Source organism: Zosterops lateralis (genome assembly GCF_965231275.1).
Source record: "Zosterops lateralis genome assembly, chromosome: 10".
In the NCBI taxonomy this organism is placed as follows: Eukaryota; Metazoa; Chordata; class Aves; order Passeriformes; family Zosteropidae; genus Zosterops; species Zosterops lateralis.
Genome location: NC_139770.1, coordinates 24,664,237 through 24,806,543, shown reverse-complemented (window position 1 = coordinate 24,806,543; position 142,307 = coordinate 24,664,237). Strand labels below are relative to the sequence as shown.

The following is a 142,307-nucleotide window of genomic DNA, read 5'->3' as shown; positions in this document are numbered from 1 at the left end:
CAATCTTTCTGCTCTAAGCTAAACAACATGACATTTGATCTTATTATTTGAATTTTAAAAATAACAATCATCTAACCAGCTTAAAAACAATGTCTACAGTCAATGCTGCTATTAAGTTATTGGAAAAATCAAAGTCAATAACTAAAATAGGAGTTATTTTACCTGAACCCCAGCAAGTAGATCAGTAGCATTGCTTCAGTCCAGGTTGTTCTACAGAACACGAAAGCATTTTCATACAGACCGTGCCTTACCAGTTTTTTAAGCGGCATAACCAACCACATCCTTCTTTTCTTCTCTTTTTTTTTTTTTTTCTTTTTTTTTTTTTTCCCTGTCTCAAAATACACTCTGTGCCTACTTATGTAGGCAAGTGAAGGTGGAAAAAGTGTAAAGATTTGAATCCTCAGCTGTTTCCAGTCAGTAGTCAAAATAGGGTGGGGAGCAATTCCTCTGTGAAGTCAGGGAGTTCGGCCTGACCTTTACCTGGTGTGATGTAGGTGACACTTTTTGTGAGCTTGTGGTGGCCACCTCCAAATTTCCAATTATTCCTTGAGCTGGGGAGGAGCTGGAAAGTGGGAAGTTGTAGGGCAGGTTGTAATAAAAATAGTCTTTCTTCCCCCAGTTTCTGCTCCATTTGCATACTGGGGATCAGTAGTGAAGCACTCAGAGGCTTCAGAGAGGTACAACTACTTCCACACCCGCAGCTGTTGAACTATTTAAGGGGTATGTGCCAGTTTTAGCCAGTTCAGGTGTGTGATTCATAACTGCAAGCTGGCAAAAAAATTGTTTATCTGTGAGAGGACTGAGGTGCATGGGGCAGCAAACGAGTGCCTTACACGTCAGTCACACAGCAGCCAAAACACACTTTTCTTGAGATGAGCTTCTACAGCTTTCTGGAACCTTTCTGGCTGAAGTGTGAAACTCACTTGCTAGTGCTGACAGCCCTTCTCCTGACTTGTGGACATACTGCAACCGTTTGCAGAAAAATACAGGAAGAAACCCAGTTCTAAGTGACAGTTCACATTGCAACCTGGCTTTGGAGGTAATTTCATCTTTCTGGACAAAAAGTAGCATCAGCTTTTGTACCAGAGGAGTAGGAGGAGAAAAAAAAGCTGCAATCTTCTTCCTGTCTCATTTAAAAATGAGATTTAAAAAAAAAAAAAAAAGAAGCAGAACTCCAAGCAAAGTTTAGGTAAACCTCCTCAGAAAATTGTGCGGCAGAGGAAATGAAGACAATATGATTCATAGCATTTAGGAAACACATTCTGGAATTGGGAGGTTTCAAGGGCTTTGCAACTTCTGTCTTCTCAGAACTGCGGTCTACCTCCAACTCAGCAACAGACTGAAAAAAATCTGGAGTCACAGAAACCTAAGAATGCAACTAAATATTAGCAGAAAGCAAACATCCTACGATTCTGAGTGACTTTTGAACAAGTTATTCTGTGCCATGTTGCAGCTGAAATGGGATTGTTTCTTTAATCTCACCACAGTCATCCTCCATACTTAGCCTAAAAATGAATTTTAATCCTTTGTGCTGCCTTCAGTCCCAGTACTAGCTTCGTTCCTTGTGGCTTCATTCCCACTTAGTATCGCTTGATACATCAGACCTAGACAAAAAAATCAGCATTCCTGTAAACATCAACTGCATGTTTGCTAACCTGGCAATTTTTTTGTGATACATGTGGGCTCACCACTTGTAGGTGAGGAAGTAATTTGTTGGTGTGCACATAAATCATCCTTTTGCAGGTTGGCATTTTTGGCTTAAATGAGGACAATTTCCATCTAGAGCATATTGAATGAGGGCAGGTTCTGAATGACTCAGTCCCAGGCTGGCAGATACATCATTGGCTGAGAAATTAGGGCTTGTTTCCCCTGTCTCTGGTGATTGCTTTTGAACTTTCTCAGGTGCTATACTAGAACAGGCTCAATGGGAATGATTTCAGTGAGTCCTTTGTGCTGCAGTGCCTTTATCACCGAGCACTGCTGCTTGATAAATGTTGTATTTTGGGGATCCAGGTGGCTTCATGGCTCTGAGGTTTGCAATGGGAAGGAGAAGGCCTTCAGGGTTTTGGTTTTTTTTTTTTATTAAACATTAAAATGCACTGGGTGTATAAATTTTGTGCTACCCTAAGACAGGAATCTTAATGACTTTAGTTGTTTTCCAGTATTGCGTTCCAGTTAGCAAATGAATAGTGGCTGGAGGAACCGTAATTCAACTGAAAGGAAGTGTATGACCAAAAAATTCATAATGTTTATGGCAAAGACAAGTAGGGTTTTTTGGCTTTTTTTTTTTTGTTGTTTTTTTTTTGTTGTTGTTGTTTTTTTTTTGTTTTGTTTTGTTTTTTTTTTTTTTTTTTTTTTTTTTTTTTTTTTTTTGTTTTTTTTTTTTTTTTTGTTTTTAAGGTTTGCTGAACTTTCTCTACTTTTTATCCTCTTGGTGCCATAAGTGCTGTTCTTGCTAAGTCAGGCATTTGCCATTTTCAAGGAATCAAAATCTCTTTCAGAGGAAACATGTTCATACAGTGCAAACCCACATTCACTTGTGTTACACCAGCATGAATTCTTCTGCTCTTCTTAAGTGAAAAATACCAGCTTTGATGTCCAGCTTTCACAAATGTCTAAATTATGTGTTTCCTTGTACTTAATGGCCAGAATGGAATGAGTTTGGCCTCAGATCTAGAATTAGGATGCTCAAATGCAAATTAATCAAAATTCAAAGGAAGGGTCCAATGTGTTTCTGGGCCATTCTGAATGAATGTGTGATTTGTTCTTCCAGACAGCTGTAAAATATCATCTCAGATAACAAGAATAAATCATCCAGAGTAAAATGAGTCAGAAAAAGACATTGTCCAGCGGAGAAGTAGGAGGTGAGTAACAAACTGTCCTTGTGAAGAGTGCTGCATGCAGTGGGGAATTATAAAGCTGATGAACTTAGACATCTGACTCTAAGGTGTCTTTTATGCTGTGCTGTGAATGGTTTCTGATACTTTGGTGTGTTTTTGAAGGTTTCAGAGACTGGATGGCCATAGTGAATTAAGCCAACAAGTCTTGTTCTGAGCAGGTTGCCACAGCTTGCTAACCCAAAAGGGATTTGCTGCCTTTTTTAAAGAGGTGGGATCCTGGAGACTTTATCTAACTCCAGCTGAGTAGCAGAAAAACCCTGGAAAGGAAAACTCTGCCAAGAGCTCGTGATGCTCTTACCTACCTGAAGATGTACTGTGATGCTCTTTCTGTATAAAGAACAAGTAAAAGAGCAAGCTTAATTTTCAGTGGTGGCTTAAAAATCATTGTTTGCACTTGGGTTGGAATACAGTGTTTTGTTTATCTGGAAACCTTCCACTCCACACTAGTGTTCTTGGGGTTGCTCAGTACCCTTTTCCTCATCTTCATAAGCAGTCAAAGCCTGGCAAACAGTGAGCTATCTTAACTGTGCAGCTGGAGCTTTGAATAGCTCAGGGGTTATGTTTTTTCTCATGGTGCCACGTTTTTGAGTTCAGGAAACTGCAAAACTTGAAAGCAGAAAACCTGGGAACTGCTGTATTTTATAGGGAAAATCCACACTCGGCCTCTTCAAGATGAGGCAAAGACTTAAAGGCAGCCCAGATGCAGCAACAAAAATAGGTTTTTATGGAGCTGGCCAGCTACAAGGGTAGGTTTATCTCTACATTTGAGAAACCTTACAAAGGCTTGTCAGGGTTGTGTGATGAGAGGAAAGGAACTGAGCAGTCTGGTAAGCAGCCAGTCTCACACTAATATGGTTGAGTGAGCAAAATAATGGGATTGACACTTTAAAGTCCAGAATATCTTCAGCTGTGCCTGACTCAGAAATTCACCATGAGAACACTGAGAATGCAGAGTGCCATCTCCTCAGTAACTTCAGACACCCACAGCCCACAGATGACAATCTCATTTTCCACAGTTCAGTTTGGTCTTCCAGAGGAAAAAATGCCAGTTATGCGTGGGCAGTGCCAGCCAGGTGCCAGTGAGGATGTGTATTCATGGCCACTCCATTCCTCCTCTAGGCATCGACAGAACAGCTTGGGTGTGGCCAAAGTAATTCTGGTTGGGGGCTTAGCAATGGGCTCAAAGTTTTCCTTGGGTATTTGTAGGAAGGAGCAGCCAGTCAAGCTGCAAGTTCAGCTTTAGTGAAACTGTGTAAGAATAGACCCAGAGCTTCCTGCACCCAAGAGCTTTGCAGTCGCCCCTCAAGGTTCACCAGCACAGCCACCTGTGCCAAGTGGCAGCTCAGGGGCTCTATAGTTGCTCAGCAGAGCTGGGCTGGTGCTGATGAAGGTGCCATGCTCACTGAGCTGTGCCACTACCAGAGGAAACAGGAGGTGTGCACAAACCCAAGCTTAGAATGAAACTGCCAGCTAATTTCACAATCAACCAGCAGAAGAAACTAATGGTCAGGAGGGGTATGGATGCAAACCCAGTACCTGTGCAGGAGCCCACACAGCTCCTGGTAGGCCTCTTGGACACTCAGGCTTCTGAAGGAGCAGTTAAATAGGACATTTATGTGCCCTGCCTCACCACTGCAGTGCCAATGTGTGGTTATTGCACACTATTGTTTTGCCTTACACAGGCAGTGATCAGATCAAAATTATGTAATGCTCACCCATCTTCACCATATTAATTCTGATAAATGTTATCTAGATTTTTTTTCCCACAGAAAACATTTACTTCTCAGCCTTTGCAGTGTGCACCAGGTAGCAAAACACAAAATGAGAATTATTTCCTTTGCATTTTTATTCTACCTGAGTACTGACCATCAGTACCGGTGAGCAGCCACCACTGCAGGCTAGCACAGAGGGATGTCAGTGCAGAAAAGGAGCAGCAGCTGCAGGGCACAGCTGTGTCTTGCACAGTCATTTCTGTACTTTCCCCAGACAGCCTGGCACCAGGGGTGGGAGCTGCCTCATCTGCAAGGTTGATGCACTCTTGATGCTACAACTTTCTGAAAGACTCAGTTCTGTTGAATGGCTTGCTTTGAAAAGGAACTGAATTATGTGGAAAGTATGGGGTTTTTTCCATTTCCTTCAGCTTTTCCTCATCCACCTCATCCACCCCTACACCTCAGTGTAGGGACTAGCCTTTCTGAAAAGAAAGACCTACTTCACTCAAGCCTATAACTGCAATGGATAATTGTCAAATTAAGATTATGGATTGGCTTAAAAGGAACATTTTCCAGACCTGAGATGTGCCCTGTTTCATTAATGCTTGTCATTTTTGCACTGGGGCCTTTCCCATTTTCGCTCATGTGCTGCCATGCACATTTAGTTGTTTTAAGAGCAGTGCACCAATAGGGTGCCCCTCAAAGCAGGTCTCAAAGGGCTGCAGAGAAGTGGGACCAGTTCTGGTCTCTCACAGCATGGCCAAAAGGGTTCCTGTACCAGAGATGAGGCTGCTTGAGCTGCCAGCTGAGGGTTGTTTCTCAGGCTGGTTTTGTCTCACCTGTGCGATGACAGTCACCACACCCACAGCTCTCCTCTTTGCCTGGCTTGGTTTTCTTTGTAGTTTCTGCAGACAGTGGCAGACAGTGGTCCTCCATCACCACCCAAGTGGTGTGGGGTGATGCTAGGGTGTGCTTCTTGATGTCCCCAGCCTGTGTCACCTAACCTGGCACTGAGATCTGAGGGTATGAGAACTGCTGTCAACACTGCTGCTGTCCCAAGTATCTGGACAGGTCACACCAGAGTCCCAATCTGAACCATTGAGTGATTTGTCATGGAGATGCAGTGAGTGTGGCTGAGAAAGAGGGAAAAGATAGTTCAAGAAAATGCTGGGAGGGATCTCTGCATCTACTTCAGCATCTCAGTTTTGAGTGGTGCCGTTGCTGCCAGGGAACTGCTGCTCGACAGTGCCATCTTTGGGTACTTCATGTCCATGTGATGCCACGATGATTTTTTGCCTTTTCCTTTATATACCTTTTATGTGTTCTCAGTGCTTTATAGCATGCATACTTGTAATTCCTTAAGTCTGATAACTTTGCACAGTCCTGGTATTCTGCTTGGCCAGAAGATCAAACATCCTAAAGGCCTCACAGCTGGGGGTGGAAAGCCCTATGGTATCTTGGGAAAACAAAGTCCCCCTAAAATACATCCTGTAAACTAGATTAGGCCCATCCAGGGAAGAATACTTTGGGATGGAGGAATATCATGCTTTTCACTCAACCGTCTCATTAAGGTATCTTTGTTAGATATGCTAATTTGTAAAGTCTATACAATTGTAGGAATGATCTATTGAGTGTGTGTGTTTCAGCTACACCTTGGCAAAGTGTTGTTAATAAGGATCCTTATTAAATAGCCAGATAAAAACCCTTTATCCCTTAACCATGTCTGGCTCTTAAAATTAAGACCAAAGAAGAGGCATCACATGAGTAGGACAAGAGGCATCAGAGTGGAACTTGACTTTCCCTTGGACTGTTGCCCTCTCTCCTCATGTGTATATAAGAAAAAGTACATGTGTATGTATTTGTGTAAACATCAACATCATAACAACTTGGTAACAGTTGTTACATTGCATATGTGGGTTACATTATGAGCTTCATTTTGTTCTCATCTCTCCTAATCTCTCCTGGCTGAACACTTTTTGTTTCAGTAAGATAGTCAGCCTTCAAGACCTTTCAGAGAGAGAACTTTGTTTTATGCTGCTGAAGAAAATGTCCCATTGTGCAGACATGGCTTTGTCTGTCCTCCTTTGGAAAGGGCATCTGAGCAAACTTCCTAATTTATCCCACTGCAGAAGTGGTCTTTGTCTCGAAGAGAATTGGCCATCCTTGAACCTGGCATCTGAAGAGAACAGTAATGGGGTAAATTCAATCAGTTGTAGCTTGTTTCCTCTATGCATGCAGGTTATCTGTCCTTGCTATCAGCCTATGATTAATATTTAAAATATAACCAACTCATCCTGGTCTCAGGGTCTTGGATGCTGCAGGAGGTGGGGATGCTGCAATGTGCTGCCAGCCCAGCTTGGTCCCCAGGGGAACAAACAAAGCCACTCCAGCTTGTTTCTCTGAGAGTGGAATTCATCCTCCTTTGCATGCAGAGGAGTTGTGGTGTTGAAGCCTAATGGTGGTGAGATCCTTAATTCCTTCTGTAGTGTTAGTCTAGCTGAATGAATATGACTGGCTTTGTTCTGGCTGCCTGGCATAGCCCAGTGCCTTCACACACAAGTTTGACAGGAGAGGCTTTGGAAATAAAAACTGCACTTCATTTGCATATAATCATACCACTTACATTGATAATCTTCTAGCTTTGCACTTCAAACTGAGTGCTAGACAATTATTTGAAATGTTGGAAAGTTCTCTTCCCTTTAGCACAGGTGTATTCCTATAAATAGCCACATAACATAAAATAGAAAAGCCACATAACATAAAAGAGCTCAAAAAAGCAATTTGCAGGAAAGTGAAAAACCTCAGATTAAAACATCTCAAATGAATTACAGCTAGAGTGGCAGAAACTATCACATAATCAGTGCAAACCTTTGTGTTTTCTGGTTTTGTTTTTATTTTTTGTTGTTTTGGGTTTTTAAACAAAGAAAAGCTGAGATTTCAAGGAAAAAATCTTAAAGGACAGAAGTTTTGGTTACTAAAATATCAGCCTTAGGTGACAACTTTTGAATTTCAGTGGACACAGCTTCCAGAGAGGGGCCCTGAATGTGTGCTGGATAGCCAGCTCTCTCCAGAATGGATTGCCTTATTTCTTGTGTCACAAATCAGGATTGTCCTAGGAGACTGAATGCCTCACTGGTGTCATTTATCGAGGCAGATGTGCTGGAAACAACCATTTGGTTGCTTAGGCTTTGTTGGTCAGATGCAGGCTACTCTGGCACAAGATCAGATGGAGAAGGTTGAAAGGTGCCTCCTCCTGCATTTTGCAGGTTGGTGGTTGGTAATTTGTCTGTGGAGGTTGGTAATAAAATAGGTTAGTGGGGGATGCTGGTGCAAAAGGAGGGACCTGGCCCTTGGGGACTTTGCCCTGCTGGGTGTGTCACTCCCATACAGACAGATTGGAGGGACAAACTTTGAATAATCACTGCTCTAAGGGGAGGAAGAGGATTGCTGGTTGGGCTTTATTAGCCACTCACCTTCCTTCCTTCCTTCTCAAGCTGTGACAGCAAAGGGACTTCACTGAGCACCACCAAGTCACCCTGAATTCCCAGTGCCCACCTGAGCAGAGGGTGATCAATGGTGTTGTGAAACCCCACTGGCCCTGCCCTGGGAGAGGTTAGGCTGGTCTTTGCTGTCACTGGGAAGGTGGGTGAAGTTGCACCACAATTAGCTGTAAATGCTTTAGAGAAAACTGGATTTTCATGAAACCAAGGCCCCAACACCTGTATCAGCATTGCTTAGAAACATGACAAGAGGGTGAACACAGGCCTGAGGAAGAGCTCTGGCACCTCCTGCCCTTATCTGTGAATTCACCCTGTTGAGAAGAGAAAGAGTATTTTTACCTTGCATGCCAAAATGCTGCTGCTTGCCAGATGTTTACGAGGTTTGCTGCTGCTTATCCTTCACTGTGTCCCTGCCTCACAGCAGTGCCACAATCTGCAGCATCAGGGGAGCATCTGGTGCACAGGCAGCAAAACCTGCTGCAGAAAAAAGGGGCTTGCACAGCTCAAGCTCACTGGTGAAAAGAAATATCCTCCTGTTGCAGTTTCAACTCCTGCCTTGGCAGATTCAGGCTGTCAGCCTGCTCACACCTCCAGTGTGACAGTTAGGGCTGGAGGAGCACAGAGCAACCTGGAAAGATCCCAGAATTTGTTGGTCCTGTTTGTAATAAATACATTCTGGCCATTTCATCTTTACCTTAGGTTAGGAATGGTCATTCTTAAAAAAGGAAAGGTAAAGGAGCATGAGACAGTGCCAAGAGACAGATGAAAGTTGTGTGCTTCTTGCAGAAAAGTTTTTTGAGCTTTTGTTTGTTTTCTTGCTTGCTTTTAGTGGTTTATTTGCTTTCTATCAGATAAATTTTGCTGTAGTTGATAACATACCAAAAATGCCCTGGGCTGGGATGAGTGATCCATGCTGGGGCAGGATGCTTAGCACTGGTCAGGGTAACTCAGTGGCAGCAACCACTTCTGACCACCAAAATCTGCCACTGAATGCTGCCAAGGTTGAGCTGCTTCTGGGATCATTTAAAGAGAATGACGATGATGATAATAAAAGGAACAAAGATCTCCCAGACTTGGAAAGGGCAAATCCAAATGGCTGATGGAAATAGCAGTAGTTTTCTAAGGAACCTCTTATTTCCCTGTTTAGTGGCCATATCTCTGCACACCCAAGAATTTGTCAAGAGTCACCTTTTCTACAGCCAGCAGATAGATTGGTTTTCTTGCTGTTGAGATTTTTTGGGGTTGTGTATTGTTTTGGCTTTTGTTTCTTAGGTGAGTTTTTTGGGGTTAGTTTTTGTTTTCTTTCTCTTTCTTTCACTTGCATTTATGGAAATTATTGTAGTGCAGGTGCTGCCTCACTGGGAACTGCACTGGGAACCTTCAGGTTAGGAATATCACAGGGCTACTGAATTAAACTTGTCCTGCGGACATGGGAACCTCTCTCCTCCTCCATGGTTGCCTGTCCTCTTTCATTTCCTCATGCTGGTCATGTCCAGCTTTCCCCAGGGAACGGAAAGCTGCTGTTTCTGCAGCTGGGGACAGAGGAGGCAGGGTGGTTTTGCTGAAATCCTGCAGGACTCTTTGCAGGCAATGTTGTGGTGACGTTGGGTGACCCAGGCAAGCACCAGATTCTGATGAAACAGAACAACCTGAGGAAGGAAAACCTCTGAAAGATAAAACTGCTGTACAGTTTGTTCTCTAGAAAGAGCCGACACTGAAATGGCAATTTCAAAAGCTTGATTTTCCTTTGGACTTTGTACCCCCATTTCTCTCCTCTGTCACAGCAATATAAGGCAAAAAGAGTTTCCAGTTGCAGCAGGATCCTGGGACTGGCTGGGCATGGAAAGTGGCCAGTACTGAGTTGGGTGACTCCCATGACACAGTCTGGAGGAGGAAGGGGAGGTAAATGCACACCTGGAGCCAAGGGAGGGCATTTATCGCATCAGGGATGTGCCTGGAAGTCTACCAGAGCTTCCCTATGCATCCCTAAATGGAGGAGAGGTTTGTGGGGTGGCTGCAGTGCAGATCCAGGAATGAACCATGCAGGGGGAGAGGCCAGGCCAGTGCCTGTGCTGGGGACAGCCCCTGCAATACCAAGAGAGCCAAAAGGTGGGACAAAGTGTGTGTGCTGCACCAGGGAGGTGTGTGCTTCCTTTGTCCCTCCTTTGACACCAGTTGAAACCTTTGCACTGTCAGGGCCTTTGCCAGCACTAGAGGGCAAGTTTGAACTGCACAAAAATCAGCTTTTGTGATTTCTTTCTTCTGTTGGTGCAGAAGTGGCAGCTGGAAACTGAAGAACCTTGGTGCAGAAGTGACTCACACTCTTTAACCTCTGGTTAACACAGCCCCATGTGAAAGCAATGTCAAGCCTTCCTTGCAGCACTTTTACCAGGAAAATAAGGACATAAAAATGTTAAATAGGGAAATGTCTCAAGGGGAGATAAAGGGAGAAGTGAGTGTGTGTGTTCATGAGGAAGAGGAAAGTGTTGAAATACACCAGTAAAAATAAGTGAGCCTGGCATTTATTGGAAAACAAAAGCCCATGTAAATTAATTAAAAAAAACTCCAACAACTCAACACAACCAAAAATGGTTTGGATTTCATAACTGGCTTCAGTGTTTTCACTTGAAATCTGCTTCACAATGATCATGTAGATAAATTGTCTCAAGCAGCACAGTCCAAACTTGGCATGAGTCTTTAAATACAGACTCTGAGAAACCTTTTCCATTTCAAAACAGCGTGCTTTTTCTGCTGTGCCCACATCACTCTCTCTCTCTCTCTCTCTCTTTTTTTAAACCAGTGGGGAACGCTGACAGGTTTAGGACCCCTATCCCAGGTGGTGGGACCCACTGTCCTTTCACTGAGGGAAGGCAGGGGGTGTCCAGGTGTCTTTCCTTGGGTAGCCCAGGAGGAGCTCAGCATCTCAAAACAGGGGAGTTCATTGCAGCGCTTCCCTTACCTACACTGTGCTTTGCCTAGCAAGAGAGTTGGTCAAGGCTCTGCCTCTACTGGAAATTTTCTGCTGTGACTGAAATAGATCTGAGGTCCCTGATGTGAGAAGTGAGAACAGAAGAATCTTAAAAAACAAGCAAAAATGCCCACCAAACCCCAAATGTGTGTATCTGGAGCAGTTTTGTTGTATTTGTCCTTGTATTTGGGACCACTGCAGACCATCCATTGCCTCAGGAGGTGAGATCATCCCTTGCTGCTCTCTGCCTACCAAAAACATCATCTGCTCTTCCCAAAGGGGCAAAACTCACCATTTGAACCCAGCCAAACAGCAAAAGAAAGAACTCCAGTCATGTTATTAAAGGCACTTATCTTTTATTATTGCCCAGTTTATTTCACTTATAGCATGTTTCAAAGTTCTATTTCTTTCAAAATAAAATCAAACCCCCTCTAAAATCACAGAAGCACTGTGAATATAACCATGATTCAAGATGAAAGCCTGTCAGTGCAGTGGCAGTAAGCAAAGATGCAGTGGTGGGTGTGCTCCTCCCAGGCAGAGCCTGCTCTGGCCCCTGGGGCTGGATGAGGGGACAGGGAGCAGCCCCCAGGACACTTCAGCCTGGCATGGGCAGTGTCCAGAAGGTGACAGGAAGCAGCCCCGGAGTGGTAAAATAAAGGACTTAATTCTCCATGATTAGTCAGCTGTCAGTGGGAGAGTAGAAAGGCATTGGGGTATCAGCTGCATTCTTCCATTTAGCAGAATAATTAGCAAGGAAAGGAAGAGAGCAGCAGTAAAAGATGTTACTGTTAAACTACAGCTTAAACAAGAATCTCTTCCTTCCTGCCCCAAGATCACTCCTGGCTTTCTGCCTGCACTGGCTGATGAGAAAATGCCCATTGCTGCCTCTGCCATGAAATCAGATAAGGCAGCTCCTTTCCTTCTGCCACCAAGGGCTCTTCTCACTAAAAACCAATCATAAACACCCTTTGTGACAGGCAGCGGTATAAATGCAAGGAAGTAATGAAATAGGTGCAGCAATGCAGAGGAGCTGTGTGAGCCCTGTGGGGTGTGCAGGATGATGTGGTGGAGACATGGTACAGAGACTGTTCACTGAGAGCAGCTGGTCCTTTGGTCCCCAGGCAGCGCAATGTGACTTTTAGGGGAAATGTGGTGCTCCTGGAGCCTCTTTTTATACACCAGCATAGAGCAAGGCTTTAACTGTGGGCTGTGGTACCCACCAGGGGCTAAAGACTTACAGAATTGCTCTTGCAATTTTGAGGCTGATGGAAGTCAGGCCTGAAATATCTGTGTCAGATTTTTACTGAACCGAAGCAGGGAGCCTTGCTGGAGAGACAAAGGTCAGAAAGGTAGAATTAGAGAGTGCTCACCTTGGTAGGAAAATGTTATCAAGCAGAAATGGAAGTTAGTAAAAGAAACCTGCTGCCAGACCGCTGCCAGACTGCTCCCAAGGCTTCTGATGGACAGGGTTGCAGATATGAGGAGTGCATGGTGTCAGACACTGTTCCTGGCTGATGCAAGCACTGCCCACAAGGGACAACTCATCCCCTTAGAACGACCCGGTGATGTCTCTGAGCCTTCATTCAGAAACTGAGAGGTTGCTTCTACTTCAAGCTAACGAGCCACCCAATTTTCACTTCCACAGCAGTGTTCTCTTTTTCTGTCTTCTATAAAAATGTTTTTGAAGTATGTCACAGCTTTTTGGTAGCAGCTTTCACACTTTCCCCCCACATCTGACATTCAGCTGAACTCTCATTTTTCAGTCAGCCGCCCTGGCTGGCAGCAGGGTTCGTTGTTAAAATGTGACAACAAAAGCAAATGGAAAGTCCCAAGCAAGAAATCTGGTGTGAGATGTTACCAGACCTTTGTGAGCACCAGCATGAAAATCAGAGGGAGATCTGGCTGTGTACCTGTACTCTGTGTGTGTGTCCTGCCTGTGCAGCCACCTCCCGTGCTGCAGCTGCTCTACTTCCATCCAGTTTTGTAACATAACCATTCAGTGTTTTTGACAGGTATGACACTGGCTGAATCCAGCTCTGTCATCAATTAATAGAATCATAGAACCATTATAATGTAGGAGTTGCCAGTGCAAGATGTTTGTGCTGCCTGTGTCCTGCAGCTGCTGGAGGGGCGGCGTGGCCTGACCAGGGCAGGATGAAGTCTGCAAGTTGAGAGGTGCCTATTCAGCCAGCCTGAGAGGTGGAGGTTCAAGCCCTTCTCACACCTGTGTGCCCTCCTCACCTGGCAAGCACAGTGTTGATGTTGTCCAGACTTGGCTCCAGAGAAATCTGAGAAATCTGAAAGGCAGAGTGCATCCTATGTTGTGAAGGTTAAATTGTACATACTCAAAAGCTGGCTGATGTGGTGAGAGGTTTTTGCAGCAAGATAAAAGCAAGTCAAGCAAGGCCTGCACTGCCTGGATAGTTATGGTCTGCCTTCCAGGCTGTGGTGGAAGAATCAGTATCTTGTTGGCAAGTGCTTGGATCCCCCTTGGTTCCCAGAGGTTGCTGAGCCCATCAGAAATACCTGTATATCACCGCTGCCTCCTCACTGCTTAATTCTTCTCTCACCTCTTCTCTGTATGGGTGGCAGAACTTGGCCAGGTGGGTTGAGAATTTAGTGGACTCTCTTTCTACTAAATCAGCCTGAAAGCTCCAGATGGGAAAAGCAAAAGACTAAGCAGAATAGTGAATAAGTGAATAAGCAGAACAGTAAAAACCAGTTTTTTTAGCTGGGGAACTTGAGGTTTCTTGGTCCTTGTGCTGCAAATTTCAGTCCTAGCACTCTTGAATCTTTGACTGGCCTGGCTGAGTGGTGGAGCACAGAAATTTCAGAGGCTCTGCTGTGAGGTTTCTGTGGGGAGGAAGCTTGGCAGTTCATGGTGTGCCTCTGGGTGAACGGTGCCGGAGGAAGAGGCGTTACTAGAAGTTAGGTGGGTTAGCAGAGTGTGCTCGGAAATGCTTTGTTTACTGGCTGCTTTGTCTCTCCCCCACCCTTTTATCAGCGGTTAGTGGAGTAGAAGTGGTTTTTCTCTTGCCCGTCTTTAACAGCAGTTTGGTTTGTGCAGAGCTTTCGCCAATGAGGAGCTTGCATCCATGCTGGTGAGACTGGAGGTACAGAAAAAACACACTGGCAATCAGGTAATCTCTCAAATCACTTAGCTCCCACCCCACAAATCCTGTGCTGGGGAGAGAATGTTAAAGATCTATTGAGCTTTACTGGGGAGCAATCCATCAGATCACAGAGGTGCAGATGTTATTCAGCGATGCAGGAGAGCCATCAGCAGCAGGGCTGGGGAAGAGGGTGTGACCCTTGGGCTGGGCCAGCAGCAGATAATCCATCTCCACATGCACAGCACCCTTCCTCGCTGCTTTCAAAGAAAATGCAAGTGTAGAAAGGGGGAGAAAAACCAACCTCCTTAAGAGGTCTTCCAGCCAGAGCCTCTCCTCCTTTCCCTCCCTATTGCGCAGTAAGCAAAAGAAAGACTCTCATTTCAGATTTTGGTGATTACAGAGCAAATGTCCCCATTGCTATCTGAATTCTGGCAAGCACGCTGAGAAGCCTGCATCCCCTGGGGAAGCTGGCAGGGTTTTGCTGCTGTCCTGTGCAGCAGAGCAGCCACTGCCCAGGTGGATGGAGGGCTCTGCTCAACCATTGTCTGCAGCAGGGGGTTCCTCCTTTTGGCATTGCCTTGAATAGGAGGAGACACAAAGGCAGGGTTGGGTGTGGGAATGCAAGGATGTTTTTGTGGCAGCAGGGATGGGCCCAGCACATGCAGGTGGCTAGCAGCTGTGCTAGAGTGGCTGTCTGATGCCTGTATCCCCAATCATCTTTTCTGTTTATGCTGGATATTGAGTTCTGCATCCTTAAGGCTGGTTCCAAAAGGAGTGCACAGTTTGTTTTCAGAAACAATTGCTCCCCCGCATTCCGTCCCATGGACTGTGTTGTCTATAGCACAGACAGCAAGAAAGAAACTCTCCTTTGCTTTTTAGTTAGCTTTTTTTAGCTAACTGAAGCAGAGAAGTTCCCCAGATGGTGACTTCTCTTTTTCTTGAAACTGATCAGCCTTGCTCTGGACTGAAAACCCAAAAACCACTGGGAGCTCACACCTGTGGCCCATCAGGGCCCAGGACATGGCACTTTCCAACTCAAGAGAGACTGATAAAAGACTAAGCTAGCTGAGCTACACCCCATGAAAAAGACTTGATGAATTTGACATCTCTGCAAAACAACGAGAAATTTTATTGTTTAATATTGTTTAATATTGTTCCTTTTTTTCATATTTGTGAATACTTTGTTAAATAAACAGGTTTTTCCCATTTTTCTCCAAAGAAATCTTTTCCTGAACCGACTGGGAAAAGGGCCACTTAAATCTGCTTTCTAGAAAAATGCCTTTGGAAGTTTCCTCCCAAATTTGCCCTAAACCAAAACAAATGCAACAGCACAGCCTGGAGTGGGGATGTGTGAGTGTGGTACAGCCCAGCTCAGGGTATGTGGTCTGAAGCTGCTGAGTGTTATTATTGTTACCTGTTTGCTACTGTTAGACACTTGTTAGTGGATACCTATTATTAGTAGATATTTAGAATAGAGTCTTGACAAGGAAAAGTTATTGCCAAGCCTCTAAAGGGAGGGAATGATGCCTTAAGTTTTAGCCTTCATGTTTTTCAGATTCTGTGCTGCCCAGGGGTGCAGTTCTGAGCAACACATTCAGTGTCACTCAGCTCTGCACAGAGCAGGGAGACAAAACAAATCCTTTTCCTGCTGAGGACCAAGGACAACTTTCAGCCCAACAGCATAAACAACAGTGGACTGAAGAGAGAAAGCAGGAAGGATGCGACCACACAACCTGAAGCTATAACTGGGAAATGGACCAAAACTTACAAGAGTGTAAGATCTCGTGATGGATCAGCCATTTTGTGACCATTATTAGTCCACCTTGGGTGTAGCCCTGGTCAGGCTCTTGTCCTGCCTGAAGTGTACCCTGAAGGCCCTTCAATAAATATCTACTTTATTCTTTAGCTCTGTCCAGTTTCTGTTTCAGGTCAGCCTTCCCAAGGCATCAGTTTCACCTATTTAGGTGTTTGTGGTAAGATCATCACAGGGTGGGATGCTCTGCTCTGCCTTAGAAAATCCCAGTCCCAGCTGGAGCTTGTACCCAATGCTCCTGGCTTGGACAACAGGGAGCTGTCCCTTCTGGACAGACAGCACAGCAGGTCCTCTACCACCTCATCTCCCACCTTTTCCATTTAACTCATTGAGAAACTGAATTCCATGCTAGTGATACAACTTTATTTAGGTTGATTTCTTTGGAACAGCTTTGCTACCCCTTTCTTTAGACAATCTTGTACATTATAAGGTTGAATAGAGTCCTAATACAAAATCCTTGTTCCCACTACCCTGCACCACCTCTTTGATTTAATTTTAATGCCATTTGACTCAAACATTTCTGATGTAAAGTTTTTCCCTAGTACAAGCAATTGTAATTTCTTCTGACCTTGTATTGTAATGATGATCATTTTGTAGCTGTTACATTGCTGTAAACTTCTTTAAAGCAAGTTAAATATGCCTGTTATGGGATTTTGTGTTATTAGCAACTAAAAACCAGTATGTTTGTGACTTATAGAAACACCATCCTTTCTTTCTCTGCATGGTTTTGCTCTGATTTTTTTTTTTTTTTAATTTGTTGATATTTGGAATAGCCTATTTCCTTGTCAGACCTGCACAAACACTGATCCAAGGTGGGGATGAGAGACAAAACACAATCCTTTACCACTGCCTGTGCTTCTTTTGGGTTTTGTGGGAAAATGAAAGACAGGGTATTTTTGGCAGGGGAAAATGATCACTTTATGCAAATTTGTGTTAAGGCAGAGAATTGTCAGCAGCAACCTAGATCATGAGATCAGGATCTGGGCTGCTGTGGTTGTCTGATTCAGAGCTGAATCATGTATCTGAATGTTTCCCATTAGTAGAATGGGAGTCCCACTACTTATAAAAACCAAGTGGGGAACCCTCCAGTGAGTCCCAGTTGGACACAGCAAATGTAAAATACATGCTGTATGTGTTTTGCGTTAATGTGTTACGCCTTGGAGCTGAATTTCAACTTCTTCACTGCCCTCAGATTTGGACTTTGCTAGCTTGGAAGATGCTTCCTTGAATTCCTTGTTGACAAAGTAGTAACAAATGGCATCCAGGCAGCAGTTAGTGTTGGCAAGGATGGAGGCGAAGTGCACAAAATCGTTAATCCTCTGTATGGCCGCGCAGTCAGAGCTGACGGAGTCCATGATGAAGCGGAGGAAATGCCCGAGGTACAGAGGCAAAAAGCATACGATGAACACAGCCATGTTTGCAGACACAATGTAGACAGCTTTCCTGGTTAGCTTTTCATTGAGACAGTTTTCCTTCTTCTTTCTCCTGAGCTCTGCAATGGTTTGTATGGAGCAGTAACTCAGGATGAGCAGGGGTATGAAAAACCCTGTAATAACGGCACACAGTGTGATCACTGAGGGTGTCGCAGAAGATTTTTCAAAGCAAAAGTCATCTTCTCTTCGGTCCTCAAAGCTTTTAATGAGGGAAGTCTCACAGATGATGACTGTCCAAAGGAATCCAGAGGCAAAAGCTGCCTTCAGCGGTGACCTCAGTGCCTTGGATCTCAAAGGGTATTTGATTGCAAGGTACCTGTCAGTGGCGATGATGGTGATGATACCAATGCTCATAAAGCGGTTTATGAAATAGCCACCTTCCAGAACCAGGCACCACCCATCTATCTTCAGGTGCTGGAACTGGGATAGAGTTTTAAACGGCAAGGTGAAGAGCAGCAAGCAGTCAGCCACAGCCAGGTTGACCATGTATACTCTTGTTTCTGTCCATTGGCCAAGTTTGCAACAGAACACCCACAGTGCCAACACATTCAGCACAATGCCCAAAAGCAAAACCGGGATGTAAACACACAGCTGGACAAGTGAAAACATTTCATAGGCAGTGATGTTGCAGCTGCTGTTGCTCATTTTGGGACTATCAAAATGTACAGTTCCTGCAAAAGCAAGTCAAGCCTTTTACAAGGGAGGTTCTGGACTGAATCAGTGATTAATTCTGATTGAGAGACTTCAGGGCTTTACCATCCATGAAAACCTGATGCAGGGTACCTAGTGGGAAGAAGAGGGACAAGGACACAAGCCTGTTCAGTTATGACGGAGAGAAAAACTTAGATTCTCCCTGGGTCCTGTGCGGGGAAGACTGCTCCAGGGGGGTGGCAGGGAAAAGGGCTTGTGCCCCCGTTTTAGCTCAGACTTGTATCAGGCAGCAGCAGATATCCTGCAGCAAGCAGTCATGTGAGCCATTGCAAACATTTGATAATGGGAAGGGGATACCTCAACCCAACTCTCATCCCTTCCCTTATTGCAGGGCTCAGTGGAAGCCAGCTGGCATCCTCACGGCTTAAAATGTTCCAGATGTGCAGAGAAAGGACAGTTGTCCTTTCCCTCAGTCCTGAGATGTCTCTGCATCACTTCTCATTAGTGATATGAGCAATTATTACTGTATCTCTTATTAGTATATCTCTCACTGGTTTCAGCTGCCATCAAATTCTGTACTCAGAGGACTGCACTGAGAACCGGAGTACTGCATCTGCCCGCTGCCTTTCAAGGGTTGTCAAAGCTGGTCTTTATCTCAGAAGTATTACAGCAAACTGCCACAACTCCAAGACAAAAAGAACTCACCGGTGCCATGGCAGGATCAGCAGCCATGTGGAAGAGGTGAGCTATGTTTGGTCTAGTGGGTGGTTTTACCACCTTGGATCTAAGGGCGAAGTTGCTGTTTGCCCTGCAGCTTTGGAGGAGTTAATGGAGAAGCACGTTCTAGGTGCAACTGTGCATAGACAGAAAAGACCCAGGATGTCTGACATGTCTTTGGGTTTTCCCTGCAAGGGGAACATGGGTCCATGGGGGAAAGTTCATGGGTCTCAAAAGCATCCCCAGCAAGCAAACATAAGGCAGAGCTGCAGCATTTATGTGCATCTGTGGGTCTTGTTTAGCTTTGAAAATCATGCAGCAGAGGAATCATGCCAGGAGACTTCTGAAGAGATAAGGGAATGTGGTACAGCAGATACCTGCAGCAGCTCTGTCCTCACATTATGAGCTCATAAGATATAAGGGAAGATCGTAACAGGGAGACCTAGTAAAGATCTAGCAAAGGTTGAGACGGCCCTTAAGCATCCCAAAACGTGTGAGTATCAAAACGAACCTTTGAAAATACGTTGGCTCCAGCCCTCTCTTTCTCCATCCCTATTCTGGAGTCCCACCATGGCTGGGGAAAGGCAATCCCCTGCAGAATTCAACTAACATTGTCAGTAAATAGCCAGGAGAAATTACCTGTCCTCTTGATGTCCTTGGAGAGAGCGAGTTCCTCCAGCCCAGGTGTGGAGTGCTGTGCAGGCAGTACGAGCAGGGCTCCTTGTACATGACCAGGAGGTGTCTCTGATAACCAATTTCTGGTGGCTGTGGGAGCAGCAGCGCTGGCACTCCTCCTGACAGAGCTTCCTCTGTCGCTTGTGTCCTCCTGCTGACTGAGGAACCTGCAATAGTCCTCCAAGGAGGTGAAAGGCTTGTCTGCCATGAATCCCTGCAGCAGTTCCTCTGGCAGTGGAATAGCTTTGGTTTTTTCCATTTCTGTACCTTCCATTGCCTGATGTTTCACTGGGCAGTGCCTGTTGACTCTCCTCACCCAACAGACTGTGTTTGAAGGGGACCCATTGCCTTGGAACATCCTAAGGTCTTCTCTCTGCCTTCCAGAGTGCCACTCCTGCTGGGATTGGAGCTTCTGTTGTGACACTGCCTGGGACAGAACAGCCCTAACAGCCCTGCAGCTGTTGGAGAGGTGAGGGCAGTGGTTTGCAGGAAGTTCTGTGATTATTATAAAGTGTTTCACTCTGAATCACAGTAGTTCTCTTGTCTTCCATTGCTCTTCTCAGCTAGCAATTCCGAGAAAACATGGCACCGTGACCCTGTGACCTGCTGACTTTGCGACTGCTCTGTGGTTGCAGGCGCCTGTGTCCCACAGGCTGCTCTTGGGCTCCCCATGGCAGCCTATTTACCAGAAAAGCCCAGACAAATTGATCAATGGGCTTAAAGATCCTGATATTAGTACCTTGAATTGCTGTCTTGGGCAAACATATTTCCCCTTTCCACTTTCCAGGCCATCTTAAAGCAGCTTCTGGGGTATTTCTTCATTGTCTGTCTGCACATCACAAGCCAGCCCTTGAGAATAATTCCATGCCAGTGTATCAGAATATATTACATATTTCTGACTTTCCAGGGACTGCTTTTGCCTTTCTTGGGGCTGCTCCTTGGTGGATGCTTACAAGTAGTTACTCTCATATTAGTGTGCCCAGTTCATTGATCCCCAGCCAATATCATATTTATGTCATGGTCTTTGTTGGTACTTTAATTTTCAAAGTCATCCAGCCTCTGGGTTGTGATACTTTCACCACTGTGTAGAAAACTTTGCATCATCCTCAAGTGTTGTTCACACCCTCCTCTTGTCTATGTCCAGGCGATCACTGGTGATGCAAACCATGAGCAGTCAAAATCGTGCCTGGAGGGGCTCAGCTCACAGCATCTCTCCAGTGTCATGCTTCCCATCCACAGCTTGGTGCTGTGGTTGCCAGATGAGGATCTCATCAGCCCAGTGAGATCTCAAGAGAGGGAGAGGCCATGTCACCAGGCTCAAAGCAGCTGGCTGTGAGCAGCAGGTTCACCAAGATGTGCCAAAACAAACTCAACACCAGCTACCAGCAGGCAAAGCTAGGATAAAGTGGTCTCTATGGAGAACTCGATGTCTCCTGCTGAGGCTCGTGGGTCTGTGCCTGATTCCTAGCCACAGCAGCCTCAGGATCCCCATCTTTCTCTCCACCTCGTCTCCCCATCTGCCACCCTCGCCTGCAGCTGCTCACAGTCCCCTCCTTCCCTGCAGTCACAGGTTTTATCAGCCCCACCACGGAGCAGTGACTCGGTGTTTCCCCTTCCTCTGCAGCTCTTAGCCTGCCTCAGTCCTGCAACTGCTGTCACCGTGTGGCGGCAGTGGAGGTGACACTTGTGGAGGTGTCACTTATGGAGGTGACACTTGTGGAACTGTCACTTGTGGAGGTGACACTTGTGCTGTGTTCTCTCTTCCCTGCTGGCAGCTCTGGGGCAGGGCACTCCAGGGTATTCCAGCAGCACTGCAGAGCACTGGTGCCTGTACAGGCTGCAGTGCTGCCTGCAGCGAGCTCCAAAGGGCTTGCACTGACACCACCATCCACCACACTGTGCCTGGAAAAGTGATTTTCTTAGTGAAAAGTAGCCAGTGGGACAAAATATTTCTGTAAGGTAAAGAAGCAGTGGTGTGGCCTGCTGACAGATTGATGGGCTCCTGCATCCTTTTCCTGCCAGGGAAAATCTCCATCTCCCCTGCATCCCTGTGTCCTGCTGGCTGCAGCTGGTGGAATGTCAGGGTGGGGCAGAGCTTCTGGCAAGGTGGGAGGGATATTGGCACCATCTCCACACACGGGTGGGGGACACAGGGCTCTATGCAGCACCCAGCTCTGCCCCGTCTGTTTGTTTCTTCCCTTTCTCACGGCAAGAAAGGATGGTGCAAGGATGATGCAACAGCAGATCTTGACCAAAAGAGAACTGTAGAGTTGAGAGCAAAACACGTCATGTTACTTTTAGTATGTCAAAGGCAGTTTGAGGCTAAGTGCAGCAACCCTACACAGTGACCAGCCCTGCCTGTTGGGGCTGTTTCTCCTTTTCCCCTTCCCCAACCCTGCGCGGAATTGCCTGAGACAGAAAACCCTGCCAGGGCTCTCTGTGCTGCAGCCCTCCCCACACTCCTGCAGTAATGCCCTTTTGGGCTGCCTAAAAACAGAGGACAGACAAAATTAAGGGAATAAAAAGCAGTTCTATTTATTGAAAGGCCTTCAGGTATGTTTAGGGCAGACAAAGCCCACCTAGAGGATGCACCCAAAAATGGACAATGGTCACGGGTTTTCACACTTTTATACGTTTAGTTCATTTGCATATTGGGGGTTCATCTTCCAATTACAGCTTCAGCTAATGAAGTCATTTACCCCAAATTTTGCTCCCCACAACTCACTTTTATTTACATTTCTCAGGGCCTGAGGCATTGAGGTGTCTTTGATTCCCAGGCCTGGAGAGGAATTGTTGTGTCTGACCAAAACGGGGAAGCAGCAGCTCACACTGTATATGGAGTTTAGAGTTATACACTCTATAAAGAATTGCAAGATTATAAATACATGAAAAACATAAAAGTTAAAATCCTAAGGCATCAGCAGCACCAGGGACCAGCTGAGTATCCACCCACAGCTGTGTACACAGACTGGTCAGGGCATGGAAAAGCCAGTGCTTCCCAACTGCCTGACGCTGCTTCAGTGCTTGTGGAGTTCCCTGGAGGCTGCTGGGCAGTGCTCACCACTGGAACAGCTGTGCTGCACCAGGGAAATGAAATCTGAGATGCCCTCAACACCTGGAAGCTGTACCCAGCCCACAGCTCCCCTCTACATGTCCTTCAGCCCTCTGGAGCTCAAACCTCTGGTAGGAACTCAGGTTTCAGGCCTGCCCAAATGCCACCAAACAGCAAAATACTGTCTTATGCCAGCCCCTGCCTTCCATGCATAGGAGTGCCAAAAATGCTATATCTGATGGCTACTCACTCACTCACTCATTTACCCAAAAACAAGATTCTGAATTACTTTGTAGGCTTTTCTTTGTGTGGTTTTTGTATTTAGGGTTGTTTTTTTTGTTGTTGGTTGGGGTTTTTTGTCTTGTTTTGGGGGTTTTTTGGGTTTTTTTCCCCTCTTAACCCTGAAGTGGAAACCATCATTAGCATTTTTTTTTCCCTTAAAGGAACAGGAAAGTTATATCTTGCAGAAATGTTGGTAAAACGCAGTGGCTTAGCCTTGCTGTTTGGGGCAGCTGATGGACTGTGGCAGCTGTGGCTGGTCCCCACTACCATTTCCCAGGCTCTTATGTGAGGAAATGGAAAAGGTTTGGGGAAAAGCGTGTCACCATCCTCCTGGATTGTGATTGCAGAGCTGGAAGGTGGCCAGGAGTTTGCTGTGGCCCAGGGTCTGATAACTCCACTGTTCCATTTACTGGGAGCACTCTGGGAGCTGAGGCTTTGTTCAGACTGCAGGAGGATGCCAGAAACCCACCCTAAACTTGACATATAAACCTGATAATAATTTTTCTCCAAGGTAGAAGATAATCTCCATAATCTCCAAGATTATTTTCAGATAATCTTTTGGTTTCACTGTTAAATATCCTGCTGCAAGTCAGATCTTATATCTCAGTAGCAAAGCCTTTTCTCCCAATCTTCAGTATAGATTTAGTATTAAGAGTAGAGGACTCTGATGTATAACAGTAATAAATGAATATTTATTTATACATATATTACTATGATAGCACATATATATACTATGACACACCTTTATTTTCACTTGCAAAAGTATGGAATTTTTTTGTTGTTTTCATAGCATTCAGTGGAAAGAGCAAAAAAATCTTAATGATAACAGGGATTGTGAAGTCAACTCATTTCCTCTTTACAATGAGAAAAAGGAACACTTATGAAATCTGTATGTGAGGCCACATGTATAAAAGCATTGCTGTTCTGTATTTCAGAATAGATGACGTATTTGGAGCCCACTGGAAACTGAACAAGTTCTCCATGTTCAGTTTCCAGAAAACATGAGCATGACTGAATCTGCAACAACAAGCAAGTTGTTTCCTTTCTACATTAACAGTACATTAACAGGTTGATATGAATCTTCATCTCTTTTTAAAAAATAATATAAAAACCCCATAATAATCTTTTTTGCACAGGTTTTCATTATAAACAATGAGAAGCAATGTCTCGGAAGGGAATCCTAGGTTCAAGAATATTTTGGAAGGCCCTCTGTGCTGTTCTTGAAGTAGAAGTGTTTTTCCTTGCTGAACACCACTTGCCTGGATTGTAAGAGATGTCTGTTCAGATGCCTCTTGCTTTCTGAGGGTAGTTAATTGCAGCATATTTGTTGATGGCTACAGGGGTGACAACACTCACACGTGTCCTTAAGCCACAGATGGTTGTTAAGATTGGGCACTATTTGTCCCCCACATCTTTTCCTGTCTCCGAAAAGAGAATTTAGAAGGCAGCACCACGGCTCAACAATGTGCAATGGTTAAACTGGTCACATTCACACACAGGCTACTTGCTCTACTTGCAGTGAAACACCAGCAATGCCAGAGCATTAGAAAATACCCCAGTGAAGAAAACTGGGATGAGTTACCAGCTGAATGACCTGAGTAGTTTCATCTGTTTTTATGGCACAGTTGCTCACTGAAGCTTCCACTGTGTTGTCTGCCAAAGAATTGACACAAAGCAGGTGGATCTAATGTTTGGATATGGGACACTTTCCGTGCTGGGAACAGTCCTTTGTGTGTTTATTGGACCAGGGTCTAGTCAGTGGTTTCAGACTGTGGTCTGAATGCATGTCACTGCACGGTGACAGACTTGGAGGGGAACTGTATGTCAGTTGTCACTAAGGAAGTTAATTGCCTCTAACTTTACATGAGCAGAATATGAGCTTGCAGTCCCAGGAGGAAATTTTTTAGAGGTTTACAAGTCAGAAGACACGGAAAGTGAAGGGCCATGAAGCCAAGCAAGACAAGCTGTCACCAGGAGGCGCCTCGAGCTGCGATGCAACAACAGAACAGTAGTCAGAGCTGGACACAAGTCACTGAGGACAGCAGGACAGAATTCAAGTTAACATCACCCCTCTGGAGGAGTTTGCCTGGTTTTTTACATACGCCTATACCTACAATGATTGCAAACACTGCAGGTGGTTCCATTCCCTGTGCCTCACAACTTGAGCAGCACTGTGGCACTCAACATCTGCCATGCACTGCACCCTGTTTATGTCATCACTGTTTCCACAGGTGGCCCTGACTCCTCACTTTGGTTCTTCTTGGACCTCATAACTATACACTTGGGCAGCATGGAAGAAAACTCTGGAAATTCCTTGGCTGCAAAATAATAGCAAAATGCATCCAGACAGCAGTTACAATTTGCTAAGCATACAGAGATCTTAATATAGGTGTAAATTCCTGGTAGCAGAGAATGAGCTCCAGCAACTTCCACGGCATACCGCAGGAGCAGTGAGATATGGAAAGGTGAGAAACAGACAGCAAACACACACAGATTCACAGAAACAATGTGCACAGCTCTCTGGAATAGTTTTGTCTCATGGGGGCCTGTGGCCATCTTCTTTTTTAGACATCTGATGACTTGAACTGAGCAAAAAATCACAATCCCTAAGGGAATAAAATACCCACAGATACTGTAGAATATAGAGAAATACCTAGGTTGAATAGATTGCCTCCGAAAACAACAGCCTTCCCAATTACTGCCATGTGAGGGATACCAATAGCAATAAATTATCAGCATAAGCCAAAGAAAGCCACAGACAGAAGCTGATTTCAGTGGGGATCGAAGAATCATTGCTTTTAGAGGGAACTTGATTGCAATATATCGATCAATCGCAATCAGGGTGATGATAAAAATGCTCATAGGCATGTTTATAAAATATATGTTTTGTATGGCTAAACACAGCTGGTCTATGGGATGTTTGTACTTGGTAAAATACAGCAGGAAAGGCAGGGTGAAGAGCAGGAAACTGTCTGCCACGATGAGGTTGATCATGTACACCTTGGTCTCAGTCCACCTCTTGAGTTTGCAGCAGAAGACCCAGAAGGCAATTGCGTTCAGTGGGATCCCCAGAGCGAGCACTGGGATGTAGACAACCAGCTGGAGCAGCACAATGCTACTCTGTGCTTCAACCTCAGTGCAGTTTCCTGTGCTGGGCTGTCTCTGCAAGGAAAGAGTGCAGGGATGAGACTGATCTCAGTGATAGGGTCTGTGCTCCCCTCCCATGACCCTGCAGCTCCTCGTGTCCCTGCACTGTTCATGTGGGCAGCCTCTGGAGGGGTTCAGCACCAGCACTCCCTCAGCCATCAAAGTTACACTGTCACTCTCTGCCAGCTATGACTGAACCACTGGGACAGCCCTTTCTTGCTGCTGTTGCAGGGTTAACCCTGCCTCATCGTCCCTCCAGCCCTGGTATGAACAGTTTGGGTCATAGCAAAGCAGCATAATAATTTTGGTTGTCAACTTTGCCTCTGCTGCAGTTGTCAGAGCCACTGGCTTTAGGACAGCCCACAGCAGAGCTGAGAAGCATTCCCCATTTGCCCTGGGCAGCATTCCCCATTTGCCCTCCACAGCCCTTGCTCTGCTGCTGAAGCCATCCCATGGGTTTGCTCTGGGCCTTTCCAGACCTGAGAACATCCTCAGGGCTTGAGCCCTTCCAGCCCAATGACTTTGCTCCCAGGGGCAGTGGGAATGCTGCTGCAGGCTGCTGAGTGGGTGGGCAGGATTTGTGTCCCCAAACACAAATCCATTCCTCTGCTGAGGAGGAACAGCTCAGCAGGGGCACCAGCAGCCCTGGCAGATAACAGGACTCCAGAGAAAGAAGGGAAAGTGAGCACGTGTCTGATCTCAGCCTTCAAAGGTAGGAAGCCAAGATTTTGCTAGGGCAGAAAACATGAGTCTGAGGACTTAGACTATCTCCTGCTCTTCCTTTAACTATTTCAGGGCATTTGCCACCAATGCAAGGAGGATGAATCAGACTTTGTCTCCAGCTCATAAATCAAGTGTTTTCAATGCATAGAAAGTGCCCAGACTCGTACAATCTCTAACATAGCCTTATAAGTCAGCAGCTTCTAAACATCAACATGCAAATTGTAGTGAAAAAATATGATTGTATGAAGTAAGTGAATTGTTTTTAGTGTCCATGATTGGGAGACAGATCTGGCAACCTCAGAGGAAAGCACAACACCTGTCCTAGCACCAGAACTGCCATAGCAATACTGGATCACAGGCATACAGTCACTTTTAGGGTGGAATTCATGGAGCAACTAACACAGAGCCTGTGTCCTAATGCTCTTGGGCTTTCAGCCTCATGGGTTTTGGCCACTCCGTGGTTTTAGCCTATGCTGAAGCTGTTCCCTGGCAGCCTGTTGTGGTCACCTTGCAGTGAAAAAGCCACTCTGCCAGAGTGTCACTGGCCTGAGGGACAGCTGAGCCCACGGGGCAGGACATCTCAGCCCCACCGAGCCCCCGTGCAGGCAGAGCTGGTGGCATCTCCCAAGGCCGTGTGCCTGGGGCCAGGTGTCCCCACACCTGAGGCAGCATTAATGGGAAACTGCAGCGAGGGGCAAAGACCCCCTGAATGGAACGTGGCTGCGAAAGGGAGAGGCAGACGAGCTGGGAAAGCAGGAGGGGACCAGGGCACCAGGGCAGACTGAGCCCCAAGCAGAGGTGAGAAAAGCACACCCTGAGGAGCAGAGCACACTGCCACGCACCACCGTGGGACAAGGACGAGCCTTTACCTGCTCCATGCGGGCTGGGTCCTCGGGAAGGCGGCAGGGCACAGCGGTGTCTGGGCAGGGAGGGAGATCCGCGGTGGCCACAGGTGGTGTCAGCGCAGGGCAGAGCTGTGCCTGGGCTGTCACAGCCCCGTAGTGCTGAACCAGCAATGAACTCGTGCTCTCCACCTGCGCTTCATTTATCCCCTGATTTTCTTGAGCTCGAGCCTCTGTTGCCCTCTGTTGTCCCACTCCCAGCAGCTCAAAGCCTCACCGTCAGATTTTCCACCCAGAGTGCGCTCCCCCTCCTCGTCTCGCACAAGCCGGCAATTAAAATTTCATCTTTTCAGTCGCGGGAAAACAATTTCTGAAATAAAACCCATAATGGTTGCAAATGGCCCTTCTGGCAGCAGCAGGCTCCCCCGGGAGCCCGGCAGGCTGTGCAGCCTTTGGTGCGGCATCGCTGGGAAGGCAGGTAAGGACAGTCACAGCCCTCCAGTGTGGCGCTGAGGTGCTGGAACTTCAGAAACACGGTTTGGAGAACGCCCTGCTGGTAGTTCAGACATTTGGGAGGTTTTTGTTGTCCACTGGCTACAGCAGTTGCAATCCCATCTCTGTGAGCCAGCTGACAGGAGCCAGGCTGACTCCCCCAGGATTTGTCCCATTAATTCTTGTCTTTGGAACTGTCACGGTTTGACACTGGCCAAATGCCAGGCACCCCCGAGAGCTGCTCACTCGCTCTCCTCTGCTGCAGCTGGGCAGAGGAGAGGAAAATTCAACAAAGGGCTCCTAAGTTGTGATAAGGACTGGGAGAAAACCCTCCAAGGGCAAAACAGGCTCATCTTAGAGATACAAAGTGAGTTTATTACTAACAAAATCAGAGGAAAATAATAAGAAATAAAGTAAGCCCTTAAAACACCTTTTCTTCTCCCATCCCCTCCCTCCTCCCCACCGATAGTGCAGGGAGACAGAGCAGGGGGTTTTGGTCAGTTCATCACTGAGGTTTTCTTTGGCTCCCCAGAGAGAGGAGTCCTTCCCCTGTGAGGTGGCCGTGGGGTCCCTCCCACGGGAGACAGTTCTCTGTGAACTTCTCCAGAGTGGGTCCACTCCCACGAGCAGCAGTTCTCCCAAAATTCCTGCAACATGAGTCTCTTGCACAGGCTCACAGTCCTCCCAAAACTGCTGCAGCTTGGCTCTCTCCTTCCATGGGGTGCAGACCTCCAAGGACAAGCAGCTCCAGGCTGGGAGCAGGGCTCCTCTCTCCACAGGCCTCCCATGGGATCACGGGCTCCTCCAGGCATCACCTGCTCTGGTGTGGGCACCTTCCCCACGGGCTGTGGGTGGATCTCTACATCCTCCATGGATCCCCATGGGCTGTGGGTGGATCTCTGCATCCCTGTGGATCCCCATGGGCTGTGGGTGGATCTCTGCATCCCCTGTGGATCTCCATGGGCTTCAGGGGCACAGCTGCATCCCCCTTGGTACCACCATGGCCTGCAGAGGAGTATTGGCTCCAGCACCTGGAGCAGCTCCTGCCTCTCCTTCTGCACTGACCTTGATGTCTCCATGTTGTTTTCTTTACATGTTCTCACCTCCTCTTCTTCTCTGGCTAGAAAAAGCTGTGTCCTCCTTTGTTTTGATTTTCTTCTTAAATCTGTTATCACAGAGGCTTTGCCAACCTCTCTCATTGGCCCTGCCTTGGCCAGCAGCAAATCCATCCTCAGAGCCATCAGGGACTGGCTCTGCTGGACATGGTGGAAGCTTCCAGCAGCTTCTGACAGAAGCCATCTCTGTGGTCTCCTCACTACCAAAAACCAGCCATGCAAAGCCAACACAGGAGGTCATGTTCTCAAAGGTGACAACAGCAGATCGGATGTCAGCTGTGGGCTCACTGAGGACTGATGTAGATCACAGGGGAAGATGTGTTTGTGGTCAGGAAAGACTCCCCCACACTGACTGGTGGAAAACTGAGCATTATTGGGGCAGACTGTGCCATTTTCAGGGTTTTTTTAGCATTCAGAAAGAGAAAAAGCCCAGTTCTAGGCTGCATTTACCCACTTCCTTCTTCCCCTGACTTTTCTAGGCTGCTGACTCATGGAAGAATACACTTCCCTGATGGAAATATTGGGGGTGTCAATGTGGGGAGGCTGAGGAAAGCCAGCCCCAGCTGGGTTTAGCTGGGGGGATATGCTGAGCCAGAGCTGTGGTGACCCTGAGGCCAGCCTGGTGGCAAATGCTAAGGCACTGAAATGGCTTTCCCGTGTGTGGGAGGTGGTATGTGGGGTAATTGGTCAGAGACAGAGATGACACAAACACACTGAGCATCCTCAACAAACAGCCATGAGTTTATTATGGCTGCCCTTTTTATAGGGGGTTTGAATTTCCCAGGTTTAGATTGGTTGGGTTCTCTCTCCTCCCTGATCCCTGCCCAATAGTGTGTCTGCATCTAGGCTTGAACAGGGCTGGCTGAGGGTCCCTGTCTGAGTTCAAATCTGTCCTGTCATTGTTCACCCAGGGACTTGTTTATCCAACTAGGAGCGGCAGATTGGGTTTTTTATTATAGCCAGATTTACCTGTCCAGCTACAGACCAGCTGTACTGTGGCAGGGAGGAACAGCCCTGCAGGGATGGCTGCTCTGAGGAGGTGTCAGGGCAGCTGGAGGGGAACTGGCAGGACTCAGCTCTGAAATCTGGACTTTGTGCCTTTATGGCATTGGACAAGTGTTGCTTTCATCCCAAAAGTGTTCCTTCACACCTGTCTGACCTGTTGAGTTGAAGGGGAAGGAGGTCAGGACAGCCTAGTCTGTTTTGTGGAGACATGAACTTAGTAACATGCCAGAAACACTGAACAGCCACCCAACACAGCCTGCCAAAGGAATGGGATAAACATAAACTGGATCAGTTTAACAATGCAAACAACCTCAAATACACAATGAGGTAAAATGCAATATACACAAGACACAATGGCAAGAAGGCTCAATAGATTTGAGCTGCAGAAGGAACTAAAAGAGGTACGTGGCTCACCTGTCTTCCTGTAAGAGTAACAAGTAGGTGCTGGAGGGTGGAATGGAGGCACGTTAACATACACACTTCTACACATCTCTGTGACCTATTTGTTTACTAGAAACATAGAGTATAAATGTCTAAACCTAACAGTAACTTGCTAGAGAAAAAGAGCAATACTTAGGACAAGAGGCCTGAAGCTGCATTTCCTCTTTATGTTGCAGACGTTGGGGGTGGGTTTTGCTCCCCTTTTTCCTTTAGCAAGGCTGTATCTGGAAGGGGTGGGTTGCCTCTGTCTTTTGAGAGCTGGCTTTGGGCTGGAGAAAGGCTTCATGGAACTCCCTGCTGACAAAGTAGTAGCAGACACTGTCAAGGCAGCAATTGGATGTGGCAATACACCTCATCACGGAGGAAAAGTTCTTCATGACACAGAGCAGGAAACAGGTAGCTCCAACGCTCTCCATGATGAACCTGGCAAGTAGCCCAAGGTAGGCTGGCAGAAAACAAAACAGAAATACAGCCAGATTTGCATAAATAATGTGTACGGCTTTCTGGATTGATTTTTCCTCCGGTGAACTTGCGTTCAGATGTTTCTTGAGGTTCCTGATGACTTCTGTGGAGCAGAAGGTCAAGATTGCTAATGGGAGAGTGAAAACAAAGAAAATGGCCAGCAGGCTGAGAGCAGCAGGCATGGGGGTGTAGGTCTGGAAGCAGAGATCTGCGTGTCTCTGCCTGAGCTGGATGGTGGCACTGATTGTCACCAAGACCCACAGAAGCCCACAGAGGAGGGCAGCCTTTGACGGGGACCTGAAGGTCCTGGCTTTTAAAGGGTGCTTTATGGCAATGTATCGATCAATGGAGATTAATGAAATTATGTAGATGCTCATTAACATGTTGATAAAATACATTGTCTCCGTGAACTGGCAGAGCTCCCCTTGGGCTGACTTATTCCAGAGCAAATAAACCATGGAAGGCAAAGTGCAGATGACAGAGAAATCAGCAAAGATTAAATTCATTACATACACCCTGGTTTCTGTCCACTTCTTCATCTTGCAGGAGAACACCCAGAAGGCAAGGACATTAAATAATGCTCCAAAGAAGAAAATGAGGCTATACAGAGCAAATTCAATGAGGCAAACGTGGTGATGCAGTTCTACATTTGTGGTGCTGCAGTTGTTGGACACATTCATTGTCCTGAGTTACAGATGTTGTATGATGTTCTGAGACCTGAAACAGGTAAACACATGGTAAGACCTCTTTGTAGCTGTAAGAAAAGCACATATAAGTACATATGTCCTTGGTTAAAAATGTGAATTTGAGCTTTTCAGAGCTGTCTTTCTCAGTCAGCCTGTGTCATCCTTTGTCAAGCCTTCTTTACCTTCACTCACTTTATGAGTGTCTCAGGGCACACTTCCAATAGGACATGCAGACAGCCTTTATTAAATAGGGAGATCTTGAAGTGTGTGGGGACAGGAGGCAGCATGGCATGGGAAGTGAGCACCTCCTGTGACAGTGTGAACACTAATTCTTTAAGCCAGGCTGTGCAGATGATGTAAAATTACCCTTAGCTTGGTGTTTTGCTGGGCAGGGATTGCAGCAACCAAAACTAAAGCCCAGCACAACCCATGAGCTAAAGCTCTTCTGTCAATTCTACTGGTTTTGGATTCAGATCGAGGTGAAGGGCTGGGAGTGTGTAGCAGATGTCACTTGATAGAAATCCTCATCCTCTGGCTCTAATGGGGAAGGTTTATGAGCCTAGATCACCTTGTGAACCTAGATCTCCTTCTCCAAGCTGAGGAAAACAGCTGAATCTGCATTCCTGATCCCTGGAGGGTGAAATGGCTATGGACAGCATGGGAGCCCTGGTGGGTAAGGGAAGGAACGTGCAACTGAGCAGAGGGAGAGAAGGAAAGAAAATGGGGCTGAAGTCGGGAACAGCACAGCATCTTCTGCATCAGCTGCCCTCAGACCTGCCACCTCCATGGCAACAGCCCTGAGTGCCACCAAGATTCCTGTAAATGGAATGGGTGGCTCTCAGCAAACATTCAATGAAGATGCAGCACAGGTGTGAGAATACAGCTGGGCAGGGCAGTACTTGTCAGAGGTTTTAATGTACCCACAGCACTGCTGGCCTGCCCTAGGCAGGAGCTGGGCTGGGGGGAAGCATGGCCAGAAAGAGTGAGCAGGCAAACTGTCCCCCTGGCAGAGGACACACAGGTAAGGGCCCTACCATGGTACTTAAGTGAGGAGCTTTTCCTCTCTGTTTCCAAATAGCATAAAGAAATCTGCAAACTGCCTGCTCCAACCTTGCTGCTGTTGTTCACACCTCTCTCAAATGCAGGGATCTAAGGCACAGCAGTTTTTTCTCTTCCTTTTTGAAACTTGTGTTCTTTCAGGCTCATCTATCACTGCATCCCTTGAAAACTGGAATGTGGTCATCCTAACCATGACCTGCTTTGACAGATGCTTGAAGGGGTTCTCTTAGACAAAAAAAAAAAACAACAAAAAAACCCAAAATTGTAGGAATCACTGGTTTCCCATGTTGGGATTAACTTCCAGTTCTCACTGCTGGGATATTCCAGGTAAATCACCCAGAGAATACCTTGGAGTAAGAACAGAAACAGAAAAGCTCAGAGATTACAACCTGCCCCATGGACTCCTGCCTCGCAAGGACCTCACATCCCCACACACTCAAAGATTCCTCTGCCTCCCCCAGGCACAGCAGGACCCTGCTCAGCAGGTCACAGCCAGCAAGAGAGAAGGAAACAAAGTGATGTTACCTGCGGATTTAAGGTGACAACGTCGGCAGCAGGTGCCACCCGAGGCAGGGCAGGCAGGGCTGGTGCAGCCCGGGCAGGGTGAGCGAGGCTGCAGGATGGGCACAGGCTCCCTGTGCAGGGCAGGTGCCTGGCACCAACAGCTCCCTGTGCAGAGCAGGTGCCTGGCACCAACAGCTCCCTGTGCTGACAGTTTCCATAGCACCTCCTCCTCCTGTGTAACAGCAGATTTCACATCAGTCAGGTTTTGAATGCCAGCCTTCTGGCCAAACCAATGATGGCACTACTTTACAGTGAGCTCTGGAGCCTCACCACTCGGCAGTTGCTGAAAGTGTATGTTCTGTGGCTAACAGAGATGTTCAGCAGCTGGAGATTTGAAATGCTGTGCTGAAGTGTAAGCTAAGTAAAGCCAGGAAGCTGCAACACCTGGTCTGGATCACCCCATGCAGCTACAGGTACACCTGAGTGTTGAGTTGTGCTTGCACAGCTCTGGGCACGGAGGTGGGCACTTGGAGCAGCCTGGCAAGCAGTGTAGGAAAGCGTCCCCAACCCTCCCCAAATGCTCCACACAGATGGTGCCTTGGTTGGGTTTGGTGCCTGGGGCATGGATGGAGCAGGAGAGGGTCATGATGGGGCCAGCATTATGGCTCTGGCCTGCACCCCTGTTTGAGCACAGCTATAGCCAAACCATCAGAGAGTTTCAACTGGCAACTAAAGCATGGCCTTGGCACCTCACACAGGTGGCAAAGAGCCTCACTTGTCAAACTCTGCACGGACAGAAGTGGAGGGGGCAGGCAGAGCTGTACGCCCCAGAGGGCTCAGTAATGGGCTCTTGAATTGGTGTCAGTAATCAGCTGCTAGTGGGGACCTCTTCACTGCACACCCAGCCTTGGAACCTGCCAGCTGCTGCACTGCTTTGTTGCAGTGACGCACTGGTGCTTGGCTCCTCCTCGACCAGCACCATGGGTGCTCCTCTGGCTGTGGGAGCTGGGAGAGAAAAGGAAAAGCTGCCTGGAGCTCATGCTGTCAGGCACTGCCGTGGTGGGTGAAGGATGGCAGGATGTCCCTGTCCCTGCCTCAAGAGCACTGGGTGGCACCAGGCAAAGGAAGAGCTGCAGCACAGCTGTCAAATGAGGCTGTGCAGGGGAGAGCACATGGCAGAGGATCCTGGAGATAAGATCCACTTGCTCTGCTCCACCACAAGGCTTCTGCAAGCAGGCAGCCATCCCATAACCACAGAGATGTGCGTGCTGATCACAGCCCCAGGAGGCAAACAGGCATCCAGAGTCCTGGGTGTGCCTGTCACAGCAGGAACAACCAGTGTGTAAGGCAGGGGCCATGGCAGATATCTCTGAACCACAGGCTGATAAGACCCTTGGATAACATCTGGCATTTGTGAGGTGCTGTGGAGGAAGAGAAGCATGGTGACACGAAATGCTGCAGTGGCTCTTTGGGTCACGGTGTGACAGAGGGGCAGGAGGGTCACTGCAGGTGTCCATGGACACACCTGTGTGAAGAGAGCTACAAAGCAAAGGTGGTGGGAGCTGTTTGCCTGTGGTAGCTGCAGCTGCATTTGCCAGAGAGGCTGATGCTGTGAGTTATTTTGGAGTTAGAGTCCATGGTGCTGGCCTTGTTCACAATCACAGAGGCTGGAAGGAACCTCCTGAGGCTTCCACCAACCCTTTGCTCAGAGCCATTGTCTGAGGCCATGTCCAGTTTGAATAGTTTTGAAGGATAACAGTTTTTGAATAGTTTGAAGGAGAGCTCCACACATTCTCCAGGCAACCTGTTCTAGTGCTTGATCATTCTGAGACTAAACTTTCTTTATGTTTTAACAGACTTTCCTATATCTCAGTCTGTGTTTTTTGCCTCTTGCCCTCTCAGGAGTGTCAGGGAGAGGCCAGGAGGCAAAAGGCAAAAACTGAAATACAGGAAATGTATTTTTATATTTAAACATAAAAAGAAGTTTACTCCCTGCCACTGGGTGTTTATACACATGGATCAGATCCTTGAGAGATTTCTCCAGGCTGAATAGTCCCAGCTCTTTCAGCCTCTCCTCACAGAAGAGATATTCCAGTTCCTTAATCATCTTTGTGGCCTTTCCCTAGATCTGCTCCAGTAAGTCCAGGTGTTTCTTGTACTGGAGGGCCCAGCACTGGCTGCAGTGATTGAGACAATCTCACCAGCGCTGGGCACAAGGGCAGGACTCACCTCCCCTGAGCTGCTGGCAGTGCTCATTCTCAAGCAGCCCCAGCTGCTGTGTCTTGGTTTGGGCAGACAGGTGTCTGCCAGGGAAAGCCAGAGCTTCCCTTAGAATGGAGAAGGTAAACTCTTTCTCTCCTAATTATTATAATTTTCAAATTAAGGGGATTTCAGGCAAAGACATGGGAATAGGAAGAACAGTTCTTTACTAGAAATATTAAAAATAAAAATGTAGTAGGAAAAAAAAAGTACAAAAAAGAGAAACACTGACAGAGTCAGGACACAACCTGACACCTTGTTGGTCAGGGTGTTGGGAGCAGTCCAATCACGTCCTCCTTGAATGACAGATGGAGGATAGATGATCCTGTAGAAGGGTGTAGGTCTCCTCTGAAGGTCCAGTGGTGGTGAGATGGGTCCGGTCTCCCTCTGGGAATCCAATGCAAACAGGCTGTGCTGGTGTTCTGAATCTCAGGTTTAATCCAGGTAGGAATGCTGGGCTCCTCCCCCTGGGTGGAGCATCTCCCAGTGTGATGATAGAATTGTATCAGCCATGCAGTGAGCCTCGATGGCCCATGAACAGCAGAGATCCCCTGGAGGGAGGATGGGTCCTGGAAGGAATAAAGACCACTGCCCCACCTGGGTTAACAGCTGCCCATTAACTGAAGGCACCCACCCCTCTCCCGGGATTATGAGAAATTGGTCATAGAAGAGATAAAAAACCACCTCCCCAGCTGGTTTCTACAGGTGGGAATGGAACACACACTTTTGGTTCCATCTTGCATTGCACTCCAAGACACTGCTGTTACCTCTCCCTGCTGCTGTGGCACCCTGCTGGCTCTCCATCAGCTTCATTTCCTCCTGGAGCCCAGGTTCTTCTCTGCCAGGCTGCTTTCAGTGGGTCAACCCCAGCCTGTCCAGGTGTGTGGAGTCATTCCTCCTCAGCTGAAGCAATGGTAGGGGCTGTCCTGCACTTCCCTGGATGCTCTTTCCTGCCTTTCCTGAAGGGTGACATTTGAGGGGACAGCAGTATTGAAGGGAAGAGCACACCGTGAGTGTCAGCTCATGTGCAGGCCTGGCTGTAAAAGGTGAGGAGATGAGCAGCAGTGGAAAATCACTTTGTGCCACCATGAAATGCAGAGGCTGCAGTTGATGGTGGGGAGTAAAAAATGCCAGAGGAGATGGAACTCAGCCTGTGGAGCTCCAGCTGGTTTGGAGGTGGTGACCTAGGAAAGAGCTCCAAAGAGGAGTGTAAACCAGGAGGGTGAGGTGCTGGGGAGAGAAGTCCATGGATGTGGGACAGGGATGGATACAGGCTGGCCTAACTGTCCAGACTGATGAGCTCCACCACTGGACAGGGGATACAAAGACATGGCAGTAGAGAACCTCTGGGATGGTGGCAGCCAAGCAGCCCTGGGGGAGGTCAGGCTGTGACAGTGGCACCTGCCAGCAGCCTGGACGGAAGGGTTCATTCCCCCATGGAGACAGGAGAAGGCTGCTCATGCTGGGTCTGCCTGAGCACCTGGAGTTTTTTTACCTGTCTTCTACCAGATCTCAGTGCTGGAAGAGGGTTAACTGGTACAGATTCCATCTGTTTGTGTCCTGCTAAAATAAACTACACCAAATAGGACTAAACAAAGTGGTTTTGGGTGTGGTGTAAAACAGGGCCAACACCTACATGGGACACTGCAAACCTTCACAAGCCAGTCTGAGAACCTCTGAAGGTACCACCTTTTCCATGGCAGCAAGGCAAATACTCTCTTAAACTTGGTTTGGGCTTTTTTCCTCTTCCACTCCTTCAGTCATGAACATCTCTTTCCTATATCATCAGTTTGAAAAGTCACTTTGTTACGCAATCCTTGGGGTTTGGAAGGTCTTCACCTTCATTACTATTCCAAATTCAAAGCTTAATTTATTTACAATTTATGTTCCTATGTCCAAGAAGGAGGAAAACAAAGATGGGCTAAGGATGGCAGTGTTTGCACAGCCAGCCGTGCTTTATTCAGGGTGGGCTGCAGCAACACCCACCTGTACGATGCTGTAAAAATACATCCCACGGGTGCCTCTGCTTTGAATTATTTCATGTGTGACCAGCCCATACTGGCCCAAATCCTCAGTGCTCTTCAGGCTGCACTCCAGCCTATCCAGCCTTATTATGTTGATGCTATAGATTCACATCATTCATTTCCTGACAGAAAACTCCCTTTTGCTCTCTCTCTCCCCTCCTCTCTAAGAATCATTTTGCTTCTGAGTGCCCTGTGTTTGAGTGGAGAGATATAATGCTTAAAGAGCTCCACCAGATTTTTTTTCTCATCACTCTCTCTCAACCACAAGACACTAATTTTTTTTTTTTTTTTTAAAGGCATTTGCTAATGGGAATCAACAGAGGAGAGTTGAAGTAGGTCTGGTAATTGTAACCCACACTCTGACCTTGCCTAGTCCCAGGAGAGCCAATCAATTTACCCTTGGCTTTCCCCAGAAGTCCGTAATTTCCCTGTAGTTATCTGCATTTGGACAGAGGCACTTTCAGCCTGGGAGAAGCATCACTCCTGCAGTACATAAGAGTCTTAGAGGCTTTTGCTTATGCTCTTGGACTTTGCCTATTGAACTGCTCTTTGCTCTCAGTCTTGTAGGCATTACTAGCACGGACTAGGCTGAAATGTGTGCCTGATGGTTTCCTAAAATAAAAGTGTTCCTAAACTCCCTGGATTCATCACCCTTCTTCCTCCTGCTTAGTTTTCCACTTGTCTTCTAAACCCCATTTTGTTTTTCATCAATGTGGATGAGAAGGAGCAGTTTAGCTCAGAGGTTTTTAAATAGAAAATTTTCACTGCAGGGGGCAGGAAAGCCATCAGAGGGTCTGCACAGGTACAAGGAGGGGGAGTGCTCCATCAACATCCACTTTCCAGAAAGAAAATTACCCCAGCATTTAAGACCTAGAAATAACCCGGCAAAGGAGAGGTGACAAATTAGAGTCAAGTTGGTCTCATCTCATTTGGAAAGGTGATGATGAGTCTGTACCAAAAATTCGCTCTTACATCAGATCTGTTTCCATTTCCTGAAACTGAAAGCAAATTTAGAAATACAGTTTAATAATAAATTTAATAACTTGAAATTTAGGAATAGTGATTTAAAATCACCTTGTGATTCAGTGTTTCTTGAAGGCAAATGAGCTAACTGACTAGAAAGGGAGGTTTGGCAGAGAATAATCATGCCAAGGAGTTACATTTGGATTTCTTCTTCATTCCTGCATGTCAGAAACCCACCCTTTTTTTTCCGATGGAGAGATGAGCAATGCAAAGAAAGGCCAGGGAACAGCATGAGAAAGGAAAATTCAGTGTGGCAGCCTGGTTAGTGACACGGTGACGATGATGGCTGATAAAGCATCTGTGTCACAGCACGGCACAGGGCACTGCCTACACACAGCCACTGCTGCCTGGAGGGCTGGCCTGGGCTCCTCAGCAGTCAAGGGAGGTGGGAACCTGGAACAGAGTGTTTAGGGGAGGGTCCCTGAAGGACCTGGGCACAGGGTTTACCTCTCCTGCATGACCCTTACACCACCACGAGCACTGCAAGCACCAGTCCCTGTCCCAGTGAGGATCGATGTTTCATCAAGGATTAAGTGGCTAAAAACTTGTTCCCTCCCAGAGATACACAGGATCTGTCAAGAGCTCCAAAACACTGGGGACAGAGGGCAACCAGCTAATGATGACAAATGGGTTTTGCCTTCTTTTTTACCTTTTGCAAACTACACAGCATTAGCATAACAGCATTGTGCCATTGGAGTAACAGGACTGAAAGCAACTACGCCACCCTGATCCTACTGGGTGGTGATATGTGTGAGCCACAGATCTGTCTGTGCAGTTGTAGAAAATGTGATATTTCAGTGATGGGATGGAGTGGTAACCTTTGCAGGGCTGCCTTGTAGAGTAAAACTGTAAGTTGGTCATGTTTGCTTTGCTTGTCAGGCCAGGGAGGCATATAAGCATATCTATAAATATCTATAAAAAATATCTGTTGTAACCTTTCCCCTTTGCAGGGCTGTGCTGGCACACTGTGCTCAGAGAAGAAAACAGAAGAGCAAAGACTATTAACTTGCCTGAAAAACACGTTTGTGAGATGTGCATATTTCGCCCTTGCACGGACAGGAAGCAGAGAAAATGTGGTTTGATAAGTTCGGCTCCAGTCTCTGACACTGGAATTTATTTTGAGATTGGAAATCTTGGCTTTCAGCATCTCACAGTGAAAACAAGTGACACTGTGTACCCACGGAGAGGCACTCTTTTACACCAGGGCATTTCCACTCTTACTCAAGCACTCTGTTATCCAACCACTCATCAAAGGTAAGAAATCAACACAGCACAACATTTCCAACCCCCTGGCCTCGCTTCCAGACATCTGACAACACTGACAGCTCTGCCAGCACACACAGCCTTTCCATGGGCCTCCGACTTACAGACCTCCCTGTTGTCTAGGAAAATAAAAAAACCAAATTTTGGGTGGGGAAATTGGCCAAAAAAGAGCCCATGTGGTGGTGGGGGCTGCTCCCCTTCCCAGCCCTAAACGAGCAGCGGCTGTGGAGAGCAGTGAGCTCAGGGCACCAGGGAGCACATGAGGAGGGGAAAATGAGAACCCCTAAAGTTATGCTGGATCCCGTTTAACTGCAAAGTCCATTTGGTGGCTGGGTCCGTGTCTGCTTTGCTCCAGGACTTTTCTCCTGTGTGACAGCCCTTATCACCACAGCTGCAGCAAGGCAGCAAATGGCCCCACAGCTCCTTTGTGCAAATTTCTGACCACAGTGCAGATTCCAGATGCCACTGATACAGCCCCTGAGCCAGCACGTAAACAACCCTGCACCTTCTTGTGCCTCTTTAGGGCAGGGCTTCCCTTGGTGCTGGGCAAACCTGCCCAAGTTTAGTGTCTGCAATGGTGACAGCAGCCTCTTTACCCTTTTTGGGTCCCTGCCCTTCACCTCTCCCTGCTTTCAATGGCTCAGATACTTTCAGTGCTTTAAAATACTCATTTATCACAGAATTGGTTGTTTTGGAGAAGAAAAGACCTCCTGAGAGGTTGGTCCTTAAGAAGCAGCACAGGTATCTCCTGACCTGCTTGTCCAGCAGAACAATGAAGCACAGGGATGTGACCAACTTGTCCAGTTGCTTCAGAGTCCTGGGATGGGTTGAAGCACTGAGCCTCTCTCCCAGCACAGCCATGCCCCTCATCTGAGAGAAAACATTTTGGCGTTACGTGCTGGGAGTCTCCATCTGCTGTGCATGTCTCCACTGCTGCACACAGAGCAGGCCCTGAGAAAGCCCCACCTGAAACCTGAGGCTGCTGAGCAAATCTGCTGCTGGTGCTGCCCAAAATGCACTGCCCCAAGTCACTCTCTAATGCAGCACCTCACAGAGAGCAGGCTGTGACCCCGTGGGCCACACTGAGCTGGAACCTCTGGGGACACCTCTGATGCTCCAAGGTGCTTACGTGACTTCAGGCTATTGCTTCATCCCAACAACCCCTAAAATGTGCATTTTTTCCTCCACTGCATCAGTATCTCTCTGGCATTTCAGCTGAGATGTCGGTCACTCCACTCACCGTGGCCTTGAGCACAGTGCAGTGTGTCCCACCCAGAGGAAACCTCTCATCTGGTAGTTCTCCTTTCCTCCCTGAAGTAAAAGCTCAGGGGAAAATCAGCCTCTTCTGCTGGTATTACCAGAAGGCACAGGACACAAATGAGATGTGATGTTTATTTTTTGCCTCCTAGACCCTTAAGTTTAAAAACTCTCAGGCACAGGAAGTAACCTTCCATGACTCACTTGCATTAAATTTGAAAGCATTTTCCCAGTTTGCTATGAGGTGACAGAGTTCTTTATTAGTTTACTCAAGTCCTGGGCTGCCTAAACACCGTTCCTATTGAACTGCCCCTTCTTATAAACGAGGCTTAAAATATGGAGTTTAAAAAAAATTGGCCAATCGTTTATTGTAACAAAAGGACTATTGGAGCAGCAAAAGGGTCAGGCTAGTCCCGAACCCTTTATGACAAGCCAGAGTAACAAAATACATATGGTATCATTCGGGCATTTTCCCCTTTAGGGAACAGTGTCCCTCAGAGAAAAGGCTCCTCCTCAGGCTGTCAGCCCATTTTATCTTCTCCCTTCTTCCTGTGATTGGTGGATTTTGGATCCCCGAGATGATTGGCTCGTTTTCCAGGGTTCTATTGGTCCTTAGCAGGAGCTTCTCTGGACCAATCATTCTTTCCCGCCTTTGAGTGATTGGTCAGTTGTGTCCACCAAGCACTGACCCGAAACGATGTCCTGATTTGGATCCTACTGTGAGGGGCGAAGGATCCCTTCTTTCTTCTCTCTTTGGTGAGAGCATGGTAAATACTCTTAACAACTCCTTAAGTGTAACTTCTTACACTCCGACAATCTAAAACTTACAGTGACAATTTATACAAACCTGCAATCCCAACTATACAACACTTATGTAGCAACTCGTACAAAGCTACAGATGGAAATAACACTTATGAGATACATAAACATTTGTGACAGACATACAAAGTTGCAAATGGAAATGGAAACTTATAAGATGCATTTCTATAGGCTTAGAACTAAAACGTCTAACTTTAAACGTTTATAACACCCCTAATTCCCCATTTCCTATTAAAGTGCCTCTAACCCTCCATTGCCACAGGAAGGAGGGTGCTGGTCCTGTGGCTGTGAGCACACACTTCCCACCTCAGCCTTGTGCACCTCTGTGTGTTCAGGGGGATCCCCACCACCCATACAGGAGGAATTTCCTTCTGCCCCCTGTGCTGAGGGGCTGGAGCAGTGTAGGAAACAGGATGGGGATGGAGGGGGGCTCTGGGCAGAGCAGGATGGGGAGCTGGGCCAGGCACCTCCAGTACCCCCCTGCCCCAGGCCTTCCTGCCGTTGCACCCACAGCTCTGAGTTGCTGCCCCACAGCTCTGCTCTGATCCCTCTTACACCAACATAAATCCACAGTGACAATTTATGAGCCAGACAGGTACAGATCCTCAAACAGAAATACCCAGGACCAGTAAATCCAAGCAAAATCATGTTCTTTCAGGGAAAGAAATGGAGCAAGGAAGAAATTATTTGCTCAACTTGCATACGTGTTTAATGAAACCAGTCACTGTCCTGGGTTGTAGTGTAGGATGTACACAAAGTATTTATTCTATCACCATCTTCATGAACTGTTAAAGCCAAATGGGGCAGTGCTTTAGTGTTGGGCTTTCTTCTGCTAATGGCCCATCAACACCTTGCCCGTGACTCACAGGTAACTCCCTCCAGGGGTTATCTCTGTTTAATGGGCCATCATGGACCCACTTCACGACTCCTCACCCCATTGTGAGATGCTCCGCCCAGGGGGAGGAGCCAAGCATTCTCACCTGGATATAAGCTGGTATGTGGGACAGTGCAAGCAGCCCTTACCCACTGGATTCCCAGAGGACCAGCACTAACAGACCTTTTTCTACAGGATCACTGCTTCAGGAAGAGCACCTCACCTGGACTGCTTCCACCACCCTGCTCAGGTTGTATTCTGACTCTGTCAGTGGTCCTTTGTGTTATTGCATTTATTTTATTTTATTTTTACCTTTTTACCTTTCTTCTTATTAAATTATATTTCTGACTTGGAGCCTCTCACTCATTTTGCTTTCCAAAACACGACAGTCATGGTTGCTCCTTTCTCTTCCATTTAGTTACATTAATTTCACTGTAAGCCTTTTGTCTCAGGAAATCTCTGCTTGATTTGCTTTCCTGATTGCAGATCACTGTGTTGTTTTTCCTCTAAAGAGTGATCCGTTTTGCTCTCAGCCAATTTGCAGTGCCTCTGCCAGGACTTAATCCTATTTTTCTTACCCTGCTGGATGCCGTAACACCTGAGGTGACCAGAAGGTTATAGTCAGGGGGAAATGGTGTCAGAACTAGGTGCCTAAACTAGGTGCCGTTTTTTAACTTTGTATCATCATTTCCAGGTAAGACAGTTCATAAGTGCAAGACTTTACACTCCACAATTCAGGTTAGCCCTACACCGTATAGGCAGACCCTCATGAGTGTGATATTTCCTCTTGACATTTGAGCACTTGCAGCTCTCACAGCCTCAAGCCTCTCTCCAGGGAAGGATCCCATCCCTGGGAGGGAGGCAGGCCCCTGTTCAGTGCAGGAGCATCTCAAGTCCTTAACATGGTCCAGGCTGCTTTTAGGTGCTCCACCTACACATTAAAGTAATTCCTGCCTGAAACAACTCGGGCTTTGAAAGCGCTCCTTCTGAAGACACTGGCATCACTGTGGTAAGTCAAAACACAGTCCCAGCAACCCTTCCTGTGAGCAGTGCTGTGTCTGCTGGGCTGTGTCCCTGCTGGACTCACCTTTGGTACCTTGAGGTGAAGTGCTTTGCTGACACCAGTGCTAAATTTGGCTGCGAAAACTGATGCTCAAATTATTTTTAATGCAGCCAAAGAAAGGAAATGGGCTCATTTGTGGTGTTAAGGTCTGTCTGGAAGAGGGCCCCTCAATACCACAAGAATCAGGTGTGAATAACATCAGGCTGTGGTGTAATTCAGGCTTCTATTTCACCCGTTTGAACTGGTTATTTATGGGAGCAGCGAGGGTGACATCTCAAATTCAGGCTGCTCTGGTGACAGCAGGACCTGGCACTGGGACATCATCTACACAGAGCTGCTGGAGGATCTTTTAACTACTTGCAGCTGGAAAAAACAAAGGTAAACAGTAGGTCCAGAATCATTCCCGGGGGCTGGTTTTGTGCAGCTGAGTCCCCCAGGACACCTTGGCTGTTCACCCCCTACCCCACAGCTTTTGCTGTGGCACTTGTGCACCCTTCAGAGGGGACAGGGGCAGCTGGCCCCAGGCTCAGCTTGTTCACCTGGGTGTTGCAGGCAGGAGTGCAGAGAGGGGAGTGGGTGCTCTGGTAACCCACTCAATGCCTTGTGGCAGCTGGGAGGGTTTCCAGGGAGCCACAGGCAATGCGCCTGAGCTCCAAGCACTATCCAGGAGCCAGCTGTATTCTCTCAGGGCACCAGGGCACCCACAACGGTGGCAGCAGAGCAACTTCTGATGGCTGAGAGACTCCCTCTACATTTGCCTTCTCCCAGTTCTGAAAACAAAAATAATTTCTGGAAATGTCTGTAACATGCAGAGCACAGGGACCTCTCGGGCTTTTAGCACATCCCAGAAGCCTTAATAATAGGCCTTGAAAAAAAAGATCAGGAAAAAATCATTAAGCTTTTTCCTTGTTTCCACAGCCTATTATCTACCTTGTTTTTTGACAGCCTCTTCTGGGATTCAGCCTTGGGCAAATAGTGCTTATATGCTTGTGCCTCACAGCTCCTCTGTCTTGATGTGATATGAAAGGGACCCTGAGGATGCCCTGCTGTGAAAATGTGTCCCAGGAACTTGGCTGCTGACACATCTGTTCAGAAATGTTGTTGTCTCAAAGATTTAAGGAGTTAAATCTTTTTTTCCTCACGGCGTTTTTTAATTGTTGTTGTTGTTGTTGTTGTTGTTGTTGTTGTTGTTGTTTTTCTTCTCTGCTGTGAGCAGAGGCTCTGCTTCATACCACCTCCTTGAGCTCTGCTGCAGGAGCTTTACCTGCCATGCACCCACCTGCCTGGGCCACAGGGAGAGGGAAGAGGCCAATGAGAACTCCAACTAGCCAAAGCCCTTCCCTTACTGCTCTTGAGACTTTCACACAGGGAACACCCTGTTTCTGTACCAGGCTGTCTTTCACACAGATATTACTGACTTCGACATCCCAAGAAATACATTTCTTTTGCTTTTTATTTGTCTTTTGGTGTCTATTTGCCCCTAGTGCTAAATTAAAATCTTTTTTACAGTTTGATGTCCTTTATATTTCATTTCCAGGTTCCCTGAGACACACATTCCTCCCCAGACCCCTTCCCTGGCATGGAGAGCCTGGTACCACTCAGGTCTGCTGGCTCCACAAGAACCATAGTGCTGTGCTCACCTGTTCCACCACACCCCGTCTTTTGGGGAAGCTGAAAGGCTGGGGAGGAGCACAGACCACAGCTCTGCACTAATAGACATCACGAGAACAAGGTTTTGCAGAGAGATCTGAAACCCTGTGTCAGCAGCATGATCCAGGCTGGGAGAGCCAAGCCTGCAGCTCAGGGCCAGGACATCTCTGAGACACTCTGGGGCTTACAGCCCTTAAAGACGATGATTTCTAAAGATTTTCTTTTTTTTTTTTTTTAATTTCTTATGAAATAAAAACCACAACCCCAAAAGTTGAAACAAGAATTACACTGATTTCTGAGAGCAGCGAGAGGAGCTGTCAGTGGGAAGCAGAGCTGTCACATCCTTTGTGACAGATAACCCAAGTTTATTTAAAGTCAAAACCAGAGTTTTGCTTCTGCTGAATTTTCTAGTTTTTGTCCTGCAACATTTAATCCACTGTCATTAATTACACCTTGATTTACTGAGATCAGAAGAGATGGGACCAGAGAGAGCCATGTACAAAATAATAATCGTGATTCCCATAAGCCTCTTAGTTCATGTAAAATTTTAAATACTGGCAAAGGGAGTTCTTTTCATTATCACAAGTTCTCTGGCTGTAATGAGTCCTGTAGGAGGATTATTACTTCTCTTATCATTAGTTAGAGAGACAAGATAATTTGCCACAACACTGTTGACTTCAGTGCCACTGGTGGCTGTGGCTGGTGGATTTCCACATCAGGACAAAGGACTGACAGGACAGCACAACCCATAGAGTGGTGTGAGCCAGAGGGAATTCCCTGAGTCTCCTCCCTGCCCCTTTTCAGCCATGATTAAAATACCTGCGTGGGAGCTGTGTCAGGATGCGGACTGGAGGCTGAGGCTCGGTAACCCGCAGAGAGGAGCAGCAGCGAAGCTGCCGGTCCCGGCTCCAGCTGCAGGAGCCGCATTTGAGCGCTGCCATTGCCGCGGCCACCGGCGGGACCGCCACATTCTTGGGTGGCCAGAACCTGCCCTCGGATCCACCACCAAACCCTGGGGATGGCCTGTCCTAAGGCCCCGCCAAACCCTGGTGATCCCTGTCCTGGGGCCCCTCCAAACCCCGGGATCCCCGTCCTGGGGCCCCTCCAAACCCCGGGATCCCCGTCCTGCGGTCCCTCCAAACCCCGGGATCCCCGTCCTGGGGCCTCTCCAAACCCCGGGATCCCCGTCCTGGGGCCTCTCCAAACCCCGGGATCCCTGTTCTGGGGCCCCTCCAAACCCGGGATCCCCGTCCTGGGGCCCCTCCAAACCCCGGGATCCCTGTTCTGGGGCGAACCCCAAACTCTGCCCCGCGTGTCCGGCGCTCCCCGCGCTGTGGTCACCGCCAGGACTGACCAGCTCGGCCCTGGGCACTGCCCACACCCCACCAACACTGGCAGCTCACCCAGCAGGGAAACCACCCGGCCCGACGGAGGAGCTGCGCTGCCAAAAGAGCCCTTCAACAAGTGATTTATGGGAGATCACCTCCCGCCGGATCCCCCGGGCTGCTCTGGCAATGCCAAGGGGACACGAGTCACTCTGTGTCCAGCTGTCCCACACTCGGGGTCACCCCGTGTCCGGCTGTCCCACACGGGCCACTCCGTGTCCGGCTGTCCCACACTCGGGGTCACCCCGTGTCCGGCTGTCCCACACGGCCTGAGGCCACGTCTCACGGGCATCCTCTGCCCGCGGCTCATTCCCAAGCACTCGGCCAGACCATCGCTCCAGGCCACTGGAAAAACCCTTTCCCCGGGGATCCAGTTCCCGTCCTACTCGGAGCGGCCCTGGGCCATCTTGTGGCCGTCGCTAAAATTGAGGGAAACGGAACTAAGTCAGATCCCACATTTGAGTTTAGGTAATTCCAATCTTTTTTCCTCAGAGGAGAAACCAGTTCCAGCAGCAGCTGTGCAATTCCAGCCGAGTTCCCAGATGACCAAGGAGACAGACGTGCTGCACTGTAGCACCTTTCCCCCAAAGGAGATGGCAAGTCCTTTTGCCATAATAAATAAATAGTAAGTGATAGGATTTTCTAGGTGAAATGGAACAGTCAGATCAAACCCATTTTGCATTATCAAAACGACTTTTGGACACATTTTCAGTAAATGGTCTGAAACATCCCACAGCATTTTCCTGGAAAAACTGGCAGCCCACAGCTTGGACAGGCACATTCTTCACTGCATTATAAACTACCTGGATGGATGCACCTCAAATCCTGTGTCCAGTTCTGGGCCCCTCACTGCATGAAAGACACTGAAAGGCATGTCCAGAGGAGGGCAACAAAGCTGGTGAAGGGTCTGCTTTCCTTCCTTATTTTTAATCTAAATGCAGAGTCTCAGGTGACTGACCTGGTGTGGTACCTGCCCAGTTACATTCGTGGTCTTTAGAAATGCTGATAAATAATAAGAGCACCATGCTGGACCCTGTCCATCCCCTTGGCAGCCCTGAGGAAAGGCAAGAAGCAGTCAGCCTTCCCAACGTGCAGGGCTTCGGTTAAAAAAAATAAAACAACTTGAAGGTCCTTACAAGCAGAAATACCCTGAACTGCCTCCTCCCTGTAATAAACAACTGATTAATAAAAAAAAAAAAAAAAAAAAAAAAAAAAAAAAAAAAAAAAAGAAAGAGAGAGGAGTTACCAGGCTTCACGCTCTGCTTTTCAGTACTAATTGCTCATAGCAACCAAGCTGCAGGAAATTGGACAAATTCGCTTCATATTTGCAAACACGGAAAAGTTCCCTTTTGACTAGAACAATGGTTCCTACTAGTGGTTTTCTCCTCTCCAGGTCAGCACATCAAAACAGTAAAATATCTGAGAGTGCTCCCCTTACCGAAGGGTGGGATATGACCAAAACTTAGATTTTAAGCAACTTCAACTGATCGGAAATACTTCAGTCTGTGGCTGGTTGGCAGCTCAAGCCTCACCTTCCCTGCACTCTGGGCAAGCCTAGGTCAGCCCGTGCTCTTCTCAGCGTTACTCCGAAAGCTCCACTGGCCGGGCTGAGACTCGCACATCGCTCAGAGGTGCCTGCACACAGCCAGCGCTGCGGTTCTGACCCAGATTTACTGACTCCTTCAGCTTTGCCGCTGTGCCCCCTGCCCCACGGCGAGCTCCGCAGCCCTGCCCAGCCCTGCCCAGCCCGGCTCAGCCCTTGGGGTCTCCAGCCCCCCCGGGGATGCCGCTCCCCGCGCTCAGGAGCGGGGCCGGCCCGGGCAGGGCAGCGCAGGGCAGAGCGCGGAGCCGGCACCTCCCCGCCCGCGGTGTGGGGATGCCGGGGCCCGGCGCTGCCTGCGGAGACGGCCGGGACGGGGCCGAGCGGTGCCTGAGCCCCGCGGGGAGGCTGGCGGCCGCCGTGTGCCTGGGCGCCCTGGGCGGCCCGGGCTTCTGCAGCAACCTTCTGGTGCTGCTGCTCTTCTGGCGCTTCCGAGCGCTGCGCTCCCCCATCAACCTGCTGCTGCTCAACATCGCGCTCAGCGACCTGCTGGGCTGCGCCCTGGGCACCCCGCTCGGGCTGGCCGCGGGGGCCGCCGCCGCCCCGGGGACCGCCTGCGCGTGGCACGGCTTCGCCACTGCCCTCTGCGGTGAGTGGGACCCGTGGGGCAGCGGGGCAGGGCCAGGGACACGGGGGATGCGGGACAGGGCCGGGGACACGGGGGATGCGGGACAGGGCCGGGGACACTGGGGGATGCGGGACAGGGCCGGGGACACTGGGGGATGCAGGGAAGGGCCGCGGACACGGGGGATGCGGGACAGGGCCGGGGACACTGGGGGATGCCTGGGTCGCACCCGCGGGGCGGAGGGCGCGGCTGTGCCCGCCGGGAGCGGACCGGACGGGACGGCTCCGGGCAGAGAACGGGACAGCTCCGGCAGCTCCGGCAGGAGGAAGGGATAACCCTGGCAGCCCCGGAGAGGGGAGGGGACGGGACGGGACACCGTCGGCAGCTCCGGGAACGAAGCGGACGGGAGAGCCTCGGCAGCTCCAGATAGATGACGGGACAGCCCCAGCAGCTCCGGAGAGAGGACGGGATAACCCCGGCAGGTCCGGGGAGGACGGGGCAGGGCAGGGCAGGGCAGGGCAGGGCAGGCCCGGGCCAGCCCCGCAGCGGGGGCACAGCCCCAGAGCCGCAGGTGCGCTGGGGGAGCGGCGGGCGCGGCGGGGCTCGGGCTGTGCGAGGGGAGGGGACACCCGGCACGCCGGGAGCACAGGGCTGGCGTCAAACTTCCCCAGCCTCAGTGGTTGTTTGGCTGGAAAAAACCCAGAAGTCCCCAGGCAGCGTTAAGTGTGAGTTCTCCTTCAGGCTCCACGGAGTGTTTCCAGAGGCTGCAGAAGAGCTCTACAAACTTTAAAGGATGAAAACGGGGCATAGAATCAGCCTCGCTTAGTTTAGAAAAGACCTTAGGGCTCATCGAGGTCAATTACTAACTAGCACAGCACTGCCAGGCCCACCGCTAAACCCTGTCCCTGAGTGCCACATCTCAGCTCGGGCAGCTCTGAGCCTGCACAGCCGCGATTTCCTGCAAATCTGGTGCCTTCCAGCCCTGACCAGATCCCAGTGCGGGAGTGGGCAGCACCGAGCAGAACAGACCGGCAGAGAAGAACAGCCCTGTGGAGCTCTGCCCTTCCCCAGGCCTGTGCTCACCTGCCAGACGGACACACAGGGGGAGAGCCCCGGGGCAGGCCAGGCGAGGGGCCATGGGAACAGCAGCTACAATGGATACCGTGCTATACATAACAACAGCTCGTGTTTTGAAGCTTCCCAGTGCTGACAGTCTCTGCCAGGCTGCTGTACCACTGCAGACAGGACACATCAGTGGGGCTCTCCCCCAGCCAGCATTCACAGGGAGCAGAGGCTGTACCAGCAGGGCATCCCTCTGCCCATCAGTACAGACCTGAACACCCCCAGGAACACAGCTGAGCCTGCCACCCAGGCTTCACACAGCCCCTTAGGAGGCACTGACACTGCTTATGCACACTTGCACACTCTAAAGAGATATTTGCAGCAGCTGCAGTTTGGATGTTTGCTTCCATCTCTTTCCCTCATGAAGTTTTACAGGGTAACAAGCCAAATTTGTGCATGTAAAACCTTTACTAGGCAAGGGAAGTTTAGCAGGAGTGTGTCAGCATCCAGCAATATCCCCCTGTACCTGCCAGCATCACTTCCACAGTGCAGCCCGGGACGTGTGTGTGGAGGGAAATTGCAAACTCTTATATCAGCTTTAGAAATTACCTCCCTCCAGCATTTCTGCATGCAAAAGCAGCCTTTGATTTGCTGCTGGTGGTTTTATTGCCCCTCTGGTGTTTGCTGGCAGTACCCCAACTGCAGGAGACCCATAACTGTCTCTGCAAAGGCTCACGAGCTGCCTGCCCCCCTGAGGAGGACACACCAGGGCTCTTGCTGGCACAGGGGCTTCAGGGCATGGGTTTAATCTACAGCTCTTCATTATGCAGAGCATGAAATCCTCATGGAAACCCTGTGGGGCTGCACTTCCCCCACAGAAGGGTTCTGAAGGGTTCAGAAAGCTGCACTTTGGAGCTGGCAGAGGAGCACCAGATCAGCTCCACAGTTTGGGCCAATCTCGATATTAATCTTGAATTCTACAGGTGCAGCAAGAACCAAATCTGATGAAAAAGCCAGGATTTTGATGCAGGTCACACACGTATCCATTCAGATAGATGTGCTTAATTAGTGATCAACATTTATAACCGACTGCCACTGGCTGGACACAGGTTTAAATACCCCCAGCTTTTGGTGAGTGGGGTCGGGCTCTCAGCACCTCTCACTCCCACTGGGACACCGCCAGTCCCAGTCCTTGCCCACCTTGTTTCCAAAGCCAGTGCCATCAGTCTCATCCATAGCTTGAAATATTTTTGGGGGAGACAGAGCAAAGCCTTCATTCATTCACTTTTTGCTGATCCAAGTGTCTGGTTTCACACAGGCATCATCTCTCTCATCTCCCTGGCTGTGCTTTCGTATGAGTGTTACTGCACCATGACGAGAACAGCAGAGCCTGACACCACCAGCTACAGGAAAACATGGACAGGCATCATCCTGTCCTGGACATACTCCCTGCTCTGGACTGTCCCCCTGCTTTTTGGCTGGAGCAGCTATGGGCCGGAAGGGCCAGGGATAACCTGCTCTGTGAACTGGCATTCCAAGGACGCATCCTACATCATCTGTTTTTTCATCTTTTGCCTCGTAATCCCTTTTGCAATCATTGGCTAATCCTATGAGAAGCTGCTCTGTGCTGTCAGGCAGGTAAGTTGACTCCTCCGCTGCCTTTTGACTGTGACCCCAAATCAGGCAGAAGCTGAGGATCACCATTTTCCACCTTGAGAACTCCTCTGCTGCCAGATGTGCTGCCACCCCGGGACAGTGCCTGTCCTGTGGCTGTTGGGGTGACAGGCTCCAGTGCACCAGGGCTTTAAAAGTCACACTCAGGTGTGGAGGTGATGCCCTGGGGTGGCTCCCTAGGACAGGGACCAGACAAGATGAAGAGAATAAAGTGGGTGTTTATTAAAGGCCTTCAATAGATACACCTTGGGCAGCCAGAGCCTCCCAGAGGCTACACCCAAGGTTGGCAATATTCACGAGTTTCTCAGACAATTCTAAGTTTGGTCCATTTACACATCAGAGGTGAAGGCTCCAATTACAGTTTCAGGTAATGAAATAATTTACCCCCAGTTTGCTCCCCCCAATTCACTTTGTTAATACTTTTTAGGGCCTGAGACAGTGAAGTGTTCTTGAGTTTCAGGCCCAGAGGAATTGTGTCTGAATAAAACAGAACAGCAGCTGACAGGCTGTGGAGCTTTAAAGTTATACCCTAAAGCAGTCCAGAGTTTGAAAAATATAAAAGCTAAAATCCTAAGGCATCAGGGGTCCCTATGACACATCACAGATGAGGGAAGTTTGCCAGAGCACTCTAGATACTTCAAATTACCCCTAATTAAAACTAGGAAAGATTTACCTTCCTTGGTCCTAGGATTTAAATCTGCAGGAAAGCTGTGGAGAGGTGAGCACTATCAGCAGGTCCAGCAGCTGCATGGTCAGTGGAGGCTGTGGGAACTGTGATTTCTGACTTCTCTTCTTAAGGCAGAAAAGTGAACCCTGCATAAAAAGGCTGCTCAGAAAATATTCACACATAACTGAGCTGCTGGTGGGATCAGGCAAAGCAGAAAGATGTAACTTAACAAATACAACCTATAAGACAGATCCATGACATGGAGCAGATAAACCTGGACACAAAGCAAAGCCAGTCCATAAATGACCAGGAGCTTTTTTTTTGCCAAGATAAGGAATATTAGCTTTTAATATTGCTACCCCAGTGGAACATTTGGTACCAAACACCATCAGGGCAGCACTGTCAGGCAGCTGGAAATGCAGTGCAGAGGTTTTTTCTCATTTTTGAAGAACGTCTGTCTTTAGCCACAAGTGCCAGGGAGTGATGGAGCAGCACTGGCTGCTTGTGGCACAGAGATGCTGGGGGAGGCTGGTGAGCATGGCAGCCCATCCTTGGGGACCAGTCTGTGGACAGGCAGGGACTCTATCCCAGCACAAAGGGGTCATTCACCCAATAAACACCTCCACACCTCCACCCCAGGCTGGGCTCCATCTCCATCAGTGTTACCAGGCCTGGCTTGGGCTCACCTCGTGCAGTGAGCACCTGAAGGGTAAGAGGGAATTAGAATAAAGGTCACCGTGTGAGCCACATTTGCAGATGTAAACATTTAATTGAAGCTTATTATTGCTCAGGGACTTTGGGCAAAAGCAAATTAAACCAGTGGAGGTGTTTAAATTAATCCTCATACAGCCCCCAGCCCATTGTCCTGTTACAAATACCTTTCATTCGCCACGAAAGGCAGCTCAGTCCTCTCTGATCTCCCTCTGCTGGGAACAGCTGTTTCACCATGGCCCAGTCTCCTGAGTGCAGGCAAGGGCTGGATTTCATAGGACTTCAGTGGTTTTCCAACTTTTAAAGCTAAAATTACTCTTTCAGAGGTACTGCTTGTTGTAAGGTACCCACAGCAACTGGGAGCTGGAGCAGGTCCTGCTTGCAAGAGAGGCTCCTCCTCTCCAGAGCTCCTCCAAGGGCAAGAAGCAGCAGGTATACCTGCTTTCCTGTGGAAGGCTCTGCTGATGTGTCAGAGTGATCCCCACAGCTTGGACAGGCTCTCCTGGCTCTGCCCTCTCCAGTGCCAACACAACATTGATTTCTGCTGCAGCTGCCCCTGTGCAGCAGCACTGGTGGTGTAAGTTTTTACATTAAATACTCTTCCCACTGAAGAGCCATCACATAAAATGTTACATTTGGGCTCAGGAGAGTTGTCTGTCTTCAGGACAGCTGCAGAAATTAGCCAGGGGCAGTGACAGCAGCAGTTCAGGCAGCAGCAGAGCTCAGCAGCTTGAGCAGAGCCCTCTGTGAGTGCAGAGAAGCAATGGGATCCCTTTAGTGAAGTGAACTGCTCTCCCAGGGACAACAGGGGCATGGAAGAGGGACAGGGTGGTGGCAGGGGCTGTTACCCTCCCTGTCAGATGGGAGACAACTCTAAAGGTCAGGAGCTGTCTTTCCTGTGCTCTCTGGTCCTGCAGAAACCCCAAAACATGGGAAAAAAATAGTAAATTGTTCTCTCTGGATCTAAGTTATCCTTTCAGGAAGGGGAATTTTCCATGAAGAGGGAAAGTCAAAACTGGGTGATCCTGTGGATGCAGCTGGGCTCATTTGGGAAGCCAGGAGGGAGGGGAGGTGCAGGGGCAGAAGCCCCACAGCCTCTCTCCTGCCTCCCATCCCCAGCGCCCATTCCTGACCCAGGCTGCTCCCAGCTGCTTGTGCTGCTGCCCAGGATCCCCCAGGGCAGCAAGGTGCAGAAGCAACAAAATCCCTGGTGTGGGTAAGAGAGAGAGAGAGAGAGAAACAAACAACAACAACAACAACAAAACAAACAAAAACAAATAAAAACAAACAAACAAACAAACCCAAAACCAAAATAAGCTTCACTTCCTAGCTTAATATTGAAGGAATTGAACACAAGACATTTGTGATTTTAGTGGACTCTAAATTATAGGCAACACTCTGTAAGCATTTAATGGTGCTTTCAGCTCCTGCCTTGAATATCTACCTGTAACTGAGATTATCTGCACCACTTACAGGAGTAAAACTGTGCTGGAAGATCAGGGGGTTTGGTTTCAGCCAGGCATCAAAAATTGTATCCTTTTGCTTGACATTTGTATTCTCATGCTCTGATTTCTGAACTGATTGTCATCACAGGAGATACACAGGGGGGATTAAACTCCTGGAAACCCATCCAGGCTCCCATTGCCACTGTATTGCTTCAAGGTCACAGTTCCCTTAAACTTGAAGGAAATTTTGTCCACCAAGAGCGGATTTTCTTCTGTTTTTCCTCCCATGTCTTGGTTGAGGCTGGCAGGGAATGGCCAGAGGGAAGAGTTTTTTCTGGGCCATTTAAAATTAACATCACAGGAACTGGGATGTATTACAGCACACTGTCAACAATAAACCTGAATTCTGAAAACAGCCCCTAGAAAATGAGGGCTTGTCTAGGATTCCAATCACACTGAGCTTTAGTCTTAATGATCTCATTTCTGAGAAGGCTTTCTGCTCTGATACGGGTTTCCCAGCTCTCCTGTGAGGGGCTGTGCAGGGCCCAGGCAGAAGCAAAAAGGAGGCTGCTGCTGTCCTGGGGAAGCAAGAGCACGATGCAGGTGTGCCCTGGAAGGGTGAGGGGCTTCATCTCTGCTTCCTTGGCTTCACCACAGTGCCCCAGAGGTGGCAGGAGCTGGCTGTGCCCCCATGTCCAGTCCCATTCCTGACAGGCAGAAATCTGCCAGCTGGGGTTTGCTGCAGAGAGCAGGGATGATTTAGGATGGCCTTGGGTTTGTGCAGAGCCCCGTGGCACTGCCCCTACAGCTGAGTGTGCAGCTCCAGAGGGGTTCACAGTATCCTGGATCCTTCAGGAGAAACCCTCAACCCTTTGGGTTCAGGATTAGATGATTTTTAAGGTCCCTTCAAACCAAACACAACCTATTCTGTTTCTGTGATTATTGAGAATTTCCTTGAAGCTCTGAAACAGTGGGCAGTCATTCAGTGCTGATTTACCAGCATTTCATGATCTGTCCTAATACTAATTAAAAATAGTATGCTCCATGCCACAGCTGAGATCACCTGGGGAGAATGACAGAATTTATGAAGGTTTGGAAGTGACAGAAGTGAAGCAGAGCCTGTGAGGCAGCTGCAGCCAGGCTGAGCAAGCTGTGAGAAGCAAACAGCAAATCTGCCTCTTCCTCTGCAGACCCCAGTGCCCTGGGAGGGCCTGGCAGCCAGAGCAGGACAGGGGCTGCCAGGGTAGCCTGTATCAGTGCTGCCTGCAGCAGGACAAACCCTCTGGGATGTGCAGCTGGGCAGTGAGAGAGGCTGGATTCATCCTCATGCAGAGCCTGGCTGCTTTGAACAGCTTGGTTGTGTCTGTAACCTCTGCAAGCCCCCTGCAGCCAGGAGAAACAGTGCATGGGGACTCTTCAGAGACAGCTTTGGCAATGCAAACAACTAATGGGCTGCCAAGAAACAGTAGTTTAGAATTTCTTCTGGTTTAGAATTCTTCTACTTTTTCTTTTACTGGCACTTGGTAGCCAACACTGGGTTCACCCTGAGCTGGGGATGTCCTGAGGAATGAAGGGCTCTCTCTCCCTGGGCTCTCCTGTGTGTCAGCCCTTGGCACAACCCCAGGTGTGGTGTGTAAAGATACCCACTAGAGGCCTGAGCAATCCACCTGGTCAAAGATGATCTGCACCCCAGATTCTGGCTGGAAATAGCCAGCTCACTAACAGCAACACACAGGCAAAACTCATGACTCCTGCAGGAGACAGCCATTCTGCTTCCAGGTTTGGAACAGCTGTAGTCAGCACATGCAACCTTAGAAATGCTTGCTGGAAACAGATAAATCATTTTGTGAGCACAGGGGTTAGAAAGTCATTAGTTAGAGCCATTGACAAGCTTGGCTGAGTCCTCTCACATGGCTTGTCACAATGCAAATATAATCAATCCCAGCTTTTGTGTCACTGTATTCCAGTGTGGTTGGGTTGTTTTCCCTTTCATTCACAGACCACCCGCTCTTCTCTCATCTCCTTGACAAATGAATCTGAGGGCCTGCCTTGAAATTACTGACCAGTGCTCATCCAAGCAGAGCAGGGCAAGGCTCAATATTCTGCTTTTCTGCACAGACTCCTGCCCTGGGTTGAGTCATATCAGGGGAAATCTACCTGGAGCAGTAACCACAGGCAAGGCAGGAAAAGCCAATACCTTGGCATGGTTTCCACCAGCCCTCTGCCCCCTCGGTCCCTCATGTGTTATGGAAAAGAAAAAAGTGCAGCAAGGAGGCATTTCATGTGTTCCATGTTAATTTCATTATGGCAATTAGCAAGTCCAGCAGTTCCTATGCCGGGGTTACAGCCTCCAACAGCATGGGCACGAGAAACTGGGGGAGAAGAGCACTGCTCTCCAGCATTTCCCTTCCACTGGCAGGGTGATTTCATTGCCCCTTCAGCATTAATCTGGGCAGTGTGAACAGCACCATAAACTGAGCATGTGAGACAGACACATTCCCAAAGGCAGGAATCATGACAGCTTAAGCACTGGAACACCCCAGACACCAGGGATGAGAAAATCAGTCTGGAGACAGCTGAGGCCAGAGGAGCTGCAGGAACCGCGCAGGTCAGTGATTGAAGAGGGAAATCATTTTGGATCAATCCACCTACGCACAGGATAACCAAGAATTTGCTTTCCTGGTTTCAGCTGAGCTCCATCCCAGGGAAAACGCGGCAGAATGTTTCTGTATTTCCCCACTCGGACGGTAGCAGGAGCTCTGCCCATTCGGGATGCTCGTGGTTGGTTCCTGCTGCAGGTTCCCCTTCCCAGAGCTGCAGGACGGGCTCCTTCTTCTGTGTGCAGTGAGAGATCTGATACCTTCGTGTGATGCCTTTTGGGGCTGCCTAAAAACAGAGGACAGACAAAATCAAGGGAATAAAAAGCAGTTCTATTTATTGAAGGGCCTTCAGGTGCATTTAGGGCAGAGAAACCCACCAGGAGCTACATCCAAAAATGGATAACTGTCATGGGTTTTCACACTTTTATAAGTTTGGTCCATTTGCATATTGGGGGGTTCATCTTCCAAGTACAGCTTCAGCTAGTTAAGTCATTTACCCCAAGTTTTTCTCCCCTCAATTCACTTTTGTTTCCATCTCTCTTGCCTGAGGCAATGAGGTGTCCTTGATTCCCAGGCCTGGAGGGGAATTGTTGTGCCTGACCAAAACGGGGAAGCAGCAGCTCACACTGTGTGTGGAGTTTAGAGTTCTACACTAAATAATTGCAGGATTACAAATATATGAAAAATATAAAAGTTAAAGTCCTAAGGCATCATGTGAATACAAAGCACATGTGTAAGGAGGGCCAGGGCCCAGGTGCCGCCTCTGGAACAACGGACAACACTTCCCCCTTGGGGGATACTGAGATTCCCTGGAGGATTTGCCTAAGGAGGGGCACTGCCTGTCCTCAGCTTCTCAAAATCGTGCTGGGTGTGCCACAGCATCATTTGTCCTACAGCAGTCACCGGCCTGATGAACACATTAAGGGTTTTTCTAGTTGAAAAGAAAGCAGCTGTGGTTTTTTTTTTCCCTCCTGTAGCACAGATATTTTTCTGCAGGTTCTTCCAAACCTGGGCAGTCTCAGAGCACAGGCAGTGAAGGAAGCAGAGCCTTGCAGAGCTCTCTCCTTAGGACAGCAGGGAGCAGTCGTGTCCTGCAGGCTGAGCTCCCCTGCCCTCCTGCCCTGGCTATTCCTGGTTCTCTGTTGTGTGTCACAGATAACACTTGAGAAGACTTCTTTTCTTCTTTTCTTAGCTGTTAAGCTTAGTGTTAAGCTGGGATTAAAGCACGGGAGATGCAGTTTTCTCTTGTTTGGACTCAGTAGTTTATTAATTGTTATCTATAACACAGTCTCATAGGTTGTGAGTTCCAGCCAACAAGGTAGAAAACGGCTCTTTTCTCTAACTCCGTCCATGGTCTTTAAAGTGCTAATTACCTACTAACGAGGTGACACCTAGATTACTTATACTTTTAACCCAATAATGATCACCCAAGGCCCGCAATGCAGATCCTTTAACCCAATTAGAAAAGGGCACCCAAACCCACGAAGAGGAATGTGAAAGAGGAAGAACCTAGCCAACACCCAAAATCCTCCATCTTGCTCTCTATATATTACTATATATTAAAGCCTTAAATCCTAACTTTTTCACCCTGTGATATCACACATTTCTATTCAAACTACACACCCACAACCCCAGTGTTATCACTCAGTTTTGGAAGCCTGTTCCACAGCCTCAGATCAAATGCAGTACTTGCTTGAGGGTCAGTGCCTTTTAGCACAGAAAGCCTGAAATTCTCAGTTTCCAGGATTCCCACAGACTTCCACTCTCAATGAGAAGAACACAGTCTCACCACGGTCATTTCTGATTGAAGAATCAGTGCAAGGTGCAGAAGGAGGGGAACCAAACCCGTGTGACCATCAGTGGTGCTGAGACGTTTTAATCACCATTCTCACTGACAGATGGGCTGTGCAGATCCAGAACTCGAAAAGACATCCCTGCACAGGCAGCCCCCAGGCCTGGAAGTGTAACACAACCCTGCCTGTGTCACAGAGAGCTCAGGGGCTGAGAAGGACGAGGACACACTCACAATCCAGCAACTCAACCTGCTGCAACCTTTGCAAACAACAATCAGGAGGAATTGTTTTAATATTATGGTGTTTGAAATTAAAAATTAACCCCCTTTAGTGATTACAGGACCTCTCCTTACAGCCCTCTATGTTTATAACAGTGAGGGACAGAAATGAGATTTAAATTTTGATCTTAAATCATGTGGTTCACCCTTGAGGGGACAGAGGTGGATGTGAGAGGATGCTGCCAGCACATCAAAGGATATCTGAGCCAGAGAGCTCCTCCCTTGCACACCACAAGGCCCTCACTGACTCCTCTGGCACCTTCCAAGCCCTCTCAGAAATGAGAAAAATTACTGTTGCAGAGGTGGAAGACATCAGCACAGCAGAGGTGAAAGACATCAGCACAGCAGATGGAAATGGATTTCTTCTCTCTTCTCTCACCTCCCTATAAGCTTTGGCAGAGGTCTGTGTTAATACTGGAAACAGCAGATTCCAGAGGGCCATCAGCAGTGGAAGGTCCCTGCATGGGCTGTGTGATCCCCTGCCAGCCTGAGACTACCTCCCTTTGCTTAGAGCCAGCTTTAAGAGCTTTTGGCCAAATTTCCACTGTACCATTCTTGTTAATTCATTTACCACAGGGGATTTTCCACAAGCTCCACTTACAGGAAAAGAGAAGAAAGGATGATTTGCAGAGGCAAATCTTCACCCAGCCCTTAGAGCTGGGCACAAGCACAGCCCAAGGTGCAGAAGTTTTGTCTGGATCCACCAAACTTGTGGGTGTCCTCTTTGTATCAACAAGCAAACTTGGGGTATTTTGGTGCAAACCCAACTCATCCGGGTACATGAACACACCCTGTATTCAGGTTTGAAGCTGAGGCATAAAGGTCAGTGGGATTTGGAGGACACTTTGTACATCATGAATGGTCGCATTTGTCATCTGTCCCATTCCCTGGCACAGCCAAGTTAGGTGGAGGTCTCTACAGCATTCCAAAAGCAAGGTGATGCTCAGGGCAACCCAAACTGTGTGTCAATAACTGAGGGAGAAAAAGGTAAAACAGCAGAGGAAAAAGGCAGGGGGAAAGAAAATGTTTGACTAGAAAAATTGGTAATTTATGTGGACTGTTGTCAAGCTTGAGTGATACAAATGCACTAATGTGGCTGAGGATTTCTCTGCCTTTGCACATCAGATTTCTCTGCCCTTAGAAGAGAGGGGGCAGCTCTCAGCTGGGCAGGTCACAGACATCTCTGCTCTGGATTCTCTGCTTAGGCAAGGAGTGGGCACGGGGCAGTGCAGGGGAGCCCAAAAACCTCAGGCAAGGAAAGCAGAGCAGCTCCTGGGAGAAGCCAAACTCAAGGCTCAGCTCCCTCAGCTCAGCACCTCTCCTGCAAAAGAAGGATGGAATTCTGGTTGAAATTATTCAGCAATTGGAGGCAAAAACAATTCCTAGCAGATGTTTTATTCCTTACCGTGCATACGGTGTTTTAGTATCCATAAAAATACTCTTAGTCCCAGGCCAGACACCAAGAGTCAGGAATGCTGTGGTTGTGGAAGGAAGGTGCAAAGCTCTCCACAGCCTGCAGACAGGCTTGCTTCTGCCCTGGAAATCCTGAGGAACGATTCCCAGCCTTCAGAATAATTGTGGGGGGTTGCCCTTGACATTAATACCCACAATTTGAAATCAGTTTCCATCTCCACTGTCCCCTGCCAGCTCAGCTTTGCTGGGTGTGCAGCTGGGGCTGGCAGAGCCCCCCACTTTCAGCCAAGGCAGAGCAGGAAGCTCTGCTGCCCCTGCAGAAAAAGGTGTTGCATTTTCTGAGACTTTCAGAGGACTGAGAAACCCTTTTCATTTCACATATTTTACAAAACATCACCCTCTCTTCACACTCCTCCATCCCCCCCAAGGCATGCAGAAATATACATTAAAAAAATATATACATATATACATATATACATATATACATATGCACATATATATATAAATCAGAGGGGCTTCTAATGGTCCTCTTTCATATAGGAAAAACCTGGGCCCCAGCCAGTGGGGACAGGGCTTAGCTGCTGTTGCACAAAGGGCACTACAAAGGTTTGTCTTTCACTCAAGCAAAGGAATTTTGATTTTTGTCGCCAGTGATAAAGCTAAGCCTCATGATGTGTCAGTTTACCAGATCTGGTGCAGGTGATCAGCATGCTGGGAATCTGGGAGGCAGAAATTTCCAAAGGACAAACCAGCAGTGGAGCTGCTTTTTGCCTCAGGTCATTTTGAGCCTCCAGCTTTGCTCTTCCCCCTGTGCCCCTGTGCTGTGCTGCAGACTGATCTGCTGATCTGACTGACCTCAAGATGTTTCCTCACTGTTTTTTGGGGTAAAAGCCCCAGGTTTGTCAGGAGCAGAGCTCTCCTCTCACAGACAACATAAAACAGACATGGAATAGAGCTGGCAGCTTGCTTTCCCCATGCTCCTTTTCATGGCAAGGCACTGAATGGATGGGACTCCTGAGAAAGCCAGCGCTTCACTGTGAATGCAGGTAACGAGTTTCCAGCTTTTATGATTGTGCTTAGAGGCTTTTAAGCATAATTGAAAGGTTTGAATGTTAGGAGGGATAGAAAAAACTTCCTTAAAATAAAATCCAACTTGTTCTTGGAACATTTCTGTATGGGAGCGTCAGCCATTTATTTCCTCTCCAAGCAAAACTATTTTTAATTAGTATTAGGGGAGATCATGAAATACTCCAGCACTGAATGGCTGCCCACTGTTTCAGAACTTCAAGGAAATTCTCAATAGTCATAGAATCATAGAATGGGTTGTGTTGGGTTTGAAGAGACCTTAAAGATCATCTAATCCAACCCCAAAGGGTTGAGGGTTTCCCTTGAAGCATCCAATTTAGCTACCTGCATTTAGCAATTCTTGGAGGCAGGGCATATGCTCATGGGCAGGGACCACCAGGAATTCTCACATCCTCTTCAGAAGAAATCAGATTGACCTTCAATGCACAGGCTGTGCAATTTAATTGTATCTCCATTGGGTTACAGTCTGGTTCCTCAATACATATTCAGACAACCCCAGCCATGAATTCTCCAGGGCAGAGCGTAACTGAGTACATCTGATTCCACAGCTCTGGGACTTGTTCTGATGAACACAGTCATGCCTGAAGGTGCTCAGCTGCTGCCATAGCCCAGGAGTGCCTGTGCTGCCCCTTTTGCCTCTGCTCTGCTCACAGGGCTCAGCTGGCATGTTCAGGCCAGCACAGGCACAGTTTGGATGAGGTTTTTTCACTTTATCTCCCTTATTCTGACACTTCTCAAGGACCATCCTCTTAGTCCCACGAGTGTTCCTGTCAATTCTCTAAACTCTAAATAGAATGGTGGTTTCACAAAAAAAAACCAAGAGAAAACATAGTCAGTGATTCAGCTGAGATTCTCAGATAACCCTGGAGATTCAGGAGCTTCATGGCTGAACCTCCCAGGTGGCTCAGCTCTGCTCTCCAGACCTGGATGTGGCTGAGCAATTTCCATACCCAGTGCTGAAAACATTTCCTAGTAAAGGGATGACTGTTCTTTCTGCACAGTGTCAGCAATATCAACCAGGGATTTGCTGTGTCCACAGTGACCTCTGTTTAAACCTGTCTTGATTGCTTGGTGCATTAGTCACTCATTCACACCCTTCTGTCTGTGACATCCCCTGCCACACCACACAAACACTATTTGTGAGCATTTCTGCTCCTACACTGGGAGGATAGCTGTGTACAATCCCAATTATGGTCAGTGAAATTTAAAAAAAAGGCAAATTAATCGCTTCTGCAGGCTGAATCACCACCTTGAGGTGCTTCTCTTCAGGAGGAAACACAAAGAAACTTAGCCAGTAAAAAATCAACACCCATGGGAAGTACAAGAGAAAAAACATTATAAGAACAAGATGGGGCCAGGATTTGCAGCTCCTCAGTCCTGCTAACTCAGTACACTGGGCCACTCATTCAACATATAGAAGGTGCAATACAGAGGTAAAATAAATTCCAGGAAACTGAAAAGATCATTTTAGAAGAAACAGAGACTCAATTTCCAGTAGAGAAAATATGAAGCCTATAAAAGCACACTTTTCATGACTGTTTTCTATACCAAAACCTACAGAAATAATGAGATTTTAAAAACAAATTTCTTGTGCAGCAGAATTGAAGTTTAGATTTTCGACCAAACCAGAAGCAAAGGACAGTGCACAGCAGGTCAGGGCACAGCCAGGGCACCCCTGTGCCAAACTCCTGCAGTGGCATTGCTGCTGTTACCCCTGAGCCAGGAACAGCCTGAAATGACTTTCCAGTCTCCATGGGCCAGACTTGTGCTCTTAGCTTTCCTGGAAGTTATCAAGACAAAATTAAATTACAAGCCCATAGCACCATCCATCAGCATCGTTTTTACTCAGCTCTTTGCTTTGTCCACCTCCAGAGGGGGATCTGATGCCAGGCACAGCCCACAGTTCCATGGCAAAGCCAAGTCAACATCTGCTGATGGAGTGCAGCAACATTTCAAGGTTGCTGGGTTTGGTTAGTTTTTCAGAAGTTTTCTGTATGTGTGCCAAATATGAATATCTAAGGTTTCCTTGACTGACCAGGGGAGCCTTGTAGTTGAAAGCAAAAATGCTTCAAGGAGAGTTACAGACGTGGGAGGATATTCAAACTTTCTGGCCTCATAGGATGAAAATAATAATTTCCTGCTGCTGGCAAGGAAATTGAAACCTTTCCTTGCTTACCCATGAAGCTATTCCCTGGCATCAACAGTCTGAAAACTGCAAGCTTTTCACTTTTTTCTTAGGAAAGGATAAAATATTTCAAAAGTCGAGAGAGCAATACCTGAGTTTAGAGTTTACCTGAGAGGGGAGCATTGCCCAGGGGGAACATGCAGCAGCTGAAGTCCCCACTGGCTTTAAGCTGAAGCTAGTGGCCAAAGCAGCTGCTCCTCCCTGTGCAGCTCCGTGCCCTGCAGCAGGAATTGCAGATGTGGAGAGTGAGCATTACACAGCTCCCTGTGACCCCTGCTCAAGGTTATTAAATGGGAAATCCCTCCAGAGCCGTCCTCCCATGCCTAGCCTCACACCAGCCTGATTTCCACCTAGAAGACATCAGTAAAACATTTGTCCCCTCTGACCTTATCGGAAGGAAGAGGTTGTTGGGTTTTCTTTTCTGATCTTGACAGAAATCAATGGAACCAAAAGGAGCTTTTGGTTTTCCTTGAGGTGCTCCACATGCAAGCCACCACCCACCACCTGCCCCGGGTGTTTCCTGGCAGGGGGGGTTGGACAGGAGGACCTCAGGAAGGCACAAAGAAACTGGGATTTGTGTGGGGATACAGAGCCCTGGCAGCTGGTGCTGATGCCTTTCAGTGCCTCTCATCATGAGCCTCAAAAACCAAGAGCGCATGGTGCCAAATGCAGCCCCTCTCCTGTCTCCATTCCTATTTCCACCCTAATCCAGCTGTTTGGATTTCATCACACAGCCTGAGTGAAGTTTTATACAAAGGCGTGCCAGACTCTCAAAAACTCCACATACAGGGAACGTGCCCTGCAAAATTCTTATCAACTCCAGGAGATACAATGTAAGAAGATAAATATGAGCTTTCTGTCTGAGATGTCTGTGAATAAATCTGAGCTACTGATGCCTGTGGGTGGCTCTGAGTGAAATATTCACTTCTCACTAATGGAAATATTTTGATTAACAACTTTATTTGCCTAGTGGCAAATACCATTTTTTTTTTTTTTCCTTTAAATCACAGACAAGTGTCATAAAATATTTCATTTGCACATTAACAAGATATTTATAAAATACTTGGTATTTGAGTTCCTTCATCAGGCAATTACAGATATGCTCTATTTTTTGAACAGTTTTGGTTGGGTTTTTTAATTAGTCTCAAGGTGACTTCTAACACTCAAATACATCCCGGTGGATTCCCCATAAATCTGCTTGTAATAATCAGTTCCTCGTGCTTGCTGCAGCACTTCTCAGCACAGGCATTACACAGCAGCCACTGAAAGGTCTGGGTTTCAAAACACTGAAAATTAGGAAACAAGGGAGAGGCACAGGCCAGCAGTGTTTATATGCAGTGATTTACTTTCAAGCATGTGTGAGCCCACAGTCCAGAGGAGGAGCCTGCTGTAAATCACTCTAATTCAAATGCTGCCTTTTGCCATGGATTCAGGGCAGGAACTTCTTTCAACCCCCCGGTATTCCTTGCCCCAGGGCCTGTGGGTACAGGGCATTTCATCCTTGCTGGGGGATCTCTTCTGGCAGCCCTCGGGCAGTGGTTCTGGAGCACTGAGAGCTGCTGTCCTCTGCTCACACCAGGGGACTGCCCAGGGTATTCCCATTAAAAGCTGGGATTTGGACTAAGCTGGAGAAGGCTGTTGTAGATGAAGAGCACTTTTTCTGATCCTGCTGATGCCTTAGCATTTTAGCTTTTATGTTTTTCATATATTTGTAATCCTGCAATTATTTAGTGTAGAACTTTAAACTCCACACACAATGTGAACTGCTGGTTTCCCATTTTGGCCAGACAAATCCTCTCCTGGGAATTCCCTCCATGCCTGGGAATCAAGGACACCTCAGTGTCTCAGGCCTCCAGAGATGGAAAGAAAAGTGAGTTGGGGAGAGCAAAACTTGGGGTAAATGACTTCATTAGCTGAAGCTGTAATTGGAAGATGAACCCCCAATATGCAAATGGACCCAACTTATAAAAGTGTGAAAACTCGTGACCCATTGTCCATTTTTGGGTGCAGCCCTTGGGTGGGTTTGTATGCCCTAAATGTACCTGAAGGCCCTTTTTATTCCCTTGAGTTTATCTGGCCTCTGTTTTTAGGTAGCCCAAGAAGGCATCACTGCCCTGCTCTCAGGGACACTGAGCACACCCCAAATCAACCCTGCCCATGGCGGTTCTCCTCTCCAGCCAGAAGGGTTCAGGTGACACTGACAGCCCCGCCCTTTGTGCAGCCACCCAGGAGCTCCCAGGCACCCTCTCTGTCCCCAGCAGCAGCAGTGCTGGTGCCTTACCTGTGCCTCTGTCCCCTCAAGGTGAGCAGCATCCACACAGGGCTGGCCCGGAGGAGGGAGCAGCGTGTCCTGGTGATGGTGGTGGTGATGGTGGTGTGCTTCCTCCTCTGCTGGCTGCCCTATGCAGCTGTGGCACTCACAGCCACCATTGGGCAGCCTGGGCTCATCACCCCAGCAGCCAGCATCATCCCAGCCATCCTTGCCAAGAGCAGCACTGTCTACAACCCCATCATCTACGTGTTTCTGAACAAACAGGTCAGTGAAATGCTCTCCTTCACTCATTTGGATTAAATGTATGCAAGGAGTCACAAAATAGCGAGGGGAGAGAAAGAGAGCATCAGTGACACCAGTCAAATTCATGAGAGGGAAGGTCTGGAAAAGGGTTAGCGTTAGGATAAAGGGCTCCAAGGAGCGAATCTATTTGACAAATCTGTGTTTTTGGAAGCTGGATGCCCAACTCCTCATATGTGCATATGGCAAATGATAGGTGCTTCCATTCCTTTGCACAATTTGACAAAAAGAGAATAAATCTGTGTTCTGGCAAGAATGAAAGCAGCAGAAATTGTCTGAGGTAACTCAGACACGAGAAGTCTTGTTAGGGTGTGAAGTCTTGTTAGGGTGTGAGCTCTTGCTGCCGCACACTGAGCCCCTGCACAGCACACTGCCCACAGTAACGCCTCCTCTTCACAACACTAGCTCTCCCCTCCCTGATTTGCTCTTTTAACCCCCCTCAAATCCTTCAGGCACTCTTTGGTCCTGCTCTCTCCTCCTAAGAGCTGGTGGGAGCCCTGAGCAGTGAGGATATGCATGAAAGCACTGCTAGAGGAGCTGGAGCAGGGGACAGACACAGCAGGCAGGAGCTGGGGTAGCCCCTTGCGCAGGGACAGAGAATAAAAGTGAAGATGAGCAGAGATCTACAGAGAAAAAAAGAGAGCATCAGAGCTCTTCCAGTCCTCAGCCAGGTCCAGCTCCACCAGCCCATGTGCTCAGGCACATTTCATTGATCTTTGCACTGCTGGGTTATAGCAGTGGATCATTTGTTTCTCTGAATCCAGCAAATCCTCCACTTGAAATGATTTTTGGAAGCTGTTAGGAAGCACAGACAGTAAATTGCTCACTTTCTCTTGAAAACAAATGATGATGGTAAAAGATTGATTTAGGTCTGGCTTAAATTAGCTGTGGGTGTTTTTACTGGGACATGAGAAATTCCCAGGGAGTGGAAGTTTCCATGACACCATCCATCATCTCCACAGCATCCATCAGCTCCACTCACTGCCACAAACAGCCCAGGGGCGTGCAGTCCCTTTCTGCAGAATTCCCTGACATCTTCCTGGGATAGGAGCACTCTATTCCCTTCTCCTTTGTTATCAACTTTTAAATAAAGTCCCTCATAGAACCACCTGGAACATTGGAGAGCTACTGCCATCCCCGAGCAGGGGAAAAGCCCCAAGCACAGCCTCACATAAAGGGTGACCCTGACTCCCTCCAAACACATCCAGCCCTGCTTGAATACAGAGAGTCAATTCAGAAACCACAGGCTGATCTGAATGTGTGCATGGGCTGGAAAGAGCACTCTGAAACAACACAGACTGTGCAGAGGAGTTCTCTGCAGACAATTCTAAATTAATTTTTTACTACATAGCTTGCTGAGAGGCAGCAGCTAGACACAAACTAAACTGGGTTTATCCATGTCAGACTCCTGAAGTTCGCCATAAACTTTTACTACTGGTGCTCCAAACACACTTTATTTTGTTTGTGGAGGGGTTTTTGTGCTGGTTTTGGTTTGGGATTTTTCTTAAATTCCACTTGGTTTCCACTGCTCAGCTAGTATTTTAGCAGCAGTCACTGCTCAGGGTTCCATGCTCAGTGTAGAATAAGAAGTCAATAATCTGGGTTTCTCTGCCCTCAAGAGAAAACCTCAGAGCAGAGTATGCTGCAGCCACCCAGAAGTGTCAGGCAGGGGAAAGCAGGAGATGTTGGTCATCCAGAAAATCCCATTCAGCACCAACAGCATTCCTGAGGCTCTGGAAATCTATAGGAGATGCCTTGACAACTCACACAGCTGATATTGCTCTCTAATTCTGTGCTATTTCTAATACAATTCTATGTCCAGGCTCCTCCCCTACTTTGGTAAATGCTCAGAAATTTCTAATCAAGCTGGATAAAATCCCAGAGCAGACCAGACAAAATAACATTCACATGGAGGAAATGTATCCAGGCAAGGACTAGCTGAAGGTTAAACAGATTGAAGAGACTCTCAAACTGTAACAGAAATTTACTGGGGATTAAACAGCTGCAGAAAGATACCTGGGAAGAGCCATGAGAGCTTGACCAGGAGGGGAGAGGGCAAAGTGAAAACTAGAGAATAGACAGTACTCCCCATGAGTTTTGAAGCTGCTTAATATTTCAATGCTCAGTGGTGAAAGGCTGATGAAAAATTTATGATTATTACAAAGTTCAATTCTCCAGAAAATGCAGAAAAAAAGGAATCTTAGCTGATGCAAAAATTGTGTAAAACTTTTATAAAGCCATTTTCCCCAGCAAGCAAGGCTGCTGATGAAAAACCAGCTTGTTTTTTCACTTGGCTGTTGGTAACAAGAGTTGTCAGAGGTTGTTGCTAGGAGCTGTGTTGTACAAAGAATTACCAGTAAAGTTGTTTTGGACTGTTTAATGTAGAGAGAAGAGTTATCAGCAGTTACTGACCCTGCAGCTTTAGGGAGGCCATGCACACAGTCCACACCACCTAAAATACCCATTTTTTTTTTCAGCTCCAGGCAGTTTCCTTACCTTCATTCTTGGCACATTCCTTCTGCTCTCAGATACACAGAATGTTTTGCCATGCAACTGAAAAAAAATCCCTCCAGGTGTGGGTATTGAACCAAGCCCTTCTGAGAGCTTAAACCAGGTTTTCATCTTTTCCCTGCTCAAACACAAACCAAACCAGCCAGCATCAGTTTCATTGGAAATGCAATTAGTTCAATCCATAGCACACTTTTAGCAGTGGGATATATCCATAACCTGACTGCAGGCCAGCACCAGTGATTGTCAGCTCCCCAAAATTTCTGTGCCACAGAAGTGCTTCCATCAGCTCAGTCAGGAAATAGGATCCTGCAGACCTGAAAGCTGGCTGGAGAGCATTTAGTCCCTTCTAGTCTCTGCATTGCCAGTGATATTTGTAATCAATAAAAACACAGGACAACTGTTTCAGGCCTATAACCTGCCCCAGAATTTTGCTTATGGCTCTCTTCCCTCTGTACTGCTCATGCTGAGGCCAAGGTCTGTTGGCACAATGACATTTCTTTCTACAAAGCATTTCAACCTCCAGTACAAAATATTATCACACCCATGTTGTTCCAGAGCTATCCCAGGAACTTAATTAATACAAAGATCATGAGATAAAGCCTGTCTTATAAAACCCAAGGTGAACTAAATTCCTGCTAACTTGCTGTTCTCTTTCTTTGACAGTTTTACAGGTGCTTTGTGGCACTCCTGAGATGCAACAAATCCACCGCGAGCTCCTTGCCCAGGTTAAAAAAGCAACAACAAAAGCCAGGTTCTAAAGAGCTTCTGCCAAAGACCAGCCAAGCCCACCCAGCCCAAAACAGAGATCCAGAGCATGGTGCTGTGGGACAGCTCCAAGAAACCACCTGCACGTGAGGAGAGGAGGCAAACAGGCTCTCCAGGAGGGAATGATCAGGCTGCAGATGGTCCTTCTCTCCCTGGTTTGGATTGTGCTCCTCCAAAAAGTCTCACATTGCTTTTCCATACTAACCTGAACAGGTTAGGAAGAACTATGCAGTTACAAAGTAAAGCTCGACTAAAATTTAAAGTTTGTGAGTTGGTTATGTTTCAAACTTTAGAAATGGCAGCTAAAGCTTAGGAAAATAAGTATTTCAGGGACTTTTCTTTTTAATTATCAGCTCGTAAAGTTACTGCACCAAAAATAACTCCCTCTCAAGACTCAGTGAAGAAGCAACTCTGAATGCACAGCAGTCAGCTAGGTAAAGTCCTTGTCTCTGGAAATCTGCTGTCAGGGTTTTGGCCTCTTTTTAGCCACTGCCAAAGCTGAGACTGAAACACAGGAGATGCAGTTTTCGAGTTGGGACTTGGATGTTTATTATTTCTTATCCATTTACAGTCTCATGAGCCGTTGAGCTGTAACTAACAAGTTAAAGAAATGAGGTAAAATGGAGAACCTCTGACTCTTTCCAAGGTTATTTAAGTGATAATTACCCAATACCAAAGTGACACCTGTATTATTTATATTTCTGACCCAATAATGACCACTCAAGGCCCACAGTGAGGACCTTTTCACCCAATTACAGAAAACCACCTGAAACCAAGAAGAAGAAGGTGAATAAGAAAGACTTAGACAACACCCCAAATCCTCCATATTGCTTCACATATACTACTACATACTAAAACCCTAAAATCTAGGTTTCCAGAATTCCAACAGTCTGTCAGTTTGTGAGCATTAGGAGAAAACAGAAGTAATTCCAGCCCCTTCTGGAAGTGTGGGTAGGAGGCTCTCTGTGGAGCCAGAAGGGCCAGGGAAGGCTGTGGGCACTGCAATGCCTCAGGGAAACCCTGCAGCACTGGCACAAGTGGGAACAGAGTGGGAACACAATGTGAACAGAGTGGTTTTACCCAGAACTGTCCCTGTGACCCCAGCAGGAAAGTTGGGTGGGGGTTTTCTACAGGATCTTCCTTGTGGACCATCTTTGGGAAGGAAGGGACAGGTGGTGTCTCCTCCAAACAGAAAAGCCTTGGAAAGCCTCAGAAGTGCATCTGGAGGAAGAATTATAAACAAACAAACAAATAGGGAACAACCTTCTCCCTCATTAACTCTGAGCACAATCTCAATATTTAGACAATATTTTCATCCCAAATTGGAAGGAAAACATGAAAAAGCACCAGTCTGTGAACAATTATTTTTCAAATCCCAAACGACGTGGAAATGCTTTCTTTCAGAGGAGTTTCACACAGAAGCAAATCCACAGTTCTGCCGACACAGCTGTCAAAAACTTGTACCACAGTGCTTTAATTACCATATATCAGCCAGCAAAGGGGTCTGTGTGAGTGAACACTCTGTACATATTACCACCAGGGTACCTGTTCCAAAAGGATATTTTTGATTTTTCAAATGATCGAAGCTGTCTTTTTCTTCCAGGGATGTGGGTTTATTTTTTCTTTGCAATATTAACAAAAGCTTCCTTGTAGTCACAACATTATTTTGCAACGTATTTCTTTTTTTATCCCTAAACCACGATTGTACTAATAACCTAAACAACAACAAATGTTTTAAAATACAGAAGCAGAAGCCATGAATTGAGGCTTTTACTGAGGTTATATTAGTGGATGAAATCAAAGCAATACTGCACTTACTGCTAAGCAATACTAATCAATTATTTATTATAAGCACATATTTTTGAAGAGTAGTTTGTTATTTTCAGATTAGAAAGCACACCAGGAAATTTTCAGTTCATCTTTTCCCTTGGTATTGTCTCTAGGTGGATTGTTAAATTCCAGTATGAATTTCTACATTAATAATAATAATGCAACTCTGTGACTGGTGGTTTTTGTATATGCAAGGATCTGTTCTGTCTTAGAGCATACAAATCTAGCATTGGTAGATGTCTCTGAGGTGATAAATAGTTCATGGTTTGTGACACAAATGTATGTTTTCAACACAAATTGTTGGTTTCTGTTCCATTAACCCTGTAACCTGCTGCAAACAGCACCTGAGAGCAGCTTGTGCCTGCCCTGCTTGGAAACACACAGGGTGTTGTAGCTGTAAATAAAAATATTCTCCTGTGGAACCTCACCAGCCTTGACTCCTGAACAACTCACGGCCACAGCCCTCACACAATTTTTATATTTGACAGCAACTGAACTTGACTTGTGCTGCCCAACTGTTCCTTTGGGATACTCTGCCCAATTTGCTGGATAATATGATCTAGGTGATACCAGTTTTATGAAAAACATACAGAAAAAGCCATACACACACACCAGCACAAGAAAAACAACACAAATATCCCCAGATTACAGTTTACACTTCCAAAGTGAGAGCAAAATCCTCCTCCTTGAAAAGGAGCTCCCATTTTGTCAATGAGTGTACAGCTCTGTACTTTCTGAGATTCATGAGCAGCTTGTAATTTCATTTCAGCAGGTAGGTTTGCTGTCTGCAACAGCTGTCATTAAAAGACATTATCATTTCATAACCATTTACCTGGATTTTTTAAAATCAAAGCACTGTAGCTGGGTAACCAGCAGTATCACAGGGTGTTCAGGAACCAGTCAAACCTTCCCTTTCTTGAGTTTAATCTGGTTGTTTCTCACCCAAGATTCCAAGGCTGGTGGTTCATGTGGGCTCTGGGGGAGTGATTTTCTCTCTTGACCCCTGAAGGACTTAGGGTCTTCTGTCTGACTCTGTGTCTCTGTGTTCTGTGCTGAGCTCGGTGCTCGGTGCTCGGTGCGAGAATGATGAGGAGTCTCAAGGTCTTGGTTTTCTGGTTTCTCACGTTGTTTATTAGTTCTTATTTTACAATTCTCTTTGTGTCCAGCCAAGATGTTCACAGCAGCCCAGACACGAGGTGACTCCCTCCGTGATGGGAGGTCGCTACCTCTTATACAGATAACTACGTACCCATTATTTACAATTCTGTGCTAATGTTTATCACTTATATAACAGGGTCATGTCTACTTTGATTCAGTCCAGTGAAACTACTTTGTGCCCACATCACTACAGAAGGTGGATGCCAAGGGAGAAGAAGAAGAACTCAAGGCACCGCCCTAAAATCTCCATCTTGTCCCTTTGCATCTACATTCTAAAAACTCAAAATTATAAAATCTTCTACATAGTGATAACTACACTACTCTCAGTAACACCTTTGTGACTTGCAATTTTTCTCTCTGTAAGATGTTTTTCATATGGACCAAAGTCAAAGATTGTTTCTTCCTGGGCTCTGTGCCAGGCAAACCCCCCTGCACAGACCTCAGACCCTTTTTTTCAAGTCCCAAGCCTCTCTACTGAAGTCTGTGACTTTCCAGAGCGCCCAGAGGGATGCCCTGGACTCCAACATCCCTTACCTGTTTTTCAGCACCTTCCATATATGAAAAATTACCTAATGACTGAAATTCACCCCTGGCGCTACTTTGCATCCTTTTTTTTTTGTGATAAGGAAAAGCTATTTGCCTTTGAACGTAGGTATTTCACTGCATGCAGATCCAATCCCTAGGGAGCCCCTAGGATATCCCATGAGAGACTTTGCAGAGTTTTCAGATGCAAATCCAAGAACTAGGTTTAGAGTCAAGCAAAACTGATACCAGAAAGGAAATTCACATTAAACAGTTCCAAGCAGCCTCATTTCCTTTAGAGCTCTCCCTTCTTAGCATCGGGCAGGAGCAGCAAAGGATGATTCCAGCACAGGCACCACCCTCACAGGGAGGATGTGTCCCTTGGGACACGTCATATGTTCCCTCCCAGAGGCACAGACCCCCTTGGCTGATTAGAGAAGAAGTTTTCAAGAACTCTTTATATATGGATTGTGTTGGCCCCATCCCGGGAAGAAACAGTGCCCGAGGAAAAGTCTCTCCAGGAAATGGAGTTTTCTGAGGAAAAGTCTCTTCAGGCAATGGAGTTTCCTCACCATTGTGAGAGAGCTTCAAGCCCACAGTTTGAAACTTCATTTTAAGCAAATCAGTTCTCAGTCACCCTCTGCCTGACCTTGAACTGACCATAAATATCAGCTTAGCTTTAAAAGGCCCAGATTAGAAGCAGAACAAGCACAAGTCCTGCAGGAGAAGGAGGAACACCTGCTGGAGCTGCAGGGAGCAAAATCCCAAGGAAATTTGGGGTTACTGCCCCCCTGCAAGAGGGGACAGCCAGCACACATTCTGGAGTAACCCTGCAGAGTTGCCGTTGGGTTTGTGGCCAGGACAACACCCAGAAAGGTGGGAAGCTGACACGCACACACACATTATTTTTACATAGCACAGTACCAGGGGAACACTAAACTTAGTGTGATTAACATTCACTGCAGTTGCTATAGTGACTGAATTTATTTGTCTTCTACATGGGCTAGATGGCTTTTTTCTCCTCTAAGCCTTAGAGGATATTGCCCAAAAAAGTGATGCTCTTGGGTCTCACCAGTGACAACTGAAATAACATCCAGCCCCCAGAAAATATTTTTATGTTTATTGGGTTTTCCCATCAAACTACAAGGAAGGTCAAGAGCAGATGAACAAATTACAGCAGAATGACACCAGTACTTTAAGGAGCCCATACAGGATCGTGCAACATTTTCATGATGTTTTGGCAACCCAAGTAGAGAGAATAGACCACAATATACCCCCTTTCCTTTTCCTGATTCTTTGATTTTCTTGCTTTCACTGAACACCAGCAATTCCTGCTGGTAGGGCCAGCTGAATTTGCAGTCCATGAACAACTTTTGCAGAGCCCCTTTCATTTCTCCCCATAGGTTTTCTTGCAGAAAGCCTTTCAGCACCTTTTCTTAGCAGGAGAGAGGAGGTAGCATCAAATTCTCCAGCTCTAGATCATCATACATGTGCTTGCATGTAATTTTACTTTAAAATATGTTACTAGTTCTACTTTGCCAGAAAGCTGGAAGGCAACAGTCAGCTAAGTGTGAACCCAACGCTTGCAAAAAGTGTAAGTTATGAGTTGTGATTTAAACATAAAAGGATGTTTTTGCAGCAGTGTTGGGACTGCCAGCGAAATGATAGAGACTGAGAGCTTTTCCAGCTCCTTCCACGAGATTTTCCAATTAGAAGTGGAGCAGAGGGTCCTGTCTTCCAGGCAGTTCTTAATTATAATGGTGGCATTAATTGTAACATTACAATGTTTGCTCCTCAGCAGAGAGAAAGGCTGTTTCCAATGAGGGAATATTAGGCCATCAAATTCATTTACTTAAAAGCTGCTTCTGCTTGGGAGAAAAAAACCACTCTGGAGAACATCAGGGCCCTGGACCTGCCAGCACAGGAACACAGAGGGAAATCCATTGGAGTTAACTTAGGGGTGTGGATTTAAAGTTAATTGGTTAATGGTTAAAGTTAAGTTGCTTTTATTCTGAGTTAGTGGTGCTTACTCTACTCTCAGATATAATTAATCTGAAGTACCTGATAGTAAAGCAACACTATTTGAAATCCAAGTCCACAGGAGTCTATAAATGATATATGAACATTCTGGTGTTTTTAAATTTCTAAGGTCAATTATAAATTTTCAGGTCAACTTTCCACAACCTCACATAGCCAAAAGTCCTCCAAAGGGCAAACACTGGGTTATCAGTAGAGTCAGTCCCTGCTAATGCTGCAGTCTGGCCCTGACCATCCACCCTCTAATCTGCAAGGTGCACCCCAGCTCTAGACACACTGAAGGCTGTTCAAAGGCACAACAAGCTCCTCCATCCCTTCCTCGTGCTCCCTATGAGCTGAACACCACTGCAGTGATTTGGTTTAGTCACTCAGCAGAGGCAGGGCTGCAGCAGCAGTCTGGAGGCAGGATTGGAAGGATCTGGAAGCAGAAGGAAGGATCTCTGTGAGCAGAGCTCTGCCCTGGCCTGGGCACAGCACATCCTCCCCTGACACCATCCCAGGGTGGTGTCACACAGGGCTGCCCCAGACACTGGAGATACCCCAGCCCACAGGAGGTTTTATGAGGCACTGATGCCTTAGGATTTTAACTTTTATATTTTCTAGATCCTGTACCACATGAGTGTATAACTCTGAACCCCATATAAAGAGCTACTGTCTTCACATTTTGGTCAGATAAAACAATTCCTCTCTAGGCCTGAAGCTCAGACACCTCACAGCCTCAGGCACTGAGAAGTAAAAACAAAAGTGAATTAGGGGGAGCAAACTGGGGGTAAATGACTTCATTACCTGAAGCTGTAATTGGAGCATTCACTCCTGATGTGTAAATGGACCAAACTTAGAATTGTCTGAAAAGCTCATGACCATTGTCCACCTTGGGTGTCACCTCTGGGAGGCTCTGACTGCCCAAGGTGTATCTATTGAAGGCTTTAATAAATACCCACTTTATTCTCTTCATCTTGTCTGGCCCCTGTTCTAGGGAGCCACCCCAGGGCATCAGCACCACCATTAATTTGCTGATGGCCACAAGATCTGGCTGCACACCTGCAGCACTCTGAGCCACAGCTACGATCAAAGATGGAAACAAAGCCAAAGATGGAAACAAAGCCAAAGATGGAAACAAAGCCAAAGACCTTACCAAGCTCACAAAAGGCCTTTTGCTACATCCCAGTGGCAGCACATTTGCCATGGCCCATTTGGTGCTGCTAACAGAGCACATTTCTCATTGTCTGCAGTCCCTCAGCAGCCAGCCTCGCACACCACAGACAGGTTTTCATCAAATAACTCAAACCTGCTGCTCATACCTAATGAACCCTTGCACAGCACCTCCCACAGAGGAGATTTAAAAGCCTGGAGTGCTTTCTGAAGGCAAAAATGCTAAAAAAAGCTCCACTGATGAGGGTTCATGCAAGTGCCACCCTTATGATCTAAATGTAGTAAAAATGCTCTAAGTGCCAGCCACAAATACTTCCAGCAGAAGTTGCTGTGATCCAAGAAAAAAAAAAAAATCCTTTCAAAGGAGACATGAGAGGAATGGATAGAAAGGATCCTATTCCACTTGCTCTAAATTAGCAACTGACAGTTACACAGCCCAAACTAATGGACAGTGGAATTTCAGCACCTATTTAAAGAAAGATGGAAAATAAAAGAAGATTATTAAAATCAAAGCACACACAACCCTGTTCCATCACAAGAACTGGAAACAGATTTATACAAGCATTATATGATGAATCCCCTGCCTTTGCTTTGTTGAACTGCCTGGGTTTAACAATTCATTGCCATCAAACTGAAATTTGAAGAAACACAGGGAAAAGATCCTGTCTTTTCCATCTATAGAACCCAAATGCAGTCAATAATTTGAGGTATTACTCCTCAGGGCCTTCTATAACAACCTCAGAGAGGACTGTTTGTTCCTTTGTCTTTATTTCTGCCCATTGATGCTTAAACCTTACCACAGAGGGGTTTGCTTTCAGAAAGAAACCTCTACATGTGCACTACTGAGCAGAAGAGGGAATTAACTCTCCCCTTAGGCTCCAAAACAGTGAACCCAGTCAGGCTGAAAGTTTTTCAGCATAACAGAAACCAGGTGGGAAACTGCTGCATACAGAGTCAGTCGGGTGTGAAAACTGCCTTCTCCAAAGTAAATTGTCTTTCCTGAGGATGTGTGGTCTTCTCCTAACTTTTTGGGAGTGTGGCAGCTGGAGAAAATCTTTCAGCAGCCTAGTTTTCAAAATGTACAGATTTTGGGGTACTGGAACCTCATTGACCCCAGCCCCACAGACATTCATACAGATACAAGCCTTTATCTGAAATCTTTTGAGCAGTTCCCTCACACCAGTGTGGTCAGCCCAAGCTGAGAAGCTGCATTAAGTCTGCAGAATTCACCCTCTTTAGTGAGCTGTGCGTTTGAGAATAATCAACAAAAGGCTTGGGCTCCTGGTGAGTCTCCCTGAGTGAAGTTCTCAGGCTTGCTCGACAGAAAAAGTCCCTCTGGGCCTTTGAAGAGTCTATAAACAGCCCATGAGAAACATCTTACAAGTTTAAAATTAGCATGAAAAACACTGAGATCCCAAGTCTCTGGGCAGAAATAACAAAAGCTCTTTGCATGGAAGCCCGAGAGTGACCTCTGTGTGAGCACTCCATGGGGAGCCTTCCCTCAGTTGGGCTCTGTTCCCAAAGCTGGGCTCAGGCTCTGCTCCCAAAGCTGGGCTCAGGCTCTGCTCCCAAGGCTGGACTCAGCCTCTGCTCCCAAAGCTGGGCTCAGCCTCTGCTCTCCCAGCAGATCCTGCAGAGCACCACAGTCACCAGCACACCATCCTGCCCACGTGCCGGGGACAGGATATGCCAAGGACCGAGTGACCCCTTGGGTCCAGGGAACAGTGGGCACTCTCCAGTCACAGCAGGGTTTTCCACTGCTAAACCCCAACATCAATTATGGTTTTCATCTTGAAAGATGAAACCATATCTCACAACTGAGATACAAATCAGAGAGAGGAAAACAAAAGAAAAAACCAAGATGACTGATTTATAAATACAGTAAATAACAAAAACGTTCCCTTCAATCCAAAATTATGATGATGATGTTAGGATTAAAATATGTTTATGGAATAAAGGAAGATTGATTAGCAACAGAAAGAGCTTAATTCAATCTTAATTCTACATGTTGGGTTTTTAATGTAATTTGCCATAAACCCCCACCATCTTGCATTAAAAACCACACAGTGACACAGTGGTAAATCAATGAGAATAAGATTAATCAGACAGACTTTCCAGTGCTAAAACATCTTCAGCTGGGTCTGAAACTGCTGAGGGAACCAGGAGCCCTGGTTCCTGGTTTGGTCTGATTGGAGCTGTCAGGAACCAGCTCAGTGACATCAGCAATTCCCTGATCCTGGAGAGGGGCACTTGTTTCACTCAGCTGCCCCATGCTCATCACTGCACATTTCCAAGGCCCACTCAGCAGGAAATGCCTCCCCCTCCTGAATTTTCCATCTGACGCCAAAACAAAGGAGAGCTTCACCTCCACACTGCATTGGAAAGTTGCTCAATTAACCTGGGAGGTCAGAGGTATGTCCAACAAACAGGGATCTGTGTTTCCAAGAAAAGAGAGGGCATGTTTATATTAGTTGCACTTCTCTGAATTTGATAAGACTGACACTTTTCAGATAAGAATAAAATAATTAAGACAAGGGGGACAGAGGAAATCCATCTAGACCTGCTGGAAGTGACCAGGCAAGTGACCAAGGGGGTTACAGAAATGATTGTGCTTGGCCAGGCTGTGCTTCTCTTAAGTGGGTGCAACCCAAGGCAGGAACCCAAAACCCCCAATCTGGAGTTCTGAGCTGCCCCATCTGCCAAGGCAGAGGTTTATTTATAGAATAACTGTCAGATCCTGGTAGGTGGCACTGCAGCTCCCCAAACAGCTGGCTTTTAATGGGCAGGTCTCATTAATGACTCCCCAGGTCAGGGGTTGGTTCTGCCTTTGGCAGATGTGTAGCCATGCAGTGGGATGCCTCGTATGCAGTTCAGGTGACCTCAAAGGGATTTCAGCTCTTGCCTTTTCACTGATGACACAAATGCCCAGCAGGTTCTCATGCTGAAGCCCTCCAGATATCGACTTACTGATCATGACAGTTCTCTGTCTTGGCAGCAATCCCAAAGCAAATGCCCTTTCCCACATTTTAGGCAGATGATTTCCCTGCAAGCTTCCTCAGGATGGAGGCTCTGACTCCCCTCTATTCCAACAGGGATTCTCACCAGTCAGTCCCGAGTTTGGGCTAGAGACACTAAAGATTTCATTGTGGTGGAAACAAACAAACAAAAGGAGCTAAAAGCTCTTTAGTAATTTTCCATCACCTAAGTCTTTTAAGAATCCTTTAAACAGCTTTTTCTATTTTGAATAACAAACAGCCAAGTATGTTCATTTTTTTCCAAGACCAGGGAAGAGTGATCTTAAGCTACCCAATTAAACAAACACTTCTTTTGCAAGTTGCTCTTGGTGTGTAAATTGGAGCACTAAGATGCCTTCAGCAATCCACATCCTGTGCTGAACAGTGAAGCAGGGAGAAAGGCAAGGCTAATTCAAAATCTGGTGCCCCAAGAGTCAGGGAGGGAAGGTGAGGGGGAGAAGCCCTGGGGAGCTCTCCTGCACCGGGGGCTTTTCCCACTTACACACTAAAACTCCTTGAAGTAAGTCAGTCATCATACTCCCCCTGTTGCCCCCCCAAACATTCAGCCTGTTTCAATGCACCTCTCAGAAAGCTGAGCCCCAGAGATACTCCTCAGACATGTTACTTCTGTCCTTCAGCAAATCTCAGTCTAAGACTGGTGCATTGCTCATTGCTGCTCATCCCAGCAAAGAGCAATACTGGATAAATTAATTTGTAATTGGAAGGGTGACTCAGAGCTAAACAGAGGCATTCAGTCCTGGGAGGATAAATATTAATAACTTTGGCTTCCAGGAAGTATGTCAGAAAATTATAATTAGGGAAAAAAAAACATGCAAGAGGGGAAAAGCCACATGCACATACTTACATGGTTGACATAGAAGGGTATAAATTTTTTCTCAATTTATTGAAAACAGGGACATGAGTCTCCTGACCCTGTACAACAGAGGAGGAGGGAACTTTCCAGCCCTGAGAGTCTGCTGGCAGCTGGAGCCACTGGCCCTGCTGCCCCAGCAGCTGCCCTGTTCCCCTGCCCAGAGGCAGCACAGAAGGGCTGAGGGAGCAGGAGGCAGCACATTCTCAGCTGAACTCCCTTCTCCTCTGCAAGTCCCCAAGAGAACATGGAAGAATCCATCACGTAGTATTTTCCCCCACCATCCATGGTCCAGCTCTCCCACCAGAGCAACCCCACCCCTTGGCTGACTCCATGAACCTCAAGGTATTCAGGGACAGAAACACTTCAGAATTTGAAACTAATGAACTGCGGATAGGAAGCTTCCCAAACATGGACAACTGCTGTTCTGAGGTAATGATAAATTGCTTCAGATGAGAAAACTACAAGGCTCCTGGTGCTTATCTTCAAACAATTCAGGGATTCTTCATTTTAAATACTCAACTCTTCAGCTTCGTCATGAGACAGTTGCAATTGTGTGAGTTTTTGTAACACGTACCAAAGGCTGTTTTAATTTAAGTTTGTACTTTGCCGTGGAAAGTATCTACTGCAGCTGGAGGGAGGAGGTTGTGATTTTTATCCCATTGATATCTTCAAGCCTTTTTTTTTTTTTTTTTTTCCCTGAGTTCTTTCCTTCCAGCCAGGTATCTAAAAGAATCAGATTACCAGTCTTGACAGAGAAACTGAGGAACAACTCTGGCAGCAGACATTAGAAAGCTGGGTTTAGACTACACTAGTGCCTTTAAAAACCTCAAATTCTACAAAACTGAACAGCTAAAGAGTGGCAGTGAGGGCACTGACCAACCTGTGGCAACCTGAATGGACTGGAAGCACCAACCTCGGGAAGTCAATTAAGGCAGGCAAAATTCATTAAACAGCAGTTGAATGAAAGAAAGTAATTTTCATTTACACATGGCCTTCAGCCAAAGTGTGAAGATCCCCACTGGTTACACCTGCTCACATTCTGAGGCATGGGCAAATGTCTCCACTACCCAAATCCCAACCTGTGCCACATCCCCAAAACTGTTGGGAATCCTGGAAACTGGGTTCAATAGCAAAGCAAGGACTGCACCTCACTCCATTCTTGCTCAAAACACCCCTGCTTCACTCTGCAGTTCGGTGCTTCTTCCCCAATGCCTGTACACCCCTTCCCACTCCCCTCACCGCCCCCCCCCCCCCCCCCCCCTTCATTTGGCAATAAAAGGCAGCAGAGTCCCAATAAAACTCAAATCCCACTGAACAGCAGAGCTCTGGCAAAGTGAGGAGGAATCCACACTGCAGAACACAGCCCTCCCTGAGTCTCCTCACAGAGTTCTGGCTCCTCACATCAACCACCCAAGGAGAGATGCTCCAGGTTCTGCACCAGGCAAGGACTTGTTCATGTTTGCAAATGCAAAGCTGCTGTAGCATTGCAGGGTCTTATGGGTGCCTGTGAATTTGCTTCAGTAAAGGAACATGAAATATTAATAATGTGGCACAATCCCATTGACTCAGGACACTCCTGACTGCCAAGTGTGAAGGTGTATGTCAAGTACTTTTCCCATTAGATATGTCACTGATAAGATGGGTTTGAGGCTTTTGTTTTGTTTATCAAATAGAATTTCCTGACACTGCACAACTCTTCCCATTCTCACCCAAGATGTCATTTCCTGGTTACTTTCCTTGATGATTACTGAGCTTTTGTTATTGTTTAGCCATGAACAAGGGCTGCTCTTGGTAGAATAATCACCTTCTGACTTCAAACGAAGAGCTGTTTTTAAGAGCTGTGTTCTTGAAAATATTCAGTTTTGCCAGATCACTATGAATCAAAGCAAAAGGTACATCAGCAAATAAACAGAGAGCAAATTTTTAACTTGACCAGGTCAGAGAGACGTCACTGACTCTTTGTGTTCTCATAAACACTGCAATTCTCAGGCTTGCACTGAGCAGTCACTAGAGCCTCAGCCCTGCTTGAAAGGAAAATATAAAATGTTTCTGGCATTTACTGATCCATAGAAGAGCTTTGAAGTGCAACTTCATCACAACTGAAAACCTCAAGCAAGATATCCAGGTGTTCCCAAGGGCTTAGGGGAGTTTGGAGGGATTAAGCTAAGCTTTGCAGTACAGGGATTTTGTAACAAAACACTTGGCACAAAAGCAGCTGTATCCACCTCCATATGGCTTGTACCAGAGATGCAAAAAATCTCCCCTTTGAGTGTCCTTGTGCTGAAAGCAGCGTGGTGCTCAGCTCCCACACACACTTGCTGTACAATCCTGGTATCTCCTCCTTAGTCCTGTAAAATTCCTTTATGGTTGCATCCCTCTCCTCACGCTCAATGAGCTTCTTGCTGCATTACACCCTCAGCTTCAGCTGCTTCAGCAAACCACAAGGCTGAATTTTTCTGTGTTTATTGTTTTTTCCCTAAGCAGTTCCCCTGTAAGAACCCTCCCCCCCCGCCCCCCCGCCCCACAGTGACAGCTGGGCACAGTGGGGAATTCAAGTGTGCTGACAAATTTCACTCTGCAAAAAACAAAGTCTGACTTCAGGTGATGGGACAGCTCAGCTGCTTTTAATCTGCATATCAGCTTTTCCAAAGCTTTACTGCTTACACTGGCAGATCAGTGAATGAAAGCATCCATGTAATGCTGAGGCCATGGAAATACCAAGCACAACTCTACAGAAGCCATCTGCTCCCAAGAAAGGATGGATAGGGGAGAGGGACGGGATTAGACCACAGATATACACAGGGCTTTCTGAAAGGAGAAGCCCACACCCATCACTGCCCCTTTCCAGCCCCTTGGAGACTTTCTGGGGCAGGGGAAGGTGCAGTGGGGACACAGCTCCTCCATGGAGCAGGAATCTCCAGGTGCCAGTGTGGCCATGGACACACCTGGGGTGACAGGGTTGGACAGAAATGAGGGGAGCAGAGGGCAACACAAGCTTTGTTTTAGTATTAATAGTTACTCAAGACAACTGAAAATTAACTGAGCTTAAAACTATTTCCTGCATTGTTCATTTTATGGCAAACAGTGAAAAAAATAGCTGATTTTTTGACACACCACTTCCTTGTTCACACATACCACCAGGGCTACTCATTTGCTATTTTACCATTCTCTGCCACATATGACAATGCTGCATTAGAGCACCATCATTGTATTTCTTAATTAACTAAAAGTGTAAAGTTAAACCAGAGTAAATCAGAATTCCTTCAGGGCACAGGTTTGGGTGTCTATAGGCAGGAAGGCACCAGGAGGCCAGGGCCAGGCATGCAGAGCTGGATGAAACTTTCACCATGAAACCTGGAGCAGCACAGCCTCACCAAAGCCCAGCTTCCAGCCTCAGGTGTCCCTATATACCTCAGACCCACCCACACTCACTTATTCTGCCCTTGTTTGCTTAACACATATCAAGGATTGAGCTCTGGAGAGACCTTCCTTCCTTCCTTCCTTCCTTCCTTCCTTCCTTCCTTCCTTCCTTCCTTCCTTCCTTCCTTCCTTCCTTCCTTCCTTCCTTCCTTCCTTCCTTCCTTCCTTCCTTCCTTCCTTCCTTCCTTCCTTCCTTCCTTCCTTCCTTCCTTCCTTCCCTTCCTTTCCTTCCTTTCCTTCCTTTCCTGTCACCCAGGGGAAATGTTTGAGTTCCACACTAGTGACAAACACAGAGGTTGGCATTGCTGCAGTACAGCTTTGCCCAGAGCACTCCCAGCCACCCCCCACCCCACCCCAGTGTCCCAGCAGTGAAAAGTCAATCCAACAATGACTGTGTGGGCTCAGTTTCTGAAATCAATCCCATTTTATGGCTCTTTTTTTGCATCCCTCACCAGTACAGATGGCAGAATGCAAAGCAGCCACTGCCAGCTCCAGCTGTGTCACCTCCATCTGGTGGCAGAACGACCCAGAGCAGGAGGCTCTGTGCCCACCCTGGGGCACAGGGACACTTCAGGCCTCCACAGGAGCTCAGAGCCTGATTGAGCAAGGCTGCAATGTGTTGCTTCGCGTATCTGTCTCTCAGGCCAGCCCAGCATTCGGCTGGACCACCCTGCTAGCTCTGATACGCCTCAACAGTACCTTTGCGTGGGTCTTGGCTCTGCAGTACCTTTGCCTTGGCTGTCACGGCCGTGGTTCGAAAGAGGGGACACTCTCGAGGCTCAGGAAGAAAGGTTTTATTTGGGGATCACAGAGGCAGTCCCTGGTCCCAGGCCTGTGCCTCAGGAGAGTCACCCAGGTCCTGGTCTGCAGGGGGTTTTTGTTGAACAGAAGTCTCAGGGGTGGGTACAAATTGCAAACCAATGAAACAAAGCAAGGTGGCTAATGCCAACTGCAATACACAAACATCAACAAATCAGGTAAATTGGGGTGGGGACCCTGGGGGATCCACCAACCACTGGCCGACACCTCTCAGAAGTTCTTGGGCCTGGGAGATTGATGGACAGGAGGGGGGAGAAGATACATTGGGATGGGGGAAAAGACAATGGGAAGATCAGTTTTCAGGCAGAGACTTAGGTTGTCTTGGAAACTCTTATCAACTTCTGATAAGAACATTCCAGGAGGTTTTGAAATGATGGGACATTTCCAGCACTCTGCACACCTGGTACCTCCAGAGCCCAGCTGGCCACAGGGAGCTCAGGCTGCTGCCAGGATACACAACTTACCCACACAATTACCTCATGCCAAAGCCAAATCTCCAGCTCATTGTCCCAGTCACTCACCAATCTCTCTACACAAACAAGGTCTAGGACTGGAAGCAGGAAAGAAAAACAAATATCTGAGAGAAATACGCAAGAGACTGCATATCTTATTTATGCAAATTAGAACTCCTATTCAAAATAAGAAAAGAGTTTATCTAACCTATGGGTTACAGTTAGCCTGGTCAGACTCAAATTATCTGCCATGACAGTTCAACAAGTTTAGGTTGCTTCTTGTCAAAACTGTTTGAGCATCTCAGTTCTAACAAAACAATTTTTCTTTGTTGTTTCCCTTAAATTCTTTGGCTTCACTCTCAGTTCACACATCCTGTACAAACAGCCCTAAACTGGCACCTGGGACAAGACAGCACCTTCCAAATTCCATATAAAACTCTGTTCCCCTGCACTTTGTCCCAGGAACTGGAGGTTCAGCCTTTACCTTTTGCTCAGCCTTCTTCCTAAAATCCAGTGCAAGTGCTCCCTCCCACATATTTACTTAAGAAATGTGTGCCTTTAATGTATCTTTGGTAAACCAATAAAAAACCAAGTAGGATAATGTCTGTGAAGATACTCAAGGAAAAAAACAGTCAACTGAGAGGGGAAACAGATTCCCAGTTCATGAAAATGATTTATAACTTCCTTGATGACAGGATACTTCAGTGACTTATCACAGTTAAAGATCAGCTTCCATTTTTTGGAAGTATTTTATGTGGTAATGCAGCTATTTGGCATTCCTGAATGGGTGTGGAACACTCAGCTGAGCAGGGGAAAACTGAGGAAGCTCCTCCTCCATATACTTGTTAAAATTAGTGTTTATGTAACACTTCAGGCACCATAAATAACAGTGATTTTGCAATATATAAACTACACAGTGGGCATGCAGTTCAGTTTTCCTATTTTTCTGCTGTTGGATGTACCTGAAACTGGCTTTTAATTAAATACAGCCTACTTTCACACATATTAGTGATTTTTATTTTCTTCTGGGAAACAAAATAACTGCTACAAATGCTGGTACCACTTCCACCATCCAGGGCTCTGTATTTCATTAACCATCAGAGTAAGACTCAGCTATTCCCCCTTTTGACAAGTTATGTTTAGAGACCTGCAATGGCTCAGGGCATTTCAGCATCACCAGCAGAGTGGTGTGAGGTAAGCCCCCGTAGAGAGCTCTGTGTGAACTACTCAGGGCTGCAACGAGTGATAACATGCAGCAGAGCTGGCCTGGAGCAGGATTAGCAAAGGTTTGGCTGATTTAATCCCCTTGTTACCAGGACCTTTTTGCTTATCACAGGTTAGAACCAGTGCTGGCCCATGGAACATTGCTGTTGTTTTTGTAAAGGATGCCAGGGCCAGCCAGGAAAAACACTGGACTGGAAATAAAGACATTCCAAGTTGGTTTTGTTCTCATAGGCATAGCTTTCCATGCACACTGACATCCAAAACCAGCAGCACACTCAGACCTGGATGGAAAGAGCAAGCCAAGCTCAATGGGGTTTGGGAAGCTTCTGTTTCTGCTCCAAGAGATCCAACTTCTGCCAGAAGTCACTCACTCCAAACCAAACCACTTTCAGTCCACTCCTCTGCTCCTGCCCCTCTCTGGTTTTAAGAGACTTACTCAGAACAAATTGCACTAAACAAACACTTTTTCAAACCATCTCTCAAGCCTGCTTTTCCCTGTTCATCTTCCATTCTGCTTTTGCAAATATCCATGTATCTTCCTAAAACATACCTTGAACTGAGGAGGGGTTTTTTTTATTTTTGGAAATACTCATTGCTTAAATTTTCTCCCTAAATTAGTCTTCTTCATTGTACACAGAACACAAGTTAGTGGTGGGGCACTAAGCTTCCTGTCCACCTGGCTGTCAAACAATGCAATTTAAATTAACTGCTCCCTTTATCACACATAAAGCTACAAGCTAACTTCAACTAAATGAACACACAGATGTCAACTCTTACAAAACTTGGAGACAACAAACCTCTGCAGAGATGACATCCTGGAGGATAAGGAGCAGCAGGAGCCACCTATAGAGGGAAGTATTTCACAGGACTTGGGTGAAAGGAGAGGTGCCAAGGCTGGCCCCTAGAAGGGCTCCTCCTTCCCCTCTCAGTGCAGACACTGTGAGGGTGCTGTGTTTGCAACCCTATAGAACAATCCCCTGGAAGAAGCCTTGCACACTGCCAAAACAGCACAGAAGTTGTGCATGACATGATCTGAGCATTTATAAATCCCAAGAGACACCAGATCCCCTCACAATGTTGCTGTGTGTTGAAGCCATTTTCCATACCTTTCACAAGACAAGGCTGTAAAGCAACTCACTGAGTTTAGGTCAAAAAGAGAAGCAGCTGTTTGCTTAGAGCTGAGAGAGACAAAATTTCACATTCATCAGCACTTCCAAAACCAAGCTAGAAATAAGCACATCCTCTTCCTTGTGAGTTCTGTCTTCCAAAAGGAGTCCTGATCTGCAGCTCCTTTCTGGAGTGAGACACGAAGCCAGCTGGGGCTCAGCTTGCTCCCAGCATTTCCCAGGAGCTCAGGAGCTGCAGGTGCTGAACACACTGACACCAGGTAACCCCATAACTTTCACCTCTCCTATCAATGCACAGGGATAGGAACTAAGGCATGTATAGCCATGCACACCAATTATCTGCTCCAAAATGGAGCCTGATGCTTCCATCCTGTGCCTTTTATTATCACCTGATGCAAGTGCTGAAATTTCCCTGCCAGGCTGATACAATTCACAAATGAAATCAAACACCTGCAGCTCTGGGCAGGAGTGTCAGACTTCCCAGAGCAGAGGAGGATGAGCCATCCTGCCTGTGCCCAGCCCTTCAGCTGTGTGCATGCACAGAGACCAGAGCTGGGGCAGCTTCTGTTTCTTTTCAGGGAGTGCCAGCATGCACCTCTTTAACTATCACTGTGGATTTACTGGTGTGGCTTCAGATCTAGTTCCCACTCACCCACTCCATTTCTCTTAGGACACTTGGGACAGGTGTGTTGACTCAGGTGCATACAATTTGAATTTCTGTGACATTTTCCCCTTTTCTTTAGTGAAAGCAAACCACAAAAACCCACTGGCAGCTTTGTCAGCCCAGACAATGGAAAATCTTTAATGACAACGAAGTCCAGTGCTCCCCTGCCACTAACATAGTGTCATTCCTTCAACATCCCCTAAATACCTCCTTGTCCAGCCATGAACTGCTGACAGTGGCTTCCCTCCTCTGGGCTCTGGTCTGACCAGATAACCTCTTCCCAGACATGCCCATGGCTCTCTAAAAATGCCAAGCCAAAGAGGGGTAAACCCAGGTTCCAGCTGGAAATATTTCCCAAGTAATTACAGAGCATCCTTCCCAGTACTAAGTCCTTCAGTGGCTAACTGGAAAGGGCAGTGTTGCCGCTTTCCCCTTTTCTACATGGACAGAAAGCTGTTCCCCTGGAAGTGATAAAGACTGCAGGAGGATGAGGCTTTTGTTACAATCTAATTATTACTGCCTACTAACTCACACCTGGCTCTTCTAAATACCAGATTTGTCATCACTTGCACTTTATATTAGATTTCTATCTAGGCAGAGGAAAAAAAAGGAAAAATAGAGTGTTACCACTGGCTTATTTTAAGCTCTGTCATAATTCCTGTAGAAGTCTGTTTAGACTGCAAATGAATCACAAGTTGGATGCAGCTAAAACTGTTAGCATAACATTTGAAATTCCATGCTCAGTGCAGACTATTGCCCCTAAATAACCAAGGGTTCTGAGAGATCTGGGGAATCTGTGGGACATTTTGTTTCCTTGCAGGAGCCCTGCTGGGGAGCAGATGGGTTTGGGAGCCCAGGTGAGCAGCAGGCAGGCTGTGCTGGCTTCCCAGAAGCCACAGCCCATCCATCCATCACACAGCTCCAGCCAGGGAGTGTGGCTGGGCTTGGCTCCACAGTGAGGGAGTTGGTGGAAAATAATGTTGTGAGAATTAACAGATGAAACAGCCTAGAAAAGGAGGCAGAAGCTATTTGAATCTCAACCAAACACATAGTAGGAAGGCAAACTGCTGTGGCAGCTTCCCCGATCCAAAGAAAAGAGAAGTAGGGCTGTCAAAACCCAAGAGTGGAGATGGGGAGAGGATTACTGTGTCTCTTCCAAGCCACCCCTCATGGCTTTTCCTCTGTAAGCTCCCTCCTCCCCCTGCAGTGAAAAGGAATGCTTTCCAAGCTGCCTTCATTGCATTCCTGTCCTAGTGGAACATGGTGCAAGGACCCGGACCTTTTTACCTGTATGTAATTTGTAAACACTGACAGATCCAATCCATCCCAAGAGATGGGTGTGCAGAAAGGCAGCCCCTGAGCTGGAGGAGCAGCTGTGCCTGCAGTGGTGCAAGGCTGGGACAAATCCCCAGGGCCATGGAGACAAGACATTTACCATTCACCAAAACCAGGCCAATGACTTCACAGGATTTATTCAAAACAGGAGAAAGTTCTACAGACCTGATGAAACACATGAATACAGAAGACAGGGAAGGTGTTCTCACCATCACTCTGAGATTGCCCAGCTACCACTTCCACCATGCTGCCACAGGAAGAAGCTGCCCTTTTCAGCTCTGCCTGTGTCTCAGCATGAGAAGCAGAGCATGGTGGCAAACCTGCTCCCCACCTCTGCAGAAAAGCACTCAGCAGTCAAGAGATCCCCCTTGTTGGCTTGCAGAAGGTTGGAACTCATCTAGCAGCAGCTCTGTGGTGTTTGTGTTAATGGGTACAGTAAGTAATTAATCAACAATTGCAAATGTAGAGCAGCAGAGAGCTGGAAAAAGCCACCAACTTCCAGTGAGTTCTCCCATTTGTGCCTTGGAGCATCTTCCCAAAACCTTTCTGATAATATGAGTTCTTCTGTACCAAGCCCAACACTGTACTGGAAAAGTAAATGATTACTAAAATTTATTTTAAATTATTTTTTTTAAAAAAGTAAAAAGATTAAAAAGTCTTGCAAGATTCACTGAATTATTAATTGCTTTCCTCTTCCTTTGCCAAAAATGTCACCTGAGTGGTTTCACAAGTCTTACAATTTGGAAGGAAGTTCACAGACTGTTTATAGAATCAAATATTTTGGATTAGAAGTTTAGCTTATCATTACACAGCTTGACAGCATTTTCGTAAATCAGCCCTACTCTCAAGAGCTCCCAACTACAAAAACAAATTTTAAATGATTTTTCATTTTCCCAAAGGCTCAAGGTTTTGGCTGTCGCAACCCCTTTGAAGCAAACCGAACTATGCTCATTGTATGATCCTGACTTGTGCAATCTCTGCTTAGAAAGCCTCTCCTGTGCCTCCCCTACACCGTCAGCAGCTGAGATGAAGCCAGAGGTATCCATGAGCTGCAAGAGCCTGGCTCCATTGGGAGTCTGTTTAGTGCAGTGACTCATGCAGGTCAGTGGCTGTACCACAGTGAGCCTTACAGCTCAGAGTTGGTCAACAAAGCCCTAAGAGCAAGCCTTGCTACATGGAAGAGCTGTCAAAACACACCAGTGCTTAGACCTAACAAATCTGACAACCCTGATTTAAAAAGTGCTTTGAAACTCAAGAAATACTAAACACAGTAAAATCAATCCGTTAGCAATGCACTTTTCGGAAGCCAGGCAGGGTGACTTTCCCATGAGTGTAGATATCCTCATCCGTGCCCTGGTTGATGTGCTTCACCATGTTCTTCTCAAACATGAGGGGGTGGTAAGCTCCCATGGTGCAGGCGTAGTCGTGGAACTTCTGGTAATAGTGGCAAATATCCGTCTGCCGCTTGGAGGGGAGAAACTCGTACACGTCCACCTGGTCACACAGTGTCATCATGAGGATGATGCCTGTGGAGAGACAGACAGCAGACACCCCACGTCACACCAGAGACAGGGTTTAACATTCCACAGGGACAAGCAGCCAGCAAGGAGCAGCCAGATCCAGAGGGAAGGGTTTCTTTCCTTTATTAATGTTCAGAGCAGAGGGGCAAAAAACAAGCCTGACCAGATGGGGCTCTTTTCTGAAGCCCTCCCTTACAAAATGTACGATCAATGTGATTTCAGCAGATTGTTTACACTGACAGCCATGCCAAAAGAACAATTTTTAAGAGTACTACCATTATCTGTGACCTTCACAGAAACTTGGGTGTCTGCCAAGCCAGCACTGCAATTAGCTGATCCAAAGAGCCCGTCTCAAACCTGCCTGGATCAGCAGAGATGAGACCTTTGCATTTGTCCCAGCTGCCCCTTCTGAGTGCAGGGAACAGGAAAGGGCCTGTGCTGGGAGATGCTCAGGAGACTGAGCAGCCTCTGCTCTGCAGGCTTCCCGGAGCAGAGCAGTGCTGCCCTCCTGTGTCTCCTCCACCGAGGACACCACACCAGTCACTGCTGAGCACAGCCACAGCAGACTGAAGCCACAGTTTCTGGCTGCTTTTCTTCAAAGTGCAAGAAATAACACGAATATACCAGAGAAACTGAATCAATGTGTGACATCACAGGAAATTCATGCAGGATCTGGGACATTAGGGACCATGCACAACTGAGGAACTGTAAGACATTAAAAGAATCTGAAGTGTATTTTAAAAATATTTTCATCCACCTTTCAAATGAAAATTTTCAATCACATTCAGGCATTCCAGAGAACACAGAGCTGGAAACTGGAACTCATCTAGGCCCTTGGATTTGACAAAGTGACTTGTTCTACAAAGCAAAAAACAAGGTGACTTGGCCCTAAGTTAAGCCCTGGGGGAACTGCTGTCTGACATGTGTGTCTTCAAGCCCGAAACTCCAGTGAACAATTCTGCTGCTAAAGTCATTGCCTGTGCTGTCACACAGCTGCTCTACACATACCCAAGCAATGATTTAAGAGGTGCTGTGCCTGGCAAAAACATGAAGCAACTCTGTTTACACAAAGTGCCTCTGCCCCAGCAGTGATGGAACAGAGGCGAGAGCAGACAAAGGGAGGAAGCACAGCAGCTGGACAGTCCATGGCAAACAAGACTACATCTATGTTGTGATTTCAAATACATGGCAGCTTCCCCAGAGGTTCACTCCTTTGTATTCAGCTGGTCATGACAGCTGCTCTCTGCTAAGCAGGAAACCTTTTGCAACAGCAAAATGTAAAAAGGAGTTCCTTTGCTAAGAAGGGCATATCACTGACCTTTTCAGGGCAGCCATTCATTCTGACCTTCCACAGACCCCCAGAAAGTCTTTATATATATACACATACATATATTTGTATATATAAATAATATATGGAAAAGAAACAGGCACACCCTTAGAATTCATTTACAGTAATCAGATTTATTTGCCTGACCAGATTTGAGCCTGCAGGAGACACATCCTTCCTCTTGCACCCTGTGGGAACTGCTCTGGCACTAGGAGCTACAAATCCTAGAGACCCTCCCAGTGTTGCAGTCTGTTCTCCTGTTTCCACCTGGAACTGGGCCATGTTTGGGACTGCTATTTCAGACGGGTGCTGCAAAGCACTTAATTTAATACAACTGAGCTGCTGCTCTGAAGACAGGAAGCTTACATTTTGGCACAAGAAAAACACTGGAAAAACAACTCTGATAAGCACCATAAATTTGTAGATGTCTTTGAAAAAAGACATCTTGGAGAGTTCCTGTCTGCGAACTGAACCAGAAGTTTTGAGGGCAATTATCTTACCAAGCATTCCTGATGATGGTGGATTAGGCTGAATATTCTCCAGGGAATTCTCCTGCAGAATATCCCAGAGTTGCCACTGCATTTTGGGATTCAGGATATAGAAGGGCTGCTCTGGATATGTTCTACGATACGCCTTATAGCTTTCGAAAAACTTGTAATCTGGTTTTCTGTACCACTGCAAAACAGAAACAGGAGGTCAGATCCTTTATTTCTGGCCCACTTTACTGTAATCAACAATAAACAAGGATGAGTGAACGTGCTGCTGCTGGAGAAGATCCTGCTACACACCCTCACTCATCTAAACATCCTTATTCACTGTCCCCTTGGGTCACTCTGGTGACCTGACTCAGTAAACAGGGCAGGGAAACTCCAAATCTCAATGAAGGACCATTGAATGAGATCAGCATCTTATGTAATTTCATTCTGCACTCCCCAGAAGCAGATGTTGAGAACTCTGCTTTAAATGTTCCATACCCAGATCCTTCTCCACACTGCAATACCAAGCATCCTGTTCTGCAGGTAAGTTTCCCAGCTCAGCCTCCTGAACAAAGCTGAGCTGATTTGCATCCCTAAATTTCCCCTTTCAGTAAAAATGTAGCAATGGTTTACATTTTCCTAAAGTCATGATGAGATTCTTTTCCCTATGCTATAAATATCCCATCCTGGTTTACTGACTCTTAAACATGCTGTCCATAGCTCCTTATACCTCCTGGAGCTGTGGGACTAGGCACAGAAATAAACATCAGCGAGAAAACAGGAAATGCAGGCCAAAGAAACAAATGCAAAGATTTCTCAGCTTCTAAGCCAGAGCTTAAAATAAAAGAATGGACTGTTCACTCCTACCTGTTTTCGCTTTGAGCCTCCAGAGCTCATCAAATATCAAACAATGCTCTTTTGTACTCAAAATCAGAAGTGAATTGCTAGAGGGATTGCACACCCACATGTGAAACCTGCCACAGATCTTCAGAGGATTTTCCAATCCATTCATAATGCTTCAAGTATATCCCATGGCGGACTGGTGCTTGAAATATCCAAGCATCAACCCTCAGCAAATCTTAAATTAAGAGTCAGAGAGAGGAAACCATCCTATAAAGAGACAACTGCTGCAGCCAGTAGTGACCTCTTCCCTGTGCCATCCATCCATGTGGAAGTAAAGATGGTGATCCATTATCCTTGGCCAGAGGCCCTTCACAGGGATCAGAAGGAGGTAAGTATTTTCTTAGGAACACTCATGCATGGGATACTCCCAGAAATACACACAGATATATCCATAATTAAAAAAAAAAAATAAAAAAAAAGCAAACAAAAATGTCCTCAGAATGACTGATTGCTCACATTAGGAGGAAGTTTAACAGAAGCACTTCAAAGCAGGTTAATCTGATTTTATTTACAAAAACTCAGCCTTACCTCATCAATTTCTGCATGATATGGTGCTGGATCCCAGACAATTAAGATTCCAGTGTTATATAGTGACTCCTTCAGGAACTTCTGCTCTTCAACAGTTACAAGCTTGGAAAACAACAGATACAATGATATGCAGTATGCCAACAGAATTAGCAGGCAGCCAAGCAATAAAACACATCTGAAAACAGCCAGAGCCACCCCACTGCTGGTTACTGAACATGGCCCCATGTGTGCAGCAAGGACACAGCCCCTGCAATGCCCTTCCAATGCCCAAGCCAGTGCTGCCTAGCAGCACAGGACTTGTGGAGAGTCACAAGAAAAGCTGCCATGGTGCTTTACAAGGCTTTCCATCCATGACAGTGACACGCTAAGGACAGGACCTGCAGAGTGAGCCAGCCTGAGAGGATCCCATCACTACCATACCAGCAGCAGGAGGGAACACCAGCTGCTCCTCATCACCAGGACAGTCCAGGCAGAGCCTAATGCAAACACACTGCTGGCTTTATCAAGAGCCTTCATTTAACCCCCCAAAAAGGCCTGCAGGTGGGTGTTTTCTCTTCAGCAACAGGAACCCTGGCAGCCAGTGCTCAGCCTGCAGTGAGACCATCAGTGCAAGAGATGAGAGACTACAGCATCCCCAGCCAATCCTGCCTCATGCCAAGCCCCCATCACCTCAATAGAGCAGGGAGGGGACAGCTCAGGCAGGGGAGATTTGAATCTCCTGAGAGCAGCAATGAGAAGGAAAGCTTCAAACAGAGATGTCTATAATCTGGACATAACCACAACTGCTTGGGACACCCAAGAGTAACCCAGGTATGCAGCAGAAAGGAAACAATTCTTATCAAACAATTAATCTCCTGTCCTCCCCACTCAAAGCCATAATCTGTACAGGCACAGCTTGTAAACATTGTTATCACAAATCATAAAAATCAGCTTCCATTTGTCCTGACTTTCTCCACAAATCTAATTATGAGCTAACCAATTAGTCCTTGAGCAACCTGGCTGCCTTCATGGCTGCCCCCATAACCAGAGCACAAGGACATTGCAGCCAGCTCAGATGGGGATTATTCCAAAACCAAAGAGTTTCCTCACATCTGTTCTTATCTCTATAGGATTAGGCCTTGACCATGTGCACTGCCTGGTTTAATTTCCTTACAGTAGCTCTAATATCTAGGCCACTGACAGCTGGAGTGTGCAGTGCTGCAGGTGTGGGCACCAGAGGGACAGAGAGGCACCAGCTGGCACCAGCCATCCCAGCACCAGTGGGATGGAGCACTGCAAAGGGGCAGGGATACGGCAAGGAGCACATGCACTTTATGTTCATTGTTTCTATAGCCATGGGAGTTGGCAGAAGCACACAAATCCAGAGAGAGCTGTGACAGGCACAAAAACAAAGGGACAAGAAATCAGGAGGGGAGCAGCTCCACAGCCACTGTTTGCTGTGTCCTCCCTCACACTGGAGCTGGCTGTTGGCACTGTGTTGGGGGTTAGGTTAGGTTTCCTTTTTTACTTTAAATAATTTTTTCCCCATAAGTTACCAAGGAGACTAAGTGTTGGATACTTAAGAGTACTTGACCAAAACAAAGAGGTGGCCAAAGCTCGGCTGGGGAGATTTTTCTTTATCTGTTGTAACTCCAGAAGGAAGGGGGTAACTACTTTCTCTGATAACAAGCAAGCTGTTAAAAACCCTATTGTTTCCAATCTCTGTTCACTCTTCCACTACCCCCATGGGAATATCTTCTGTTAATGGACCATTCAAGCTCACCAATGGCATGACACATTTCATCATCCCATTGTGAGATGCTCCACCCAGGGAGAAGGAGCCAAACCATTTCCACCTAGATAAAAAGGAGCCACAAGTGTCACCAGGCACTCTGGTGTTCCCAAAGGAAGACCAGACCCACCCCTGGACCCTTGGCTCCATAGGACCATCTCTGCTCCCAACAGGACCACATCTGCCACTCCAGGAGGGCTGACTTTGGACTGTTCCCAGCACCCTGATCAACAGGGCGTCAGGTTGCATTTCTGACTCTGTCAGGGTTTTCTGGGATTCCCTGTTTGTTTGTTTGCTTATTCTTTTGTACTACATTTGTATTTTTAATATCCCTAGTAAAGAACTACTATACCTATTCCCAAAATCTTTGCCTAACAGCCTTTAATTGCAAATTTATAATAATTTAAAAAGGAGGAAAGGGGGGCTTACATTCCAAGGGAAATTCCAATCTTCCTTGGCAGATACCTGTCTATCCAAACCAAGACACATTGCCTGCTATCTATCAGCCACTTAACCTGTCTGCTGAAGGAATCTGGGTCCCCATTTACCTTCAGTGTCCATTTGTTGTTTAATAGTGAATGATTCTTTCTAAGCAGTAAAATCCATTTAAATTACTGCATGACTGATTTGTCCTGCCCAGATTTTTGATCCTAATTAGTTAACTGATCTATTGGTTCTCTAATTTCTTCTTTAGCTAGTTCACTGTGTAACAAGATCTTGTTAATTCAGCCCCTACCCCCTTAGTACATTTATTGGCCATATCACAATGAATTCCTTCTTTCCTGCTACCAGCAGTCAATGTCCTGTAATCTAAATATGCTCTCCTTTCCCACCACAGCCTTTCCCCATTCCACTGATGTTCTATCTCCTCTTTCTCTCTCCCTGCAGACTGTGGGTGCCAATAACAGCAAAGACAACCAAAGCAGAGAACGCTCTCTGTGACAGCAAGAAGCCAGCCCTTGGAAACAAGGCTGAGAGGAACGAGTTCTCTGGCCCTTGGTCAGCTCTGCAGAAAGGAGCTGCATCTTCCAGCATGGCACTGGCACTCCCCTCACACGTACTTCAGCTCTTGTTTCCACAAGGTGTGACTGCTTTCCCAGGGCAAATCAATGCCTTGTGTCAGACTGCAGGAAAACATGCCATTAAAAAAGCAGCAGTACTGATGAACTAGTCAAGGCCTGAGAAAATAAATGAGGCAACATTAAATAAATTCTTTATTTAGAACAACTACCAAGCTTGTGGACCTATAAGCATATCCTCAGATCTGGAGGTCCCAAATTTCTTACCTTCTTGTCATTAACTGCCTTCCAATCCATTAATCGTTCTCTGTACACACAGATATACAAGATACTCCACTTTACTGTTAAAACCATCCACCCCCAAGTATGTCCTAGAGACTGGCCAGCAAATTACAGAAAAGTATTTTAAAGTAATTATTAAGAAACTTAAGGCCACTGGCCATGTGTGCCAAAGGGATATTACTCAATACAGATAATCTTTGACAGATCAGATTCAGGAGATCCCATTTCCTTCACTTTGGCAGTGGACTGAGGATTGATCAGCAATAAGAGCCAAAATAAAAGTGGCCAAGCCCCAAACCCATTCCTTTTCCCAGTTATAATATAAGAAAAGCCAGCCCAGAACAAAAACAAATCACAGCTTCTCCAGTACCTGATGCCTGTAAGAGCTCTGGACAAGGCAAGATAAGGCACAGCTCCTGCAGTGAGCTACAAAGAGAATGTGATCAGATAACCCCACTACCAAGATTTAAATGATGTCACCAAGACTAGAGCAGCACTGAACCATCCAAAGTGCAAATAAAATCATTTGAGAAAACCAGGCTTCCAATCCAATGGTCTCCAAAGTTAACGGGGACTTCAGTCAGAGCTGCTCAGTTTAGAAACCTCAGGTGAGAGACTCCTGCACTACACACATGGAAAGCATCTTTTTTTCCTGGTCAGCAGCCAGATCAATGCTGCCTTTTGAGTTAACTTTAGCCTCTAAAAACTGCAGCAAGATTGTTCTCCCTGTAACTGAAGTTTTCTAAGCTGGTATCTCTATTCAGAGGGAACATCACCCATGATTGCAGGCTGATCTGCATGGAGAAAAGAAGTACTAAAATGACGTGGCTGTAACTACACTTGGTCTAAAATAGGAGAATCCACATGGAGAGTCCTATCACAGCTGTACAGCCACATCTGTTTATGTACAGGGAGAGTTACCCTCCCTCCCTGTGCACATAAACACTGATAGATAGCACATAGGTCATGCACATGTTTTCTCTTCATATCACTGTAAGCTTGGCTATGAGCATATCCTCCAAAGAAAGTTTGCTTAAGTGATAACACCTATCTGACATCAGAAAAATACAGAGACAGGAAAGATTAAAAAAAAAAAAAAAAGTCAAACTAGGCACAGAAGCCAGCAGTCAGATCCATCTGCTCAAACCAGACTGGTTCAGAAAGGACAAACTGTCACCCTTCTGACTGGAGGTTTAATGCAAGGAATCAAGATGCAGCAAACAACAGCAAAGAGCATGGCAACAAGTGAAGAGTGACCCAAGAGCAGAGGTAGCAAAAGCATTCACACAACAAAAAATATCCTTTAAAGAATATCCTTTAAAAGACACACAAAATGAGCTTGGTAAACTGGTCACACATTACCTCTGTGTCTTCTTGCCTTTGAAGAGGATAGTCAAGCTCCTCTTGCAGTTTTGAGTATCCTCAAACCTCATTACACAGCAGAGTATGCATGTACTCCTCACACTGGGGCAGGTGAGAAAACTCTAGGCCTACACATCTTAGCTTTGGGGTAAGGAAAAGAAACTGCCTTTTTTGGTACAGGATTACAAAAGCTACACTACAGCCACTCATTTCTCCCTCACTCAGTTCCTCAGCCTTCATGTGCCTACAACTTCCTCCTCTTGTGGGGGTGAGGAGCTGCTTGTACTCAGTGCTGCAATGCTGCACCAGGTCTTTTAACCAAATTACTCCTGGCCTGTTTGGTATTTTACTGTCCTCCTCCATCTTCTCACCAGCACATCCTACTCTGACTTCTTACTTTTCTCTGCATGGCTACACTTGAAGATTTCTCTCCCCAAAAAGGACAACCATGAAGGGTAACAGGTCTATGGAGGAAAAGTGCAAACACTCTGTGCCTACAAGAGCAAGGGTCTCACTCTGTTGCTGGACAAGTGACAGACTGACTCTGCTAATGCACTGTGACACATGGTTTTAACTCTTGACAGTTTGTTTCACAGCCTACAGCTGGCCAAAGGGAATCAGCAAAGGGACACTTTCATACCTACAAAGCTCTCAGAGGCAGGGATGATTTAACTCTGTAAGCAAGGCCTTGCATTAAAGTCACTTTTGCCACGCTCTCCAGTGAGGTCCTGGACCCACCACAGCCCATCCCTTTCCTGGCTGTGCACAGCCTACAGCTTTAAAGGTGGGTCTTTTGTCAAGTGTCTTCAGCCATGTAGCAGCCCTGGCTAATGTGTTATCTACAGAGTCTGCAGCATTTCTGGGTAGTAAAGAAACACTGTTATTTTATTAAAAGCCAAATAAACATCCTTCATTCTTCATACCCATCTCTGGGGCAGGCACAACTCATCTCTTGGCACACCCCTCCTTGCTGACCTGCACTGGCTGAGCTGTGATGCTGTTCCTGCCTCTCACTCCAAAGGTACAGCAGCAGCATGGAGCTGGCCTCCCTGTGCCTACACAGAGCTTTGAGCAAAGACAAAATACAAATTACCTTGTGCCTTCCTGTGCCTACACAGAGCCTTTGAGCAAAGACAAAACACAAATTACCTTGTGCCCGCTGTAAATCACAAGCAGGCTACAGCAAGTTTGCAAGTGCATGCCAGTGTCACTCCACTCACCTCAGATTTACTAACAGTCCCCATTCCAAGAAGAGACCTCCCCATCCCACAGCTACGTGCTAGGGACAGGAGAAATCAGATGGACAGCCCTGTTCTTCCCAGCTCCCAGACAGGGCAGCCACACAGCTCTGCCATGCTCAGCTTCCTTGGTGCACACTCCTCAGACCTACCTGGGAATTCACAAGACGAATTGTTGTCTTCTGCCCCACATCATCCTGAAAGCCCCTGACAGGGGCCCCGTTGAATCGCAGGACGGCATCGTGGCTGTCTGAAAGCCAAACAGAGGGAAAACCTGTGAGTCAGCAACTGGCCTTGAGTGATACCAGAAACAAGGGACATTATTCACCTGCACTTCTAATACAACCTGCTTAATCCCTGGCTTTCAACCTAACATCTAGAAGTAGCAAGTCAGATCCTTTGAAGGAAGGTGTGGCTCAAACTTCAAGATCAATACACTTTTTAAAATCTACTCTTTAAAACAACAACTCACTGCCAGGTTGAGAACACAACCCTATCATTTGCTCTCCCTCTTCCTCCTTCCAAACACTTTACCAGGAGATAGCCCAATACACAATTAATTTACCATATGGCTGGCTGCAAACTTAGAAATTAGGAAGTAGTAGCAAGCCAGCATCCTCTCTTCCAGCCTGGAGGTTGACCAGCCCCAGAAATGTGTACACCAACCATAGAGGAAAGCCAGGCTGACTTCAGCCTGCCAGCATGCCTCCCACTGAAATACACCCACTGCTGTGCCTTCAACAGACACAGCTTCTTACATGCCTTGGGATTCACTGCATTTTCCTCTGCTGGCATCATCTCTGCAGATAGCACAGCATTCCTCCAGCACCCTCCTCTGCCTTGGCACAGCCAGCCAGGCCACTGTAACCTCCTGGAGTCAGGCTGCTGCTGTGACACAGAGGGCAGCTGTGCTTGTCACCCTGGCTTCTCCCTGCCTTGTGGCTGCACTTGGATAAGAAACACTCCCTGTGATCAGAGGGGCTGATTTAGAGAAGCAGGGCCATCTTTCCTGCATTCACACTGAGGCCACATGACTGCAACACACAGCACCTGCAGTCAGGGTCTGTGGGAGTTGCCAAGTTCCAGGGCAGAAGGATGCACCTGGTCCAGAACTGGGTCTTTTTTAGATAATTTTCTTGAAAATGGGAGTGTTCTAACAAGCAATGCTAGAGGATCAATAATCTCTGGCAGCAAAGTCTGATTTCTCAGCTATTTTATTCTCCTAGACAAGTGGGGCTTCTTAAGAGCCCTTCAAAAACACCATCCAAACCCAAGAAAGGTTTCTGGATGTATCTGGAAAAAATGTGTCTCCATGCTGAGAAGTGGCTCTGCAGTTACCACAGACCCTTAGCTCCACATCCTACCTTGCACTAATGCAATACAGGGTTAGGATTTCCCCATATATAAGTTCAGCCAGACACCAAGCATTAATATGCCCCAAGTTTGCACATTAAATGGTGTTTAGTGACTGCTCAGTCAGAGTAGCTGGCTGTCTCCAGGTGGTTGTGCAACACTCAGTATCTCTCACATCAGATTTTTCACTGGCAATTTATAACCTTCAGTAAAAGGTGGTTGTTAACAACCCCGTGCTGCTCTGCCAGCCTTCCTTTACCTAACTGTTCATTTGATATCTTAGCATGATTACATAGAACAAATATTTAATGGAATAATAACTCAGCAATCTATTGTGCTCATTTACAAAAATACTTAATTTTAAATTTGTAAGTTTTAATACCTTACAACTTCAACAACACCACAACATTTCCTACATGGAAAAAAATGGGAAAAAACATAGAGAAATACACTGAATGCTCCTGAATCCTTAATACTCACCCTACCCAGCTCAAGGCTGCAAGTGCTCAAATTCTGCAGAAGCACCAGCAGAGTTAACCGCTTGGGCAGAAAGGTGAAAGTTTGTGACCCAGGCAAGAGAAACACAGGGCAGGGACACCAGCAGGGGTTAATGGCATCTGCCTCGGGCACACTCCACAGTGACCTCCCCAGCATCCATCCCTGGAACAAACCAGGGCTTCAGTGTGGGGAGGGCTCAGAGAGTGGCTGTGGGAACCATGAAAGGGCTTTGCCTGTTTGACGTGCCGGAGCCAAAGCACAGCCCACCCTACTTGGCTGCTCAATCTAGAGGTTCAGGAACTGCATTCCAACACTCCAGAACATCACCTCCCACTCCTGTGAGGGTTTCCTTCCAGAGGAACAAGCACTGGCAGTACTGGTGGAGCCCAGCACAGACACCCCTGGGTACAAGCCTGCTGAGCTGGGGAGGCTGTTCAACAGAAGGTCACTTCTGTGCAATTCTTCAGCTCTGAACTCCGAGAGGCACTCAAACAACCTGAGACAGGTACTTGAAGGAAAAGTAAGAACTGGCTTCCCAAGTCTTAACTCATCTCACTTCAAACACTTCTAAGAGACAGAAACATCAACCAGCTCCCACCTGCAAGCTGTACCAAGAGGCAATGCTGTTCTTCATTGCATTTTTCATAGCATTTTAACACACTGCCAACTGCTCAACCTCACTCTAGCTCCTGCTCACCTGCTGTGTGGACACAGAGGAGTTTCGGGCAGAACTTCTGAACAAGTACCAGAACTAAACACCGTCTCCCATGAGGGACTGACTCTGAAGGCTTTGCCAAAGTTGTCCATGACTGATGGATTAAAATCTAACCATCTACCTGGTTTCAGAAGAAGGCTGCTTGCAGCTTAGTGCAGGCCAAAGGGATCTGATCCAATAGACAACTTATGAATACACCCAAGCCTGCAAACAATTTCCACTTGAGAGAAACCTCCCAGACTTCAAAACTTCTCCTTCAGTGAACCTACACTTCAGCCAAGCATGAACCTTAACTGAGCTCCAAACACCAAATAATGAAGCAAACGGAGGGAGCTGCAGGCTATGGAGAATTTATGCCTGGTACAAAATCCTGAGTTGAAGACTGGAGAGCTGGTTTCCCCAGCATGCTGCTATTGTAAAGACACAAAACACTTTGGCATCAAAATATGCTTCTTTATAATCCACAGTAAAAGACCAAAGCTTCAGCATTTATTAATTAATTCATTAATTTCAGGTGAACATGGTAAGATGAGACTGCAAAGCATCACCAAACTTTGTCCAAAGAGATAAATCCCTGTAAAGTCTTTTGGTGGTCTTCTGGGCCACTCAAATTCAGCCAGCTGCCTTATGGCTCAGAATGAAGCAGTGCCACTTTTGGAAAGCCTTGAGCAAGAATTACAGAAACACTGAGGCTGGAAGGAACCTCTGAAGAGTGTCTGTGCCCAGCCTTCTGCTCAACCTTAAGCATTTTCTTTTATTTCTCCTCTGAAAATGTCTTCCTGTATGAATTTTTTTTCTGACTGCAATAAGCATTACACAACTCATCCCAAACCCTCTCAAGAAAAAAACACTTGAGGAACCAAGACTGCTCTCTGGTATCCAATATTTGTGTGACCCTCTAGTGATGCCAACAGGATCACAAAAATCAAAAGGACTTGCTACAATAGAACTACCTATTACTCTCATCTCCAGCTAGGCTGAAATATTTACTGACTTTAGAAGTTTAACACTTCAACTTGTTCTAAACACCTTTTGACCACAAGAGACTTACCACAAAAGCATGACAGCAGGTTACTTCTACTCAGCCCAAGTTATAAAGCAATGATATTTAACTTCATGCTAACAGAAAGATACCAACCTATCTCCTGTCCCAAGTGAGATGATTTCAGAGACCCTGCAGAGGACACGACAGCACAGTGACCCAGCTGTCCCACTGTTTCACTGAAGCTTGTCTCTGGCAAGTACTGCTGCCATTCAGAGGTACCAAAAGGACCATCTGACCTCTGTATCATGGTCACATTGACCCTGTCCCGCAGCTGGCACAGCAACTTCTCTGGGCTGAGCTTAGCATGCTTCTTCCCATTGTAAGTCACATTGTACTTGTTCATGGCCATGTAGTTTTTCCTGACCTTCTGCAGCCACGGTACAAGATTTCTGGATGAGCTGTCCTTATCCCATACCTTCCCAATGGCTGCTTTCTTGGACTTTTCAGCTGTTGCAGAGGTGCTGGCCTTTGCTTTGTTTTGGTTACCAAGCCACATGTTGGGTATCTGTCCCAGTTCAACGGCTGCTTCATGGAAAAGGCCTTGTGATTTACCCAGGTTCCATTTCTCCAAACTCCTGTGCCCCTGCAAATCATCATTCCTGGTCTTCAAAGGATCATAGTAGCTTCTTCTCGTTTCTCTCCACAGGCAAACTGTCAGTGCTACCAGTATCACCACAAGAACACAAATTAGCTTTTTGAACACATTGATGGGAACCATACTGCACAGTACATCCAGATGGGACACTGGAAGCTGGCCCTGGGAAAAGGAAACAGCTCAGTCAGGGCTGCAGGCACAGGTAAAGTCATGGAGATCTGTGTGCAGTGGGAGGGAAGAGACAATATCAGGGTAATTCTAAAATTTCAGGCTGTTTAAAGATCTCATCTCAAAGTCTACCACCCCAAACAGAAAGACCTGAGCTGGCTATCAGCCATCACATGCTATGTAATGCTGACTTGAGGCCACTGCCATTCAGACCCTTTCTCTGCTCCCTTCCATAAGTGACAGCCAAATATAACACTGCCAGTATCATACAAGCAAGCAGGGTAAGTCTCCACATTGCTTTGCTTCACCTCCCATCCCTGACAGTCAACGTCCATATGCCAACAAATGCACTTCCAGAAATGAGTTTTTAATTGACCACAGGCTTTAACACTAATGAAGGACATTATAAAGCACAGAACCGGAAAGAAAAAAAAAGCTCTGAGTTCATGAGCGTCAGGAGCTTCACCAGTCTGGTACTTTGGTGACTTTCCAGGGAACTGCTGCAAGTCTGCAGTGGGCTGAGTGCACTCTCAACATCAAACCTCACCTGCTGGAAGCCAATTAAGCCCCAGTAAGGTTTTGGGGCATGTTTGGGCTCATAAGTGCACTTGGATGAACATAACTCCAGGTAAGTCACCTCTGGAGAAGGCAAAGGCAGACGTTGTTGTACAGCACTGCCTGTCCTCGTTTGCACTGCCTCACACCATCAGATACCTCCAGCTCCTGTCATGTCATAAAAGGGGGAATCCAATAGGAGAACTGCCCAAAACACAGCTCAAATAAGGCTGATTTACAGGGGGATGGTGTATTAAACATACACTGATGCAGAAATACCTCACAAGCAGCACACAGGACCACAGAACAGCTGCTCATTTCCCTACATGGCTGCTCCAGATGTGTCTAAAAGCATGGAACAGTATGGGGACTCCAGGTGTCCTCAGGAGACAAACACATGCAGATAAATCACTGCCATTGCCAGAGGGGCAAAGGTAGCAACTTCCCCACTGAGTCACCTGCTGAAAGCAAACACTGCAGTGCTGGGCTGCTGAGAGGTTACTGAGCTACAAGCACTACCTGTGGATAAAGCAGCAGCTCTCCAACTCAAGTCATTTTTGTCTCTTGGCAGATTTTCCTCCAAGGGCTTAAGCAGGATATCCCAAAACACAACAGTTCTGTGATGTGCTGAAGTGTTCAAAAAATACCTGAAAAAAAAAAAAAAAGGAAAAAAGAAAACCTATTAAGGAAAAACCTCAAAGTTCTAATAAGCAACTATTACCTCAGATAAGCCCGGTGGTCCCCAGGAAGCTGTTACCAAGCTGGAAAGACAGCAGCAAACACATTAACACCACATCAGCATTTTAAATCCTTCAATGCCCACTCAAAATTGGCATCTTCCTTGTCTGAAATCTGCTCTCAGCTAGAGCAGACTCAGGTCACAGGCTGCCTGCTCTCTGGTCCCCACCAGAGGAACCAGATCCACCCCGAGCACTGGATGCACCCATAATACAGTGAAATAACCCAATGCTGGTGCTTAACACAATGAACAGGGGAAAAGAAAGGAAAAGCTAACTTTTCCTAGGGAAATATCTTACTGCCTATCCTTGGGTAATTCAGGTACTCTTGCAGAGAAGACTCCCTGCTTTTTTGGAACAAGATGTATGGAAAGCTACTTTATAAAACATATCTTAATCCACCAATCTTCACAAAATAGATAATTGTGTTTTAGACTTCACAGTTTCACTCTACCAAGGAAATGCAGCAAAAGAAAGGGAGATTTGACAGTATTAGCTGAGAAATCAAGAAAGTAGCTTGCTTTTAAAGGAAGTCTGAGTCAATACAATGACACATGAGCTAAATTACAAATGCCATCCTTCACAGGACTAAATACTAAATTATTAAAGCATCCTAATGCTGACAACTTATATTTTAACTTTATTAAGGAACAAAATTATTTTTATGGAGCACTCCACAGTGAAAAAGCATATATTGGTGTACCTCCAGTTCTTAAATAAAACAACAAATATTCAAGAAACACAAGTAATTCCAGCTTGTATTGAAATTATTTGCCCTGCCTTGACAGGCTGTATAAATTTTCATTTCCTTATGTACAAATGTACTAGAAGAGCACACTGAAGTCTTTCTTAATGAGGAGAGGTAGAGCAGGGTGCAGAGGTGGGGCACAAGGAGGGGATGCAGGACATCCCTGTGCTCTGTTTTGTGAAGAGTAAGGTTCTTCATGCTGTTTATGGTTCCTCTCCTGCTGTGGTCTCCCCTGCTGCTTCCTGCCACCCCCTCTGCAGCTGGGACCCCACAGGGACAGCTCATTAGGGGCTTGTCCAGTGCCACAGAGAACCAAAGGCACCACATGAAGGCAGCTGAGTGCAAAGCCATTTGCAGTCAGCCTCCACATTGTCAGGGCTCTGCTGGCAAACCAGACACAAAGCAACACCTTCCAAATCCACAGGAACACCAAAGCAGAGCTGTCCAGGGCCAGCTTTGTACTGAACTCTGAGACATCTCCCTCTGAGCACGTTTCATGCAGCCTCCAGGCTGACTTCATCCACACTATATCCCTTTACAAGGGGCAAGGATCTGGCTTCCACAAAACCCAACCAAGACTTTCTGTGCAGGGAGGACAGAGCCTCAGCACTGTTGGAGGTGCCCAGAGCCTACCACCCTGCTCTCTGCTCCAGGCCCTGCAGGACTCTGCCCTGCTTTTGACATCAGAAACGTCTCCTGACAGGGTTTCCAGGTGGAGGTGATAATAGGCACAGCTCAGTAACCACCAGCTTTTGCTTCTCACATTTGAATAATCTAGAAGGGTGGCAGGTTCATTACAGTGAAACAAATTTACAGCAAGTTCCTGCTGGTACACTTCTTGTGGTGGGGCACAGCACAGGATGCCCAGCAACTCACAACAACCCCTCTCCTTTCCAGGCTACTCAAAGGCAGCTGGAAAACTCACCTTCTGCACAAATTATCCCCAGCTTTGACTGTACACGCTGCTGCAATGTGAACAGTTAGTTTGATTTTTAAGCTGGCAAAGTAGGCTCTGCAAACATGTTTTAGCAGAGCCACAATATTTCAAGATGCCTTCTGTTCCCCACAGATACTTTGAAACTCATCTTAATTATTACTGCTACTTCACATGATAGGATTTTATTTTATTTGCACAAGCAATGCCCTACGATAGGGTCCCTCCCAAGCATTCTGCCACCACACCTCTGTTGTGAGAAGGAAAGCATCTGCTCTTCCTGGCAAAGCTGGACAGCCCACAAGTGGCCACTTGTGTGCACTTCTATCTGGCACACAAGAAGTGGTCAGTACAAAGGTACTTTTCCACAGGTGTTGGAAGCTTGCCACATACACAAAACACAAGGCATCAGCTATGAGCATGAGGAAAAAAGGACAAAAAAAAATCCCCCAAACCTAGAAAAATACTTAAACAAATAGCTGTCTCCTTGCAACCCAGAACATGACACAGCTGTAGGGTACAGCACTGGCTGGCAGGTTAAGCCCACACAGCAAGTCCTCTGAGGGTAAATTAATCCTGTTCAGAGAAAAGTGAGGGATGTGACATCTTCAAAGCAGTCAGGGAATTACATTCTGTCCACACACCCTTATGCTTAACCTTTATTGTCCAATTATCTCCGTGGTCTGGTCTCAGGTCTTAACAAGCAGAGTACACAAGAGTGTGAAAATCCTGCTCCTCCGGTGTCCCAGAGGCTGCTGTCTGCCCAGGGAGCTGCAGCTAGCAATGCCACAGCAGAGAACATCCAGCAATCCTGATTTCCTCATCGCACAGTAGATTTACCCTAAAAATGCTAACAAGTAACCTCATCTCAAACAGCCCTTACCTGTCTCCTATAGCACCCAACAGCCAGTACACAGAGAAATCACACAAATATGGACAAAGGTATGGATATGTTTCTTCCAGGAAATACACACAGCTTCCCAAAAGTTGTGTCATCAGCTGTACCAATGCCCATCCTCTGCACATTTGTTTAATTGCTTCTTGAAACCACTCACATTTCCCTAACAGCCCGAGGCAATGAACTCTGCAGTTGCACACAGTGCACAGACAACCCCTCCTGTCTCTGCTTTTCCAGGCTCTGTCCCACTTGTGCCAACTCCTACTTGCACACCTTTTCCATCCTTCAGATGCTCTTAGTCAACCTCCCAGCACCTTCAGCAGGGAGTGACCATCCCTGGAGGCAGGCACACCACCCACCCCTGCTGAACATGCACACACCACATGGCCCAGCAGCAACACAACAACAGGGCTGATTTGTTCTCCTTGTGAAACTTCCTCCCTTTATTTCCCTTCCTGACCACTTCTGAGCCCTGACCTGTACACACTCTGCAATAACTTCTGGTTATTTTGCGAGCTGGCCCTGGTGCAGAGCAGGAATAAATACATCTGAAAGAGCATTATCTTACCCCTACTAGCAGAAGCTTCCCTTGCCCTGTGCTGCCCAGGCACCTCGGATCCCCAGACCCCTCTGCAGCTGCTCAGGGTTTCCCCTGGTTCCTGCAGCCCCTCTGGTGACAGAGACAGCCCAGCTCAGAACTCAGCCCTTCCTCCTCTCCTCTGCAGAGCCCTTACCAGTATTCAAGAGTGGGGATCCCAGAAAATCCCTGAGGGACTTCTGTGATGTTGTGAAACCCGACCCCTTGCTTTCCTACCTGCTGGGAAGCCACCACATCTACCCATCTCACACCAGGACAGTTTAGGGTGGCTTTTCCTGAGGGTCCTGGGAAGCAATCTCACCAAAACCTTGAAAATTCAAGGTGTCCCTCTCTCTATGTTCACAACCTTCTGAAAATGAGAGTAGAGGAAATTTGCAGATAGATTTGAAATGTGACCCTTCTGCAAACGCAGCATGAGACTTCTTCATTAGTTCTTACATATGCTACAGGTGTTATTTCTATTATGTTTACTGATCTGAAGCAATGGATCCTACCAGAGTCCCTCTGAAAGACAACCATGTCAAGTAACACCTTTGATTTAATTTAAATGATTACTTGAGATATATAATCCCTGGGAATTACAGGATATGCAGGAATCACATCCACCTGGTCTATCACACCTCTCCTTGGTCCTGCCATTCATACATCAGCCTCATTCAGCTGCAGTTTTCTTCTCTCTGATGAACACACAAAAGCTTCTTACTTCAGCAAGTTATTCCTCAATTTATTTTTTTTTTGATAATGTGGTAACTATTTCATATTTAAACTCAGAGCATTTACATTTCTTTTCCAGATTTCCTTCATTTATGCATTTCCATCTGCACCCGCAGTTATGCTGTGCCTACTCACAAATTAGGAAAGCTTTGTTCCCAACTTTTGCTGGTGTATTTTTGAATGTTTTTATGCTGCTCTATATGAACAAATTATACTTAACTATACTTTTCTATTCTTTTTTTTGGTATATTCTCAATGCTAACCCTTTCCTCAATCCAACACTCTCTGTAAAGCATATCTGAAAAGAGCAGTGGCTGCTACCAGAGAGTGAATCAGTTCCCATGTGTGTGGAAAAGAGGAAAGATACAGAAAGGTAGGGCAGGAATTCTTCTGTTCAAAATAATATACTCGAGGAAACCTAAGATGAGAAAAATTTTGGATTCAAAAAATAACCTCAAAACTGTATCTGCTCTTAAAATCGCTTCCTGTCCTGAGGAAAAAAATATTTGTCAAAACTCTCAATAGTAATAAACAAACTATGTTCATGCCATTTTTCAAATGAAGAAATATTTTCCACATGCTGGGTACATCAGATGAAAGGTGATAAAACATTTTCCAAAGATCTGTCCCTTTGGAGCCAAGTTTCAGATCTGATATCTTATTTAGCCCAGCCTGTTAATTCAACTGTGTATCATGATTTTGTAAATATATAAGGAGGGAAGGCTTGCTGCTGGTAATTCTTGGTTTCTTTCCAAAATATCACTGTGCTGTGAAAATAAAACATCTGTTGAACCATACATTTAGATGTTTCCAATGTCACCAAACAGAACAAAACAGAAAAGAGAGAATGAGGAAACTACACAGAGATCTGAGGGGAAAAAAGCACTTTGCATAAGAAACATGGTTAAATTTCAGGTGGCACATTGAGGAGCTACACAGGTCACTTGTAATGAAAGGAATCATCCATTAGTCCTGCCTGCATTAAAAATCTCTGCATGTGCCAGTGAAAATATGCTGCTGTCCCAGCTGAAAAAAAATCTTCCCAGGAGAACAGGAGAGGCAGATTCTGGGGGGAGGCACAGGGGAAAGTTTAAGCATGTGTTTCATTTTGGTTTTACATGTCAACAAACACTGGGATTTAATATAAGTCAGAAGCCTTTACTTCTGACTGTGTCAGCCCTTTATTCCTACTTTTTTCTATGTGCCATGTTGGTTTTGGAGGGTGGCTGTGCTTAGCAGCACTCTGCCTCCCCTTCAGCCTTCATTAAAAGGCAGCAGCTTTTTTATATATATTAATTATAAAGTAAGGATTTTATATGGATCTAGTACCTTAACCATGGAATACATGTTAATGTTTAATACATTTACCATTAAACTACTCTAAATAATAATAATAATATTTCCAAGTTAAAATTGCTTTCTGAGTCACAGGATGCCACATAAATCCAGGATATCAGATTTATCAGCACTTAATCTAATTAAAGGTTAACATTTTAGTCTTGCTATAGAGGGTGCTTTCAGTGGCTCATAATATGGATTCCAGTTATGGAATATACTGAGCCAAATAAAGAGTGAATGTAGTGGACCATGCTTAGCATCCTCTTTGGTGGGTTACTTGCCCAGAGGGACAGCAAGCATGTTTATGAACTCCGTAACAGGACCAAGACCTCAGCTGGTGGGACGAGCACTTCTCCCTTCCTAGCCCACAGGCAGACAGACATCTGCTGAATATTCCTCGTTAACAGCAATGGACAGGAAAGAGACCCTCACCTGCATGGAGTGTGTGCATGCCCCAGGACAGCTGTGCTCTCCTGCAGCATGCTCCCACTTGGATGCAGTCTGCCAGGCAGCCCCCATGGCAGCTCTCAGTGCAGCTCATCACAGAAGTCATTTTCTGATGGGCATTTCCATGCCCATGGGGGTCTCACTCAGCAAAATACCTGGAGACCCCTCTTAGTAACAAACCTTTTCCACTTCTAAAACTGCCAGCTTCATCTTCAGTTGGAGAAAAGTACATGCATGAACACCACCAACTCCTGAAAATGCTGCTTTTTCTTCCATACCCAGAGCCTCAGAGCCAGAGCTTTTCAAGCGAGGATTTTATCATTAGTTAGCTTTATCACACCCATTCCCACATTGCAAAAACAGCAAACATCCCCTTGCCCTGCCCAGCTTTGAAGACCAGGACGCAACCGCTCATTTGTGACTGTTTATTTTACATGGAACATTACACCTTCAAATCATTCCCAAGCATAAGTTCCTTCATGGTGTTTATCCTTCAGAATGAATGGGGGATGTTTCATTTATTTTAAATTACCAGTGTGTGGCAGGTAACACTTTAACACCTCTGCAAATACTGCTGTGTGCCAAGACATGCAGTTGGTGTCCCGTGGCCCCAGGAGAATAAAATTCCATGTGCCAGCTGCAGAGACACAACCCTTCAGAACTGTAGGTCTGGCACCAGCCCTTTGCACATGGGGACAACGTTATTTTGTCTCAAGGACAATGCAGCAATTCTTTGCAGCTTGCTACACTCTAATTCAATTTAACCTAAGACTTAGTCTTTCACTGAGTGCAATAAACTTGCACAAGTCTGGATCTACCAATGCTGGTTTTCAGTCCAACAGTGTTACCAAAATTTATTTTTCTCTACATACCCAGAGTTCATCCCTTGCTGGGGATGGCAGGGCTGACACTCAAACAGCAGTGTTCTACCACAACAACTTCACTGGAAGAAAGAAGCAAAGTGTCAGTTTTGGCCATGGACTTCAGAAAGCCCTACTCAAACTACTCTATGCTAAGGAAAACACTTCATGAGTTACATTTAAAATAAATTGATTTTCACCAAGAAAACCATATTTTATAATGCAAAGAGACATACAGCTGTGAAGACTGTTTATCAAAAAGTATCAGGTGCTGAAAAAAGGCAGGTCCTGATGGCAACTAAGAGAGCATTAGAATGGACACCCGCTAGAACCCAGCAAAGGAAATAACTACCAGAGAAATTGTAAAAACAATCATGTAACAAGCAGTTCAATTATTTATCCAGCAAAAAAAATCAAAGTAGTTCCTTTCTATGCAAGGAACTTGACGCATGGAGGACAAATGGAAACTTCAAAATTAGAGTTAATTGTTTGTATCTGATAAGAAAGGAAGCAGGAAAAAAAAACTGTTACAATAATCATGTTTTTCCACAAATCAAAACCACTTGGTTTTGGCCTCCATAACCACAGCAATAGGAAAGCTTAACTGATACCACTTCTAGCACACATCACCATTTCCACTGAGAGTGAAGCAACCAGAGGAGAGCCAGGTATAACTCAACACAAGTTGTTGAGACAGCCCAGGTCCAGGCTCAGTGTCAGGCTGCAGCAGAGCAGCCAAGGCAGCACAGGAACCAGTGTTCCCCAAGATCCTGGATATCTTTCACTGCCAAAGCTGCAGCCAGGTTCTCAAGTCAGAATATCTGCAGCAGCAGATGTCAAATATCTTTTGCCAAAGCACATCAAGTCACATACACACACAGGGAGCTCTTGGCGTGGCTGAACTTCAGTAACAGCAAGTACTGCCCTGTTTTTCAAACACATTTGTCTGGGAACACTGTGCCCCTGCACCAAATATATCTACTGTCAATGAGCCCACAAAAATTTTGCCAGGGAAGCAACCCTGCCTAAATACAATTCAATTTTATAAGTCATAAATGTATAGCCCAAAACTAGGTGCCTAGACATATTCAAAGATATTTAAAGAGCTTAAGACACTCCTCCAACCTCAAAGTTTATATATTTAGAACAGAAAACACTAATGCATGCTTCCTAAGAATACCTGCATTTGAAACCTCCTTGCTAGTTTCTTCCCTCAACATCATCCCAGATGCTCAGGAAAGAAAAGCAAGTTCAGCAGTAACTCCTACCCAAACCCAAGATGATGTCCTCTGCTTAAGGATCCAGCATGGAGAACGCTTTGCAGGAACAAACAGGTGCCTGTTTGATGTGCATTGCCCAGTCTTTGGTGGGATGCAGGACTGGCAAAGCCTAGCACCACCTCCAGCTGTAAGCTCCCAAACAGAGCACACCACCCATCAGGCAGCTCCATGGTGCCATGTACATCACAGCCAAAGAATAACCCTTTTCTTCCCCATTTACACACCCTGACAGCATCCCAGTGTTGCTACTGGCATGGCATGAATTGATCTGAAACACAACAAATCTACACAGTTGCTGAAGGGAGGAAAACACCATGTTTAAAACACATGTAAAGCTTACTGGGCTTCTGAGAGGCCAAGAAGGCAATAAAGGCCCCTTTAATGTCTTTTATCACCTCCTCCCAGTGTTTTGAGCCTGCTTTCTTCACCACCAGAAAACCAGGTGTAAAGCCTGGAAAGCAATACCCAGCTCCTGCCCCCAAATGTGTCACTCACTTCCTACAGTCAGCACTTCAGAACCAAGCCTGGCAGCAGAGCCTGCAGATAACAAGTGGATGGATCCATCATGGATCTGAATCACAGCCCACTCCTTGAAGCAGGCAGCTTTCTGTCCTCTAGTGTTTAAGACATTTCATGTACATGGGACTTGGAGACATCTAGACAGATAATTCCAACAAAAACAGAAGTTACTCCATAAAGCAGTAGAGGAGGCACCAGACGTTTTTTGTAATTCCTCCATCAAACATTGGCTCTCATACTGCCTTTAGTACAACACGTTTCTGCAGTCTTAGAAAGAGGCTGTAAGACTTAAAAAAGTTCTCTGAGCCTCCCAGAGAAATGAAAGCTCCTCATCTTCTCCTACAGGCAGCCAGCCCTTTGCTGGAAGGATGGATGTGATATGAGAGGAAGGATGATACACAGAGGAATGGGAGAAGGATGTCATTGCCAAGGGCTGGACTCCTGCTCACAAGCACACACAGCTCCTTCTGGCCAGCCAGTTACAAAGACACCAGACTTCCTCCTTCATAAAGGGAACTCTCCCCAGACACAGAAGTCAGGCATCTTTCATGCCCGGAATGGATGTGCCTCCATGCAGACAAGGAGCCTGCAGAAATCCAGCAGAGATGTTCCATGTGCTGGTGGTGGCTGCCAGCTGCTGGGGTGACTCCCAGGACACCCTGGGGGGACACCATGCCTAACTGCTTAAAAGCAAGAGCTGTTGGGTGTTTCCAACAGCAGAGATCTCACTCGGTGCCACAACATCCCATGGTGTTCCAGACTGGGAGAGGATCTGATGCCATCTCTAGCACAAGGCCATTTCTTCTTGCTGCTCAACATCCAATCCAAGCTCGAAGTGGAAAAGCACTGGGCTTAAAGTTCACTGAACATTAAACAAGGCTGACTTTTGATCTGGCTCAGACCAAGTTTTAGGTTAGAAGTTACTCATTCATTTTATTTAAACAAACCTGCCTACTATGCCATCATAGTTTCACAGGAACTGATCTTAGGTGACCCTTCATCTTCCCTTTCCTTCCTTTTCCTCAAAAAAGGTTCCTTAACGGCAATATACCTCACTCTCCTCCCTATAAACTCCCCTCCAGATTTACAGGATGGGAACTTGACTGCCACCATACTGTGTTTTAAGCTTGCACAGGCATCTGAAGGTAAATAGTCCTGGTTATTTCCTGATAAGAGGCACAATTTTTTCCCTCCTCATGCTGTCATACCAGTATCCTCTGAGGCTAAACTGGCAGAGAATCCTCATGCCCTGGGTATACTGGTTAGAATAACTCCTCTCATATAGGAAGAGCCACAGCACTTTAATATTAAAGCAAAGAAAAGAAGCAGAGCAGCCTAGCAAAGCTGTCTTCAACTAATTTAGGATTTAAAATTTGTATTTCACTGGTCTTTTTGCTTGTGGTTTTTGGGTTTGGGGCTTTTTTCTAATTATTTTTGAAGAATCAGGCGAATTCGGCTAAAGTGGTTCTGTTCCACTGAAACATGTACTGTCTTGCACTCATAACAAATACATGTACTTATATATTTACATACACAGCCTCATCTATTTTTGAGTTAAGAAATAATGCATTCATAATACAGTGCCATTTCAGAAATAAAAGCTTTTTCATAAGTCCAACATGCATATAGGCCAGAGCTGTATGTCGTCAAGGGAAATTACTTTCACATGGCGTTAGCTCTGAATTTTTCTTCTTCACTCCAAAGTAACAAATACAGAAATCACTAGTTAAAATGCATTGGCCTGATGAATATTTTCTGAACTCTACTAGAACAGTAATTTAAGGATATTTTCCCTGAAGTAAAAGACAAAAAATTGTAAGCCAGCCCTAGTTCACAGGTTCTTTATCTTGTCTGGATCTCTGTACAGCATTATTTGGAGGCCCCTCAAACAGGGGAAGCACCAGTGATGCAGAAACTTGCAGCAAACCTCCCATGCCATTTTTGGGAGGTCTTTAAAAGCTGACTGAACATCAGAGCTCTTTCAGACATCTCGGCGGATTACGGCCCAAAGAGGTGAAAAATCAGTTGCGTGAGAGAAGCGGAGCAGAGCAGCAATTCCCTCACACCCGTCTGGAGGCGCCGGCTACCCCAGCGCCTGGGACGTGGCCACGGCACTGCTGCTGCTGCTGCCAGGACAGGTGAAAGCCCCGGGCCCTGTTTTGTGCCCGACCCCATAAGAGAAGAGCAGCAGCCCCGGGCTCTGCCCTGCTCGACCCCACAAGAGCAGCAGCGCTGGTGCTGAGCACCCATCACCAACCAGGGCTGTTGGTGCTGGAGCTGTGTTCAGAGCACAGGGACACACAGCGCTGCGTGGAGCAGGGGAGAGAGGCTGGAGGTGCTACCCACGAGGAACTGAGTACTTTCCTACTGTGTCTGCATCTCCAGGAGTCTCCTCTTCCTCATGGGAAATCTTCCCCTAAGGCCCCTCGCATCCCCCCCAGCACCACACAGCACAAGGGGATGCCCTAATTTCTGTGGCCGTTCCCCACAGTGCAGCAGCAGGAAGCTGTCTTCCTGCCTCGGGGAGATCCTAACACCAGCTCTCCTTCCACTCTCCACTAACCTTCCTACCTGGAAGTCCTTCCCTTATCTTCAGTTCTGGTCAGCTTTTCTCACATCTCTCCCAGATCCACTGCATGCAGTGCTTGTTCTAGGCTCACAGAGCCCTGCTCACTCAGGCATTTCAGAGCTTGTGCACAAGCCCCACAAAATGCTTCAAGTGTGTTTGAGCAGTGCTTCAAAGCAGTCTGAGATGAGAGTCACCTGCCACAGCACAGACCTCAGAGAGAGGAGAAGTCACGAGTACACAGAAACAGAGCAGCCACCAGCACGGAGTGATGTCACAGAGCCACATACACCAACACCCAGCTCCTGACAGAGCTGATAGCACTGGTAGGGCTCTCTAAAGCACACACAGAACTGCAGCCCAGACAAGCAGATGGGTTCACACTGCACTTCAGCACAAGTAGAATTAATTGCACTGGTAATCTTACACAATACTATTCCACCTGCATCATCCCATTATCCTGAAGGGAAAGTATTTCAGTACATGGTCAAAGGCTTTGCTGCTGGTGTCCACTTGCCTGGATACTCATCTGGAAAACCACTCCTAAACCTGGACACAACACACTGAAGCACATCCCTATCCTCTCCTCTGCCTCTCTGTGCCCAAGACACAACAAACCCTCCATCCAACAGGCAGGTTCTGCCCCTTTCTAAAGCAGGAGGGGGTCAGAGCCTCCCACATAGCCACAGGGAGCACTGGGGCATGAAGTGTGCCTGTTTTTGGTTTTACTTCCCTATTTCAGAGAAAAGTCCCTTTTCCACTTCAGATATTAACATAGAAAACAATGTAACTTCTGAGAAGAGGGTGAGCAGAGATACAGATATTACAGACCAAATATATCAAGCTCATTTTCAAATATCCATCTCCTCCAGAAGCCTTGCCGTTTTGCAAGCCAAGCCTAACCAGGCCTGCCTAGTCTGAAACCAGACTTAGTAACAGAGGGCTGGGTTTGACTGACAAGGAAGACTTCTGAGAATTTCAAAAGGGGCTCAAGATTTTGTTCTGGCGCAAACAGAAGGTGACTCTTCAGTGCTACCAATGCTCATTAAGAGGAGAAGTATCTCCCTACAGAAAGTGTACCTGAGCTTGAAAGGTCAGCTTGGGCTTGGGTTTCAGCTGTCCCAAGGCAGGCACCCAGTCAAGGCCAGCAGCCCCAGTCCCTGCTGCCTCTCCTTGCACACACAGGTGGATGTGCCCTCCTGAGGGAGGATGGTTCCTGTGGCCACATGAGATGTAGCCACCTCACCAGCTCACCCCACATCACACCCCAAGGCACGTCTTTGTCCAGTGAGCAGAGGGCTTCTACAGAGGAACAAGGAAGAAAACAGAACTAAAAACTCTTTGTTTCTGTACAACAACCAAAACAAGAAGTTTTCCAGCAGAGGATTGGCTGACCTGCTTCTTTAATCTTTTATTCTCCACCCCAATCCCACCTAACCAGAAATCAAGCTGTCCCCAGCTTGGTTTTCTTCTTTCTCCATGGAAGGAGCCAGAGATGTCCAAGGCAATGGGCTATGCTTTTTATTTTCCACTCTCCCAGCTCCAGCAGAGCATTCCCACTCCTGCCAATCCTCCCCAGACTCTATACTGCTCTGTCTTGACTCTGTGAAGATTTTGGTTGCTCTCTGCCCTCTTTGGGGTTAGAAGTCCAATAGGCCCTAAGCAAGCAGGCTACTGGAACTCCACCACCCTTGCCCAAGTGTTACAGTTTGCAATGCTAAAGGTAACACAACACTGGGAGAGAGAAGTGCTGCTCAGCCAGAAAGTAAGAAAGGGTGGTGCATTTTCCATATTAAAGATCAGGTTTTAAGTGGAGGAAAGGACATTAGCATTTTTCCAGCAGAAGAGGAAGTAAAGAGGAACAGCTGGCACTCTTGATGCCAGCAAGTTAAATATTTAGAGAAGCAGCTAAACAATGAGGTCCTCCCAAACCTCCTTCACACATGAAAAGAGTCATAAACCCAGTACTTACATTTGCAGTTGCCTCTAAAATGCTTCCTAGCAAGTTAGCTTTTCCATGCACAAGGGAAAAAGAGAAGTCCCAGCATCAGCCACAGTCACTGCAACAGCTCACATGATGCTCATCATCCTTGAGGGCAACAGCCAAAGGACATTGCTCTGATAAGGGGCAGGATGCCAGTGGGGAACTGATAGGAAGAGCAGTGGCACCACCAACAGAAGCACTTCAGGCATGATCAGCAGAGGTCAGCTGTGTAAGTAGGGAGCTAATTACCCTAACCTAGAGACAAAGGCAGTGTCCCCAAAGGGTTTCTCTAGAAAGCCTTACCAAAATGAGACCCAGTACACATCTCATATTCATTTTATGTGAGTCAGAATAAACACTGGATATCAGACTCTTATCACTGGCACACAACCAACACATGTCAGCTTCTACATAAAAAACAGAATAAACATTTTATTTTGCTTTAGAAGAAAAATAAAGGATAGTTGCTAAGGGAGTATCAGGGAACCCTCTCTGTTTTCTTTACTATCCTCCCAACTCAATAGAAGACAGCCTCAGTGCAAACAGCAGTGCCTCAATGTATTGTGGCCTTGTCATGCTGACAGCAGCCCTGCTCTTGATGCAGACACATGGAAGTGAAAAAAGGGGCAGGGAAAAAAAAGAGGAAGAGCCATGGTCATCACCTTCATCTCCAGGTTCCTTTGCTGTCCAGAGAGGTTCCTGTCAGTCTCTTCCAGGCAGCAGCAGATTTCCAGATAAGAGCTGTAGAAGATGCTACCACAGGCAGCACATCTGTACTCTCCATGCAATTCTTCATGCTCCCATGTCTCTTTTAATTGAGTTGTCTAGCCTAGGAAAGAAATTAGGGTGAAGATGTTAGACAGCCACATCAGACTGATCAGAAACCACTGGACAGGAGACACCACCAGCCAAGACCACACAGCAAATCAGCAGTGGCACAGAAACACCCAGAGCATATGCAGATAGTGCTGTGTCCCCCACCACGTGTCCTGGATAAGGCCAACAACCGAGCTGCTGACACCTTGAGTAAAATACCACAAGAGCCTGTTTCGAAGGCAAAATCTGCTGGTGAACATGTTCTGGCTACAGAATTCACCAGAGTTTAATGCCAGGAGCCAGGGCTAGCTGGTAATGCTGACATCAGGGCAGAAGAGCTCACCCTTTGTGATAGAGCTATGGGTCCTTAAGGTGATCTTAATAATGCAGCCTGTACAAAAACATATACAAAGTCCTTCAAGGATCCCTCTCCCACTGAACCATCCACAGCAAAACCTACTGCCTATTCTGACACAACAGACGAGTGATGCACTGCAATCACCTGGTGACCCTTGCTGGAAACACAAAAGAGCCTTTACAGAGTTTATATTTCTAACCTCTCCCCTGCTTCTGAAAGAAACTCAGTGTAACTGCAGCACATGTCCTAAAATCCTCTTAAATAAGATATTAATCACAAGACTGTTTAGCAAGCAAGAGCACACAGTCCACTTGAGGAAACACTGCCTCCCATAATTATCCTGCCCTGGGCAAGTTTCCAGTGTGTGTGCATGGCCTGGCACATGCCCTACCTCGAGTCCAGCAGCTCAGCTTTCTGCTCTCAGTAAGGAGCCCAAGCACTCACAGCTTAGTAGAAGGTCCCAATATGTCCATATCCCAAATTACTGCCAGCTTGAACCATCCAAGGGACCTTAACCCACAGCAGGGGAGGCAAAGCAGTGGGAAAAAGGTAAGCTTAGGCTTTATACGTTTTGTGTGATGAAGAAAAAGAGGTAGAGGGCGGGAAAGAGAGGTAAAAGGCAAGACAGGAGGAAGATATTAAAAAGAGGGGTGCTGCCCATGCAAAGAGACATTGGCACACAATGCCCCACCTCAAGCACTGAGGCCCCACCAGCATAGGTTGGTGAAGTTTCCTGCCAGATAAGAGAGAGTGAAACTAGAATGATACTTGAGGGGTAGGTCAAAAGGGAAAAACCAGGAACAGCTACCTGCTGGACTTAAAAATAACATTCTTGGTGTCTGCCAGCCTGCAGCAGTACCTCGGCAGAGTTGCAGCTTTGAGAAGCACCTCACTGAGCAGGAGGTCAGCCATGACAGCAAGTGAGGAAATTTGCACAGGCAGACCCCCAGGAGAGCTGTAAGGCAGTCCAGGAAGGCTGGATGAGTAATGGTGAGCCCCAGCACTTTCACATGCCAGGCTAGGAAGTCCCCAGCCTGCAAGCTCAGCAGGATCCCCTTGCTGCAGGCTGTGTTCACACCAGGCTTTGTGGCCTGCAGAAAGGGTGCATTTTAGTGAGAAAAAATGATGCAAACAGGAGATAAAAAGGATGCAGAGAAGCACAGACAACTGAACAAGGCCAGCACACTGGTGGTCCAGCCAGGCAGCACTTCTTCAGGGCAGCAGTTTTAAAAACATACAACAACCCACCCCAGCTACCTGCTCCCTGCTGAAGTCTGCCCTTACACATGTCTGGAAGGTGAGTCCAAAGATGCCACCAGAGGCAATAGGACTTCTGCTGTGGCAGAGCCTGGGCAGAGCTGTAAGAGGAAGCACAGCAGCCAGGCTGGGGCCATGGGAGCTTCCCAGCCATCCACCCACCCACTGCTTCCTGCTAACAGGGCAAAATGCTCAAAAATATTGACCAGCATCTCTGGGAGGCCAAAGGATAAAGGGGATGTGTGCCCCTCAGCAAAGCAGGACAGCAAGATGCCTGCTCAGGAGCACCTCTGACAGCCCAGCACCTTCCAGATGTGCACACAGCCTACACTGGGTGCTGATAGCCACCAGCTGCAGGGTGGGATGTGTCCCTTGGCAGAGCTTGAATTCTCAGCACTTGCTCTGAAAGCTGTGAGCATGAGAGTGAGCAGGCCTCCTTTCCTTCAAACCATTGTATAAGGAATTCATCAATACAACATTTCTAAATGGCAAATTTCCCCATCGAGAATACAAGCAGATAATTACTAAAAGAGACAATAACTTCAAAGATGAAAAGGTTATGTAGGGGTCAAAAATTACCCCCTAATTCTGAACAATATAAAAGTCTTCATTAATTTATCATTAATTCTTCTTCACTCCTAAGAGGATCTATATGAAAAGATCCTGGAGAGTGAACAATATATAAAAGTCCTCATTAATTTATCATTAATTCTTCTTCCCTCCTAAGAGAATCTATATGGAAAGATCCTGGAGAGTGCGGTAAATTAAGTACCAGCCCAGGTGAGTTTGTCTGCCTGCAGGGATTTAATACACTCTAGTAACATCCAGGCTTCAGTGTGACAGGTTTGTGTACTAACAGCCAGTAATCACCAGACTGTGGGACCAGGAGGAGGAGGAGGCAACAGCCTCCTCTGCCACTCAGCATCCCTCCCACTGGCAGCTGATGGAGACTTATGACTTATCTTTTTTCTGTGAGTGAGGAATTATTTCTCCTTCCCACCTTACCATTTACAGCTTAACCAACAGCCTGATGGATGCTTTGGCAGAGGAAAACATCCTGCTGTCTGTTGCCATGTAAAAGAAATTGTATTTGTTCATTGCTTAATTGTTAATGCTGATTCATCTCAAAGTTAGAAATCTTGCCACCACGACTCTTTCCAGAATGCAATAAGCAAAGCCCTGCCTGTCAGGTTAATCACAGTCAAATGGAAAATCATTAAAGCCTCTGCAGAGCACCAGCCAGGAATGCCGCCAAGCCCCACAGCACAGAGGCTCAGACAGGGGCCAGCATGGCTGGGAGGGCACAGACACTGGCTGGGGGGCAGGGACACAAACAATGCCACCGCTGGCAGGGACAGCAGTACCCTCTGGTCACATCAGCCAGATGAGAAGATGTGAGGAATAAAGAAGCTAGGATGGAGCAGGTCTACCAGACACAGGGGAATGGGATGTGAAACCCAGACAACGTCGCAGACAAGAAGTGGAATGAGGCACTGAAGATCCTCAGACCAGGACTGGTCCATGAAGGCCACTAGGGCAAGGACTGGAAGGTAGGCTGGGAATAAGCCTGAGGAAAAGCAATGACTGGAACAAATACCTGCTCTCAGGTCACTGGCAGAGCCCATAGCTCCCCTCAGTGCTGGAGTCAACCAGCCAACAAATCCTGTCCGCACAGCCTATCCTTCCCACCAAGGCTCCATAGGGAGGACAATTAGCACTGCCTGGTGATTATTCAAGCAGGATGAGCCTGGTGGACAGCCCAGCCCTCTCTTCTATCCATAAAACACACACAAAAAAGACCTAATCCTACCCCTCATTTTGTCATAGCATACTCCTTTCACACAGCAGAAGCACCCACTGAATGACAGCACTGAAATAATGTTCTACCTGGGTGGGTTTCTTTCCAGCAGATTTTTTTAAGGTGTAGTAAATAAGGCACAAAACCCAGATGCAGTTTCAGAAAGATGACAAAAAAGTGATTTCTGCCTTGCTTCTTTTACAGCTGCTATGAAATCAAACAAACCTTAAAATAAACTTCTCACATCCCTTGTTGCCAGACCCTTGCAGAAGGACAGACCCACGATCAGGTCTCACATGGGCTGAGCTCTCAGCCACAGAACTCCATTTCATGGACATCAGAAATTAAGAGGAGAGAATTCCTGGCAGCTTCCCAAAAGAGCACCCAGAACTGGCTGAGTACCCTGTGTGTGCCTCAGCTCCCCACTGACAGAGCTGCCTTCCCACAAACACACCATGAACTGCAGCTACTCAGACATTTACGAGCAGCACCACAGAGAAGCCCCCTGGACAACTTGTGTTTCTGTCCTTGGGGCAGGGCTTAAGTACACAAGTAAAGCACAACCTCACAGCTGCAAAAAGGAAAATGAAAACCCCACCAAACAACCACAAATACAGATCAATTATGCACAACGAGCAAGGCAGCATCAAGACAAGCAGCAACTGTGGAACCACACAATCAGAACATGCAGTGCACACAGAGGTCAGATTTGGGCAGTGTAACTTAAAAGCTGTCCTGCCTTCTGAGAGCCTGGCTTTGCAACCCCTTCTGTATTTCCAGAGCAAATACAGAAGTCCTTCCACTTTTATTAAAGAGCTATTCTCTCTTATTAAAGCAAATTCTAGGACAAGTCAAGGGCTACTGCAGACCACTGGCAATTAATTCTCTAAGCTGGCAGCTTGTGCTTAAACAGAAGAATGATCATTATCTCAGAGGAACTGGCTCTGAACAAATACTCTAACTTCAGCAGCACCACAGAAGAACAGGAAAACCAAAGCCATCCCTTCTGCAGAAGAGAGGCTCGGGAACCAAGAACACAGGGAAGAGCAAAGGCACCCAGGCAAAGCCTTAGACAAGGGCCTGAGATTGATGTGATCACTGCTGCCAGACCTCAACCTCTGCTACCCAGAACAGGGGTAGGAATTGAAAATCCAGTTTCTGATTGCTGGGCTGGCCACAGGCCTGGGGAAACAGAGACCCAATTATCAGGACATTATCAGAATACCCTAAAGATAAAATCCCCTGTTATTGGACTTCCTTCCCAGGAACAGATAAACTCACCTGTTGCAAGGCAAGCTCAAGCAGGACTTTTGTCTCCCACATATCTCCAGGATACGATGCACCAACAGAGACCTAGCCAATCCCCAGAGCCACAGCTCAAGCAGGAGCTACGCCGTGGCCACGGAGAAAGATAACCTGTGCAAGTTATGGCTGACCCAACCTCTCACCCAGCAGCGTCACCCAGCCTCATCCCAGCAACGTCCCAGCAGGATCCTTTGCCCACAACTAACAACCTTCTCACTGCTCTCCCCAGGTACTGCAAAGACCAATATTTCCATTTCAAACCCATCCTGCTCAAGATGAACTGAACTTCTTTGATCCTCCTCCCCAAACCAGATATAAAGAATGTCTTTCTCTAGTGAGCAACACCAAATAAGCTTCTCCACAGGCCTTTTTTAAGGGGGTAGTATTTGCAGCTCATTTGCTCTGAACCATTACACCTACTTTTTGACACAAACACACAGCTAATGGTATCCTGGTAACTGGCTGTAAAAAAATTTCATTAGAACTACTGATAACACCAACAGCTAAATTCAGTTTTGTGAAAAATAATAAGTGCAACTACAGAGAAAAGAGGCAGAACATATTTGGACATTTGGAGAGTGGGTAGGGGTTTTCATGGTGGTATTTTTGGTTTTGGATTTTTTTTTTCCCCCCAAGAGTTTGTTTTCATGAAACCTAAGAGAAAGAAAGCCAAGGATGTGGGAGGGCTAAAAGATGCTCAAGGACTAGAGAGACTGAAAGCTGTCTGGGAGATGACTGCTTAGGAATCTGGCAGGAGCTGAAAGGGGCTCCAAGAAGCAGTACTGGAAGGAATGAGAAGGTTTCTTGGAGCATATGGCTAGCTAGGTATTTGGCCAAAGGAAATGCTCTAAAACAACTTCAAGACTGTAAGACACAGCATTAGAACAAGCCTGTGGGGCAATCTCAGATGAGGAGAAGCAGGGTATGATCACTTTCTCACCCAGCCTGAGCTTTTCCCTTCAGAAAAAGTGACGGAAAAAAAGCAAGTCACAAACACGGCCTGTGGTCACTGAAACCCTGACAGGTGAGTTTAAAGCAGCCATGGTGGCCCACGCTCTCCAAAAGTCATCTCCACCATCCCGAAGTCTCCAGCACCAGCTGGCCAAGAACAGCACCAGCACTCAGGGGAATGAGGAGGGGCTGGTAACGGGCTCACAGCTGCTCCCCCCCCGCCCCGTACTGGGAGCCTTGAGCAGCGTTTAACCACACCCCACGTTTGTTTTCCTCCAGATGAGGGAGTTACAGCCAGCAGGGGAAATCCACGTGGGCAGAATGTGGGAAGGAAGACAGCAGCAGCGACTGGGTTCTATGGGCTCAGCCCCCGATCAGCCCCCGGCCGAGGTGGGAAGGGCTGTGACACACGGGCTGTGACACACGGGCTGCGCGGGGCTGAGCGGGGACAGGCGGCGGGGACAGAGCCGCCCCCTTTCCTGCCCGCGGCCACCCCACTGAGGGAGGGTGTTCCTGCCCTTGGGTTCCACCCCACGTGTGGCACGGCACGACCTTCACGCCTGAGAACCCTCACAGATGTGAAGCACCGGCAACAGCAAGGAGCACCTGAAACATCACCTGCAGGGTTTGACTTGCCGTCCTCACCCAGTAAAATCTCAATTCAGAGGTTGCAAAGGAACAGCGGGGGGGAAAAAGGCATTTCTGCAATACCTCAAATAAGAGAGGTTTCCAGAGTGTTGTCTGCATGAAGACAGATGGGAAAAATCAAGACAAATTAATGCCAGAAATTATTTTGAAAAGTATGAGTTAATATGCATTACTGACCTTGGTACACTCCCACATCTGTAGCCATGGTAAGCTTAAATTTCCTTCATTTCCATTCACTTCCAGCATGAACTTACCTAATTTTAATTAAGAGGGTCTGGGCTGAAACTTAACACCATTTCTGACATCAAAATTTCTAACCCTTCTTTAATTAGCCTTTCTGAATTTTTCTCCTTAGATTGCAAGCATATGATTATCTGCCTAATTAAACAATTCATCCATGAATATCTAATAAATAGTTACCCAAATGCACTCCCCTAATAACTAGGCAAACTTCTTAATCTTAGAACATGTAGCTCATCTGAAAGAGATGGGTGTTTGGCAAAGTGATTTACAAAGTGATAAGAAGTTTCCAAAACTGATAGTGGAAAGGCAGAGGGGAGCTATATCACACTTGAAAATTAATTTGACTGTTACCCCAGGTGCAGACTTTAAGGGTTTCACCTCAATTTTTAAAAACACACTTCTAACCGTATTTAAAATTGCTGACCCACATCCGCAGAACCTAAAATTATTGCCAGTCCACCCCCACACTATGTTATAAAAGAATAAAACAGAAGACACGAGTAACAACTGCTCTGAAAATCAGCAGATAAATCCACAGAATATTACATTGCATCCACACAGTTCCCCCAGCTTTCTGCTCTGTTCAGACCCCTGTGTAAAGCAGGCAGCCTGGCGGTGCTCCATGCACACAGCACATGGAACCACTGCCCAACTCCAAGGCTCCAGCACCTTTTCATACTATTCAATCCACAGGTAGCTGCTCAGTCTGCAGGATTCAAAACAGCTGTTCTTTAAACAAACATTCAGTTAAATCTGAGGAACCTAAAATGCCAGTGATTCCTCACTTTGTCCCATTAGCACAGAGTCTGGCTGACCCATCACACAAGGCATTCCTGCCATTGCTCTTCCTTCCTCTCCAACTGGGGACTCCCAGATCTCTAAAAATACCCTTTCATGTTGCAGGCACAAGCAACACTTATTTTTACCAATTCCATTTTTGTCTTTGGGAATCCCCCTGCCTCCAGTACTAAAACACATCCTTGGGACTATTTCATCTCTGTTCCCAATTCCTTCACCCTGAATGCCATCCCTGTCCAACTGAAACCTGCCCCTGCAGCATTCACTGGAGGCAAGTGATAACACATCTCTTACTGGAAAGGAGGCTTCCCTCCACAATGGGTTCTGTTCAGAAAGGTGCATGACAGCTGCCCAGGCAGCTACAGACTTCACAAAATAAATGTTATCAAGCTCTGGAAGGAATTTGTTAAGACACAACCAGTCACTCTTTGATGATCTTCCCAAGAAAGCAACACTCTCGTGGACATAAGCATTTGTGAAAAGTGGATTTCAAGATTGCAAGAACAGCTGTTAATAAGAAACAAGCTTCATATTCACAGATGCCATCATCTGGATGAGAGGAAAATCCATCCAGCACCTTCCAGACTCCACAAAATATATGAAGTATTCATCAGATTTGCCTGTGAAATACCAGCCCAGAGGAGCCAGAACACAACTTTTCCATCTTTGCTATGTTTCTGCTAATGGACCTCACAAAGTGCCCAACTCCCTGACAATTATTTACACTGAAGCTCTGCTGGAGAAGTAAGAGCTGGAGAAGTTACAAATATAAATTTATATAAAAATGTAAGCAACCCAAAAACTATAAAGTATCATAGAATCATCATAGAAGGTTTTGGCTTGGAAGAGACCTTAAAGGTCATCCTGTTCCAACCCCCTGCCATGGGCAGAACACCCTCCACTGTTCCAGGCTGCTCCAAGCCCCATCCAAGCCTGGCCTGGGGCACTTCCAGGGATGGGACATCCACAGCTTCCCTCTTCCAAGGCCTCACCACCCTTGCAGGGAAAAAGTTTTCCTAATACCTAATCTAAACTTGCTCTCCGTGTCAGTTTGAACTCTCTGTGTCAGCCATTTCTCCTTGTCCTGTCCCTTTCCACCTTTTCCTGTGGGCTCCCTTCAGGCACTGGAAGGCCACAATGAGGTCACCCTGAAGCCTTCTCTTCTCCAGGCTGAAGAGTCCCAATTCTCTCAGCCTTTCTTCACAGGAGAGGTGCTCCATCCTTCTAATAATCCTGGTGGCCTCTTCTGGGCTTGCTCCAAGAGGCCAATGTCACTCCTGTGCTGGGGGCCCCAGACTGGGTGGGTGCAGCCCTCCAGGTGAGGTCTCATGAGACCAACAGGGAGATTTTTGCCCAACAATTACAATATTGTACATCTCAATTTCTAATTTCTTTAAGACCCCTTGCAAGCACAAAGAATGGCAGAACCACAGTCAGGTCACAGGGATAACCAAGAATTAACACAGTGGTCATCCATCCATCCATCCATCCCTGGACCAAAGTAAAATCTTGAATTTAGGAAGAACTAAACTGTGATGGAAGGAGATTAAAAAAAAAAAAAACCCAACCAAATAAATAAACATTAAACCAATCTAGTTAACAAAGGATCACACTCAGATTTTCAGTCTTGCTAGGCAATGCAGCTCACAGCATGAAGACAGCTTCTCTGAGAAGTCTATTATTAATTTATTAATTTAAGATATAGACTAATTGTTTTGGGGATGCTCTGTGCCTTCAGAAGAGAGCAGCTCAAGCAACAGAGCTCTGCTTGCAGCCTTTCCTAAGGAATCTGCCTTACAAACAAATTTAGAACAAAGAAGTTGTTACTCTGATGTTGTACATTAAATGTTATTTCAAGGCAAAAAAAAGTCCTTGAGATTAGCGGGGGGAAACCAGGACCACAGATGTCTTTTAGTCCCCAGGAGATCCATTTTAGAAAGCTGTCATTGCTGCACAACTGCCGTGGCATTTTCTATTGTCATTCCATCCCAGTGAGGGTCATCACACTCTCCCCACACACCTGAGACTCTGCTAGCACACACAGAGTATTTGCAGAAAATCCAGTAAACATAGTCAGGTTGATTGGAACCCTTCTGATTTCCTAATCAGCAGATGCTGTACCACAAAGACACAAAGCGCAAGCTGCAATGCATATTAAAAAAATAATCACTGCTGCCAACAACTTTTATTTTTCTGCAAAATTTTACAGCTGAAAATCCAAACTGCTGCAGCCACTGAAAGCAGAATGGATGCAATATTTAAGAAGGGAGCATTGGTTTGTTTCCAGTTTCCACCAGCCCCAAGAGCCACAGCACAAGCTGGGCTCTGTGACAAACATGCCCAGCAGTGCCCAGGGATCAGTGTGGGATGCACAGCCAGACAGACTGGCATCCTGTGCTGGGTGCATTCGGGTTCTCCACTCCCCAGCAGCACTGAGGTACCAGGAGCAGCTTTGCTCAGCTCATTTTCAGTAGCTGCCAGTTCCCAGAGCTAACACACATCAGGAGCACAGAGAAATGTTAGCACAGTCTGGCACAGAGCTCCCTTCTGCCTGCACAGACAAACCATTCCCAAGCAAAGGAGTCTAGGGCACAGGAGATGGGGCAGAAAAGCAGAGGCCTCCCTGCACTTCAGCATCCTCTTGTTAGAAGGTGAGGTATTATGTGCAATGTTTCCAATCTCACAAACAGATCTTTTAGCTATTTATAGAAAAAGAAACTGCAAGATGCTGTGCTGCAGCTTTCTACACCAACCTCTGTTTGAGAATGGATGTTGTGGGAACTTGTGAGCAACACACCACAAGCAAACACTGAAGACCATTGGATGACTTGGTGGCAGAGCTCTCTATTTCAGAGACATCCCAAGCCAAGCAGTCCAGGCAGCTTCCAAAAGCTGCAGAGAGACCAGCAAACCCAAGCTAGGCAAAGGCACTGCTTGGAACCTGCTGAGACCAACCTCAGGGCAAATCTCCTCTGTTCTGGTTTCACAGAAGAGTTCCTGGACACCCACAAAACCAAATTATGTTCCATACCCAAGGTCTGCATGTGAACATGCTGCTGTACACACACTCCACCTGGAAGGACCTTTACCATGGCCCATGCTGCTGGTACATGCTGGGAAGCATACACACACCAGTACATGCATTTCTCATTGCTTCCAAGCATCCTTCAAACCAAAGAATTTATCCTGCAGAGCTGGAATCATAATGACAGGTAGAAATGGTTTTAAGTGCTGCCTTAAATCAGCCAAGTCACTGCTTTGCAAACAGGGTTCCGGACTCTCCTTTTTATCATTGTTCACCTCGTTGCTCTGGGAATCAGCAGGAAAACTCATCTGCAAGTGAACAAGCAGATGTGCATTCACATTCAATGCCATCAGTGACCCACAGGGAGAGATTCTACAGAAGCTTTGGGTTCACAGCTCACCAAAAGCTGAGCTGCAGCACACATTCAGAAAGGCAATAAACTTTCATTTTTACCTACAAGCAAGTGGCTCAAACATGTAAGTTTTTCCAAGGTTTTTAATCACACAAGTGATTAGAGGATCTGATAACAACGATCCCTGCTGGCTCGACATCTAAGAGTACTTTATACAGAGAGCATCTCATTTCATCTTCTAGTTTTTCATCAGTGCAATTATAATTAAAAGAACATTCAAAGGAACCACTTGTATTTCACACTTCATTGACAAGTTACCCAGTCAAGCAGCACAGACTTCAAGCACATCTGAAGCCACCAGAAATGTTTTTCAAACACAAACATGTCCAGCCACTGGGCCACCTTACACTTGGAAGCAAAGCCTGTCCTTGGTGAAACAGTCACAGTGAAAGCTGTAATATGTAGGTCAGCGTTCTAAGAAGGGCTATGGCTGAGACAAAGTATCAGACTGATTCATAATGCTCTCTGATTGCTACTCCTGTGCAGAATTGTGATTTACATCACTCTTCCAAATTCTGAAGGCTATGAAAGAGGTCTGGATACTTTGTAAAAGACCATCAAAACAATTATGTTGGGCCTTTTACAATGATCTTTATGAATGTTGAGTAGAGAACAGGAAAATGACGTTTTCACTGGTGGATGTGCGCGCCACTGAACCTCCTCTGTGGAAAGAGATGAGGACCACGACTGCGGCATCATTTCTGCCCTTCCAAAACTGCCAATGCAACAGAGAAAGGGTGTGAGGAGAAGCACTGGCGGTCAAAGAACTTGAGTTCAATCACCTCCTCCACATCAGTAAGCCTGAGAGCAAAGGGCAGCACAACCTGATCCATTACCATTTTCTGGTTCCTCCAGCCCGGAGCAGGGCAGGAGCTGGGTGAGACTGCGCTGCCCAGGTGCTGTGGTTGAGGTTTCTGTGTGGGTGTTGGGGACACATCCCTGGGCACAGGGGTGCCCTTCAGTGCCCACTGTCCTCCAGCAGAGCTAAGGGACATAAACCTCTGAGCACAGTGACCTGCTCCTGCAGCAGCTTCTCTCACCACTGTCTCAAGGATAGTTCAGATACAGAACATTACTGGCTGCATCTGCTCTGCCCTTTGTTAGACCACCCCTGCCCACCTCATCCTGGCACCTCTAACTCCTCTCATGTACTCCCAGCTCCTGCAGGAGGTGACTCTGCCAGCAGTCACTGCAACACAAGGTTTAAGTACTCACCTATTTTGTCCCTAAAAAACTAGGTCTCTGTGAACAATGATACACCTGCATTCTGACTCTGTTTTTAACCAAGTTACAGAGCACACAAACAGCAGCTACCAGAGTGGGCACCCTGCTCAAAGCCACATCCAAAAATATTTTTGTGCCCAGGAATTAAGTAGATATGATCAGATATTGCTCTCTTCTGAAACCTAACCTCACATTTGCTGCCAGCAGGAGACACATACATGCCCAGCTGAGCACTGCAGCTCCAGTGATAATGTAGCAGGTTCCTAATGTGCCCATCTCTATTTTCAGACCACACCACTTTTGCCAGAGGCACACATTTCAGCAGAAGACCCTACAATGTTCCCAGTAAACCCACAAAACACAGCTCCTTCCACTGTATTTAGCTTACCCAGGAGAAGTAAGCATTAAATGAGAGAAGAAAAGCAGTGGATAGATTTATCTGGAGTCATGTTGCAGCCTTGCATGGCTGTCCTGTCCCCAACACTGACAGAACACACACCTTGGCACTACAGAGTTGCTCATCCCTACAGCACCACCACCAAACCAATTCATTTGCTGAGCCAGAAGAAAACAGATGATTTGTCTCGACTCAGCAGCTGCATCACCTCCAGAGCAGTGGTTTATGCCCAGGTGAGGTGATCAGCTGCCCAGAGCAGAGCAGACCTGGTGATGGGTGCCTGCCCTCTGAGATCCCCACATCAGCTCACTCCAACCCCCCAGGCCCTCACCCTCCCAATCAAGAACTGCAGTTAACAGGAAAAGTCAGCCTCATTAGACACTCTTGGCCTCTGTCCCAGGGGCCTTTTGGGGAAGATTTTTCCTGCTAATATTCTTCTTCCTGGGGAAGGTTTAGCATCACTTGTATCTATATGAGCTCCTCAGGCATTTGGAGCTCCATCTAAACCTCCCCTGACACAGTGACCCAAGGCACTGTCATGAAACACACGGGATGAGTGTTTATATTTTGTCCTGGATGCAGGAGTTGAGTAGAAGTTTCCAAGGTGCATAACCAAGGTCGGTAAAATACTCAGTTTTTGCAGCAAGAGCTGAGGACAGAAAGCTGTCCCTTTCCCCCAGTAACACACCTTATGTGCACTTACCCCATTCTGCTGGGGTCTCCTTCCACTGACTCCCCTCTGAGAGCAGGGGAATGATGCAGCTTTACAGCACAGCACCCCATCTATTCAAAGTTATGCTAGCTCAGAGAAAGTATTCCAGGTTAGCTACCAGTCTTTAGGCAAGTGTAGTCCTGTGAGTGTGCCACTAAAGGAAGAGTCACACAGAGAGAGTTAGACTCATTCCTCACACATTAATAGGCAGCTCTGGTTTCTCACTCCCTCGCAGCCAAGAAAATCTCCTGCTACATCCAGCTGCTCTGCCATGGCACCTTTCCCCTTGCAGATATTTCTGTTTTGACACTGCCAGTGATTAGATCCAGTTGCAGCAAGCAGATATGGAAACAGCACGAAGTAGCAGCAGTTCCTACTCCTTCACCCCCAGCTCCCCATCCACTGCCGTGATTTACCGGGGGCTCATAAACGCAGGAACAGAGATTTGCCCTGAAAGACTAGTACACGGCAGCACAAAAAACACGCTACACATTATTTATTCTCTCTGCAGCCTGACCTGCTGTGCGCTAGTAGAGACGAATGCAGCTACTTCTAAAATTACTCACAGAGTAAATCCCCTGCTACGACTCGCGGGTCCCTGCGGGCTGACCCAGGCCAGCAAGGATCTGTGAGATTCAGGCGAGGGTGAGCACAGACCGGAGGCAGCAGGGGCCGGGGTCTGCCGCCTCCCCCGCCCGTCCTCTGTCCCTCGGTGCCGCCACCACGGACTTTTGTGCTGCCAAAGCCCCGGCGAGCGGGGAGAGCGGGAGGAGCGGGGGGACAGGCAGCCCGGCAGTCGCCGCCATACACATCTGCCGCTCTTAGAAATGTATGCGGACGAGGTTACAAACAGAAACGATTAGAATTAACAAAAGTTACGCCGCGGCGGAGCTGGCGCTCGTCCGCCCCGCACTGCCCAGCGGAGCCCGCCCGCAGCCGGGCCGCCCCGCACCGGAGCCGAGACAAACAGACAGACAGACAGACCCGGGGAGCGGCGGGACCGGCCGGGCGGGGCTCGGCACGGCCCTCCCGCCGCACCTGCGACCCCCGCGGCCCTCGCCTACCGCAGACCCCCGGTGGATCCTTCACCGCCAGCCCGGCCCCGGTCCCCGCTCGCCACCGCCCCTCGGTCACTCACCGCCAGCCCGGCCTCGCCGACCCCCGCCCGGCCCCTCACTCACAGCCGCCGCCCGCCTTTGTTGCCGCCGCGGCCGAGGCATTTAAGGCGCTGAGGCGCGGGGAGGCGGGGGCCGCCGCTCGGGGGAGGCGCCGCCGCCAGCCCGGCTGCCTCGGCGGGCACGGGGCATCCTCCTCGCCCTCCTCATCCTCCGCCCCTCGCGGCGGAGCTGCGGGGAGGAGCGGCGAGTGTCCGGGAGCCGCAGCCGCCCGCCAGCCCGGCCCGGGTGTTCCCTGGCCCGGGGAGCGGCGGTGACAGCGGAGCGCAGCCCCGGCCGAGAGGACTCGCTCGGTGCCGCGCAGGCCGGGACAAAGTGCCTCAGCACCCCCGGAGGGAGCGCCAGCGCCGGCCCAGCCCGCCTGCCTCGGGGAGCTCCGTGTGGAAAGGCACAAAAAACGGTGGTACCCCGTTACGGACACGGGCAGAGCCCCCGCCGGCAGAGCTGCCATCTGACTCCATCACTATGGGCTCATTCCGAATGTACACTGCAATAGTTCATTAGCCAGCCGCAGGCAGCTTCCCCCAGCACCTATTTCAGCGCTGCCCGGGGAGAGCCCGCTGGGCCAAGGCTCCTTCAGGGCACCCCCTGCACCGCCAGGGCTGCCCACAGCGTGGGAAATGGGGCAGGTGCCTACTGCCTGCCTGCAGCTGGCTACAACTACTTTTGGCCTCTTCTGTCAAACAAAAGCACAAGCAGGGATCAGTGTGTGCCATACATTTTGCCAAGCTATGTACTATTCATGGTCCAGGCAAGGCAACTTGATTATTGTGATCAAAAAAGCTCAAACTTTGAGCCCTAGTCGTGCAAGCCAGAACAAATGCCCTGCTTAAGTCAGCACCAGTCCCCATTGGGGCTGCAGGTACCACTGTGCCTTATCTCGACTGCTGTGCTTCCAATGCTTAACTGCAAAGCCCAAGCAAACTATTTCTGGGGTTCATCCGTGTTTTTCCAACTTGAAAGGAGTCAGCATCTGGTGTGAGATTATATCCTACAAGTCTGTGTCCAAAATCAGCATCTCACTGTGCATTACTCCCACCTTGGCTGCAGATGATGTTCCCTCGCACAGTGTACTCCTCTGCCCTGACTGGACAGAGCAAGGTCTTCACAAGGGCTTTCCAACATTGGAGAACATGGAACACCTGCAAGGATGCATAAAAGTATTACAAAATAAACCCTCCAAAAAATGAATAGCCCACAGAGCTGTTGCAGCATGCAGGTTCACATTGCAACCCTGTGCACTCCCCAGGTACTCCCGCGTTACAACTGGTACCAGTCTGAGCCAGGTGCTGGAGGGAGAGCTAACAGGAGAACTGGGGCTTCCACATCTCCTGGTGCCTCTCCCCGGCTGCAGAAGGGCTGCATGGGATGTTCCCTGCAGGCAGTTTGATGCACTGCCCAGGAGAATCAGGAAAGCAGAGCCCGTTTACCTGGACAAGGTGCAGGACTTGGGTCTTGGGTGGGTTTACACACCCTGTGCCCTTCAGAACCCTTGGCTGAGAGTGCTGCTCTTGGAGCATGAGCACTGAAGCTGGAGGTTCGCAACAGGCAGACAATTTCCTGGACAGGCAGAGTGGTTTAGGGTGCTTCCTGGCCTTTAAAAGCTGGTTAAGCCTTACATATGTGCTGAACCTGAAGGCAGATGAGTTCCTGTGGCTCTCTTGAGTTGGGACTTAAGTGAGATGGGCAGGTGGCCACCCCAGACTTACCACTAATTGGGGTATGTTTATGTGGGTGTTTGCTCAGAAAGGTCTTAGTCTGGGCTGAGATTCTTCACTCAGCATCTTCTCAGTTCTTTTGTACTTAGACCATGCGAAGGTAGGAACCTGCTGTCAGTGCAAGGAGCTGCACAAAGGCCCCCTGCCCTCCCCTTCAGGGCTTCAGGTCAGGAACACATGGGGCTTGCTTTCTGCCTCTTCCCCCTACCCACTTCCCTCTACCTGCTCCCCTCTCACAGAAGTCCCCTTTTCACTGCTCCTTGGCTCCATCTCAGATTTCCCTTGTGCTGTGCTGCTTGCAGAAGGAAGCATAATTTAACTATTTCACCTGCCTGGATAGTACAGAAATCCCCAAACCACTGTAACACTTTCCCAACACACACACACACACACACACACACACAAACTACTCATCCCTCCATTCTTGCTGTAATTGGGTTGCAGATCATGAGGGTACCTGAGCAGGGACCACCCATGGTGGAGAAAACCCTTCCCCTAGCTTTGGAAACTCTTACAAAATCTGCAGATAGCCGAAAGCCATGTGCTGGAGCCCAGGAGCCTCTGGGGAGTGAACCTCACCCACTCACCTTGCCATGTCCCCGGGCAAGCAGCAACAGGAGACCACAGAGGGAGAGAGGGAGAGCAACCAAATTCCAGAGGGCTGTGCTGAGCTGTGCTGGCTTTTTCAGGCTCATGACTCCTACCTTCCAGCACAGCTTCTTTCTGGAGAACAAAGCTGGCATCAGCATCTTCATTCAAGTCATTTTTTCCTATGCTGCAGAACAAGCAGTTCAGGGAAAAGTACTGGGAGTCACAGTCACCCCTCTCAATTTGTCACTCTAAGGAGATGGGTAGAGTCAGAAGAACAGCATAAAGGTGGCTCTTGTCCAAACATACTCTTGTCCTGCCCCAGCCACATCCCAGGCCGGTTCAGGGATTCCTGTACCACCCCCAGCACTAGCAGCTGCTGCTGTGTGTCCCAGCACTACTGATTTTCTGGGCTATGTGTGTGTGACTTTCAGTCATGACTGAATCAATGGGGAAGGGGCGCACTTACCTGTGCAGTGCTAGAAACATCACAGAAAAGCACTCAGCTGCTCAATGAAGTGATTAATTTTTATGCTCTGTGCCTGCTAATATTAGAAGTTCAAGAACAATAGATAATGCTTTTATGGGGCTTTTAAACAGAATCTTCCTCAAAAACTCCTTCCTTTACCAAGAGGCCTGTAAGGGTGGGTTTGAATTGCTTTTACATGAAAAAATATTTTGCCACATCTTCAATTTCTTAGCTCTTTGCCTAAAAGTCTAATAGCTTTATGATAAAAAATTTCCACCTCCTTGATTGCCTGACCTGACTGTCCTTGAACTGCAGGAGAACCACACATGCTGGGCAGAGCAGTTGCAGGGAAGTCCCACCATGCTCGGGATGTGTATGAATACCTTCACCCTGTGCAATGGCAGAAACTTTCTTCAGAAGCTTCTGGCTTCTGCACAGTGAAACCAGCTAACAAAAAAAAAACCCACTGAAATTAATCTTAACATCCCACATTGTCTCTTACTGCTAAAACCTGCATTCTTGATAGAGGTTTGTCTAACCTGGTCTTAAAAACATCTGTTGGTGGACGTATGCCAACCTGTATCTTTTCCAGTCCTTATTTATCCAGCAGCTGGAAAGTTTCTCAATGTCTTTTCAAAAATATTATTGTAATTTTCCCCTATCCCCAGTGGGACACCAATTTACTGCCTCACTCTGTGGTAGTCTTTTATACACTTAAGGGCTTAACTTATCTCCCTCCTTCCTCTGAATTAACCAATGCCAGTTCATTCCTCCTGCCCTCACAGGTCATGTTTCCAAGTCCTCCGCTCTTCCTTGCTGCCCATCTCTGGTTCTTCTCCAGTCAGGCTTTATCTTTGGACGTCTGTCCTGAAGCCTGCTGTGCCCTGAGCAGAGGGAAAGGGTTGCACAGTGTGCACAAGAACACTTCTGTCTGTATTCTTCATCTCATTTGTTCTTCTCATAGTGGGAGTGTTGTTAGAGGCTCATGTTCAGCCTGACCAAGGATTCTTTTGTAAGATCAGAACCCTCCAGCCCCTGGCCAGGCTCCCCAGGCAGCAGCAGCAGCAGCCAGACCCTTCCTCAGAGAGAGATGTTGAGCAGACAGGAGCGCTATGCCACTTGGCCCTCTTTCCCCCTGCACATGCTTTTCCTCCTGGCCCATTTAGGATCCTTGGGTTCTTGCACAGGCAGGATGAGTATTGTTTCCTGAATTCCCGTGGGTGCACATTGCAGGCAAAAGTGAAGAAAACAAGAGTTAGCCCACAGTGTTTCATCCCTTGGCCTGCTCCAGCCTCCAGGATCTGAGCAAGTCCACAGAGCCCATGATTCATTTTGCCTCTGTTGTATTTATCTCTTCAGCTGGGACGTTGCTATTCAATAAAAATATGACACATTTAACTGTGGCAGAAACAGCACACCCCAGGCAGCAGGAGCAAGGAGAAGGAAGGATGTATAATCCATGCTGGCACACACACAGCATATACACAACAGCAACAATTAGGCAGGTTCAATTGTCTCAGATCTCAGTTGCAGATGTTACAAATGCAAGTCTACACACAGCCCAATCTAAGACAGGCAGATCCCATCTTTTTAGGTGGAAAATTCTGTGTCACTGGGTTGCTTCCCATGGAAGAAAGCAATGTCTCACTCTTAGCTAGGATCCTGCCTGCAAATGAATGGGTCAGCACAAATCCCAGCAGCCTGTGGGCCACGGTTTCTTCTCCAATTCTACCAGCACAAGCACAGACTTTAGGATGGCACAGCAGCTCATCATCCCTTCATCTGTCAGGGGAGAGAGAGGGGGCCAAACCCTGAGCTGGGATGTGGCTCACCAGGGATGCTCCTATGCTCAGCTCCCTGTCAGGGCTGCCCAGATTTGCCTCTACACAGCAGTGGGGTCAGGGCAGGGGGGAAAGGTGTGAGGTTACATACACAGCACACATTGAACACAGCAGTCAATCTTTGCTCTGCCCAGGCACTGCATTTACCAGGCCCTGGCAGGGGGCTGGATTCTTTTCACAATCCAAGGCCTGGCAGGGTGTTGGAATCTCTGCAGAATGAGTGAAACCCAGTGTGGCATGTCACAGCAGCTGGGGCTTTCTCAGAGGTGGTTTTTGGTCAAGGGGACTGACCCCATTGCTCTTCTGCCTCTAGGGCCCCACGCCGTGCTCTGGGCACAGCACAACCCCATGTACACTGTTTGATAACCTCCCAGGGCTGTGATAATTATTTTACAGCAGTGGGGCAGAACAGCAAATGCACAGGCACGGGTAAGCCAGCCCTATTCACCTCCCACCTCCTCCCACACTGGCACTGGAGGAAGTTGCTCTGAAGCCAGATCATGATGCACAGCAACATGCCAATGAGAAAAATCACACCAATCCCTTTACTGTTATGTTCCAGCCAAGCTAAAAATAAACTGCAGGTAGAATTTTCTTTGTTTTTTTCACATGGTAGAGAAAATTGGAATCTGAACAATGAAGACCTAGAATGATTTGTGCAACCAGCATCCATGGCTATGTACATTGCTGATGTCTTCAGCTCTTTGAGACTATAAAGTGGAAAAGAAAATGGCACTGAGAGTTATTTAGGTAAGAGAAGAACTCATATACTTTTAAGCTTGGCATAATCAGATTAGAAGTGACGTTTTTCCCCTCACCCCTGTACATTATCTTGATCATGGTTAGAAAAAAATAAAAAGGGCGGTGGGGGGCAGCATCTGAGCCTTTCTACAAAGAAAATAAGGAAATCCTTTTTTTGCAGATCAAGGAGGTTACACAACATCAGCGGGGGGAACTTGAGGCCCTTTGCTGTTGCCACAGAACCTGCTGTCCTCCAAAGACCAATTTGTAGACTGGTTAAGTTCAGAATGTAACTGAAACATCTTTAAATTACCATCTGAACATCTGAGGCAATGTCCTAATTCTGGAAGAAAGTCCAGTGTCACCTACCCAGCAAGGCAGCAGCAGGAGGCAGCTGGGATTTCCCAGACAAAGCTGTTACAGGCAGAAGGGGATGGGGAGTACTGGGAATTTCTCACTAATTCATTTCCTGGAGGTAAGGCTGCTGCAGCCCCATCAGTGCTCTGGAGGAGAGGGAGGATGTCTTCCTTGGAGCACAGCCAACAGACTGGGAGGTCAAGAGATGAGCAAGAGAAATTTCCTTGGACAAGAACGGAGTTCCCCAGCCCAGGCTCTTGGGCAAGAGGAGCCCTTGTGCAGAGTCTCATTTTTTCCCCCTGGATGCTTGTTTTTTTCAGGCTGGCAGGAAGAGTGCAGCTGACTGCAGCCACTCCGTGGTCAGTGTTCATTCCTGGGGGTCAGCAGAGGCCAGTGTCCATCCTTGAAAGATTTCCTGCCTGCAGAAGAGCTGCCCTTCCCTCTGCAGATGCAGAGTGCAGCTGTCACAGCCAAGACATGACCATCAGCTGTCCCCAGTCAGACTTTGGTTGAAGACAGTCCCCAAATTTTGCTTACTTCATGGTAATCCAGACTTTAGGTAGCACTGGATTATCCCCCTTGCCCAGCTCTGAGAATGGCAGTTTGCTTCTCTGCAAAGTCAGCCCAAATCTGCCTGACTTTGCACTTAAGAGCTTCCACAGGCTCTGGTTCCTCACTCTCTGGGGTCTCTGAAATGTTTGGATTTGTGTTTTGCACTTTTAATTTTTTTTTTTTTTTTTGGGGGGGGGGGGTTGGAGGGTAAAGGTGGGGAAAGAAGTGACTGGAGAGGCAACTGCACAGTCCTGAAATAGTAACACACCAAACCCCTCTCCTCTCCTCTCTCTACTGTAAATCATCCCAGGTCAAAGATAAAAGCACATCTGACACGGTCACAGTGTTCTGAAGTTGTGCAGGGTCCTTCTTTTGTTGTCCAGAGGAATATTCTGAGCCAGAAGTTGCTTTTACAGGAGTATTATAATTTTGTCCTGTCAAATGCAAACAATCCACATGGCTCAAAAGTCCAATGAGCTTGGTCTGGGGCTGGCTGAGTCATCCTGTTTGATTGTCAGTCTATAGTAATTAGACTGTGCACAATAAACCATTTCATTACAAGGCAGTCCAGAGTCAGACCCTGAAAAAAACCTTCAGCCCACTGGTCAGCACCTGCCATTAGTGGTAACAAAACATTTCAGTGAAAACCACTCATTTCAAAGTGCTTTTATCGATGGAATTTAATAAAAATGTTTTTCTTACATTTGTTAGGAAAAAGGAAACTCCACCAAAAACAACATCCAAAAGGTTAGTTAATTGGAAAAATAAATTAAAGAAAACATTTTAAAGTAGTTTTCATCAGGACATCCAACTCAGAATCCTGGACAGATGCAACATACCCTACAGAGATGTTCCAGCCCAGCCCAGAAATAAGAAACAGCGTGTCCAGACTATTTCGTACTCTATCTGTTGTATGTTTGTGTGGAGCTGCAGAATTAGGAGTTTATCTGAACTGAACTCAGCCCAGTAGTCTAAGAAACCTTTAAAGATGCATCAAAACTCAGCACACACTGAACAGAGAAAGGTGGCCTCAGCAGAAATGCCCATTTTCAGTGTCCTCTGGGCTGTGGAGTGTTTTTGTACCCACCCTGTGATCCCAGCATATGCAGGGAGTGCCTTGGGTTGGGCAAGAGATTTTGGGCTGTGCTCCCCAGATGGTGTCACTTCTCACAGCTCCTGCCTGTCCCTGGCAGAGAGACAGAGATGGGAGCCTTGCACAGGCTCCATCCACACCTCTGCAGGGTTCTCATCTGACTGATGGAGCTGTCTGACTCTCTACAGCAGGGCTGAAATTAAAGCATGTATTAGGCAGAATTTAAGAAAGTATTGCTTACCTTCCTTTTCAGTGAACTCATGATAAGCCAACTCATGTCCAAACACACGCCATCCCTGCCTGCTTCCACAAACTCTACATTACCCCTCCTTTCCTGTAAATCTTGAACTGTGCTTTGAATTGATGAAAATGCAGCATTTCTTCCTGCATGTTGAGCAATCCTGTGCAGGGAAGGGTATGGCTTTCCACCACCCCTAGCAGGGAGGCTGCAGGATGTTTTTGCCATATGTCACTCACATTAAAAGTTTGCAATTTCCCCTTGGTTCTCCTGGGTATAGTTTTATTATCATACATCTACCTGCATCCTTAATACATTCTACACCTTCAGGTGCTGAACTCATCATCCTGAGGTATGCAAAATAAATAACTGCACCTTCAAGTCACAAATGCAAAAGTTCAGAGATAGATTTTAAAGCCCTTAAAATCCCTGTGATCCATACTCCTGTGGGCAAGAAGCTCCACCCCTTAGTCCCAGTAAGATGTTGCTTAACAAAGCAATGTGCAGATTCTGCATTTTTAAGATTTCCAAAGAATTGTCTGGGGTAGTGAGAGGTATTTGGTTTCTCATTTCGTGAAAGTTCATTGGAAATTCAAGTGTACTTCCTCCAAATTCTGGAGCCTGCTATTCAGGGATTTTAAGATCAACAAATAAAATTTTTTCATATTCAGTCTTGATGTTGGTTTCCTCAAGAAGTGCAAGAGGAGATTGTTGTAAGGGTGCCATAAATGCTGATTACAGCATGTCCTGTGTCCATGCTTTGAATCCTTGTTTGAGAAAAGACAATAGGAGAGGCAAGGTATCCAACAGGATGCAGTTATCTGATGTGCTGACTTTTTAAACTATGTCCAAAATAGGCCTAAAAAGAGCTCACACAGCACCTACTTCAGCAGTGTCTGAAAAAGCACTTTCCAGGAATGACAATGCTTGTGAAATTTGGTTGCATCACAGCAAAATTTACTCCAAATGAGCCCTGATGTGACAAACTGGGGACTTGGACCATGCCCACACTGAACCCCACAGCTTCATGATTTAATAAAATATCTAGATTTTTTTCTACTAGAAGCATAGCATGGAGATTGGTTGACAGGAAAGCTTGTCAGTCCATTACCATAATTTAACATCAAGATGCACTTTTCTGGGGATGAT

General features: G+C 46.9%; 5 protein-coding genes and 1 pseudogene across 12 annotated transcripts in view; 1 reads left to right on the top strand and 5 right to left on the bottom strand.

Annotated features, from left to right (window-relative positions):
- The window catches only part of GPR55 (G protein-coupled receptor 55), a 5,719-nt gene extending 5,139 nt beyond the window's left edge, over window positions 1-580 (bottom strand). For both annotated transcript variants that reach the window (XM_083868185.1, XM_083868184.1), the window contains exon 1: window positions 163-580. Coding sequence is in view for 1 of the 2 variants with exons in the window: in XM_083868184.1 (XP_083724310.1) it covers window positions 163-281 (119 nt within the window). In the remaining variant the exon portion in view is untranslated. The remainder of the gene's footprint in view (window positions 1-162) is intronic.
- Window positions 581-17,075: 16,495 nt separating this feature from the next.
- Window positions 17,076-19,946, bottom strand: LOC310913575 (G-protein coupled receptor 35-like). Of its 2 annotated transcripts, XM_083869098.1 has the most exons (3): window positions 19,447-19,946; window positions 18,196-18,222; window positions 17,076-18,110 (listed from the first exon to the last, which is right to left on the bottom strand). In XM_083869098.1, exons 1-3 carry the CDS (start codon window positions 19,838-19,840, stop codon window positions 17,149-17,151), a joined length of 1,383 nt encoding a protein of 460 aa, XP_083725224.1. In that variant the 5' UTR covers window positions 19,841-19,946; the 3' UTR covers window positions 17,076-17,148. The 2 variants fall into 2 exon arrangements, with proteins under 2 accessions (XP_083725224.1, XP_083725225.1); XM_083869099.1 differs by lacking the exon at window positions 18,196-18,222 and having other exon boundaries at window positions 19,447-19,550.
- A 5,078-nt stretch (window positions 19,947-25,024) lies between these two features.
- LOC310913356 (G-protein coupled receptor 35-like) lies at window positions 25,025-27,564 on the bottom strand (the record flags this gene model as incomplete). Its single annotated transcript, XM_083868722.1, has 2 exons — window positions 25,025-25,978; window positions 27,556-27,564. The coding sequence occupies 2 exons, from the start codon at window positions 27,562-27,564 to the stop codon at window positions 25,025-25,027; spliced, it is 963 nt and encodes a 320-aa protein (XP_083724848.1).
- A 3,226-nt stretch (window positions 27,565-30,790) lies between these two features.
- Window positions 30,791-31,723, bottom strand: LOC310913534 (G-protein coupled receptor 35-like; the record flags this gene model as incomplete). Its single annotated transcript, XM_083869041.1, has 1 exon — window positions 30,791-31,723. The coding sequence occupies one exon, from the start codon at window positions 31,721-31,723 to the stop codon at window positions 30,791-30,793; it is 933 nt and encodes a 310-aa protein (XP_083725167.1).
- A 16,969-nt stretch (window positions 31,724-48,692) lies between these two features.
- On the top strand, window positions 48,693-72,041 carry LOC310913355 (parapinopsin-like; annotated as a pseudogene). The gene is made up of 4 exons (XR_014592757.1): window positions 48,693-49,098; window positions 51,455-51,774; window positions 66,291-66,524; window positions 69,735-72,041. The product of XR_014592757.1 is annotated as a parapinopsin-like (transcript).
- A 17,544-nt stretch (window positions 72,042-89,585) lies between these two features.
- Window positions 89,586-133,988, bottom strand: ST6GAL1 (ST6 beta-galactoside alpha-2,6-sialyltransferase 1). Of its 5 annotated transcripts, XM_083868360.1 has the most exons (9): window positions 133,525-133,613; window positions 119,105-119,271; window positions 112,106-112,176; window positions 105,339-105,466; window positions 103,595-104,258; window positions 100,043-100,140; window positions 94,219-94,320; window positions 92,812-92,986; window positions 89,586-90,990 (listed from the first exon to the last, which is right to left on the bottom strand). In XM_083868360.1, exons 5-9 carry the CDS (start codon window positions 104,217-104,219, stop codon window positions 90,749-90,751), a joined length of 1,242 nt encoding a protein of 413 aa, XP_083724486.1. In that variant the 5' UTR covers window positions 104,220-104,258; window positions 105,339-105,466; window positions 112,106-112,176; window positions 119,105-119,271; window positions 133,525-133,613; the 3' UTR covers window positions 89,586-90,748. The 5 variants fall into 5 exon arrangements, with proteins under 5 accessions (XP_083724486.1, XP_083724485.1, XP_083724482.1 ...); XM_083868359.1 differs by lacking the exons at window positions 112,106-112,176; window positions 133,525-133,613 and adding an exon at window positions 133,969-133,988; XM_083868356.1 differs by lacking the exon at window positions 112,106-112,176.
- Between the last annotated feature and the right edge of the window lie 8,319 nt (window positions 133,989-142,307).

Bases quoted from the DNA above. Each gene is read 5' to 3' on its own strand.
- ST6GAL1 (XM_083868359.1), bottom strand. From the start codon at position 104,219: ATGGTTCCCATCAATGTGTTCAAAAAGCTAATTTGTGTTCTTGTGGTG. The intron at 100,141-103,594 runs GTTGGTATCTTT...TTTGGCTTTCAG, and splicing joins TCACTTGGGACAGGAGATAG to ACAGCCACGATGCCGTCCTG. The intron at 94,321-100,042 runs GTAGGTCTGAGG...TTGTTTTCCAAG, and splicing joins TTCGTCTTGTGAATTCCCAG to CTTGTAACTGTTGAAGAGCA.
- LOC310913575 (XM_083869098.1), bottom strand. From the start codon at position 19,840: ATGTTCCAAGGCAATGGGTCCCCTTCAAACACAGTCTGTTGGGTGAGG. The intron at 18,223-19,446 runs GTAATTTCTCCT...TCTTCCCACTAG, and splicing joins CAAGGACATCAAGAGGACAG to GTACCCTGCATCAGGTTTTC. The intron at 18,111-18,195 runs GTAAAGCCCTGA...TTGCTTTTGCAG, and splicing joins GCATCAGGTTTTCATGGATG to GAACTGTACATTTTGATAGT.